Source organism: Lepisma saccharinum, chromosome 17, assembly GCF_977018435.1.
Source record: "Lepisma saccharinum chromosome 17, izLepSacc3.1, whole genome shotgun sequence".
Lineage (NCBI taxonomy): Eukaryota > Metazoa > Arthropoda > Insecta > Zygentoma > Lepismatidae > Lepisma > Lepisma saccharinum.
The window spans coordinates 26,664,569-26,786,464 of NC_139245.1; the positions used below are offsets into that span (position 1 = coordinate 26,664,569).

At 38.0% G+C, this 121,896-nt stretch overlaps 1 protein-coding gene and 1 pseudogene across 5 annotated transcripts; one reads left to right on the forward strand and one right to left on the reverse strand.

Moving 5' to 3' along the window:
• Positions 1 to 13,542: 13,542 nt before the first annotated feature.
• Positions 13,543 to 21,943, reverse strand: LOC146001241 (26S proteasome non-ATPase regulatory subunit 6 pseudogene; annotated as a pseudogene). Its single transcript, XR_014443551.1, has 2 exons — positions 21,812 to 21,943; positions 13,543 to 15,017 (listed from the first exon to the last, which is right to left on the reverse strand). The product of XR_014443551.1 is annotated as a 26S proteasome non-ATPase regulatory subunit 6 pseudogene (transcript).
• Positions 21,944 to 59,537: 37,594 nt separating this feature from the next.
• On the forward strand, positions 59,538 to 121,490 carry Gpo1 (glycerophosphate oxidase 1). Of its 4 annotated transcripts, XR_014443592.1 has the most exons (15): positions 59,538 to 59,640; positions 66,605 to 66,724; positions 78,343 to 78,444; positions 84,152 to 84,326; positions 85,341 to 85,563; positions 96,005 to 96,168; positions 100,351 to 100,657; positions 101,665 to 101,858; positions 102,557 to 102,751; positions 104,908 to 105,161; positions 106,657 to 106,815; positions 111,726 to 111,914; positions 113,904 to 114,022; positions 114,446 to 114,544; positions 120,374 to 120,390. XR_014443592.1 is itself a non-coding variant. In XM_083139203.1 (14 exons), the coding sequence occupies exons 2-14, from the start codon at positions 66,629 to 66,631 to the stop codon at positions 120,509 to 120,511; spliced, it is 2,295 nt and encodes a 764-aa protein (XP_082995329.1). In that variant the 5' UTR covers positions 59,538 to 59,640; positions 66,605 to 66,628; the 3' UTR covers positions 120,512 to 121,490. The 4 variants fall into 4 exon arrangements, 3 of the variants coding, with proteins under 3 accessions (XP_082995329.1, XP_082995328.1, XP_082995330.1); XM_083139203.1 differs by lacking the exons at positions 113,904 to 114,022; positions 114,446 to 114,544 and adding an exon at positions 114,268 to 114,366 and having other exon boundaries at positions 120,374 to 121,490; XM_083139202.1 differs by lacking the exon at positions 113,904 to 114,022 and having other exon boundaries at positions 120,374 to 121,490.
• The last annotated feature ends 406 nt before the right edge of the window (positions 121,491 to 121,896 follow it).

Consider the following 121,896-nt stretch of genomic DNA (forward strand, 5'->3'; position numbering starts at 1 on the left):
CTTCTTTGGCAGCAATCTCATTCTTTTTCACATCTTCTTTACAGCCATCTTCAGTAGATTTCTTCTTTACTGCAATCTCATTACCATTACTATTTCATAACCATCTTATATCCATTTAAAGGGTTATATTCTTCATGAGTGCACTTCTTCCCTTTGAAGCTATATGTGCAAATGAAGTCCTTCATTATAATGGTATACCATATTACATTCAACTTACATTATATATATTCCTTCTTATCATTCTTCCAGCGAGACACTTTGTATAATTTTCTTCTTGGCGCTTTCCGTTTTTATTCGTGTCAAACACTTGTCCTTGATACATTGAAATAAGTCAGACAGTTATGAGAGGAGAAGACAAATATAAGTTATTCCATAAAAGACAATATTATGATCAACAGAACATAAATAAACAGAACAAATACAATAAATTCATGCTGTTTTACACACGATAATAAGAAACAATGAACTTTCTTGTAACAGCGATGATCAACTCACTGTTCAAATAAACTCACCTAACCTTTCAGATGAAACAGGATTATCCGTTCTAGCATCCGAGTAATTTATCGAATTACGAGAATTATTACAAACACTGTCACTATTCTGATTAGTATTACAATTAAGTGTATGCTGGCCACTAATATAAGATGATTGTTCATCAACATTTGCATTTCTTCTAACACCAGCACTTCCATTATTATTGTTATATATGGATGGATAATGTTCACATCTAAAATTAGAATCATTCACGTTATTATTAGTTCTTTCAGACCTTACAAACTGCCTTCTTGAGGGATTGCGTTCAAATCTTCTGGGTGATGGGCGATGATTTACATTGATTCCTGCATTTTCAGTCTGTGTTGTAGAATCATAAGAATTCCGCTCAACATTTACTTGCCTGACAAAGTATTTTGTTCTATCGAAACTCCTCTTCTTATTAGCCCTGTCATCAGAATCTGTATTATCACCGGGCAAAGATAAACTTTTATTCTTATCACTCGAATACAAATCAATAGTCCTTAATTTCTGCGTCAGTTGCTTAAGATCTGTAATGTTATGGCAGCCCACATTCTTTGAAATTGACTCAGGTAGCTGTTTCAAAATCATTCGTATTACTTCAACTTTGTTTGGAGTTTCCACAAGGTTACAATACGCAGAATACGTTTTTAAAGCGTATGCTTCCAATGACAAACCTGAAGCTGGGTTGTATTTTCGTGATCGTAACAATGTCAACTGACTTTCTAATAACTCATTAGATGCAAACTGATCAAGAAATTTATGTACAAAGTCCTCATAAGAAATGAAACTCTTCTTTTCACTGTTGAACCAGTAAGCGCCTACGTTATAAAAACACTTACGAATTATACATAATTTATACTTGGGAGGAACACCAATTATGTTTAACATTGTAGTTAGTTGTTCGATAAATTCTCTAGCAGACTGTTTTGAAACATCTCCTCCAAAACGTGGCAATTGACTAAGTTCACTAACTCGTGAAAATCTATTAGAGCATGTATCAGACTGATTATAAGAATTCCATGTAGAATCATTATTAAGCCACATCGGGTTATAAGTACAGTTTGTTCTAGTACAAGGACTATGATTTACATTTAAGTCATCAGGAAACTGATCATGGATTAAGGAATGACATGTACTTTGACGTTGGCAACCACATACTGAAGTTTCAAGACCTGTGAAATTGTCTTTACTATCACAAGCAACATAAGTTCTAGAAGGTTTGGAATTTCTGTTAGATGTAGAACAAATTTGCTTTGATGTGTCTGTAGCACATAAAGAACTAGGTGCATTATTTTCAGTATCACAAGTATGTACGTGCTTATTATCATACAGTAAAGAGTTGTTCAACGAAGAAAGACATGAATGGTTATTGAGTGAACATGTACAATGGATTTTGTCAACAGTAGGATTGCTATTACTAAATTCAGTATTATCTAAAACACAATGCCGCAATGCATATGTATTCTTGCCTTGTGAAGTGGAAGCTTTAGCAAATTTATTTCTACTTTTATTGTGAGCAGATTTGCCCTTGCACAATTTGGTTACATTTTCCTTTACAGAATTCACTTCAGCATCAGATGTATCATAGCCAGAAGAACCTGTATGAAATGTTTCGCATTTATTGTGTTCACTAAAAACAACATGCTTTATTTTAGAATTTAATCTTGTATCAGTTTGGCATGCTATGTGCCTATGTTCATTAATAAGTGCATCATCATTACTTAGTTCTTTATCTGGTTGTAGAACGTCTCTAACCATACTAGTACAAATAACATCGCTTTGCTCTAAGTTAATGCATTTCTCATTTAAATCCTTAAGCATAGAATCAAATTCTTGCAACTTTACCTGAGTAGTATTCATATTTGTTTGTAGTGTACTTATAGAAGTTTCATGTTGGCACAACTGGTTTGATAAGTGTTGTTTTAACTCATCATCATGATGGTCTAGTTTTGATTCAAGATCACTGACTTTCGAATTTAATAAAGTTACTTCATAATTTATACGTTCATTTAGTAACCTATTAGCTGATTGACAAGAATCAGAAACCTCCTGCAACTTATTTTCTACATGTTGGAGTCCTTCGTTCAGTTTTTCAGTACTTTGCTGCAACCTAACCAATTTTGTGCCCCAAACTTCACAGTTTGTTTGTAAACTTTCGCGCAGCGTTTCAGCGTTCTGATCAAGTCTATCTTGTAACCTATTCTCCAAAGCTTCAGTATTCTGGAGCAACTTCTCTTGCAACCTATTCTCCAGAGCTTCAGTATTCTGAAGTAACCTATTTTCCAGAGCTTCAGTGTTCTGAAGTAACCTATTCTCCAGCGTTTCGGTATTCTGGAGCAACTTGTCTTGCAACCTATTCTCCAGAGCTTCAGTATTCTGAAGTAACCTATTCTCCAGCGTTTCGGTATTTTGGAGCAACTTGTCTTGCAACCTATTCTCATGTTGGGCCAAACTCAAGTGAAAAGCAGATACAATTTGGTCAATATTGGGATTTACTGTATCCAAGTATGATTTTAGAGTGAATGGATTGAATTCTGGTTTGCATGCCTTACAGTAATAGTCTTCTTTCATAGAGCTGAATATTACCCAGTGAATAACTGTAAGACCCCTACAATTTACGTGTTCCCATTTCTTGCATGACGTGCATTCAATCATGCGAGTGTCAGAAAATCTGTCCTTACAACAGAGTAAATCCTCCATTTGCTTACCAGAATTGTCCTCTTCGTTGCTTACTTCAGCAACATCACTGAGATCCGGTTGAAGGCACACACTACTTCGAAGCACGTAAGGAACTTCTCTTTTCTTCATTGTAGCATTATCAGTTCAGTTCTTATCAACTTACAATTTTCGAATCCTGGCTCTAGGTCGCCAATTTATTGCAACTGTCCCCGGTGTGGAGCAGTTTGTCGCAATATTTTAAATTAAAAATAACTTTTCAAATGTTACGTAACAAAATTAGTCTATTAACCAAATTTTACAGTCACTATAGTAACGAGTAACAAACAAAATAACATCAAAATTGAACAGAGTAGCACAACAGAATTTTCTTCATTCTTTTCAGATTATGCTCAAAACTAAATAACAAAATATAATTGTAAAATGTCTTTGAATTAAAGAACTGTTGCAAAATAATACAGCATAACAGATACAAATAACCCCTGGTGTTAATCAAACACTCAAAAAGTCAATAGTACTTGAAACGTACCCAGAATAAAAGACTATAAGGGTAAATAGCATGGTAAGAAAAGTTTGGCAGGTGGACTTAAGAGCCACGTAGTCATCTGCTAACATCGTCTTGTCCTGTGATTTGTCATTATATTGTTAAGTAGTTATATTTAAGGGATGAAAGAAACAATATTAATAAACATTCAGTTATAGTACTCTTGGTAAAGGGGTTTCAGTGCTTAGAGACATAATAATTTTAGTTACAGTAAAAGTTTGGCCTCTTATAAGTGCAAAAAGTACAAATATTAAACATTTCATACAGTTTATCTAGAAATCAAAAGCAAAAATACAATAACTGCGCAACATACTTAAAAAATAAGCAAGCCATGATATTCTAGTGGGCCATAATAAGACTAAAATATACTCGAAAATACTCTGACATAAGGTTGACGGCTATCTGAGATCAAAATTTTCAAGCTTTCTCTCATGCATAAAGTGGCTCTAGGAATCACTAAGCCTCAATAAAAATGGAAACATGCAGTAAAAGCACTTGGAGAGTAGTGGTGATCACATCATATGAAAAACATGCAAGAACAAAAATATATGGAACCCTACTCATAATAATAAAAAATAATCCGTTGCGCAAAAGCCCATGAAGGGCCTAGGCGTACCTACCGACTGCCGGTCTCCCTCCCACGCTTTCCTTCGTCACCTCTAAGCGTGGAGATCTTCAACCGGAACCCTACTCATATATTTAGGAAACTTTACCTACCCTAACAGTAAGAAAATACCGAGGAAACTCTAAAATAAACAAACTTTCCTACGAAGCAAACCAAAAATAGCGTAGTGGAAGTCAATAAACCCTAACAACAACAACAAGATTCAACAACTACATCAAAACAAAAACAACAACAATAATAATAATAATAATACTAATAATAATAGTAATAATAAACTTTGTGGGTACAGTTTTACTTAAAAGTACTTCTTCCTTAGTGATTAGAGAAATTTTTTAAATAAAGAACAAAACTCAAAGTTAAGAATTAAAAATATAAGATACAAAAGGCAATAAATAGAAAAAATAATAAAAGAAGTTGAAAAAATTATCTTTGCAAGTCAAAATTGCAATAAACACTTCTGCAAGAATAGATGAAATTGTGATATTAGAGTAAAAAATGGAAACAAACTTTTAAAATAGCAAGTTAAAAGTTGAAAAATGTCTTTGTGAGTCCAAAATTTAATAAAAAATGTTGCCTGAATAGAAGAAATTGTGATATTAGAGTAAAAAAATAAACCTAAATTTCAGCTAAAGTTAAAGAAACACAGTTTGTGTGTCTAAATTCCCATGCGAACTCTTGCTTGAATCGTTCAAATAGCGTTTTCTGAGTAAAAATACACAAAAATGCGAAATATTGTCTCTAACAGTAAAAACATCTGGTCAATTTTACGTGAATCCTGATGTTTATAAGGCAATAATCAAATGGACTGTGGTTCGCAACCCCGAAATAAGGGCAAATAGTGGATGCCATCCACTTTAACTTGTAGATACTGGAACTGAATGTTCCTAGTTCAGCCAAATTCCTTACGGATTTGGTTAAATAGTCTTTGCAATGTTACGAAAGGCGGCAGAAATACCGCGTAGATTACTTCCACCAAATAAAATTGGAACCTCAAAGAAAATCAATACTCGTGTGTAAAAATTTGGCGATACTTGACTTCCATTCAACTTCGGAAGAAGACCAAGCGATGGGGGCCGTAACAATAGAGAACCTTTCTTCCCCCTCCCGTGTCCATGAACGCGCGCGGTTTGGGGGTGCCGATGAATGCAACCACATAACAGGTTCTTCCGTAACAGGTTAATATTAATAACATGGATTCTGCTCGCATACTTCGTTTTCATATAGGATACATCGTTCAATTTCTTCGCCTTTAAAGCGAACATGTGTTATAATACCTTCTACCTCCGATCGAACGCGTCGGCACCGGTTGAATACGGGTAAATCCGGATCCTTAATTATAGCTAATATGACTCACCACCGACGCCAAAATGGCCGGACGTGACGCCTTAGAATAGGTCGAAAATGTCTTTTGTACATTAATGGAAAAACCATTAATTCCAAGTTCCCACGTGTGCCTAAAGCACCCGTGACTCATATCCGGCAGAAACGCATTAATAAAATACAACAATAGTGTTAGAATAGTCCGAAAACGATCTCCATAATAGTGTCTTTTGTACCTTAATGGAGAAACCATTAATTCCAAACTCCAACGTCTGTATAAATCATCTGTGACTCATATCCGGCAGAAACGCATTAATAAAATACAACAATAGTGTTAGCTTAGGTCAAAAACGGAATACATAATAGTGTCTTTTGTGCACTAATGGAAAACCATTAATTTCAAACTCACACGTGTGCATGAGTCATCGATGACTCATCTCCTCCATCCCCGACACGTGACACTTGATTAATTAACAATAGCGTCACCCCTCGATAAGAAAAAAAACCATTAATCATAATGATAAATGACAGAATAACAATAGCCGAGCGTCGTTATGAATAAATTAATAGCTCCTAAGTATTTTTGATTCTACAACTACTAAAACGAAAGTGAGAGAGAGCCTGAGCACATATTTGTAATTTAATCATTATATATTCCATATTTGCAAAAAAAAAGAGAAAAAAGCATAACATTATTGTCTGCACATAACACGTTCCCATTTGATAAATAATAAAACTACATCCCATACTATACATACATATTGTAGAACGTGTAAAAGGTTGTGTAAATACAGAGAACATAAGTACTGCAGAAAATTTTACCCTGAGCTGAGTTCTTTAGACCTACCACCCCATTAGAGGATTTACAAAAAAAATCTATGAGAAACCAATCTTCTATCTGTTCTATAGGAGATAGACTGGGGGACCTGAAAGCCTGGGCTTTCGACCATTGGGGCGGGGGGCAAGGGAGGTAGAGGTAAAAATCTTCCTTTTTCCTTCGGCCGGCCGTTTCTACCTGGAAAGTGGTCAGGCGGAGGAAGAGCGAAGTAGGGTATCCAGCCAGCTTTGCCCGCGGATCGCACCGATGGACGAGAAGCGCGTGGAAAAGAAAGTGTTGCATATGAACTGTGACTTTAACAAGACAATAAATAATGTGATTTGAATATAATTCGAGATGTGAGATTGATTGATCTCTCTCTGCTAAACTATCTACTCCTCAGTGCACGTCACTGGTAATATGTGAGCCACCCGCTTGACACCCGATTCTTACATAGCACTGAACGGTGTTCTGCCGCGAAGAACATGCTGTGGATAAGAATTTATTGATAGTATAAAACTAAAAGGTCTAGATTTGGAGCTGAAGTTACCTTTGTGGAGTGTGTGTTTTGTTAGACTAGAACCCTATTTTCTAACAAATATGTGTAACTATTGATCTAATTTTCCTTATCACCCAATATATTTCCTAGCCCTTCACCTAGGAAGAGCCACCAGCCGCCACTGGATTTTGTCTCAGAATGTTAGAGCTTTTGCACAATTTGAACCTTATCCTCAAAGATAAAACTCTGCTTCGTGTATTGGCTGTTGATTTTTACAATTATCTGACTTACCTTCCCAAAGGAAAACACATTACAGGAGTTTTAGCACTATATTTTAATGATTCCATGGCAAACACATTTTCTCCTGTGTAACATGTTTATGGCAAGTGTGCACTCACAATATTTTCATAAATAATTGTGTGCTTCTGCCAGTGGCGTGCCCAAGGGGAGGTTGGTGGGGGTTATAACCCCCCCCCTTGGCCCAGTATTCCTAAAATAAAGAACGTCAATGGTAGGAAAATATGACAAAATGAGGGCTGACTATCAAGAAAAAGTATATGTAACCCTTCCCTTTTGAAAATCATGGGCACGCCACTGGCTTCTGCAAGCTCTACAGAGCTTATTATTGTAGAGCTTACTTGTCCTTATTTAACACAAAATCCAAATGCTCTAACTTATCAACTGAATTTGAAGTTATATTCGAACCACCAAATATATCCCCTCTAGAATTTGATTTGAAGTCCCCAATTAGAGAGAGAGAGAGAGATAGAATTGAAAACGACTGAAGTATATGTATTAATTCTTTACTTCGATGGTAATATAATTAAGCTTTGTTTCCATATTAAAAACCATAAAGTTGCTGACCAAGGCAGTTTAATAACATTTAAAGAACACTACATTTTTTATATTATTTTTAAGTTTAGTTCTTCATCTGAGGTAGACCCTGACAGAGGGTAGAAATGTTACATGTAAAGTGTTTTTAAATCTTATTAAACTGACTTGGTCAGCAACTTTATGGTCTATACTCCGGAAAATACTTAAAAATTAGAATACATTTGCTTTGATAGTGAATTTTTGCTTTAGAAATTACCCATCTTGAATAAACATTTACATAAACGATCACTAATTCGATACTATCTCAGAAAGTGGCTAATCAAGAGTTAAGGAGAAGGAATCGTTGAGAATGTTTTATCAATCTGTTAGTGTGCACTGTTTGAAAAAGAGCACAATTGGTTCAAAATTCCAACTCATGACATAATTGAGCAGCAAGAAGGCACTTACTAAGAAGCATACTATCAAACCACAAAACCCCATACAAGCTAGCAAAAACTGCATGCACAACATACCATGAGCACAAGCAGCTCACAGGCAAAGGTGAAAACAAAAAAGGTTAAACATGCATGGAATGAATCACAGTCAATGGAACAAACAGGGTGCAAAATCCTGGGGGGGACAGAGGATTTCCCCCAGCACCAAAAATTTCCAGGGGGGGGAGTTTTTGTTATAACAAACAAAAGATAAGCAATTACTTTTAATTTGAAATATACTGTACTAAGAAAAATATTGAAAAAACATACAAGTTAGTGTAGTTGTGAGTATTGAATGCATTCTCTCTCAAGAGATTAACAAATCTACATCAATACGCACAATTAATGTAAAACAAGAAATTATAACTATGAAATCTAATTGACTTATATTAATTAACATAAAGCACAAACTAAACAAAAACTACACATAATAAAACCACTTCAACTATTCCATAATTTATAAACATCTTTAACCAGTTACTAAAGGAATTAGTTAGTAAGTAAAAGTAACAAATTAATTTCCTTTCTGTAATTAATAATAATAGTAATAATAATATATTTTTAATTAAGTAATTTATTATTTTAATAATACACATATGTGGGGGAGCGGAGTTTGTAGATTAAGAACTTTCTCCCCCCACCAGTTTTCAATGATTTCGCACCCTGGAACAACATAACAGTACTACCAAAGAACCAAATTGGAAACTGAGGAAAATCAAAGAAGCAGCCATCACAGCAATGGTCTAAAACCCTATAGGTTCATCCTAGTGCACAACTGAAGCAAATATGATCCTTTTCTATAATAAATAAATAAAAAAATGTAGCACCAGTGTAGCAAAAATTGGTACAGATTTTCTAGGGGCACTGTGGAGTAGTTGTTTGCACACACGAAGGTCACAGATCTGCCATAGATTCAATCCCCACCACCCAAAATACATTTATTTGCTGAAAATGAATTCAGGTATGTTAAAATTTAAAACAGCTAAAGGCATTTAAAATATATATCTAAATGTGATGCAAGAAAGTTCTGAAGTTCCATTCCTCAACAAATTTCTTCAATTTGAACACTGCTTCCCCAATAGTAGGATGGTATAGAAATAAGACTTAGAAGTTCCTCATTCTGGAAGGATAAATATTCATCTCCTCTTGAAATATATAATATAAACAACATACACAAGTGTCACTGAGCAAACTTTCACAACAAACATTGTTTCTTGATAAAGTTTTTCTGTTTGATGCTACAAACCATTGAAAAATGGAATTTTTGTCCTGAATATAAATGCAGCGTAGCTTCACAATTGTCATGAATGGATTGGCTATCATTACTATAAACAAATAGTATGACTTATCTGTAAATAACCAGGTAGATACAGTATGTAACATTCTTATTCGTACAAACGGATTTTCAAAGAAAATGCTTTAATATCTGAATGGAAATACACTCTTTGGAAATTGTTTCTTTACAATTCAATAACTAATATCATTAGGAACATAAAATCTTACCCAAATTCTGTATAACCAATGACAATAATAAATTAAATGAAACTGAGAGAAACATGCCATTTTTTGTACAACTTTTCTATTCGTACACTTAATAATATAAAAGGAAAAAGTATTCAGAGCAAATTGACTGACAGTTCTAATATTTTGATGCATATCCTTTGGCTTTAATTACTGGTTGACACCTGTTCTTCATAGAATTAATCAGTTTCCAACATGTTTCAGAGCTTACTTTATTCCATTTCGGCTTGCACAACAGTTGTCAACTCTTGCTTGGACTTGACGCCTGCTTTATGGACTCGCCTCTTCAACATTGCCCATAAATGCTCAATGGGATTTAAGCCTGGACTTTGAGCTGGTGTTTGTAGTAGTTTGAGCACATTCCATATTAGCCAATTCATGTTAACTCGCACTGTAAGCACTGTCATTGTATTGTTGGAATCTGTAGATAGGCGGCATGTCCATTTTTTGGGTACTCTGCTTTACATTGTTCTTCAATATGTCCAAATAGACATATGCATCCATGATACTATCAATAAACTAGATGGTACCAACACCTTTGGACGACATACAGCCCTAAATCATTAATGACCCACCACCGTATTTAACTGTTGGAACTGTGTTAATGTGATCATTGTCTTTATTTGATTTTCTCCAGACCCTATTTATCCCATCTGGCCCGTATATATTAATCTTTGACTCCTCTGACTATATGACACTATCCCAAAATTCCTGGTCCTTGTGGATGTGCTCTTTCGCGAATGAAAGTCTATTCCTGCGATTCACCTTATTTACATACGGCCTCTTTCGTGGTATTCTGCCATGATATCCATGCTTCCACAAGGCACGTCGGACAGTTTGATCGGACATCATCTTGCCAGCAACATTTTCTACTAACGGTCGTAACTGAGGAACACTTAGCTGGGGGTTTTCTCGCACTCATTTTAAAATAAAGCGTTCATCATGTTTATTCAACTGTCTGTCTTTTGGTTTTCTTGACACATTCTGTGTTGAACCTTCCTCTCTAAATTTGTTTACTTTGTATTGAACTGTGGAGTGTGCTTTATTGACTGTTTGTCCAATTTTTCTTAACGAATAACCTTATAATAACATCCTTCAGATCGGAACTAAGTTCCTTCACCTTGCCCATTTCGAACATGCTGATAGATAGACGATAGGCCTACAACAATACCTACACCAGCATTCCGCTTGAAGGGGAGTGCATCTGCATGTTCAAACTTGTTACGAAGTTGCAAACAGCACAGAATTGCCCGAATAGCAGTGGCGTTGTATGCGAGGAAGATTGAAACTCTTGCCTCTACGAATAACAATGTTGCATGAAACAGCACGTTTTTCTCTTTTCACACAAATTATATGCTCTGCTTATACACTTTGAACATACATTTTTATTGAGATTTGTTGGCGAAACCTTCATTAACATTAATTTCCAGGTACATATGAAAATGATTATATTTACTAGTAGATATGACATTTTTTCCTTGGAAATTCTGTGTACGAATAACAATGTTACATACTGTACATATCTGCATAATGTGCCGGAAAAATAGGCATAATAAACTAAATTCGGTTTAGGTAATTTTTTTCAATATCATAACAAAGTCTCAAATGAGATGGAGAGCATCGGACATTTAGTCTCTGCTTCATCTTGATTTTTACAGCCCGTTAGGTTGCATTCCTAACCAATAGCTTATTCAAATCGGTGCTCGAAGTAAGGGTCATGATACACCCAGGGCCGTAGCTAGAATTGATCTCCAGGGGGGCTTTGTAAATCAAGTCCATTTTTTTAAAAAAATTGAACAGTATTAAATGAAGGTGAATTATGTGTGTGTGTGTGCGGGGGTCATTAAGTTATATAAAATTTATAAATATCATACAAATACTACATTCTTCTACATCTTATAAAACATCTCTTGAAGTGTTAATTGACTGATACTTTAGATGATGCAGATATTTATATCACACAAAAATGCATAATATATTCAATCACAGTGCCTACAGTACATTCCACCTCCAGCCGAAGCAATGAAACTTTTCTTCATTCCAAAAACTTGGGAGCTGTTGACCTTTGACGGAGATGAGAAGAGAATTTGCATGATGACATCAAAGTCACAGATTTCTGTCTAAACGGGAGGTCGCAAGAGGGACAGTGAAGGTACAGGTAAAGAAAGAACTTACAAAGTCTACAAAAACTTCTAAATACTTGCAGCTACTTAGACTTCATCTCATAAACAAGATGATGAGTGAATTCAATATCTGCTGTTCATGTTCTGTGGATTTATCATTAAAGTTGTGAGCTGTCTACATTTTCACTCTTCACTGAAAACAAATTACACAAAATAGTTTTACCTAATGTCAAGGGGGGGCTGAAGGCAGTGCCAGGGTGGGCTGATGGCAGTTCCAGCGGGGCTTAAGGCAGTTCCAGGATGGCTTAGCTGCCCGTGGCCCCTGCCTAGCTACAGGCCTGGGTATAAGTACCCTCAGCTAGCAAAATTTTCATAAAGCATCCCCCCGGCGAACATCTCCCACTTCAAACACTGATTCAACTAGTAGTTTCACGTTGAATTCCAATTGAAACTGTATGGCCGCGGTGGCTCAGTCGGTAATGCGTCTGACTACCATGCTCAAGGTCCCGGGTTCGATCCCCGGCCGGTTCAAATCCGGGAACTTTTCTAACGTTGGAAGCGGCCCCGGCGCCCACCCAGCATCGAATAACGTGGGTACCTGGGGGAAACCCTGGGGGGTAAAGGCGGTCAGGGGCGTGGTGCTGATCACATCACCCCCACTCACGACCGGATCAAGAAAGTGTGGGGCGTTACCCCCGCACCCCCTATACGCCTTCATGGTGTGGTGCTAAGCACAGGGGAACACTTTACCTTTTTACCTTTATGCAGTTCCAGATTAGATATTGACATACCTCTGAGGAATAAATGGGCATTATGAGGGGGTACCCAAAGAAAACGGAATAACACTGCGCTGGGCGGAGCTTCCATAGTACGAATTTTTCCCGCCAGGCAAGCATCGAGCAACTCGTTGCATGTTGAGTGCACCCAGTGGCTTATATTCGAAACGTAGTATTTTTTTCATGTTGCAGGCACATTATGTAGTTGTTCGTAGTCCACTTTAAAGCTCCAGTCCCGATACGTTTATTTGACTACCAATTGGATTTAAAAATAACCCTTGTAATTATCTTGATGTGAATACATATGCATGCATATGTAAAGACAGAGGGGACTTTCTTTCATATGTCGAAAATTTCCGAATTATATTAACAGTGTTACATCTTACCATATGCTTACAGTATATTCTGTGCCCCTTCCAGAAAAAAAAATCTACATCCGCATATGTATGTTTGTGTTCATAAATTTAGTCTGTTTATCAATCTACAATGGTGCAATTGAAGGAGAAATTCTGTAAAATAATAAGAATGGTCATTCCTGGTGGGTAATCAATTGTTATTTATTTATGATGAACAAGATTTGACTTTCTACCATTGTTTTTTTTTTTTTAATTTTGGCATTTCAGAGTCATAATCTATCCTCTTCATCCATCTGTCTGGGGGATAAATCATGAACAGTTTCAAAATGTTAGTTCAAAGTCAAAGTGTTGCTTGGAATTTCAAGTGCAAGGCTACCTAATCTTCATGAATTTTGGAACAATGTGCATATGTAACCATTATTATTAATATTATTATCACAAGGTAAAAGTTTAAACACAAAGTATGCAACACTCCAGTTTATTATATTTCAAATCTTAGATTCAGTTGTAACTGAACTTGCCAATCAGAAATACTGGTATTTTTTTTTCTTTTGGATTTTAATACTTTGAACACAGAAATTTATGATCTACAATAACATTTCCATAAAAATAAGTAATAAATATGAAAAACAAAACAGTGAAACAATGACTAACTAAACAAAAAGATTTACATCACATGGAGACATTCTTACAAACATTTGAATCTTAATACACTGTACAGAAACTTATGCACAATGATAGTTTTAGTAAAATAATTTTGTAATAAATATAAAAGGACAAACTGTGAAAATGTCAATTACTGAACAAGAAGATTTACATCGTTGTAGATCTTGTTGAGTCTGTTCAAAAGATTGTCACCTTGTTTTATTGCACACTGATAGAAAGTGGACTGGTTGTCAGATTTCCTGTTGATCACTTCCTTGGACACGCCATCAATTTGATAGTGAAGCTGGTGATTGGCAATGAAGTGAGATATGTCATTCTCTATGAACACAGGAGATACGCCGAATGCCAGTGCCATGTTTTGCAGGGACAGACTTCGATACGAATGCAGCATCTGTGAGTATGCCTTCAAACGCATGTCCTTCATGTAGTAGCGGCAGAAGGGATAGAACAAACGATCATGTTGAATGAGTTCCTCCACGTGCATAAGTGACTGGAAGAAGTCTTTGTACCTGCAGTTGTATAAGGAGTAGAAGAACTCCCGAAACTGGGCATCCTGCAACAATGCCTGATGCACGCTTCCATCATCAATAATACATTTCTTGAGCTCGACTCTAGTTAGAGAAAACATGGCCGTGAGAAACAGGTACCTCGTGAGCATGTTGTAATCCATCAACTCATAGGAACTAAAAGTTGCTGCCGATTCTATTAGAAGGGTTGCAGCTGTTTTGAAGTCTCTTCTGCAAATGGCGTGGACAGCTTCATAGGGCAACAACTGACTGTGCTGACTCCAGTTTTCTGTTTGAAATGACTTCACCTTCTGCAAATAAGTTTCCATGAGCTTGTAGTCCATGTTGGAAAGACCAATGCGAAATACACTGAGGGCTGCGTCTACTTTCTGCCCGCAGAGCATTGTCTTGTCGATAACATCATTGAGCACTGCAACTGCTCTTTTGTCTCCAATTCTGCACAAATATTGACCTTTCTTGTAAAGTGCCTCACACAGTTCCTCGTTACCGGTAGCCTTTGATACATCATCCTCCAACTGCTCCAAACATGCCATGTTATTTTTGCGAAGGAAGTCTAAAAGCTCTGGGTCTACAGGCCAACCTAGAGTCTCGCACGTAGAAAGATAGACAGGAGTCATATGGTTGTCTGCAATCAGATACAGCAGTTTTGTGGCGAGTCTTTCATTTGGCTGCTGACCTAAGAGAAACCTGAGATTGGCTGCCTCCAAGATTGGATCCAACTCTCTTGGTTCTTCCATAATGAAACTAGAAAGAAAGGTACACATTAAAAAAATCATTTAAAAAGGGACATACAGGGTATCCTAGAAGTTTCCTATCCCTAAATTATATTCACAGTACATATTACCCCTAGATATATTGACATATTTATGTATGATAACACATGTATCTATTTATTTACATTATAACATACTTGCAAACTATACATGATATTAGAATACATTGTTTGTCCCATGTGTTGTTGTTTGTGAACCCACACACACGTCATTAGACATTTCTCAGCACTGTAACTATGTCCTTTCACCAGGGGCTCCGAAACTGTTTGGCCAGGGGAGGATGTGCCCCCTGGGCCCAATGTGTAACTTTCAACAAGATTTCATGTTGTAACAAACTATTATTTGTATAATTTCATAAATTATTTGCGGAATCTCTCTGTGAGAACATTTATGTCCTTATTTCCTCACATTTCTAGTTTGAATTGTGTATTTTATTTAAGGTCAAAAAGTTTTGCATACAGGGACTTTGCACACAACATGAAATTATGCAGGATTCTGCTCTAAAATGGGCACATCAACAATTACTCAATTGAGTATTTATAGTTTAGTGTGTGTGTGCATTTACTCTATTTCAGTATTTTTTTTCCAAATACACAGTTTAGTTAATTAAGGAAAATGATTATGTGCAAGAATAGAGGAATACTGTAGTCCTCGTGTCCATGAGAGAGTCAGTCCATTGAAAAATATGTACCTTTGTTTTCCTACTTTTAACTTCCACTGTCAGCATCTATTGTCAATGTATGCAGGGGTGGAAAATGGTCAGTAAAATCACAAAAAGTAAGTTTTTCATCTTTGTCTGTAATTCGTTAGATTTTTTAAAAAAGCAACCCAGTAAAGTCAGTATTTTTTGTGTTTGCATGACCAATTTGTTACTCCATTACTGCACATCTCACTTTCCCATGAGATGATTCTATTTTCGATTCAACTAAATGGTAAGACATTTTTCTCACCAGTGATGAAAGCATTTCTTGAGTATTTGCTTTCTTCAACACATGAGTCATTGCTTAAGCTACAGCTGTGATAGAATGGTACAGTAAATGGGGCACAGAAGAATTCCGTTTACCAACGAAAACATGATTAACCTTTGAGGAGGCTTTCAAATTGCAAAATGACACAGGGTGTATGCCACAAGTTCATGAGAAGGTAGTGGGTGGGAAGGAATGGTCGAGAGGGGTCAGATGTGGTGGTGGTGAGGGGGGGGAGTTATGATGACATCACTGAGCTCCATTTCTGCAAGAAAGGGCTAAAACATCAGCTTGAGTGTACCAGGAGATAGACATGGACATAATGGTCCAGGACCTCAGCAACTCTCTCTTTCATGGTCACCAGTGGAGCTTTAAGCAGGACTCTGCACAAGCAACCCAGCAGTGGCTTCAGACTATCGTGCCTGACTTCATTTCCCCCTTAGATTGGCCATCTGGCAGTCCAGACCTCAACCCTCTATATTACAAATTGAGGTCTGTGCTGTAAGACATGCTTGCAAGAAGGCACACTCCTTTATTGCCAATCTGAAGTGCTTTCTTGTGAAGGCAGTGGCAGATTTCCATCTCAAAAGAGTTTAATTATATTTTTTTTATCAGTAAAATACCGAAGGCAGACTTTAAGTAAAGACAACATTAGTCTTGATTTTTAACATCTGCTACACACTATAGTTTAAAGAATTGTTTTGTTGCCTTACATAATTTTGTACAATTATGAAAACTATAATCAATAAAAAATGAGTGATGTCTATAGAGCAACCACTAGGAAAAAACCTTCGCCAAAAGTGTCCAAGCAGCTTTCTCTTCTTCCGTTCAGCTCGGGCCATAAGAAAGCATGCTTTACACTGCCCCTTCCCTCCACGTGGGAGTACGGTGCATGGGAACCGCGGATCTGCGCAGGTTTCTTTGTGGTTCCACTATAAGCTATCAAGATTGTGGAGACTCGATAATTTTTAATTATTTTTTTTAAAAGTTAAATCAGTAATTTTGACCGCTTTACTAATTTCCACTCCTGTGTATGGGTCTCCTCACCTTATTAACTTCTGAGGCGTCACAATTTGGAATATTTTAGCTATCACTTGCATTTGAAAGAGGCAAAAGAAAGGGATGAGAAAATGACTTGATCGTATTTGTTCAATATATAGGTAGTGGATAGTAGTAGGTGGATGATGTTGAGTTCAGGGTTGAAAAAGGAGAACAGAGAAAAAAAAAATTGGAACACACTGACTATTTCAAGAAGAAATCCATGCTCTACAATGATATTCTATAGATATTACATGTATCAATTAGTGCCCATGGTGCATTTTAGAACAGCAGAAAGAGCCCTTGCTTTTGACTCTGTCTTCTTGCGAGGAAGCTGAAAATAGTTTGGGATTTGCATCGCCTCAATAATTATTTTGGAAGTACGATGAGGCAATGACCCAAAAGCATCTTAACTCTGTAGCTCTGTGTGAAGTACATAAGGAAAAACTGCATAGCATTGACACTAAAGAGATGAATGTTTTTTCCCTTCGTAAACGTCGGGCAGAAGTTGAAAATGTTATATAATGTGTAACCAACGTTACATATAAAGTATTATTTTGCATAATTATACTTTATCACAGTATAGTAATTTTTTTGTCCAGGTAATAAACATTGATGTACCTTGATATGTATATAATTATGTTTTCTGAGTTAGTAATTGTAATTACAGTTTTTCATAGGTTAACTCAAGTGTTTATTCTTAGGTTCCTACTATTGATATTCATAGGCAGACACTCTGATTAGAGGTGGGGGGGGGGGGGGGTAAAGCTTTGATGAAATTTCAGTCGGGAAAGAATGGATGGTAAGGATGGCCACACCTTCTTCTTAAAAATTGAATGTCAACCTAAAAGTATATACCTAGGTATTTCACACGTATAATTTGTTTTATATTAATGTGATAATTTCAAATTCAAGTGGTGTTTTTTGAGTTGGCAACACTATTATCGGTGTAATATGCCCCGTGGAAAAATACCCTGCTTGTCCCTCCTTGGAAAAAATCTGCAGACGTCCATGATTGGGGGGCAATTAGTCCCTTGCACACGCCTATGTTGATATTTGAAAACTTGTTCGCCAACTCCCCCATCCCACCGTGCACATGGAAAGAAATTGGTATTTATGCTTGCTTTGCTTTGGACTCCCCCAAATATCAGAGGAAATCGGCACCTATGCTGTTTACATCAGCCATGTTGCAACAAATGACATACAAATTAGAGCAAGTGGTCCATGTGACCTTCAAAGCAGGGATGCCAATCACAAAAATGAAATAATTCCCAATCAACCAAATAATTTTAAATAATTTATTTGATGTTTTGTCCTGGTTTCCCAGAACTTTTTCAAGTTTACACCACGATAAACAAAAAACCATACATGGCCAGTCACTCTACACTTTTCCAGAAGTGCAGAGGGACTAGCCATTTAAGGTTGTGTGTGTATTTATCTTCGTGTAAGCTTGAAAAAGGTTTTGGAAACCAGGACGAAACGTCAAATACAAACTACTAAAAATAACTGTATTATATTATTTTGTATCTACAAAAAGTGATTATGCGAACCTTTAAGGAAGAACAAACTATTTAGTAAATTTCCCTCCTCCTACTGTCCATTTTCCAAGTTTGTTTTTGATCAAAGAGAGGTACTGAAGCCACCCTAGTAGTTGTAGAACACAAGGATTATTTGTTAAAGAAACAGAAAGTTGACACCAGTGAATGGGGAAAAAAAGGGAAGCATATTGTCCTTTGCAGAGCATCATGTGTAATATGAATTACTTAGGCCAAAATACACTTATAAATTCCAAGAATAAACAATGAGGAAAGTGTACGCACATTACTTACAAAATATAAATAATAAAACTTGCCACTGAATTGTCTTCTCTGTATTCGCTCAAATTTTGATCTGTCAGGGGCTGTGAGTTTCCATAGATTTAATAATAATAATAACCCATGGCACAACAGCCCACTGAGGGCCTGGGCCTACCTACTGACTGCCGGCCTCACTCCCAACTGATTCTACTCATTCACTCACCCGAGGTGCGAGATCAACTAACCAGTTATGGGGAGACATATGGTCAGTACGACGAATGTTTGTGTTTCTTTCTGCATCACATGTATCATTAACTCAGAACAATAAACATGTCATTATAAATTTTTACACTGTCACTAGCTGAATTTTAAAATCTGCAGCGACATGGTGGAGATGGGCAAATATTAGAATGTATTATATGTTATTATTATTATTATTGTTCATATGTTATTATTATTCATGTTTGTATGGTAGAGCCTTCCTTAGGAAGACCACTCTGGCACAAGAATTGATGGTTTCTAATTCCATCTTGTGTTAATTAATAAATTAAATATTTTAAGGTCATGTTTCAAAATGTGTAGCTTTATCTTTGTTGGATTCATGGTTTTCATAACACGTATTTGAAAAAAAAAAATGCCGGTTCACGAGAAAAATATGCTAGCGACTTAATTATTTTTAGTTTTGTCTACTCCTGCAGTTAATTATCTAAGCTGCTGAAATTCATATTAGCAATTTCAATGATTTCAAGGAAACTGGAACGAAATTTCCTAACATGAATCTAAAAAAAATACATTTTTGAGCAATTCAATGACATGAGAAATTGTCAGCCCAATCTCTGGGAATGCTTGCCATTGAAAGTGGAGTAATTAGGAAATTCTGGATTTTAACGAGCTATTGACAAGTTTGAAATCTGGGAGGAAGATTGATTCTATCTTTAAATATGGCAGGCAGACTACTACATTAAGATTTCAGAATCAACATAAATGAAATTCATTATTCTCAACATCTTTCATATTTTAAGTTGTTATAGCCTGTCTCTCTCAATCATGCAACATCCAAAGCAAAACACCATCAGCTGACATTGGTATAATGTGAAGAAGTAACTGTGCACAAATTGATTGATATAAATATTATGAATAAAATGAGTCAGTTTAAAGGATATATTTCTGGGATAAAAAAGTATCCATAAGGATAATTTAGGTTTGACATTCCTATGTTATATATTAACTAACTTTTTTCATTAGAAGTAGTTGTTATATTACTATGTTGTGGTTTAAGAGACCATTACTTACTTTTCAGTCATCTGATGATTCTTGTATAATTTTTATTAGTCAATTAATAAAAGATTTATGAGTTGTAGTTTCAATAATAATTGGTATAAATCTATGATTTGACCCACAAATTTCTGAACATTGTCCAAAAAATAGACCAATCTGACTAATGTTTACTCCTGCTTGATTAAGCCATCCTGGAGTAGCATGTAGCACGTTGAATACCCATTCGTTGTTGTAGGTTTCCATGACCGGATTACGCTACTCGTTCGTAGCTCCCCAATTTCCTCATGATGGTGGCCACCGATCCCATACAGTGGCCGAAATCTCAGAAGAAAAGTAACTACTTTATTTTATTCATGTTATGTCTTGTGGTTGTGTGGGCAATTTGACTTACAAAACATAAAAAATGTGAAATATTACAGCATACATAATGAATGATTTTTAAAAAAGGCGGTGAAAATAGTTCAAACTGCAAGTCTCACCAGTGATAGTAGTCGTGCCCAACATATATATTTAACATACCTTTGGTTATTTTCATATCATTAGCACATCATTGTACAGTGGGATGCACAAGCATGGCTCGGAAAATTGTCCATGACTATTTTCATCAATTTTTCTCTAGCATCCTGCATTTTTTAAGGATTGGATTTTTACGTATGCTGGTGCAGAGGTTGTCAGCAGATTGTTTGGCATTTTGTTTCAAGTCTTGAGGCTCTCATTGGGTAAAATAAAGTGCATGAACATGGTGATGGAGACTTTGCTTGATATTACTTATGGATCCCACTGTACAAGTGGAATATCACTGCAATTTGTGGGATAGGTTACTTATACTTATTGTTGTTTGTAATTGTAACAATGGCAAATATGTTGGAAATTACAAATAAAGTTCTAACTTCTTCAAAGATTTATGGGTAAAAGTTCGGTATATCGGACACACATTAAAATCGGATATTTTGTTTTGAGTTCCGCATGGTTCGTACTTACCAATTGTGTATTGCGGAACACAGTTCAAGGTGCCATTATGCTTTTTACACGAAAACAAACACAATTTTTCACATACAGAGTGATTTTTTAATTCCTTCTTTGGCTTCCGTAACACACGTTATGGCGGGCACATTTTGACTCAAGTTGTGGGTATGCAGTGTTTCCAACTTTCTTCACCGAAAAATACCTACTATCGTGTTCGTCACGTGTGAAAATTTTACATTATGCACGTGTAGCTGACGGATAGCCCCACAAACCATTGTGTACTGTAGCTGACGGATAGCCCCACGAATCATTTCCGATAAGGTTAGGTTAGGTTTGGCAAGCAGTGAAAAAAAGGGGTTGGAAACACTGACAGGGGCTTACGTCATCAAACGTACGCAGCATGCAGTTCACGTAGCGAAAGCAATAGCAATTGTGCGCCGCTGATATATATTTCTCTTGAACAATACATGATTTCCCGGTCAAATATATTTCACGATGAAAGGAAATACTTCGACGAATGTTGGAAAGCTTGCAGAAACTCATTTCCGTAAGTAGTTTGTGTAAAAATGAAGAAATGTCTCCGATATACCGAATTTTTACCGATTTGGGCTACAAATGATATTCACATGGAGAATGTAATTTCACACGTCGATATTCTAACGAAACTACTGTTTTGTTATTTTACAGAAATATTACATACGTATTTTTGCCCTAATACGTACCTGATGCTAGACGTTACTCTTATTTTCTCATGAAGTGTTGTGAAGTTTGCAAAACTCTAATAACCGACGATGATTTAGCTGATTTGAAAACAAACCTGCATTTGTTCTGCTACCATAAAGAAACAAATGAAACTCGTCGTTGCTAGCGAGAGTTGCCAACCACGGTAGGGGTGTGCGGGACAGATTTTTTTGGGTCGGGACGGGAAAGTTTTTAAATCCCGACATTAGAGACGGGAAAAATTTGCATGTTCGAAATTTTCCGAAGCCCTGGAAATCTCGAATTCTACACGTCATTTTCACCCTAAGTGATTTTTTTTTGCATTTCTGGTTCAAAAACTAACAATTTCCGATAAGATCCAGACATTTACAATGCAGAAAACGTCGAGAATTAACGATTTTTCAAAATGACCATTCGGTATTTCCCAACTGCTCGGGATACCGAAAAGTCGGGAAGTAATGAAGTCTAATTTCCCGAAGTCGGGTTCAAGACGGGAAATTCTTTTCCCGTACCCAGTTCCGACTTTTAGGGATCCCGCACACCCCTAGTGAACGTAAAGCGGATTAAAAGGAGAAGAAAAAGTAACACTCACAAATGAAATTTAGCGCCAAAGCAATTTACACAAAGTGCGAAAGAAATAATCGGAATACAATTATTCTCAAAATCCAATTCAAATGTTACTAAAGCAGTTTCCAACGCCGGAAAAAGAAAAGGCAAACAAGTATAAAACGGATTAAACACGAAAATTTCACTTTCGTGGTTATCCTATGCCCGTGTCCGAAAGGTGCAAGACCGTACTTGAAGCGAGCATCCTCCGAGTATGGTCTTGGAGTGCCAAGTCGTGGACTGGAAGTGTTGTCTTTCGAATTGCACTTCGACGGCAGCGCCAAATACGATCAGGAGATAAAACTGAGTTCTCGTTGTTTTCCTCGCCATTTAAACTTGTTTTTTACAATAGTTATCACCAGTGATGTGCCGTAGACTATACGTTTACGTCTACATGCGTTGTCTACACGTAATCTACGCGTAGATTACATTGGGTTGTAGTTTACGTAGACAATCTAAAGTGCATTAAAATTAATTTTCAAGATTTTCATGAAATGAAAGTGACATTTTCAACTATATTAGTTCCTAACGAAATGAAAAGAATCCTATTTACAACAAAATTTATCTTCTCTTCTATTATCAACTATGGAAGAAGATAAATAGTATGCAAGAAAGACAACAGATGGCAGTCGTGAGGCAAGAGTGGTCTTTTCCCCATAAAGTACTAGAATATTTCCTATATTAGGTTTCTTCCTAGGTGAGAAATTGTTCGAATTTGAAAGAAAGACTATGAAAAGTTCTTCTCACACATCAGCAACTGATACGTAGTATAATTTTCTTTTAATTCCACGGCGCTCTTTGCTAAGTTATCACCTTTCGCCATGTTGTATACATAGATTACGTAATCTACATGTATAACATAGTCTATTTATTTATTTATTTATTTATTTCAAGTTTCAGATACAGCACTTTTAAGGCCATTTTACACTGAAAACTCTAACAAATAACAAGAACAAGTCAAGATGGTTTAAGGTAAAAACAAGAAAGGTTAAATATAAACCTAAAGCATAAACAAGGAAACAAAGATTTACAAATTCATTTTTAGGGAAGATCGGAAAATACTTTCAGGGGCAAAAATGTCTATGTTTGTGGGTAGTTTATTGTAGAACTGGGGCAGCCTGTGGAATAGAGCGCGCTGTATAAGGGAAAGCCTAGCGGTAGAGTTGTGAAACAATTCAGTGTTTCGGGGTCGATCGAGAGGGAACTCTGAAGTTGAATTCTGTAAGAAGAAATTCAGATCTTAATTTTCCATTGATGATTTTATAGAAAAATTTCATATCGGCCATATCGCGTCGGGTCTGCAGTAACTGGATGTTCAAAGTAGTCAGGATGTCAGGTTTCTGAAGATGCCGCAGAGAAGGAATTCTATGACGAACAATGGCGATAAAGAAGCTGAGGACGGAATCCATGCTAGAGAGATTTGTATTGGAAGCCATGGCCCAGACTGGAGAGCAGTATTCGAGAATGTAAACTATCGTTGTTTACGCGTAGACGCACATCACTGGTTAAAGTCCGCGCGTTCATTATATCCCCATCGGCAATCCTTTGATAAAACTTAACACTGGAAACAATAGCCAACAATAGCCAGACCGCTTCCGATAAGCGCGTGCACTCAGACGTTGTTGCCACATTTTCTTTACATTTCTTGTAGTTGCAAGGCGGAGCAGGCGGGTGCGTGAGTCTTTTCTCTTTACATATTGTTTAATTTGTTTGTTTCTCTTTCTTTTTCTTTACCCTTTCCTTCAATTTGGCAACATCGCTTTCCTACTCCAGTTTCTTCAAAAGAAAACCGCCCGCTTGGGTGTTTCTTTTAACAAAGAGCACCGCTCCCTTTGTTAACCGCTGGGGATATAATGAACGCGCGGACTTTATCACATAGCATTTTCAAATGCTCGTACACATACATTTCCACAGATTAGAAGAACTATAACCAACAACTTGCTGGCCAATAACGTATATCTATCTTCCCGTGCTGCTCGCTTTCTACCTCCGTGGTTTTAAACAAATGAACAACGAGTGTCGAAACCACGTATCCTAGTCACCAACCATCTGTATTGCACGTTGTGTACTTGCGTCCTTCTGTTCTTGGCGCTTTCTAACTGTACTAGGTTACGTCACTTCCGCCAAGACCATACTTCAAGTCTGCACTTTGTACGTACCTTTCGGACAGAGCCTCAGACCCTACATCGCATATAAAGTGCAATTAGAATTAACTTTCAAGCCCGGTGCCAGAGGGGGTGCAAGGAAGGGAACGTAATTTTTACGTGTATATTTTAATTTTAACATTGTTTAATGTACACCAGATGGTTATTCACGCAGTTTATAGCAAGTCCTTTCTATATATGGAAATCAAATGATCTCACCACCACCATATATATTTTTAACGATCTTTTGATTAGTTTATATTGTTTTATTGTAGACAGACGAGTGAGAAAAGTAGCCTGATTTGCCCGATGGCAAGCGAAAAACGCAACAGCTGAAATCGAATGGTAGATACTTATATGGTTTTCGCGAAATACTTCGAGAAGCCGTTACAGATAAAAACGAATATTTTTCTCTGACCTACTTACACGAAAAGGCCTGGGAGGGTGTGAGAAAAAGAGGCCTAGCCTCAGGTCCTCTTGGAATACAAGGTCTTAACGGTTGCGGTTTTCCGTTCGCAAATGCACTAAAAAATATGTGAAGCGAAATATAATTTGGTCGATTTCATTTTTTTAAAAAAAAACGTTCTACAACAATGTAATGTCAATAATGCCGTTTTGTGATTGATTGATTGGTTTCCTATATTTTACTTCGATTTTCTGCCACTTGTGGTTAATCGCGAATCGTGAATGGTGATAAGATGAAACTGATAAAAGGACGGACAGGTCCAAGCTACGAAATCACTGAAGACTGGTGGAAGGAGGAAAATATTACTCTGCACACACACAATTAGGTATATATTACATATTTAAAACGCAATTAAATATAAAAGTTAATTACTAAATATTTGAAAATACATCATTATTAATTCATACATAGAAATTAATTTACTTATATATATGTAGCTGCACATAATATTTATAAAGTAGCAAACTAATTCCTTTATTAACTGGTTAAAGATGTCAATAAATTACGAAAAAGTTGAAGTAGTTATATTATGTATAAGTTTTTATTTAGTTTAATTAATATAAATCAATTAGATTTCATAGTTATACTTGTCTTGCATCCTCGTTTTACTTTTACTGTGCGTACATTGTTGTTGGTGTACATCTGATTTCGAGAGAGAGAGAGAGACAGAGAAAGAGAGAGAGAGTATCCATCACTCACAACCACACTACTTTGTGTGTGCATTTGATATTACCCTTAATAAAGTATATTTCAAGTCAAGACTACTAATAATTGTTTACTTTTGTTGTTACAACAAATACTCTTCCCCCTGGGTGGGGGATATTTAAGGCTCAGATTGTTGGTGCGGGGATATTCCCTCTGTCCCCTCCAGGATTTCGCACTCTGGACAGGACACAACAAAAACTTCACAGAGGATTATACTGGCTGTGAGTCCAGACGCCAGAGCTTCGTTAGTCTGCATAATGCAGTCCAGGATGTACGATGTATGTACTACCACTACGTGGAAGTGAGAATCGCATTTTGAGTTTTTATTTTAGGTTCACTTTATTGGATCTACAGTTTAAAGTCAGATGCGGACCATTGTGCAATGTGCCTCCACCTGATGTCGAACCGGGACTCATTGATTACAAGGCGACGACGTTACCACTACGCCATCGGGAAGGGGTAGATTGACATTTGAGTGTCTTCAGAAAGGGTAGCCCTTTACACCCCAATATCTTTTGATTGAGTTTTGCGTTTTAAGTCCACTTTATGCACAGTAAGGCTAATCGGGACTGGGCCTACACTTTAAAGTGGGATCCTATCCACTATGTGCCGAACCCGGGACCCTTTACACCCCAATATCTGTTTTGTGTACGTGGGACCGAACTATACTCCATGAGGCCTTAAAAAGATCGCTTCGCGGGCTTGCAGCAGACGACAATACGGGGGTGTGTCTGCGAGAATCAATCAGGTCCGCGAATGAGCGAGCCCGTTTGCCACAGCTAGCTCGCTGAATTCTCGGCCTGTTTGTTCAGCTGAGGAGCAGACGACACGAGAATATCGGCAACAGTGTGCGAGCGACGTCTGTTGTTAGCCCGCGAAGCGCTCTTTGTAAGGCCTCCTGCAGTATAATGATGTTATGGTTAGAGGTCTTACGTGTTTTCTATACGATCTCTATACAGCAGTAGGTTCAAATCCCGGGTGAGGGTATGAACAATTTTGTGGTTCATTTATCTATTTAATCACTTCATCTTTCGCTCTCATCATGGCCATAAACCTAGAATAAGAGAGGGGTGAGAGAAGTTTTTTTATGTCATTGCGGAGATCGTACACTCAAATTACCAAGAGAAATTTCCATCGCTGTGTTGTGCGGTCTTCAAGCTACAACCACCATTGCTTGAAAACACATAGATCAGGCAAAAAGTGTAGCGAGTTCTCTCTCTTACGTTAAGACGGAGTGTGAAGTAATATGTTTTTTTGTTTCGTTTACATTCTGTTTCAACAGTTGCGAAAATAATATAGGTGCCACTTCGGTGGTCAGGTGTTCCGCGGCACCCAAGTCAGAATGTAGGCCTATCTAACACTGTCAACTCTCATTTAAGGCTGGTTTACATTGGTCGAGTGAGCGGAAGAGTTACTGGCCTGTCTGCTTGACTCGACCCTTCTATGGCGATTAGCTGTTTACAAACTTTCTACTCGACTCCAGCAAGGTGGGACAGTAGCCGCAGCTGTTTGGTGCTCTTTTCACAGAATCAACCCATCGACGTCGTTGTCGATTAAAAAAAAAAAAGTTCTGATACGGTTTACACACTCTTTTTCACGATAAATAAAAACAATAATGCACAAGGACATGTCTGGAAATAAAACTAATTTCTTTGATTTTTCTATTTTCGATCATTCTTGGTTGAACGTAAATTCCTTATTTTTAATTTTATTTCTCCTACACCAAATACATCAAGTCTCAACTCTTCAACTTCATACACCCGTAGTTTATTTTGTTAATCGACAAAATTCCATGGACACTCACAGACACAACACAACACAGACTCTATACTGTCCTCAGAAAGCGTTTACTCGGTCAAGTCGCTGTCCTCCGTGGACAGCCACTCGACTGTCCAGACTACTGGAGCGAGTACTGGCTCCAGTGCTCTCCCCAGTTGTTTACAGGGGGAGAGTAGCTCGCTTTACCCTACTCGCTCCAGTTACTCTCCCGTCTACTCGACCAATGTAAACCAGCCTTAAGTGTGGTTAGGTTACTTGCCTAGGTTAAAAAAATAAACACATATTTCAAATTCAGAAATATTTTGTATGTAAATAGTACTAAATAAGCACATATTTGGAACAATCTTATCATTGATGGAATTTCAGTGAAAATTTTGGAAAATTTCGATGCGCCACTGTAAGCCAGTCACGGTGCCCTAGGCACCGAGGCGTACACTTTGGGAATCACTGGCCTCTATTCTGTTGTAAGGCTGAGCCGATACAGAGTACAAGAGGCAGTAGCGTGCCCAATGGGGTGTTGGTGGCGGTCATAACTAACCCCTTTGGCCCAGTATTTATTTTAAAAAAGAAAGCCAAAAGCAGAAAAAAATGACTGAATGAGGTCTGACTACCAAGAAAAGCATACGTAAGACCCCCGTTTCGAGATTCCTAGGCACGCCATTGACCAGTAGTATCGGTATCGGAAAGTATCGGTTGGATTTTATTTACAGATACGATACCGACTGATACTTTTTCGGTGTTTTGATCGTTCGCGGCATGGGCGTAACTTGTGGCTTAACTTTGAGGGGGGGGGAATCGAATTTGGGACTTAACTTCGGGGGGAGGAATCAAAATTGGGACTTAATTTTTTGGGGCAGATTCAAACTTGGGACTTAACTTTTGGGGGCAGAATCAAATTTGAGACTTAACTGTCGCAGGCAAAATCAAACTTGAGACTTTGGAAGGCAGGATCGACAAGTTTTCCATCCCGTAAAAAGTCCAAGTCATAAAATATACTCTTTAATACTTTGCTACTCAGGTCCCAGGAGGTTAGCACAAGTATCCTTAATTTTAAAATTTAGTAACATGAAAATTTGGGGGGGGCAAGTGCTCCCTCTTGCCCCCGCCAAGTTACGCCTATGGTTCGCGGCACTTTCGCAGAGTCTAATTATCCTGGATATTGTGCAAAATCGAAATTTCTTCCTGTTTTGCACCAGTTTTGTGTGAAAAAAAATAGTTTTGTATTAACGTAACATGTAATATACGTATATCTTGAGTATGTTAATGCAAAAATATTAGAAAATTTATGCACACGATTAGACTGCAGTAATTTTACTATTACAATTTTAAACAATCGGTATCGGTATGTAATCAATCGGATCATATCGATTTCTGCGATAGTCTATTGTCGAGGGCTCGTAGCGTTGATAAGAAGCGTCAAACAACAAAAAAAAGGTATTAAGGAAAGTTGTTTACCTTAATGACCTTTACACACTGTTAACGTTTGGAGATTACGCGATGTATATATTTTATATTAACAGCGTGTTCCCTTCAAACCTTCCACATTTCAATTCATCATTGCTAAAAGGTTATGAAGCATAATGGAATGCGAGTGGTAATACCTTTTCTATGGTAATACTAGACGAAAGAGAAACTCAAAGAATTTTATTGCATGACCTCGAAGTTCACCGTTCTCTCACTATGCAGCGCCACAATCGCATAAAGCCCAATGGCGACTCCGCGGCAGCGCGCACAATCTGTATTCTGATATGCAGAGACCAAATCAATCATTACAGTGCAAATAAATAAGAGAGCATATGGAGGTGAAGCACCTGGGCATTAAGGCATGGTGTGCGACGTTTTTGGCGACTGGAAGTGTTAATAAACAATCCGGAAGTCTGCAGATTGGATATTATTCGTGCTACAAACGATGCACACATAGAGATGTATTAGATTTCAGTGTAGAGGTGTATTGGTCTATTCGTGTTTAGTGCTTCATGCAATAAAATTCTTTGAGTTTCTCTTTCGTCTAGTACCACTCGCTTTTTATTATGTTTCATAAGCTTCTAGCAATGATGAATTGAAATGTGGGAGGTTTGAACGGAACACCCTGTATATTTCGAGGCTTCTGACGAGACCGAGACTTACAATGAATGAATGAATAGTTGTTGTAAGTCCACTTTATGCACAAAAAGGCTAATCGGGACTGGACCTACACTTTAAAGTGGGATCCAAACCACTATGTGCCTCCAACGGCTATAGAGGAGACCAAGATACAGTCAAGTGTCGTCTCCATAATTGATACGGAAGAGAGAAATAGGCGGTATAAGATGGAAGGATACTTCATTCCGCATTAGTACACTAAAATAATTAGGATAATCCTAGCACTCAGTGACCTGCACTAGCAGGAATCTTGTCTAGGGGAGGGACATGATTTTTTAACAAAGAAAGCTGGATTTAAAAGATGGGGGAGGGGCAAATCACTGATATAATTTGTTAGTCGTGTAGGCCACATGTCCATTAGTGTTGCCGTGGAATTTCGTCCAAATTGCTCCTTATTTACCATTTTTTTTTACGTATTTGACGTTCTTTTATGGGAAGATGGTCCAAGAAACCTAGCACCAAATCATGGCACGCCACTGTACGTTTTTCTTACAAGATCTGAACACAGTCGATAAAATATATAAGGAAAACACGCAGGATTTCGCTGACAATAGTATTTATTGTCACTCGTAATGAGCACTAATCATAAACAAATGACGATGTTACGAAAACTAGAAGCTACTTAAAAGGAAAATATTTTTTGTACTTACCTCTTGAAGCTAGCCCATTTCTTTCGGAACGACATACTGTTGATTGAAAGCGAAAAGTGCTAATTGAAAAGTCCCCCACTTTTGTTTTCACTTCACTATTCACAAGCTAAGGCAATATGACTATGTGTAGTTCACGCTTAGAACAATACTAACAAGAATCGTTTCCGATCGGCCGGTCAGTTGCGAAAAGTAGCTCGGTTCGGAAAAACGAGGGGGTGGGTGGGGACCATGCCGTTAGTTTCCAGCGGGCAGTTGACGTAAATATTCTGGTTTCGTTGAAATATTGACCTAAAAGCACACATGCTATTATCACTTGCGGTTTTGTTTTCTGGCTCGCCGATCAGGCGACTAAATATTACCCTTTCGTCACTTGCAAGGCCATAAATTGCAGGATCTTAAAAAACCTTCGGAAATAAAGTCAGGTTGTGTAATATTCATCCGAATCTTTTTCTGTTGTTTCAAGTACTTGAGGCGATCCATTTGCTTCAATTTACAGCTGTTCATTATCTCCGAAAGGCTGTTCGTAGCGGAGTAGGCCAAGTTCCTTTCACCACTGCTCCAATTTGCATACCGGTTACTCAGTCCAGTGTTCGTTGTCTCCCTCGCAGCGTCTAATTTCATTTCTCTACACCTATATATTCAACGCTTCAGCAGAAATACATATTTCACAGTGAGTGTCTGAAGTATTCCCAACATTAGGACTAATGAAAATGTGAAATGGATACCCTTACACAATATCATTAGACGTAAGTGCTTTTGAAATACGCCATGATCTATGTGTACATCCATCAGGAACTATTTAGAGTGCAGATGGAGGGAACGTTGAAGGCTTGAAATTTCCTTTTATGTATTAAATAAATAAATGCGCGCGTGCTTTAAACATATACGTATAATATACGTCGTATATTCATTTCAGTGTATTTGGAGAGAATTTATGTGGTATATATTAGCTTCTCGCGCATGCAATTACATTCAGTGCTTGAGGTGGAAATCGCTAGCTGGGGGGATGTTTGGTTGAGCCTAGGGGCACAGGCTAGAAATGAGTGTTCCTATGGTTTAGCATGGTGATAGTGAAACTGCTGTGGATGCGCTGTGAAAATATTGCTAGCCCGCCTCACTTCGAGCACTAATTACATTACACTCACACAGTAGCGGTGATTGGGTACCAAAACCGGGGGGGGGGGGGGGAGGGGCAAGGTGCCAAAACTCAACGGGGGGCTCAAGGACAGTTTACTTTCTCTTGGTAGATAAGGTTTAGGGCTCATTCCATATCAAATCAACCGATAAAAAATATTGTTGAACCTTAAGGATTCACATGATTTAGATTTTTTGCTTATACATTGCACCTATCAAGAGGAGGCCAAAAACTGCCAAATTTCAGATTTTTTCGGCTCTTAGTTTTTGAGTTATTGACTTTCAAAAAACAAAAAAAATTCAAAATTTGACGACATTTTGAAATCTTTGAACAGCTGTAGATCAAAAAATATTTGACCTAGAGAGCTCAAATTGGAGTCATTCTCTTCTGCTTTTAATGAGCTTTAGTTTGAAATGTAACATGACTGTGGTATTTGAATTTTGTAATTTTTAAGAAACTTGAAAAGAGGTTCTTTTTAAAAATCTCAAAAACACCATTTTTAATTTTTTTTGAAAAACATATATGATTTGAAGACATGAATTGACTATTTGTGTGCAAAATTTTATAATGGGACGACAATGGGTTCCTATGGAAATTAATTTTTTGTATTGTAATGTGTGCGAAATTTGCTAAATTTGTTGACTTCCATGTTATAACCACAATATTTTTTGGAGTACAAATAACATGAAAATGCCTAAAACATATAACTTTTAATATCAGGTAAGCAATTGAAAAATGTACGAGGGGAAGTCATTAAGTACAGGAATTTTGTTCTAAACTTCATGGAGATTTATCCACAACGATAATTTGAGTTTCGGCACTCAAAAAGGTTCCTTAGCAACACGCCACAAAAGTGTCGCGACAATCGAGAAGTATGCGCCTGGACGTATATACAGCATGGCTGCTCCATCCCTTCCTGTGGGCACCCCTGATACCAAGGGAAAGTAAACTCTCCTCGCCCCACCCAGTTTTGGCACCTTGCCCCCCCCCTTTAGTTTTGGAACCCAATCGCCGCCACTGAAAGGGGCGGCGTCAGAATTTTTTTCCCGATGGGCAGGAGCCAAATATTGATAAATTAGGGTGGGCAGATATAAAATGTATGAATATCAGAGACACGTATTCTCTCGCCATGTCCTGCATTCCTTTGTATTTCTTTCGCCTTTTCTCTTTGCTGTTGAATGTCTTATTTATATTTTCCCACCATTTTCCTCTGCTTGTATTACCCCCCTCTCTCTCCCTCTCGCGCTTTCACACACTTAGGTATATGCGCGCGCACGGGTAATCCGTTCGCCAAATCTTCTGATTAGATTTCCCTCCATCCACTCCAATCTAGGAAAGAGTAGGAAGTGACTCCATCTCGTCACCTGTTGTAAAGCCGCTTTGCTATAACTCCTATCTTCACTGTGTCAATCTTGATGTACCTTTCCATATTTCTCTCATTTAAGTGTTCCTTCCCTTCATTGTATATCCCTGCCCACGCCTTTCAACTGCTCACTGAGTAAATATATATTTTGTCTTATCCCTTTCACTTATGAAGGAATTTAACATAGACTATATTTAATTAGCTGATCGAAGTAGATTAGATTAATTGATTTGATTGATTTGTTTCATTTGACTTCGGTTGTCTTCCACTTTTGGCTAATCGCGAAGATGAGGATGAATTGTGATAAAACTAAATAAATGAAAGGACAGTCACAAACACACATGGACAGATCACAAAACAGGTCCACGGAGGATTATACCGGATGTGAGTACAGACGCCAGAGCCTCGTTAGTCTGCAAAATACAGTGCAGAGTGTAACGTGGAAGAAAGGTTGATATTTAGGTGGCAGATTAGAGTATATTGCTTAATTTTTGCAACAATTATGAAAAATATGGAACAAATTCTTTACAAATGGAAGACACACCAACAAGCTACAAGAAGTAATTTGTATGTGTGAAACTGGCGCCGTCCCTTGGAGAGGGGAGTGAACCAACCTATCAGCAAAACCATTTGAAATGTAATTTTAGCGTTTCAGATTCGGAAAGTAAGTCATGCCAAAATTCGACATTTACAGTTGCTAAAGTTTCAACTGTCCGTCTTTATTTGCTACTACTGACATGCTTTCCAAAACGAAGTAACTTGTTTTTCCATGCGATACATTGTCGTATGCCCTATAGTAGTTATGTACCCCCGTTGAAGTCGATAAATCAATTGATTGGAAAAAATCGATCAAAGATCAATTGATGACGCAGCAGTTTTTTTTTTTTTTTTTTTATGACGTCATAAAATGGGCGGGGCTTATTTTGTAAAGATGATTGTGATTGGTTGTGACGTCATAAATGGGCGGGTTTAATTTTGTGAGGAGCGTTTTGATTGGTTGGAGGAATTCGGGTTTTTCCCGCGGGAGTTTCCGGCGTCTGAAAACAGATGGCGTTGATGAGTCAGAAAGTGGGGGTTGGGGAGGAGGAAAAGTATGCGGCGCGATTGGTTTTCTCGGAATTGGAGTACGTGTTTCCGGTGTCTGAAAACAGATGGCGTTGATGAGTCACGGGTTTTTCCAGTGACGGTTGGGCGGTAGTTCCCGGTGTCTGAAAACAGATGGCGTTGATGAGTCAGAAAGTCTGGGTTGGGAGGAGGAAAAGTTTTTGTTATGTTATTTTGGTATGTGACATCATATATAAATTGGAGTACGTGTTTCCGCTGTGTGAAAACAGATGGCGTTGATGAGTCACGGGTTTTTCCAGTGACGGTTGGTCGGTACTTTCCGGTGTCTGAAAACAGATGGCGTTGATGAGTCAGAAAGTCTGGGTTGGGAGGAGGAAAAGTTTTTGTTATGTTATTTTGGCATGTGACGTCATATATAAATTGGAGTACGTGTTTCCGGTGTTTGAAAACAGATGGCGTTGATGAGTCTGAAATTCTCGGAATTGGATACGTGTATCCGGTGTTTGAGGAGAGATGGCGTTGATGAGTCATTCTAGGGAATTCCAGGAATTGGGCGTGTCTATTTTCTGTCTGAAAGGAACATGTTCGAACATGTTTTAGGTTGATGAGCCATTCTTGGAAATTCTTGGAATCGGGTGTGGTTATTTTCTGTCTGAAAGGAACATGTTCGAACATGTTTTAGGCTCGGTCTTCTAGAGGACTATTTGAAGTGTGTTTAACGGAAATCGTGACGTAGAAAAAAAAGAAGGTATAAATAGAAGTGATACATGATAATAGCGTCATGCGAGGATGGATGTGTGCGGTACAAGACTGTCTGATAATGGCGTGAATTTCTACGAGGTTAGCTACGAGGAGTTCTGGGAACTTGTTCGATCTTGCGGCGACCTGGACAACGATCGAACGGCCCTGCATCGGGTGCTGAGTTATTTCCCGTTTATGTATGTAGCGATACCTGAATCTCCCTGGTGTGGATGTTACCTGTTCAACGGATTAGGAAAAGGAGTCCATCATCACTGCGAGACGTTGAAGGAGATAGAAGAGAGGAAAAGAAGAGCGGACGAGAGAACAGGATTTCCAAGTCACGGGTGTATGTGCGAACTACGTCGCAGGAAGGAAGAGGATAAGATCGGTGAAGCTTTGAAGGAGAGAGTGAAAGAGTGGCTGTCTTTGTTGGCGAACAGAAATTCCTTGTGGTGTTCTGGCTGTGATCGTCCTTTGTTACGTAAATTAGAAGGACATCCCTGTTTCCCTGTGGTTCCTGCAGAAGGTTTCGGTGTCCGCAGACGTCTGTTCCCCGACGATCCTTTGGCTGTTCCTTTATCGCCGATACCTGGGACGCCGTCACCTACAGTATCCGATTACTTCACCTTTTATGACGTATGAGAGTGTTTACTTATCACGTCTGCAGGACTCACGCCGAGCCGTATGTTATCAATTACTTATCAGTGAATTCGAGATATAGAACATACAGAAAGTGGCCTATAGGATTACGTCAGACTCCGGAAGAATTAGTGACTGCAGGATTTTACTATTCAGGCTTTAGCGACAGAGTATTATGTTTTCATTGTTCGTACGGACTTTGCGATTGGACATCCAAAGATTGTCCGATTCTAGGACATTACATGTTGGTACCCCAGTGTCCTTTTATACAGAGTGTTGCGGCGTTACATCGTAACTCCAAGAGCTGCAAGTATTGCGACAGTATAGAGACTCTTGAGAAAACGTCCGATAAACCTAGTGTGGATTCTGTGTGCAAAATATGTTTTGAGAATCCTAGCAGTGTTGTAATTCTCCCGTGTCGACATTTTGTTTCCTGCGGATCCTGTGCTTCCCAATTGAACAAGTGCGCCGTATGCCGGGGTAGCATTGAAGATACGTTGACAGTTTTCACCTGATGAACAAAATGAATGTCTGTTTTTTGGACGTTCAAGGTCTTCGAGGAGTAGGAGGAGAATTTGTGTGGAAAGAAGTCGGAATTTTAAAATTTCCTTTTGACAATGCGTTTGACTTTATTGAAATCTCCATATGGTTTACACTGTTTGAGTGAAAAGTATCGCCGAGTGAATTACTGGCTCCGTGCCAACAAACACGGTCTCAACTGGGGAGATGGATGGCTGCCGTATGAGAAATTAGGAGATCTGTTATATGTTGTGCTTGTGAATCAAATAGTGTACGTTAAAGGTACGGAGAAAGTGAAATGGTTTGAAAAATTACTTGGAAAAAAAGGTAAAAATAAAATATCCGTACGTAACATCGAAGAACTTGAATGTCCAAAATTGAATAGTGTGAAAAACACTTCAGGAAGATGCAAAGAACATAGCAAATGTGAAAATGTAAAAAAAACCTGTGCAGTTGAAAATGTCTGGAAGATGTACAGTTTCTATTGTAATAAGTACAAGAAATAAAAGAGTTTTTTAAAATATACAAATGTTTTATTTACAATCGGTAATATGGGTTTAAATACATAGCATAACACAAATGTTGTATTTACAATTGAATATGAAAGGTTTACAATACCTGAAGGGTTATATTACAATACATAAAATAACAGCGGTTGATGTACAATACATAAAAGAACAATGATTCATTTACAATGGCTATTTACAACATCAGGTACATGAAAGTAACAGAACTTATTTACAATGTCAATGTCTGCCCAAGATTGTTCTCAAGATATATTTCAATCATCAGTTCGTTGTACCAAAGAATATAAAAATAGTTCACTAAATTGGGCACTTCTTTTTTTTCTGAAACCATATTTTTCTTGATGCAATATACAAAAGCCTCCATTTCGGGTTGCAATTTATGATAACGTTCGTTCTTTAATTTCTGCAGAGGCCAAAAAAGGTTACACAAAAATAAGTGTAGTTCAGAGGCTGTGAAAATAAAAGGATCGGATGAATGATGCTGATACATCGAGATACAACGTTTCCCGAAAATATTTACAGCACTAACGGTGATATTTCCTGTAACCAAGTAATTGAATCGACGACCTGTTTCGACGTAATTCAGTAAGTCAGATTTCAAAGCCCACAGTTCTCTAATCTGCTTAGAATCGATGCGTACGGGTGATCTCCCCTGTTGCGAAAACTCCCACACCAAATTGAAAGGGGATTGCTTTTCGAATCCTATTGCCACGAACTTGTTTTTTTCCTTGTTCAGAAAATATGTGTTAGCAAGATAGAGATCTAAACACGCCTCTACGTTGTGTAGTCCAGGACATTCGATTGTATCTGGGGAAAAGCCGATCTCCCTACGCCGTTTCATGAAATCACAGTCAGTAGTCAAATCTATCCCCTCGTCCATCGGTTCGTTCTTGATAGGGACAGTTTCGATTTTGAGGGGCTGCACACGTTTGCGGGTTTTACGTTTGGAAGCATCATCCTGATGGGTCATGCGTTTCACTAGTTTATCGTGTTTTTCTATTGTAGAATCCTTAGTAGGCTCCATGATGTTTTCACTAGAGCTGTCTCGACGACACTGAGAGAAAGCTACAGCAGCACACATTTATATAGCTTTTTGCATAACACGACACCGGATCGTGTGGATGGAGCAACACGATTGATCCCCTCTCGGGCACTTGGAATGGGGTAAACATTTGAAGATCTGACGAAAACGGTGTAGGATATATCCATCTTTACTGACACCGGGCGGAAATGCTTGAATGAAATCCTTGGTCGTAACATGGCGTGCTTTGTAATAAGCATACACGCAACAGTAATGTCCGCACGTCGTGGCCAATACCCCCTGTAAGGGAATGTTGTTGTAAGTCCAGACCGAGGAATGACGATTCAGGAAAGTTACGAATTCTGGATAGAAAGGATGAAATCCGTATGAATCGAAATATTCAGCAATATTGTTTTTGCCAAAATAGAAGGCTACCCAGTGTGTACCCTGGAAGTTGGAAGTGTCAGTGTTTGCGATTATCAAGGCAGGGTTAGGAAACGTCCGAGGTAAAAGATCTCTCGAGTAAACACCGTAGAAAATGTTCTTGGTGGAACAGTTTTGAGATAGAATCTCCCTGATCTGCGACGTGTTCATGCTGCCTATGTTTCCGAAAACGTAAAATGAGAGTAAGATGATATTCTTCTAATATTTTGGGGGACGGTTGCGTGTCAACAGGTTTGGCGGACAGTACTTCCGAAGAATCACTATTATAAATATCATCACAGGTTAACAGTTCGATGAGTTTTCCCATCTCACGTTACATATGTTTTCATATGTTTATAATAATATCTCTGTCTTTGGTCATTTCTACGAGTCCAGGGTAAAATCTGGCGTCTGGCAGTCGTGGAAGCAAACGTGTGTCAACAGGTTTGGAAGTCGTCACTTTCGAAGAAACACTAGTATGATTAATATCACGGGCTTTCCGTTCGGCTGGTTTTTCCATCACAGATAGTATAATGTCTACGTCAGAACTGTCTGGATAACACTGCGAGCCAGAAACACGAGCACACATATTTATAGACAATTCGGTCTCACTGATGGAGGATAACACTTCTGTCTTTTGTTATATCTACTGCACATTCGAATTCAGCATACAGAAGGCATGTTATATTTTCCGACAGCTGGGGAGAAAATTGCATCTCGGCTCCGATGATACCTTGTTCCTGGAGACTGGTGTGCGTGTCGTTTCCTGAAGAGTCAGGTGTTATGTCGAAAATCAGGAAAAAGGATCCGTTCTCGAACATTTTCCTTGTTATCTGGTGTCCGTAATTGGCGTGGTGAATGCCTGTACCGGAAAATAGAGTTTGATAGGCACGTGTTATCAATCCTCCGTTTCCTCCAGTGGTGACCCGCAAGGGTTCGTAAGGTACGAGTTCTCCATTTTTCACAAGATGGAAAGAAGATAGGTTAAAACTTCTAAAGTCGAACGGATTTTTCTTACTGTCTCCGAGAAAGCTGGCGGTGGATACCATAGCAAAAAGAACAACATTCGGAAAAGGACCTTGAAAAGCATTATCGATCGAAATCTGCTGCGTTCCGGCAACGTAAGAATAAGCTTTGATGACGCTTCTGGTGAACGGATAATGGGCAGGAGCGTAAGAGAGTGCTCTGTCTATGGCCAAACTGGTGGTAGGAGTAGGAATGATGTGATTTATTTCGAGAACAGCCTTTAAAATTTTTAATCTGGTGGTTGGTGAAGTTTGATCTCCCCAGATGTAAAAAGCATCACGTGACCTGGCTAGATCGATACGTACTTCAACACCGTTGATCAGGTATTTAGGCTGGTGGAAAAAATCTATGTGCAGTTTTCCCATAAGTTCGACTACGGCAGACACTTCCGTAGGATTTCCGGTTGTCGCAACGTGCTGGAAAAAGTCTTTTCTGGTGGTGAAACCTTTGTTGTCGGCTGTGATTGCATCTTGATGTCCAGGTGTGTCCAAGTACCACAAGGCATTTGTGAGATGCGTGTTCGCAGCATCGCTGCCGTAATTGATTTCTGCTTCGAAGATTGATTTATATGCGTAATTGTTATCGGCAACTGTTACAGCGATACCGTTGAGAGCCACTGTAACTTGTGAAAAAAGTGAATGGAGAGGATAATTTACGACCCCGCAGTTTTTTGTGAGAGCGTTGGAAGGTTCGGAAGCACTCATGGGAGACCCATCTTGATTGACCATCTGCGTTAGCAGACGGAGATAGGCAGATGAAAGATCTAGAAAATCTGTTCCTGCCGGCGGAACGGCAAATTGAAGTATGTTCTGATTATCGATGGAAGTGATAGGCTTGTAGGCGACCGTGTAAGTTTTTTCGACATTTTGCTGAATAGGTTTTTTGCTGAAAAGATCGAACTGTGAGATCATGCAAGTGTTATTCTCCATCATTATCCAAAAATATCTTTTCCTGCCGCCTTCTGTTTAATTTTCCTTTTGCGTGTTGTCCTAGATTTTGTGGATGTTTTTCTCCGCTTTTTGGATGCGGTTTTTTTACGGATCGCAGATGTTCTAATACGGGTGGCTGAACGTTTTAACATCGACTGAGCAATTTTTGTTGCAGGTTTTGTTCTTATACCGGAACCTACCAGAGAGTCGATTTTCCGTTGTGCTTTACTTTGAAGATTTTGACCCGCTTCACGTACACGTTGACGAACGATAGTTCTTGGAGTTTGCTGGCTTGTTGCAATGTCGGTGACAATGTTAGCGCCTGTTTTCAAAGCTTCTTTTCCGATCGCTTTTGCACCACTCCAGAGTAGAGGTTTCACCATTCTAAAGAGTCCTGCGAAGAGAGACCCCAATCCTCTCCCTTTTTGAATACTAGTTGAACGATAGATGGGTCCAATTCCCCCACGGATCTGATTACTGTAATATTCGGTCTGCGAATTCATGGTGATTCATCAGCTTTTCGACATAGACTGAGCAAAATGATTCCTTACTGTTTTTTTTAAAAGGACTTTGCTTTCCTACGAAAATGTAAAACAGCTATTGTAGGTACGGAGCCGTTTCTCAAAGGCAGAAAATATCCTTTTCTATCATACATCGCAATTTCTATTGTTTCGAAAGAACCTTTATCCAGAGAAACGTAATGAATCGGATTAAATGTATGATGGGCTACGGGTACTGTGCAAGATGATTCTGTTTCCGAATACTGTTTTCGGGCAAGACGTAAAAGACGTAGCATTTCTCCTCCGACCAATTGCTGTTTCACGAGATCGGAATAAATGAATATGTAGGGGTTTTTATCCACGACGTTATTGGACACTACGTGCGTAGAATAAATAGATTTCAATACGTCATATCGAAATTTAGCGTAGTCATCAGTTTCGTCTATGGGTGTAACAGTATTTGTTGGAACACCTTCCAATTCAGGATCGGGAACCCCTATCACGGACAGATGTTTGTTCACAGCCTCTTTAAAGAAAAATCTGAGATGAGTAGGAACAACGACGTTAGCAGGGTTTGTTTTCAGGAACTGAATGAACTCCTCTATTGTATATGTTGCTGCAGGAAAATAAAATGGCTGCTCGTTAATATAGAGTGTATTATCCGTAGAAACAGAAGATCCCGATTCGTCCCATTGCGCTTCCAACAGAAAATGCCAGAATTGCTTAAGAACGTTTCTCCGTATTTCCAGGTCGTTGGGGAGAGATTCTTCGATGGTAGAGATCAGGTCCTCAGCACTTGCATACGTCCGAACAGGAAAGGTTACCGTTCCGTAATCTGTTTCCAAAACATTGTCGTATAGAGTTGAATAATGCAGTTCTGCTAATCCGACTTCCCACAATTCTGGAGACAGATCGATCCGTTTTGCAAGTTTTACGTTGAAATGGGTCAGCGTGTTGTTCGGAAAATAATTCTCCGATGCAGATGACGGAAGGTAAACATAGAAATTATCGTCCATTCTCGTCGAACACAAAGAATTCACTGGATCGTGGTGACGATATATTTTGATATAAATATGTTTTGGAAATTATTTTTCTGATAACTGTTTTACGGAAGATGCCTTGATCCACGAATCGAAACTAGGTGGATATCCGAGCCAGCGAACCAGGTATTCCAAATTTTTACCTTTTCCCCGGCTGTTCAAAATCTTATCAATTTTATACTCTTCGTCAGGATCCGAATAAACTTTTTGCAGTTCATGTTTGTAAAATGTACCTTTTACAGGTTCTTCATTTAAATCGTCTAATATGTATACAGGTACAGGTGATCGCTGAACAAGGGAGTGGATTTTGAAAAGTTCTCGTGACCACGATTGTTCGTATCCCTTCTCGAAATGTCCTTTGACGACGGAGATTCGTACGATATCACCAACATTCAGATCTGAAGATGGCTGTGAAATATGTTTGTCAGCTTTGTTGAGACGTTTCCACACGATGTAAACGTTAGACTTGTTCACATCTCGAGGTGCCATTCCTATGGAACTGTGGATAGTTGTATTGTAACCTTCGAGAAGTTGCGGTAAAATGTCTACGTAACGTCTTGTTTGTTTCGATGTGAAATATTTCCACATTCGTTCTTTCAATGTTCTGTTGAAACGTTCCACTACACTTGCTTTCACAGGATAATTTGAAGCGATCGAAAAATTTACATTTTCATTTTTTAAGAACTTCTGGAATGTAGAATTCGTGAATTCCGTTCCTTGGTCGGTCTGTAGTGTGACGGGTTTTCGTCTGTTTCGTCCGAAAATAGTTTTGAAAGCTTCGGTTACCGAATTGCTTGTTTTATTTTTTAGCGGTAATGCAAAAGCATATTTTGAGAATACATCGATCACTGTCAGAAGATATCTGTATCCATCGTTCTGTTTTTGTATTGAAGTCATGTCGTTGAGATCAGCTTCCCAAAGCATGTCTATGTTCCACACATTGTAATGATTCCTGAGGAACCTTTTTCTCGCAGGTTTGTGGAGAGTGTACGTTTCCTGGTGCATCAGCCATTTTTTCACCGTATTGCAGGATATATTTTTATCCCGTACCGCGTTCCATAAACGATCTACAGATGAGAATGAAGCACGGTGTCGGGGATCGTAATATATTTTGGTGAGGATTTTATCGTGTTTTAACTTAGGGACTCCCATGACTGATCTCTCTGTCTACGGCTTTTTCTCAGAGGAACCAGTTTGTATGCGTCAGGTGTTCTCAGAAAAGGTGTAGTTTTTCTGGAAACACGGACAGCCACTTTCTTCTTCTTTTTCTGTTTCTGTCGATGAGACGGTCCGGGGCTTTCCGTTGACGACGCTGAGAAGTTCAACGTCTTCGGATCAGGAAGTGTTTTTTCCTGACGTTCGTCTATCAAATGTTGAGCCGTAGATTGGTACTCGTCGATGATATTTTGTAACTGATGACGTGTATTACGGGGTAACGTCTCGGCTAGGTTCGGAGGAAAATACGTCGATCCTGGCGAAATAGTAGAAGAACCGTCGTTATCTTGAACAATAGGAATTTGTAATGGTTCTTGAGATTTTCGGCTCAGCCATAAATACTCGTCCAGTTCTTTTCTGTAAAGCCGCCATTTTTGATCGTCTGTTATATTTTTCATTTTCAGAATATCATTCATTTTCTTATCCAGATCGGATAATTTTTGAGTTACGGACAAGTCGGAACCGCGAATACGTGCTAGTTGTTCCGGTGAAAGGACGATCATCTTTTTGTACGAAGATGCCATTTCTCAATGAGGAATGAGAGTACCGAGAAGACCCGATAACAAAGACCCTAGAAGTAAGGGTAGAAATCCTCCTTTCTGCACAAGAAGTTTTCTTCTTTTTTCGATGTTCACTTTCGGTTTCACGAGATTGCGTAAGACCGTCTTGTAAGGTGCCAGACGACGTTTTGTGGACGGTTTAATCTTCACGTTTCCTTTTAAAAAGTTCAGGCAGCATTCGCTGATGAAACGGATTGTCTTCTTCGGAGCACTTTTCAATAATGATTTACGGATTTTGGTCGGTGAATTTTTCAACACGTGCAAGAAAGGTGAATGTTTCTTGAAAGAAGACGAATGTCTATTCCTGTTAGAACGTGATTTGGTACGTGTCTTCCTCGTTCTTTTCATCTCGATGTTTTAAACATTCCTGAGGAAGATATGCAGTTGAGTAATTCTGGTTAAAAATGTCTGTCTGATAGCGTAAAGGATCCGGTGTTGACTGTGAAAGATCAATATACAAATAACTGAAAGGTTGAGTGGTAGCATCTATATATACTTTTTCGAGTTCCTTCATGCGGTGAGGATGAAGTTGTCGTGCAAACACAGTGAATTGGTTCATATCTCGCGGATTCTTAAAAATAACGAAATGCTTTACGTTCAGCGATATGTCTCTGCAATTTTTCCCTTGATGAAAAAGATTCTGTGTTATGAACACCACCGAAATGTTTATGTGATGGCTGCCTTTTGTGAAAAGGTCGGCGACTTTTTCTCCTTGAGCAACCATCATAAGATCATCCAGGATTATGAGAGTAGGGGTTTTTCCGTTCCACGACTGCCAATCGACGATACCTTTATGATATTGCACATCTCGAAGATTTTGCGGAATACTGTTCTCCTGATCGTAACACCATATGATTTTCTTCACGGTTCCATCGACGAGATGAACGATGGAGTCGACCATATTTGTCACAAAAGTAGTTTTTCCACTTCCTGATGCTCCGCAGACCATCATGGTGAAAGGATGGGAAAGTTTAGGAAACATGTTTTATACTGGAGATTTGAAGAAAAATGAAGATCTGGCACATTGTAAACACATTTTATACACTGACTGTCCGAAGAAGGGTTCAAACTCTGGACCACTACAGGCATATTTTAGTCTGCACAATATCCGAAAGGAAACGATAAATGTTCATGATCGAATCGTCGTTTCAACAATACTGGCTGAAACAGTTTTTTTTCATATGTACTGATTACTTGGAACTGTTTTGTTCTTCTGATTCTGAAAATATTTTCGACCATAACTTCAGGTTTTTCATCGTTTATCATGTCGCACATGCTATCGAAATTGACCAATTCCGATGTGGAGGTATTCAATGTGATCCCTTTGACTTTACAGATATATTGTGGTTCGGAGAATGGCTTCGTTATTTTCACGCTGTAACTTTTCGGTCCCGTTGAGACAAACTGTTCACAAATCGCATCGGGGCCGAAATCTGTCAATTCATCGGTGAGTTCTCCTAGTGCGTCACCTGTCTGTGGGTGATACTCCATTTCAGGACTATCTACGTAAATTACAGAGTCTGTATCACAATAACATATCCTATCACCCAACTTTTCGAGAAGTTCGTACAGTTTCAGACGAGCATGGCATGTTGTGAAGGCTCCGATAGGAACATTTACTTTCCTGTTCAGACTTACAGCCTCTTCAACATATTTCCAGTTCACTAAAACGGTGTCCTGATTGATGAATACGACTCCTCCAATCATTATATTTGGATCAGTCATTTTATCGAGAAAATCTTTCGATTCCTTGATGATGGTTGTCTGGGAAAGGTTGTCCCGTTGGCAGAACTTGCCCCATAAAGAATTAAGACAGAGTTTAGCCAGAGTACGTTTACCTGGATTGACTTCGATGCTGTTTTCTTCCAATAGAATACCCTCCTTATCGAAGTATTTCTGTATGTACTTCTTCTTATCCTCGTCGTTCTGACACCATGAAGGCCAGCCGCTCGCTTCCTGTTTTATTTTTAAGAAGGTGTTGACATAACCAGCAAAAAGTCCTCCAGTTTTTGTGACAGGGTCGTACATCGATGTTTCATACTTCCACACTTCCGACACTGACAGTACTCTGTAGCCTAAACTGCAAGCTTTACGCACCTCGGCGATGACCCAAGTCCCCGAAAGTGCGCGTTGTTCATCGGAATGGTTGCATGTACCTTCACATTTTAATCTGATAGCACATTTGTTACACAAGACAAACATCAGTTTTCCATGCATTTTTGTAGGTAAAACAGGATGTAAAAGGCCTTTTGGTGGCAGAATAGTACATTTTATGAGCCCCTCCATGTTCAAAACCTCATTCACCGAAGGAATAGACGTTCCTAGAAATATGGTAGGATGTCCGACAGGATAGGCACAGTATTTGTTCACATAAGGGTACAAACTTGTAAAATCATAGTACTGTAATTTCTCATTTTCCTTGATTTTGTAATACGTCCTGACTGTTTCAACTCTTCCTCCATATAAGGTGTCTCGTGGATTTAAAGGAATGCAGCAAACGATAGGATGCGTGGATAGATGTCTATCGAGTTCAGGATCTGCTTGCAATATTTTTTTGAAATCGCATTCCCACATTGTGACAACACGGTATCCTTCAGAACGTAGAGCCTCAGGTTTACGGCACGTTGTCTCGTATCTGAAGGCTGCAGTGTTCAACATGTCACTATGTTTGTCACTGTTAGTATCCTGAACGGTTTCATCTTCTCCGTCACCTTTCGGATACATATCCCTGTTAATTGATATGCAGCGTTGACAACCATGCCAGTAGCATCCAAGCGCCTCGTACACCGTCTGCGTCTCCTCGTGATAGCCGTCCACTCTGTAACGCCCTCCTATGACATATTTTTCACGAGTACGTCCGCCGTGAAGAAGTATTACATCATTTTGTTCTTCCACGTAGGTTAACCATTTCAATGCGAACTTGGACATCTGATCTGCATGATGGTAACCTCCTTTAGGTATTATTCCTATAGTGTTAGCCGGCATAAATTTCTGCCTGTAAATTAGTGAACAGGCAGATGCTATTGTGAGGCAATCCTTGAAAATGTCGATCTTGCATATGTCTAGGAAATTCTGTCTCAGCTTCAAACATCCTTGTCTCAACAGGGTAACATCCTTGATGCAGTATTGGAGTAGTTGGTTTTTGTTGTTGAAAGGTACATTTTTGCTGCATTCCATGTCATACCAAGACATAAAACGGTGCTGATCTTCAACTGTTTTCATATATTCATAGCCGTATGCAGAAGGAGGAGGCATCGGTCCTATGTAATTTCTGTTCTTGTAGGTGTTCCACAGATGCGGATAATAGCCTTTCTGAACAGGCAAACCGAAAAGTTTGGAAAATCCTGCAAGATTTGTCTGAACGTAGTTGAGACTGTCCACAAAATGAAGATTTTGGTATGACATACTGATGATTTTGGTACCGTCTAAGATCACACGAGGTTTCATTTCTCTTTCCAGCATTCTTCGTAATAGAAACGTGCAATCGTAACCTCGTGCATTGTGTGCACAAATGGTTATGTTGGAAAACTTATGTTGCAATTCCAGGTAGGACAGGAATGTGTCTACAGGGTCATCCCAGAATATAAACTCTCTTGTTCCACAAACAGAACATGGAACCGTTAGATCCTCTTTTTTGTAACATGCGTGACAGGCCGTCTGCACCACAATAAGATTAGGAACATGAAGAAAAGTTCTCTCTTTCTCGGAGTGAGGAATATCTGTGTAACATTCAAAATCGTAAAATATATATAGAAATTTTGAATACTGTTTAGGTTTTGGTATAGCCATGTAGCAGAAATGATTTATAGGTTTCACGCAGTTGCATACGGTACAGTATTTCATGTTACATTTATGCACTTTTTCATATGTATTGTGTGTTAGAATAATTCTGAAATATCGGGGACACTGCTGGATTTCACTACAGACTGTACCGTTTCGGAATGGTGTAGAAACATGATTTGTAAAGCAGTTCTCATTTTTGAAAATTCTGTGACATGTCTGACATATTCTGCGAACACCCTGTTCAGGCACACACGGTGGAGTTGAACGGCACATAGAACATAATTGTTTACACAGATGGTTATGAGCTTTTTGAAATATGAGTTCGTTACACCCGCGACATTCTTGTTTTGCCGCAAATGCTCCAACACGGTTCACTATCACATCATAATGCTGTCTGAGGTTATCATAAAGAAGGTATATAAATCTGGAAGCATTTTCAACCACTCCTTCAAACAAAACATCTTTAACATCACGAAGATTGTTGTATACAACAATTTTATATTCTGTAAGCACTTGCTGAAATTTTCTCAGTTCGGGAATTCCACTTCCTGCACACGCATTGTCTGTGAGATCTACATCTGCTTTGCGCATAAGTTCGAAAACAGGTTTGAGAAGATTTCTATTTCTTCTATACTGTGAATAGGACGGGTCATTATCAGCATGGGCCTTCCCTATGACCAGAGCTTCAGCTAAACAGAGTGGTTTCTTTCTATTCGGCACACCGACGATACTTCTTTTTTGCGTGCTTAATATGTAATTAGGTAAACAATATGTTCGCTTACCCCCACCTCCGACAGGTATGTTGACATGGTCAGCTCGCAAAATTAAGCGATCTGTAGCAGTGAAGGTTTTCGCACTTTGCAATATTTTGTACATGATGTTCCACACCATATCACTTTGTAACTGGTCACACCTATGCCACCCGATGTAAATATCTTTCACGGTGGGGTCAGATATGTTAGATAGAGTTAAACCTATCTTGTCTTCATCCTTGGTGTCTTTCTTAACGTAGGTGAGAAGATTTTCGACACCTTCACGGATCCATGTGTGAGGATCGACATTTTCTGGAGGGTGCGAGAAACTGAATTCCACACGACGTCCTTTGGAACGGAATTTGGGATATTCTCGTTCTTGAATGTTATGTAATATTATGTTCCCTATTTGTTCACGAGGCACTGTATCACGTTTTCTTTTCTTACCTCTTCTATCTGATACAGAAGCATTTTGGGATAACGGTTCTGCTGAGGGTAAAGGGTCCGGTCTCCATGACGGTCCTGGTAAAGGTTCCGGGTCTGATCCGGATGCGGTGTTTCTGGAAGTTCCTGGTGATGTGACGGCTATCTGCTTCTCCTCGGCAACTCTGGATACAGGATCAGGTGTCGATGACGGGCCTGGCGACTCTTCGGAAATATCTCTCCATCCTTCTCCGGTAAGATCGGGTACGAATGATGTCACGGTCTGTAGTAGACGGTCATATTCCTCTACTAGGGAGATACTTTCTCCCGCGATGATTTTTTGCGCGATGATCGTCAACACTTCCCGCAACTGTCCATGTGTTGTGTAATATCCATCACGATAACGTGCTAACAGATCGTCAGCGGATAACTGTACATCCATGATCGTACGATGACTGTTTCACGAACACTGTGTTGTGGAGAGAACGCCTTTCTTTATATACGCAAGCATGACAAAGCAGTTATTCCCGTTCCTAACGGTTCTACTACGGCTAGTTAACCGTCTTCACCAGATGTTTTCCTGGCAGATATGACAACTCATGTAAAATTCTCAGAAATCGTCAAACGTCTTCAGCAGATGTTTTCCTGACTGATACGAAGGCTCATGTAAATTCTCGGAATCAATTAACCGTCTTTACAAGATGGTTTTTAGCAGTGACACATTCTGTTATTCAACGCAGATGTCTTCCTGACTCATATGAGTTGCAAAAATCGAAATTTTCAAATCGCTCTAGCTCCTCCCCTAATTGACGTAGAGCGGATCTGATTATATATTCTTAATCTGCACGTCGAGACCTTTCGTTAGAGTGGTCGGAAGGTGGGTCTACGATTGAAAATAAAGAAAGTAGGAAACCACCGGTCCTAGAACAATGAAACCTGGTTCACCGGAAAGAGGACTTCACTGCGAGTCCGACAAGCTATCGATCACCCTTCTAGCTCAATTAGGAGCCGAGCTACAGCGATTTTAAATTTTCGCAGAAAAAAATGGTAAAAAATCGAACTTTTCAAATCGCTCTAGCTCCTCCCCTAATTGACGTAGAGCGGATCTGATTATATATTCTTAATCTGCACGTCGAGACCTTTCGTTAGAGTGGTCGGAAGGTGGGTCTACGATTGAAAATAAAGAAAGTAGGAAACCACCGGTCCTAGAACAATGAAACCTGGTTCACCGGAAAGAGGACTTCACTCCGAGTCCGACAAGCTATCGATCACCCTCCTAGCTTAATTAGGAGCCGAGCTACAGCGATTTTAAATTTTCGCAAAAAAAAAAAAAAAAAAAAAAAAAAAAAGGTGAAAAAATCGAAATCTTCAAATCCCTCTAGCTCCTCCCCTAATTGACGTAGAGCGAATCTGATTACATATTCGTAATCTGCACGCCGAGACCTTTCAGTAGAGTGGTCGGAAGGGGGGGTCTACGATTGCAAATAAAGAAATTAGGAAACCGCGTTGCAAAAAATTATACCAGATGTCCGTCTCTATAGGGAAGTCTTGTTCGTAGAACATGTGCTGACACGGAACAAGGAACTTCTGTGAAAATCATCAATTACAAAAAAATATACCAGATGTCCGTCTCTATAAGGAAGTCTTGTTCGTAGAACATGTGCTGACACGGGACAAGGAACTTCTGTGAAATTCATCAAGGAACTGTTGTGCCTCACAAAAACGTCGTGATCTCATATGCAGACTTCTAACTTACGTTGCAAAAAATAAATGCAGATGTGTGTCTCTATAAGGAAGTGGATAGAATTCCTTCTGCAGGCATCCTTCCCTCCAGTTCATCTCCTTTTCATCTGGGCAGCAACATGGATGGCCAAGATTTATTACATGTTGTAAGTACCCTTTTACATTTCACGACCATACTTGAGCAGAATCAAACATGTTTTTAGGGAACCTTAGTTAATTGCAGGATTCGAATCCAGGGTCTCCGTCAACATTCGCAACCATACCTGAGCGGGATTCGAATCCGGGTTTTCTTTATGCAAACATAGGCAATTCCAGGATTCTAACCATGTCTGGAGGGTTTCGAATCCGGTACCTCTTTTATCAAAACATAGTTAATTTCAGGATTCGTGGTACTTTTTTCATTAAACTTTTAGGGTTTGTATCCTGTCTTAGGCATTCTAATATAATACTATTTATATACAAAAACAATATTGTTCTGTACAAAATCTTTTATTAACACATTGAACTTCTACAGAAAAATTACAAGTTTTCTACATATACAAACTTTTTTATTTCAACTCGTACTACAGGTTATTAGATATTTTTACATATTTTGTTACACTACTGGAAGATGTTAGTGTATTAGTATGTGTTAGTTACTCGTTAAGTTTCCTTTTCTTCAACATTTCCATCATTCGTTCATGTATATTTTCCCCTGTTTCCCCTGTCTTCTTATTTTCACCCTTCTCATTTCTCACACCTTTAAACACCTCCAACAATTCGAAACATATTCTTAAAGATAGATGGGAAGGTACATATTGCGCTCTTTGTATATTCTCTACAAAATCGCCAAACACTGGCGCATCTCGTTTCTTGTCAACAATGTAAGTAAATATTTTGACCAAACAGTCCACCGATACCTCGATATCTTTACATGTCTCTTCTAATTTTGCCAATAACTCTTCCGCCAGTCCATTGTCTTCACAGAAATTCACATAATTGCCGATGTGTTTTTCAACCTGTCTTCCATGTGTTTTACTCCATAAGTTTCTTCGTTCTGTCGGACCTGCTGATGTCTCCTTAATATCGCCATACACCAAATTGAATCCGAGAGGGAGTGTCGACATCTGAAATTAGACAGAAAATATGTTAATTATGTTAAAGGCTCCACGCCAATCTCCGTCGGTATAGAGCCAGGTAATTATTTTTCAGTTTATTTCTGATAACATTGTTTATTCTAGCATGTGCTACATATCTGATAACTTTTCTTTCTAACCGATATCTACATGGAACGGAATCTATTTTAATTCTTATATTTTGTTTTTCAGAATGCGTAACCGAAATGACACTAGAGCCAATCGGCAGCGCCTACTGGTGCCTCCTGTTTCTCCTTCTTTTTCAAGAATATATCAGATTTATATAGACGAAAAGTAGACTACCAATAAGCGAAAATCACATAGTCATTACGATTTAGTCGTTGCTGGAATTCCTCCATGAGGGTTTCATGGTAAGAGAGAAATTTTCGCCATTGTTCAAAATTTAGTGTGACCTCTCCGGAGGCGTTGCTGATTTCCACTTAAATGTGTTCTCCACTGCCCTCGAAGGTGAAGTAAAGTTCTCCTATAATGTTTATAGATCTGAATCTGTCTTCTCGTGTGGGGAATCTGTTCTTGTAAGTGTCGAAGATCGCATCTGATTTGTACACGCATGATGGGTACTCATCGCTATTTAGGACAATGTAATTTTTTTCATGTCTCAAAATCAATTCAGTGTTGGTGAAAGTACCTCGAATAACGACATCCATGTTGTTATCAATGTTGTAGCGGTTTTCTGGTTCCATCTTGTGTTTTTTATGTGTATCTCTAGTAGACTGCAATGCTTATTGATTTTGTTGGATATATATATCCCACCCCCAGCAGAAGAGGACCGGGAGCCGGCCCCCACCATCGATCACTGTTAAACGTCATCCTCTTCTGGATTAAACTGTTGATGACACAGGTACCGTTTTTATTTTCACACCTTTCAAGCTGTCTGCTTCAAAAGAAAGATGTATTTATGTTTACGATTCTCACTGTGTGAAGGTGATGATAGTCTTTGACCAGCGATTTGCATTGTTCTAGGTAGAACATTAAAACTAAATATTTGTCTCTTACCTTTTCAATTTTCTTCACTCTCGCAACAGATGTGCCAGTCTCGGTTATGATCTCCGGTCGGTAGACTTCGATTAACAGTTCTGTGGTACGTACACAGTTTTTCTTTTTTATATAGTATTGTCTCCGTGACGTATTTTCGAATTATATTCGGCACGCATCGTTTTGCGCAGAGCATCCAACGCCCACGTGCCTCTCCTATCTTCTTCCTGCCCTGGTACACTATGCACAGTCACCCCCTCCGTGAAACCTACTTTTTTACTCTATTTATTTTCTTTACATCTAGACGCTCTCTCTCCTTTTTCTCTTTTTGCCGTTTCTCCATCACTCAAATTCATCAACGGCCGCCCGAGAAAAACATCTCCTCCCCAGAATGACTCATCAATCTAAAACATGTTCGGGCATGTTTCAGACCACACCCAATTGCTGGAATTTCAAACTCATCAACGGCGCCCGAGAAAAACACCTCCTCCCAACAATGACTCATGAACGCCATCTCTCTTCAAACAACGGAAACACCCAAATTCCCGGAATTTCTGACTCATCAACGCCATCTGTTTTCAGACACCGGAAACACGTACTCCAATTACCAGAAAACCAACCGTCACCGCGTCGCCTACTTTTCCTCCTCCCAACCCAGACTTTCTGACTCATCATCTGACTCATCAACGCCATCTGTTTTCAGACACCGGAAACACGTACTCCAATTACGAGAAAACCCACCGTCACCGCGTCGCCTACTTTTCCTCCTTCCCAACCCAGACTTTCTGACTCATCAACGCCATCTGTTTTCAGACCCCGAAAACACGTACTCCAATTCCGAGAAAACCAACCGTCACCGCGTACTTTTCCTCCTCCCCACCCCAGACTTTCTGACTCATCAACGCCATCTGTTTTCAGACGCCGGAAACTCCCGCGGGAAAAACCCGAATTCCCTCCTCCAACCAATCAAAACGCTCCTTACAAAATAAGCCCCGCCCATTTATGACGTCACGACCAATCAAATTCATCCTTACAAAATAAGCCCCGCCCCTTTTATGACGTCAAAAAAACCAAAAAAAACTGCTGCGTCATCAATTGATCTTTGATCGATCTTTTCCAATCAATTGATTTATCGACTTCAACGGGGGTACATAACTACTCCTATACATTAAATATTCAAGGATGATTACAGAAAGTATGATAAACCCCGACAGTAGTGAAGAAATACTATTTGGTTTTTGTCCATAATTCAAATGAATGAATTTGAATATACAATTTTAATAATATTATGAGTTTTTAACTGAAAAGAGCAGTGCTTCTTCGTTGAGGCTTAACAAATGATTATTTTACTTGGCTCATAGGAGTGTTCCAAATTGATACATGTAGCCACCTACATGAATCTTTGTATTTTATTAATGCCTGTTACAAAAGTTTTTAAAGTACTTTTGTTCATTCTGCATTAACCTTTTGATTACAGAGTCCATTTTGCCACGTAAACCTCCCGGGACCGGGCCAATTTTTAGCAAAATGCAGAGTTTCATTTAGATGACTGTAGATCGGAGGCTAATTGCCCTAGACAGACGAATGATATATCGTTATACGCGAAATCAACCATAGATTCGGACTATATACAATTTATGCACATTGAGTATATAAATGGAGGGAAGTGGGAGGGGAGGAACTGGAAAATTCCAATATTTATGAAGAAAAATGCTCCCCCCCCACCCTCCCTGGACAACAAAGTACAGGACATTGTCAAAATACACATGGAAATGATCGCAGGCATGTTAGGAACAAGAAAATAATTGCACTATTATCATATGAGCAATAGAACACAACTTGTACCCTACCAAAACGACATGTCTGTGCGCCACTGACTCAAGCCTCGGATTGCAGAGTTACCTTGAAACGACTGCATATTGGAGGTTAATTGCCCTAGACGGATGAATCAAGTACCGTTATACGCGGAATGAACCATAGATTCGGACTACATACAATTTATGGACATTGAGTATATAGTATATGGACGGGGGAGGGGAGTAACTGGAAAATTCCAATATTTGTGAAGAAAAATTGGGTTTCCCCCTCTCCCTGGACAACAATGTATAGGACATTGTCAAAATACACATAAAAATTGCAAAAATACAGGAATATGTGGAAAATGAACATCGAAAATTCGATTTCATCACTAGCTTAATAATCGTGACCTGACTGATGCAGGAAAAAGAAATGCTCGTTCTGGTTCAATAGAAATATGCCTAGATTGAGAAAACAAACACGCTTAAGTAAGTTGGGTAAAAAAAATGATCATTGTAACTACCGTATGTGTCAATTATTCTCCTGTTCACACCTTACCTTCATACAAATAGAGTTTTTCTTCTTCATAACGCTTTCAAATTCTTGGAAACAGTTTCAGTTACTGACAATTGCAACACGAGCGAAATAAGTCACCCATTACCAAAAATGCCTAGTCATGAATCGAAGTTCCTTTGCATACCATATGGAAGTAATGTGAATATGTTTTTATTTATTTCTTTGGTTTTCTAGATATTCTTCCTGTATGTTTTGCACTCCCACCTCGGGAAAAGTGCACTTTGGCTGTAGATAGATATTGTAATACATACTTATAATCACAAAAGTGTTATCACGATCACAAGTCATATGCTTCAAGTTTTAAATATGAAATATAATTAATTATAAACAATAGGTAGCCTATTATCCCTCGCCATATTTTGCTACGATTCTCGCTTTCTTATTCGGTAAACTAATGTAAATCCAAAGGCAGCGAAATTTCGTACAGGATGAGCCTCTCTCTTATCGACAATATTCGTAAGAAAAATATGCACGGAGTCAAGACAATCATATATTTTTATTGAAGCATTCGTAATTTTCTAAATACTTATTAATACTTCTTGAATATTTTTGGGTGGGTAATCGGATGGGCAGAGGAATATTTGGTTGGGGGCCTGCCTACCTTCGCCTACCCGTCGCGCCGTCCCTGGCCACTGACGAAAACTATTAAGAATTCAACTACCGAAACATGTATTTACAGATTGTTCCATCAGATCTGGAAATTTATTTCAAGACGATATTTAATTTATTCACAAAAAATTGTAGATTTATAGCTAGCTCACATCAGTGCTCGAATGGACATTTCCACTTTGACATGAAAATCGTTTTAAATCCATTCATTTTACAGATAATGACACAAACATGAGATGTGCAAAATATCTCGGCGATATTTGTTTCGGTTCTCGAGAAACACGCCTTCAAACACCGCTGAAATTCACCTCCTACGTCACGGATTTGAAAACGGTCCTCTCCACAGACAGGAGGTCCTCTGACGTCATCACTTAGAAATGCAAGCAGGCGGGGCTTCTGCTCGTCTGCTCGTAGCATGAGCCGCGGAAGCGACAGAAAATTCACTTGCTACTGTGTAAAACAAGTATCTTACAACTTCCAGTGCAAAAATCTGTGCTCCATTTCTTAGAGATGAATTATGCCCTAGCAGTACAGTAGTATTTACTATAATTCAGCCACTCGGTAGAGGGTTTTCCCATTAGGGTGACAAAGCAGACCTTGTAACAGTCAATGGCTGAACACGTGAACAGCCTTGTTCATTGCGAATACATAGGTTAGTTCTGACTGGCAAGAACTTAATGTTATAGGAATGCCTTTTCTGGAATTACAATTATTTTCGTCATAATATTTTCTTCACAAATTTTAAGATAATACTTTTAGAACACACTGGTTTACACGCCAATTTCTGCAATATAAGAGGTGATACGGTATAAAAAGGTACGGTGAGTTTTTAAATTTCCTGCAGTAAATGACAGTTTTCTTCAGTTAATATATATATATTGCAAATTTTTGTATTTAGCCTACTTTTCCATCACTTTGTTTAGCCGCAACGATGAGAACGCATGGTTAATTTAGTACGTATCTTCTCTAACATCACATTTCTTCCCACTTTTGGCTAATCGCTACAACGAAGATGAATGACTACAAGCAGTATTCGAAGTCGGGGTGCAGGAGGACACCCCCCCCCCCCACACACACTACCTTCACCACCAACAAGCACAATCTAAGTATCACCCAACCTGCCACGATACGAGAAGAACTTTTTCTTCTGTCCCATCTCATTCGAAAACATTCACTAGTTCTTGTCCCATCTCCTTTTGTGAGACGAGACGGAAAATGTCTCGTCTCGTGAGCAACACTAATATTAACAATAGAAGCATACCCCTAGCTGTCCCCCAAGTCTCGAGCAAACATCCTCCCATGTAACAATTTCCAGTTCAATGAAATGTCACTCACAAGGGAACAGTCATGCCCAGGTCGAGAGTCAAACCTGGAACATGCGACTTCCTCAGATACATCATGAATTTTGTGTATAATAATTACAACGCCAGTTCATTCCTGGAAATTTTGAATCTGTGGTCTGGTTTGCATATATAAGCAGGATAATATTCAGTTTTCGAGGGCTCGTACCGTTAATACGAGGAGTAAAAAAAATATTAAGAAAGGTTTCTTTATATATATATATATATATAATGATAATATAATGATAAGCCTTTGCATACGTTGTTAATTCTATATCTTTCTAGACTTGAGACGAGAACGAGAATTGCTCTCCCAAACCGAGACGGATGTTTATAAATCGAGACGAGACTGTCAATGAGATATTTACAAATAAACACGAGACAGACATTTACAACTCTCAACGTGAACGAGACCAAGGCTGCCATGTCTCGTCTCGATAGGATCCTTAGCGGTGAAGTTCTGAACCAACCAATTAATTCGTTCGGGGTAACGAGATGAGGCGGCTGTTTTCGCAGTACAAAATTCAAAATAATTATATCGTACCATTTCAGTATGGGATATTGTTATACACATGAGCGTATATATAGTTCACGGGGGGGGGGGGAGGGATGGATCAACTTTTGGTATGATTAGGGTTGCTTTATTTCGTAAGTGAAAATCCAGGACACTGCTGGCCGGAAGCTTGTTGGGGAGCATGGGGGGAGGGGATGTTGGACCCGACAAAGTTGTGTGTTTGTAGTCACGAAGTATTGATACTTTTCTGTTCATCTTGTGTCACTACGTACCAAATTTCTTTAATATGATTCGAGGGGGGATAATAACTGATTTGACACTCTCAATGCAGTTTCTTATCGCAGAAATTCCGAAACTATCAGAAAATTGCAGATATTGGTCTGCAGTCCCATCTGGTGTGTGGAATTACGAAATGTCCTTCCCATCCGTATTCCGTCCTAAACGTCTCTAATTTAAGACAATGAAATAAGTCCGAAGGAATTTTTTATGAACAAGCGGATAGAACAAGGAAACTGGTAATTTTAGTGAACCAAAAAAGGAGGGGGGGTTGGACCCGTTGAATCCCCCTTAAATACGCCCATGGTTATACACATTATTTCCTTGTAATAATTATACACAAACTAAGTATAGATATGTACTGTGCAACTAATGTAATCTTCTCAGTGTATTTTCTCTTATCTGCACAAAAATATTTGATCATAATTTGCGCAACAGAAATGGAACACAAACTGAAATTGCTTTATGGAAAATAAAGTTAAATAGACTTTATAAATAAAGTGAAGAATGTGAAAATTCCTATTTTGCACTACATAGGTTACGGTAAATATCGATAAATATAAGTTTAAAAAATATTTTTGAGTGTCTGGTCAGCAACCAATTTTATAAGCAATATTTTTCGCATGGTCTGAGAACACACACGCAGCTGAACCCTTTCATTTATCTTGCACGTGAGCAGCACGGATATTTCATAGAAGAATGATCATTACAAAGCATAGCTTTCCTTTCCACTATCGCTCCTTCTTCCATTATTTAAATCGGTACAGATTTGTAAAACTGCTGCACGTGTTCGCTCCCCGTGGGCTACCCATCCGGAACTGGACGCTCGAAGCAGACGACAAACGAGCTCTCCCTAACGTCGGCTACGAGCGCAACGCTAGCCTCGCAACTTTGGAAGTCTTTTTTGCCTTAAACTGGACGCAGAGAAACGCGAGAACTTGCAGGGGTCATTTTTCCAGGGTGTAGTTTTTAAAATTGTTGTAAAAAAAATTGAGTGGAAATGTCCATTGGAAATTCCTACCTACCTAGGGGATGCTTGGTCTAGTTTGGGGATACGTGTGAGATACTTGTTCTATGCTTGTATGCACTATGTACGTACGGATCAACACGAGACAATGCAGTAAGTGGAGAATACATATACAAATTATGCTACCTGGGGGATGGTTTATGGAAATTTTCTTAACTGGGGAATAGTATCCCCCATTGTTCCTCCCACTTTGAGTACTGCTTTATGTAGGAAATTTTCATTGTCTGCTTGAGCTTAAATCAGAGACGAATGCGAGAGCATTTTTTTCATTGCAGGAATTTATTCTTCTTGTTCCATTGCAAACAGTGGTGCTTCATTTATTTTATCAACTGCATCTGTTAGGCGTAGCAAGATTAAAGCATAGCCTAATACTTGAAAACAAGAAAAATAATAATATTATTATAGCAAAAGTCAGTCCAAGGCCTGGCTTTACCCCTGATCTTAATTTTACACTTCCATGGCACAATGACAATGTGAACTGTTAATGGATTAAAACGTTTTGAAAGAATGCGAACAGAATCTGTGGAGAATCGCGGCTCTCTCTTTGGCGGAGAAATAGCGCAGTTGAAAAGGAAGCACGAAAACAATTGTGGTGGCTTCAGATTTTGAAAATACTATCCTTTCATAGAAAGAACACGTATAAAGCACAGAAGCGCCAACTTAATATAAATAGAGGGGGCAGAATGTTCCTTGCCTCCCTAAAGTTGGCGCCTACGACAAAGCAAGAAAAACATGAATGAAATATTCTATGAGAACTTCAGAAAATATGTACGCAAGAAGCGCTTGCCCCACCTCTCCTTAGCGCACGTTAAGTTCATTTATCTACTATTTCACACTAAATTGACCAAATTGTTCAGTACCAACTGACCACCGTCCCACCCCCTTGATAGCGCCGACGAACTCGCAGAAAATGCCTTTTTGCATCAATGTTTTTCTCAAATCCAAACGCACTCGACGTTCGAGTAGGGTTTAGTTGCTAGAACGAATGTTATTAATCTTCTATAATAATAATTACGGAATACTTGATTTACTATATTTTCATTTTATAAACGTTTATGAATTTCATGAGAAGTCATAAAGTAATCAGGGGTGCGATTCACGAACTATGAAGGATCCCGGCTTCGGAAAATAAATTCCCGACGTTTTGCGATCCAGAGTAGTTATGAAAATTTGAGATTTGCAGTGTCGGGAAAAGTAAAATATTTCCCGCCCCGAAATTTTTGCGACTCGTCGGGAAATGGGGAATCTTTACCGTCCCGAACGTCAGTATTTTAAAAATTCTTGTTCCGACCCAAAGCCTCTCCTTGCAACTCAAATTCCTTCTATGCAAGATGGTCATTAGCTGTCAGCGTGATTATGCTGGATAAAATGGCGGCTGCTACATCTCAACATTTACTTAACAATTATTTCATCTGCTTTATCTAAATCTGAACTGACTTATTTGTGGTGTATGTACCATGAAAAATAAGCAAATTATCTATTTTTTTTATTTGTGATGTCTCATAAATTGAATATGAAATAATGAATGTATATATATATATATTTTTTAAAAGAATATAAGCAGTATCAGAAAGGGAACTTATTGCGAAAGGTTGTTGTATAATGAACACCTTCAGCTGCAGACGACGTGCTGAAGCAAGGTCGTGAGGGTGTCATGAAAAACCGAATTTCTTCTTAAATTTACGGTAAATAAGATATTTACTTTGCGTCTTGACGTATTTTATTGTTTTATAAGGTGATTTGTGTTGCAAATTCACGGGAAGACATTTAGATTTATATGTCTTATTCTTAAAATTACAAATTAAAGTATGAATCTGTTTTTGTGTTGTGTATTACATAATACATAAAAATAGGAAAACTGCTTACCTCAGCAAATTATTTTACAGCATATTTGCAAGTTCGGCTCAAGTTCCTTTTGTTTTATTGCGATTTCATCATGCTACGAATGCAATTTGTACATGGTTCGATTTCGATGTACATCTGTTAACACATACTGCGTAGTTTTAGCGATTACTTAAGATTTTGTTCAATATATGCTTTCGTGGTTAGGTTAGGTTTGGTTCCCTTAGCATTAAAATAAAGTCCTTAAATGCATTCTACTAAGGTTCCGATTGACTTCTACATTCATTCCTAAACTTCTACTATATTTACTGTCGGTTGTCGACGGAGAATATCTTGTCCATGAGAAGTGCGTAATGTAATTTTCAAGTTGTTTTTTTCAAAAATAACTTTTTTCGAGTCAAAACAGTGCTCATTACTTTAAGGAAGGTTCAAATTTCGTGTGACAATGATTTCCAAAATCATACGATAGTAATTAGTCTTTGTGATAACAGTTGTATAAGCCAGAGACACATTAAACTCGTTTATTTTCAAATAAAAATCATTGCTACTTACCTCATATGCATAGCAGAACATTTTTCAAGCTGGGGATAACTTTTTTTCCATGAAAAAAGCGTAATTTTTAACATTATAATTATTTATTGGTCGTTGCTAATTCGGCGGGCCAAATCTTGACTCACGTTGTATATCGTCAGCTGATATGCAGTCTTACCAAACTTATGAACCGATAAATGCCGCACAAAGCGTTGGTGGTAAGTACTTTTTCTTTTTACACTTTCTGGTCATGATAGCCCCACTAACCATTCACGGGGACGAGGTATGCCTACTAGGTTAGGTTAGGGGTACTACTTTACTATACCTGAGACACCTGGGAATCATTTCTTTCGCACTTTTTTACATTGCTAACGTACTATTCTGCATTCCGGAACACTTAATTAGGGGAAATAATTGAATTTGTTAGGAAAGTAATGTATATTTCTTACATTTACGAGTACTTACTGTTCTTGTTTATTTCCACACACAACATGGCGATAGCTTACCGTTGATCGTTCCTTGAGCCAGAAAAACCATTGACGTTAGCCCAAAAATTCACGATAGCCCCACAAACCATCACGGGGACGAGGTATGCCTACTAGGTTAGGTTAGGCCTGTTGGGTTAGGTTCCATTAGCACTCCTTTCGTTCAATTTAGCATATACGGACAATACGAGAGCGTATTGTGCTCTCATGCAGGAAGCAAATGGCGGCAGCATCAATAGCGCGTCGGAAATAGATTTTCGTACAAACCCACATGCATTCGCATTAAAATTAATCAAAATTACATTCCCGAACATCAACAACGCTACAGAAAATGATTTGCGTAAGTACTTTCTCCTGTAAATTTGAAGAAATCTGTCTCAGGTATAGTAAAGTGTTACCTAGGTTAGGTTCTATTAGCACTCATTTCACCCCTAAATATGTGCTTCATCGAAAAAATTCCTCAGTACGTTCAATTACGCATATCCGGACAACATCGGTTTTTCTCGATTTACTCCTTCAGGAAATTTTTCATCGCTTTGGGATTTACGTTGTTGAATTCCTTATAAAATAAGCTTTCCAACGATATATGACATGTATTCCTTAGGAAAAGGACGTAAACTATAGTCTTACCTTAAATTGGAAAAAAAAACCCGCTCACACGTCATCTTGTATAACTAACGCGTGGTTGCTACACTGACAGGGGGTTACATAATCGAACGCACGGAACATTTGATTCACGTAGTCGACGGTAATGGCGGCACTAGCTATCGTACAACGGAGATGCATGAATGACGAAAAGTACCTTACTTACAGGCCAAATAAGTTGCATGATTCGAAAAAACAATTTCCCCGGCTTCAGAAAGTCCTCAAGAACGCTATTCCGTAAGTATTTTCTCGTCTTTTCTCCTGTAAATTTGAAGAAAACCGTCTCCGACTTATACAACTGTTACTGTCTTTGTGCTAGGAGAAATCATAAAACAATCGGAACCGTTACCTGCTATCCCTCCACACACGAAAATTTTCATAAAGAATCCCCCAGCTAGGATAATTTGCATAGACATCTCCCACCTGCTGTATTGTCTCCATATTGATCCATACAAGCATATCTCCTCGTATCCCCAAACTCAATGAAACATCCCCCCCAGCTAGGAAATAGCTACTTCGGGCATTGGTCTCTAGTATACCATGTAATTGCTCCACTGGCTGAGTTACCAAGCCAGCCCCGGTTTCATCTAATTTTTCACTTCTGCATTTTTAGAATAACAGTACGTGTCAGAGACCAGGGTACAAAGTGTATGTTTTGCTTAAATTTCTGTGTAGTCCATCTGCTGTGTGTGTCTAAATGTAATGCTCACATGAGTGGGCTGGCTGGTCAGATTTGGTGTTCTTAGCATTTTTTCACATGAAAAGTAAGCTCCACGATACTAGAGTGAGTTGGTTATATGTCAATTATGTTTAGTGATCTCAACATTTATATATTTTGAGTAGACTAAATGATTACATTTGGTTGCCTTGTTATTTTTTCCATTTTTGCTTTATCTTGTATGTAGTTCAGAAAAAGAGTGGCATCTCATCTAGAATTGTCATGTTTCTCCTTGGCCAATTTAGGCAATGATCTGGTTGGAAATGTAAAAACTACGGTAACAGTTTCATAGATCGGAGACACATTAAAATCGCATATTTTGTGTTTCGCATGGTTCGTACTTACCAATTGTGTATTGCGGAACATAGTTCACGGTGCCATTATGCTTTTTACACGAAAACAAACACAATTTTTCACATTCTGAGTGCTTTTTTTTTATTCCTTTCTTCACTTCCGGAACACACAATATGGCGGGCACATCTTGACTCACGTTGTACGTATGCAGTGCTTCAACCTTCTGCACCAAAAAATACCTACTATCGTGTTCGTTCCCGATGGAAATTATACATTATGCACGGGTAGCTGACATATAGCCCAGGTAGCTGACGGATAGCCCCACGAAACATACACGGATAGTCCCACAAACCATTCACGGATAGCCCCACGAACCATTATGCACGGTAGCTGACTGATAGCCCGACGAACCGTTTCCGATAAGGTTAGGTTAGGTTTGATTACGTTAGGCAAGCATAGTAAAAAAAAGGGGGGGTTGAAACACTGACAGGGGCTTACATCATCAAACATACGCAGCATCCGGTTGTCGTAAGGCAAGCAAATGAAAGCAATGGCAATTTTGCATCGGTGAGATATTTCTCTTGAAAAATACATCATTTCCCGGTCAAATATATTGTGTAAAATTGAAGAAATGTGTCTCCGATGTATGAAACTGTTACCAAAACTACTTTCCCTACCCTTGACCCTCTGTACCCCCTGGAGAAAGTGAAACATTTTGCATGGTTTATGAAGATTTTGTTGCTTATGAACGTTTTTGGTTGATTTTTGCTCGCAGAAATATATTATTGTGAAGTAAAGTTCGTCTGTTACCTTAGCGTGTTGCTTTACCATGGGAGAACAGTCTGAAGGCTACGCGCAAGTGAATATAGCACTCAAGACGACTTTCCACAACATCAGCTATAATTTTGCGTAGTTAGGTTAGGATTGCTAGGTTTGGTATTAATAGTTATTTTCAACGTGTTTTTTTTTTCTATTTTAATGTGCATACAAACAGGTTTTCTTAACATAAAGCTGCGAAAGTACTCTAAAATTGCAGGTTTTAACTTACGTGAGCATATTTTGGGATCAAATATCTCCGTTATTTGTGCTTTCCTAACGCTGAATATAGATTTCCAGCTGCAAGACAGCACCACCACCACCACCAGTTCTTGCTTCTAGAAGTGGTATGCTTTGGAACCTGTAATATGAAACTTGCACATATATTTCGGAAGCTTTAATTTGTTTTGAAAGCTGTGTCTGTTACTTATCTTCATGAAGAATTAAAATGCCATGTCAAATAAGACTAGATTTTGATTTCATGAGACCAATATGTGAGAATGTGGTAATGGAAACTGGTTTAATGTATGGCAAAATTTTCAATTGTTTATAAAACCTGCTAAACTCAAAAGTGGAAATTTTCCTTTTCAGGGAAAGTATACCCCGCGACAGGTTAAGTTTGCAGCAGGTTTTATGTATTAAACCGCGCTAGAATGGCGCTCAGCATCTCCCGTGCGTGTCTTGCCTCGACTGCCGAGCTGTTCATATCACAGGCATTGAGAAAATCGGCAGTATTGCAGCTGAACTATATTCTGCGCGTACGTTTGGGTCTACATGGGCGAAAAGTTGCTGCAAACTTAACTTGTCACGGGGGTTAGTACTGTATGGTACTGATCAACAGTAAGAAAATCAAAATTTTTGGGATTGGCATTTCTTAAAAAAATTTTTTTTACGACTTTTCAAAAAAAAATAATCAGAAGGCTGCAGCAAGGGAACTTGAACACATATTTCCAAACAGAGGTTATAATTTTAATCAGAAAATTATTTTTTTTCAAATAAATAAAAAAAAAAAACAGGAACAAAATATCTTGAACCATTCCAGAGATAGAGCATTTTAATATTTTGCCGAAAATCGCACGAAAAATTATGCCCGAGGTGCCATCTTTGGCAGCCTGTATCTCGAGCCAGGATTTTTTTTTGGACAAAACAAAAAATACAGGTTTCTTACTTTGTCCTGAATTTTAACATATGTTTAATTCAATAACATCTGAGACTGTGAAGGTAACACCCCTGCCTGAATTGATATGTACTACGCCATATGCACCATATTGTTAAAAAATTATTTATCATGCCATAGCTTAAGAAATGCCCTAAAATATTTAAGTCTCTTTTCGTAATGTCCAAGAATGTAGTTTAGGCAGATATTTGAAAATGACATCAGAATGTGACAATTCCAAACTTTTGTAAAGTTGAATGGATGATAATAAATGAATCAACCAATCAATTTGGAGCTACCTCAGAATATACAAAATCAATTTTTCATCCACCATCTTCAAATGCTTTCAAAAAATGCAAAATAAAATCATTCCCTGGGTGTACCTATTTGCGATATGAATTTCAGAACTCTACATTTGTTACAGATATCGTGGTCTCAATATTGGTGACTTCCTCCCACCCTTCCTAAACCACACACTATACGTATTACAGAGTTTTCATTAGAAACTTCAAGCTCAAGTAATGTTCTAACGTATCTGACACTTGGTTTTCTTAATGTACGAAAATCTAACCTCAAATAATTGCATAACTTAAAGCTCTCACAAGGCATGTTAAATCGTCCACCATCTTTAAACATGTTGACAAATTATTCTCAAATACAATATGACAACAATCCTTTAAGTTTTCTTGTAACTCTAAAAATTGCAACTCAAAAGCTTTACATTTATGGCAAAATGTATGTTTGCGATTTTACCACCACTCCTCTCCTAAACTATGAAATATAACTTTAAAAGATTTTCTGCAAAATTGGGGACTGACGGATTATCTACAATGACTGAGTTTAGTTCATTATACTCTGAAAATGCATTATAGACAGTTTTGGGGAAAAGAGAGCATTGTATAGAGCATGCGTGCAACATGAGGATAATCAGATTTTCATTCACACATTGTTCAATTTTACTCACATGTAATACCATTGCAGTCTGTCAAGTTTTCTAGCTGCAGAAACATGTTATCATGGTCACTAAATAGATGAATTTCTTTGCCTATCCACCCCACCCATGCTCCTCCTAAATTGTGCATTATGTTTCGATAATTTTATTGTGAATTTACAGTGCAAGTAATGTCACAAAACTCCTGAAAGTTTTATGCATAAAGCTTGAAATTGTAGTCTCTAAAAAAGGTTTGAAAATGTAAGAAATGGTCAAATTATGAATGAGTACGTATGCATTGCATTTACTTCAGTACCCCACACCCCCTATTTTTAGGAAAATATGAAATTGTGGTAGATTATGAGACTGCTCGACTTCTTGGGTATAGAGCTCCTAACCACAAATAACATTTATCCTACATGCGGAAGCAACCCATTACGTTCAATCAATGCACTGAACTGGAAGGGAGGGATCACTGTCTCGGTGCAAGGCATTGGAAAGAAAACGGAACATTTGGACACATACTAATTTTGAGAAATGAAATGAATAATTTGAAAAGTGTTTGATTTAATTATACTACACTTACCTTTTTTCTACTTTCACGACATTTCAATAAAATTTACTCAATTCTCCTTTGTAATGTTTTTTTACATGGAAAAATTTATTGTAAATGTTGATCGTCACAGGTGAAACTATGTGGCTTGCCCACATACGGAAGTGACTGATATCTAAAGTGCTACCACATTTCAAAATTATAAGCTTTGTTCATTCATTGTTTTATCTAAATATTTCAGACCCTCATGATTTTTTGTTTCTTGGATATATGTTCGTATTATTTCTGTTAAAAGTCTATATCTAGCATGATTTGAGAAAGATATCCTGAAAAACCCACTGAGACTTGTACCACAATAATTATTTTGAGTATTAAGTATAAGCTTGGCTAAGCCTTTGTTTTACAAGTTTTCCCAAACTGTTGACAATTCTAGAACCTCACAATTATTTAAAACAATAATTTACAACCTTTTCTGAAAAAAAAATAAAACACATGTTGAGTGGGTTTTTCTGAAAAAACCTGCATGGGGGAAAACTGGCCTGCCAACCCTGTTGCTAAACAATGTAATTCTTAAAAAATTGAAAATGCTTTACAGCACAATTGCTTTTTCTCTTCATAAATGCACACTCATCAAAATTGGTTCAACTTGCTATATGTGTGATACATATCTTTTTTCAGGTTGTTGAATAGCTACTTAACAATATGGCAACTAGGTTGAGAAATTATGTGGCAGGAGGCTTTGCAGTTGGTGCAGGAGCATATTTCACAGCTTGGCTTCTAGATAGTGAGCAAGCAAAGGTAAGTAAAATCACCCATCCATACTAACACGTAGGTAGTACTTGGAAGGCAGAGTTAGCCCTAGAGAGTTGGGGGGGGGGGTTATTCCAAGTATAAATTAAATATTTATTTCTTGTGACTAAGATCTTTGATTTTTCCAGACCTATTGAATTTATCTCAATTATGGTTTAAAGGTCCTCCAATATGATGTGTACATACTGCTGAAATGTGGCTCATTACTATTCTTGGTAATAAAAATAAATAAAATAATGTGCCACAAGTCCCACACTTACTAGGAGTAACTCTGCCGAAAGGAGAGATTTTGCACAGAAGCGGAGTTTTGTCAAGTTGTATGCAATAAGAAGAAGCAGGCCTAGGTGTTATGTGTATTTCGGTTCAGTTATAAACTTTTTTCTTTGTCACTCCTTGTTGCTTATCATGGGCGTCACCAGAAGCTTTTGGTTGGGAGGGAGCTTTGATAAAACTTAAAGGGTAGAAATTAATAACAATAAAAACTATTGTTATCATTGTTATGATTTATACAAAAATAAATATTATAAGGACCATTTCATCTCAAAAGATACAGGTAAGTAATAAATGTGTCTCCTTCGAATTACAAAATCAGCTGAAAGAAATATATGTTAAAGGAGCACATGATACATGTGCAAAAATATAATATTTCTCTTTTCTGTTGACTTGTTACAGTGTTACAAGATCACGAAGAAAGACACTATTTGATAAAAAAAAATTACGCAAGGAAAATAATGCAATATTTAAACCACTATAAATCAAAAACAAAAAATCGTAGAGGCTTAAGGTTTCATTTATTTGAAAGCTTGTTCAAAGTACTTCCAAAACCTTATTAAGGAACATTATTTATGAAACCCTCAACTCTAAAAATATGAAGAAAAATATTTTATTTTTGCACATGTATCATGTGGTCCTTTAACATATATTTCTTTCAGCAAAATCCATGATGGTGAATTGACAGCACCTGTATGATTTGAGAAGAAATCACCCATAATCATAATCACAAACACAGGGACGTTGGGTGGCCTCAGCACTTTGGGTAGCAGTTAATGTTGGGTAGATTTGTGTGTGTGTGTGTGTACACAAATTGACATTGTTAAATCTATATGCTTTGAAGTATTGTACACCCCATCCCACACACAAATACATAGATTGCATCATTGTTTACTTAACTAAAAATTATACATCTAAATCTAAAAAACTTCATGCTGCAACAGCTCTTGAAGGGTCAGGACCCAGAAGAAGCTCAAGATAAAATTTTCACCTGGCCCATTGGGTTTCTGGCATCCCTTCTACTCTCCACCCTGCTACCCATAACTTTCGATCTGCCCCTCCCCCCTACTTTTCACCTCCTCCCAATAAAAATCTTGAACATACTATATATTTACAGCTTTAATATCGAAAAATAATAGCCTTATGTTTAAAATACTTTAAGTGTTACTCTTAAAGAGCATGTTTATTGTATGTATGTATTTATTTAATACCTATCAAAATAACAGTAATTTCTTAGCTTAAATTAATACGTGATTGTGCAATATACTTATTATGTTATGCAGCAGTAATTTCAATTAATTCTTGTCCAAACAAATCCCAACTCCTCTGAAGCAAAAACCCATACTTATATTAGCAGAAATATGGTTTAGGCACTACTCAAGGGGGATATATGGATACACATGATAGTGTACTTTAGCTTCAGGCAGGGATAGAAAATACCAAGAATAATTCAGGCACCAGCCTCTTTTTCTCAGGAACCAGCTTGTTTTTTGTACATACAGGCTAAAAAAGCCATGAATCCAAATAAGACCAAGCTACACTTGTAATTTATTAGTTATATAAGATTGGATTAATTCTTGTGCTGGAGTGCCCTTCCTAACGGTAGCTTGATCGGTAACAGCATGAATAACTATGTAATATATTCTAGTATATGGCAGACTGATTTACCATAACACTGCAGGTTTTAAAATTCGGCTAGCACTGGTGCGAAAATTTGTAATGGGATGTTGTGCAGAAAACATACAATCATTAAAAATAAAACATACTGTTGCTACTGTACTTAAGGCTGGTTTACATTGGTCGAGTGAGAGGAAGAGTTACTGGCTTGTCTGCTCTACTCAACGATTATGTGGTGAGTAGCTGTGGGATAGTGTCTGCAGCTGTTAGGTGCTCTTTTGACAATATGAACCCGTTGGCATCTTTGGTGATTTAAAGAAGAAGGTCTAAAACAGTTCATACACTTTTTTTTTATGAGAAATGAATACAATAATGCACGAGGACAAGTCTAAATAGAAAACTAACTTCCTTGATTTTTCTATTTTCAATTGATCTAGGTTGTACATAATTCTTTATTTTTACGCCTAAAGTACATCAAGTCCCATTTCCTGCACTTCTGGTCTCATATGCCCGAAGTTTCTTTTGTTTGTCCCTATAATCGACACAAATTCCATGAACACTCATGTTCACAGTACAGTTCTACAAACTTTATGTTGTCGGACTTGGATCATGGTTGATTTTTTTAAATAAGCAAACTCAAAACACTCTACCACCACACAGACGCTATACTCTCATCAGAAAGCGTTTACATGGATCGAGTGGGCTGTCGAGTTTACATGCGAGTGTAAAAATCGATGGGGGAGGAAGCAACTTGGTCGAGTTGCTGTCCTCTGTGGACATCCACTTGACTGTGCTGACTACTTGTCCATACTGGCTCCAGTACTCTCCTCAGTTGTTTACACGAAGATATGATATTCAATCCATTGTCCAAAAACAACTTCTTTGTTGCTCTATTTCTCTTGTAGTCTACGGTTATTACAAGCATAAAAACACAGATTTTCATTGTGACATTTCAGGAGAACACACGCTCAATTCATCAGACATTTATTTTTAGTTTGATAAAGCTACAGTTATGACTTATAACAATGGTTAAATTTTTTTAAACAAAATAGAATCCCGTAGAAATTTTTCAGTGAAAAATTCTACGTAGTACATCTCCTGTGTGTGCCTAATCTTCAATAAAATAGAATCATACAGAGAATGTTGTCAATGTTACATTGTTGTAATATAGCAACTTAACTGTGAAAAGAAGCTTAACTGTTTTATTTTTATTTCACATAAAAATTTTGATCACATTATTTTTTAAATTTAAGAATTATGAATCCCAAATATCATCAGGCAATTCAAAATCATCATTGCTTTCACAGAGTTTCTTGATGTTTTCCATTATATTAAATTTTAAAGATGGTGGCTTACTCCACTTGTGAAAAGGAAAACTCCATAGTGGGTCTATGTTACCATTGGGTCATTCCACGTCAAATCATCCAGGCCATGTCACCCATCATCCCCGATTTTGATTAAATTCAGTATACTTGTAGAACTTTTGATGCTGATTACAAAAATGACAACTTTTTCTAAATTGGTCAAGGGGTTCAGAAGCTACACACTTTTTAAGATCTCCTTGTACGCCACATGTGGCTCCACTTTGAATGACACGCATTAGGTTATAAACGATCTTATCTTCCCTCGGGTTTGCCGTTAAAACTTCAAATTTATTTTCTTTTGTTCAGAATAGTATAAGCTTTCATTTAAATAACATTTCAGATGAATGCATCAATAAACATGTATTTTATATATAGTTTTATGTATTTTTTTAGAAAAATAAATGACTAACTTCAAGAGCAAATTTCATGCAATGCTCCCCCTTCAATTTCCCCCTAATTTTATATGTAGGTAGCTCAGAGTGTATACTAATGCCTGATGGAAAAATTGGGATGGGCGGTTCAGAGACAGGGTGATAAAAAAATCATTTGCATCAAATGACATTAAAAGTAAATCATATTAAAAATGCTTATGTATTTAGCACAAAGCCTGAAGTACAATATGTTTCAAGCTACAATATTCAAAATTTATGTTCACTATGTGTGAATGTAAGCATAGGCGTAACCTGGCGGGGGCAAAGGGAAGCAATTGCCCCCCCCCCAAATTTATAGATTAATTAAAATTTACAAGTTAAATATATTTTGTGATCCTCCTGACACTTGAGGAAGAAACGAATAAAGAGTAATAATTGTGATTTTTCAAATATATTTATCAAATAATCCTGGACTATTTTTATGCGATGGAAAACTTTGTGATTATCTCAACCCAAAGATAGTTTCCAAGTCATACACATTAAGATAGTACCTAAAAATTGTACTGTATACATTGCCAAAATTTCATGTACTATAAATTGTGCCGTTCACATTTTAGATGGATATTTTGACCATTTCAAACACACTAAAGTATTTGACTTATTACTAAGTACATATGTCCTTCCATTTGTGTTGTTGATGTCCACTGGACACAGCATACTTTTTGGCTAGTAGTAGGAAGTTGATGGACCAAGTGGATGTAAGAATTTAATAGCTGCATCTCCATTTTCACGTGGACTTTTGAAGCAATCCTACAAACAAGTTTGAGTCACGCACACACATGCTACTACATAACTGTTTACAGTTGGAATTCGGAATGCTACTTCTTCACAAAAGTCAAACCATACAGTTATACAAAACATATTACATCAGCACTTACTATTTTTGCTCTGATTGTTAAACAACTAGTGTTTCGAAGTAACTAGTTACAAAGTTACAAGTAACAGTTACTTTTTATTTAGGAATTCTAACTGCAACTAGCTACTTTTAAAAGTAAGTACCTGTAACGTTAACAATGGTAACAGAGTTACTTTTTGCAGTAGGGAAATAGCTAAATTAAACAATTCTGTTCCAGAGTATAAAAATAAAATATGTACCTTCTCCAGATGTTACGTGAAAGGATTTTCTTGGAATTGCTGGCAAGGAAGCTATGCTATGTTGCATGCTAAATTTAGAACATCCACGCTTTACTGTAATTCATTTCTAATTGAATGTGAAAACTCATTTGTTTTTGGTAGACTGCTGTGTTCATTTGGAATGTGGTTGTCCAGCTAGGGAAACGTCATTGTCGAGGGAATGGATCTTTGGATCTTGTTGAACTTGGAATGGAGGAGAAATAAATAGGTGGAAGGGGAATCAATCAATGACACCGTATTCAAAATACCGTGGTCAGCATACAAATGATTTTTTAAAATTATAATCGTTCAACCAAAGCTGACTGTGTTTTCCATAATTTATTAGCAGTAATAATGTAAATATATGAATACATATTATGTACTAGAAACATAACTAAAACACAGAAGTCTTCATGATCATTGATTGTGTGTAACTTTTACACAAATCAATGATCATTAACAGTACGTTAGTGTTACAGTAAATGTAAAAGAAACGCAGTTACTTTCAATGTACCAGTAACAATAACTGAGTTAACTTTTTAAATGAGTGACTGTAACTCAGTTACTTGTAAAAAGTAACTTACGAAACCTGTAAGTTCAAAATAGTGCATACTTCCTGGTACTGTTGTAGTACTTTGCAATCGCTGACACATTGTACTGTGGGTTGTTGTCATTTCACCCTAGATAATTACTAAGAAATTTATGCCATGAATACTATTTCTACGGAATTGGTACATAATTGCCGTACTTGTTGCCTTATACTATAGAAGTCTATACAAGTATTTTTACTGTTCCAACCATCCCGTCACAAGGATATTTTCTGTGGTATGTGGTGAAAAAGCTCCATTTGAAAAAAACTTCAATCAGTACAAATGTGTAGTATTAATTCTTACTTCATATTACGTATTCCCATGAAGAGTAGCCAAAAAAGAACTTCCATATTGAAATAAAATGCACAAAAAAAAATTCTTGAAGATAATTTGCTAAACTTGGGAATGTTAATAATGATTATATATATATATAATTATATAATTTAAAAAAAATTGAAGACAGTTGAGACTAAGTTAGATACAGTGGAACCTTGATTTTACATTATCCAGGAGATCAAGCTGGAAAAACTAAATATGTGGAAAAATGTAAGATCTTGAATGCAAAATGAAGGAAAATGTAAATCGAGGAACTTAAATCGAGGTTCCACTGTAATTATTACTTGCAAATTTAAAATTAATCTGTAAATTTGGGGGGGGGGGGGCAAGTGCTTCCCTTTGCCCCCGCCAGGTTACGCCTATGCTTACATTCACACATAGTGAACATAAATTTTGAATATTGTAGCTTGAAACATATTGTACTTCAGGCTTTGTGCTAAATACATAAGCATTTTTAATATGATTTACTTTTAATGTCATTTGATGCAAATGATTTTTTTATCACCCTGTCTCTGAACCGCCCATCCCAATTTTTCCATCAGGCATTAGTACACACTCTGAGCTATCTACATATAAAATTGGGGGGAAATTGAACGGGGCGCATTGCATGAAATTTGCTCTTGAAGTTAGTCATTTATTTTTCTAAAAAAATATTTAGGTCTAGGAATTAATTCGTGCGGTTGTTACGCACACATTGAAGCTGTAGTTCAAACACAAAATACGTAAATAACTTAAGAAAAATATTGTCCATCGCGAGCCACCACTTTTGCCCATCTGTCAGGCAAGTTACGGATTCCGTGGTGAAAGAAGTCCTCATCCTTTGAAGCGATCCAGTCAGAGACCTATTTTTCGATATCTTCTGAAGAAGTGAACCGCTGTCCAATCCAATCGTTATTCATGCAATCGAACAAGTAGTAGTCCGAAGGAGCAACGTCTGGTGAATATGGTAGGTGGGGTAAAACTTCCCATCCGACATTTTCTAAATAGGTTTTGCAACATGTGGGCGAGCGTTATCATGTTGAAAAATAAGTTTATCATGTTTGTTCTCCCATTCTGGTCGTTTCCTGGCCAGAGCTTGCTTCAAACGCAATAATTGTCGTCGATAACGTTCTCCATTAATAGTTTCACCCAGTTGCAGCAGCTCATAGTACACCACACCTTTTATATCCCACCATATGGACAGCATAACCTTTGCACAGTGAATATCTCGTTTCGGTTGTGATGGACCTGGTTCACCTGGCTTCACCCAGGTCTTTTTTCGTTTCGTAAATGGATCCACTTCTCATCGCCAGTAACAATGCGATGCAAAAACCCCTTTCTATTCTGTCTTTGAAGCAGCAATTCGCAAATGGTTTTTCGTCTTTCAACGTCTCTGTCTTTCAATTCATGTGGAACCCAATGTGACATCTTTTGAATCATTCCCATGGCTTTGAGGCGTTTGGAAACTGTTGTTTGATCAACGCCTAATGCTTCTGCAAGTTCTTCCTGCGTTTGACATGAATCCTGATCGAGCAATGCTCTCAATTCTTCGTCTTCAAATTTTTTTGGGTCGCTCTTGGTCTTTCAGGCCGAAATCACCACTTCTAAACCATGCAAACCACTTCTGACACGTTAGATCAGCTAGCGCATGGTCACCATACACTTCCACCAAAATACGATGACTTTCGGTAGCACTTTTCTGCATGTTAAAGTAATGAAGCAGAACACCCCGCAAAAACACTTTATCTGGCACGAACTGCGCCATGTTCAGTTGACTACAAAATGCTGTTGTTGACGCGTCAATCAACTGCCCTATACTATGAACGATGCACGCTGACAGGAGTTTTCAACGCATGTGTGGATACACGGAACTGTGGGACGATACACTTGTTACGCCATCTCTTGTCCAGGCGCACAAATTAATTCCTAGACCAAATACATAAAACTATATATAAAATACATGTTTATTGATGCATTCATCTGAACGTTATTTAAATGAAAGCTTATACTATTCTGAACAAAAGAAAACAAACTTGAAGTTTCTACGGCAAACCTGAGAGAAGATAAGATCATTTATAACCTAATGCGTGCCATTCAAAGTGGAGCCACATGTGGCGTACACGGAGATCTTAAAAAGTGCGTAACTTCTGATCCCCTTGACCAGTTTAAAAGGAGTTGTCATTTTTGTAATCAGCATCAAAAGTTCTACAAGTATACCGAATTTCACAAAAATCGGGGATGGTGGGTGACATTTTTAAAAAATTCTGGATGATTTGACATGGAATAACCCCATTTTCATTATTTAATTTATTCCAGTGTTCCTCTGCAATGAACGAAGCTTCCTAGACATTCAAATCTATGTTTCCCGTCACTCTTTTTAAAACCTTCACTTTTTAATCAAATACTTATCTTCGATGATGTGAGCTGACATACCTGTTCTTGGGTTTAATTTTATAATATCCAAATCTTGTTCGTGCCATCTTATTGCCAATAACATAATGAGGAAGTGCGTATTAGTCACTATTAAATATAAAAGAGTAAATTCCTAAATAGTATCAAAAATCACAACTTACGTGAGTGAGTATAAATTTATCCGAACTACGTTTCAGAGGTCAATACTCCCTCCTTCTTCAGGTCCACATGGATATCTAGACACCAGACATGGTGTCACGTAAAAAACCAGGTCCACTGCAGCGGCCCAAGAACCCTATAGGTTCGCTGCAGTGGACCTGTTTTTAAACCTTTTAGTATTTTAACATGGGCTTTTTAGGAACACAGGAACTTTTACCTTGTCAGTGTCAAGGGTTTTTATAAGTGTTTTTTTTTACCTTAACCTTCAACCTATATCCCTATATAACACTTTTTTACGTGACACCATGTCTGGTGTCTAGATATCCATGTGGGCCTGAAGAAGGAGGAAGTATTGCTTTCCGAAACGTAGTTTGGATAAATTTATACTCACTCACATAAGTTGTGGTTTTAGATACTATTTAGATATTTACTTTTTTATCTTATTGCGATTTTCCTTGCTGTTTGTCCTACATAATCCTTTGAACATGAACAATTTATATTATATATTCCTGTGGTTTCCACATTTGGTAGAGATGATCTTATTTTTTTTCATTTAATGTACGTACATTCCACACTTCTTGGTGATATGAAAACAATTTTGAATTAAATCTTCTAAAAATTTTTGCAATTTTATGTGAGAATCCCTTGTGGAATGGAATACAAACAAATTTCGTTTCAACAGATTTCTCATCTTTGTCCATTATTCTCTTTTCCTTTAGTTTTCTTGTGACTTGTTTTTTTGATTTTGTTTATTCTGTTAGTGTGAAAGGCATTTTCTTTTGCTATATTAGGAAGCTTTTCTTTTTCATTTCTGATATCCTTATTATGAGAACATAGTTTTTGTGCTCTCAGAAAAAAAATATTATCCATTGTTATACGAGAATGTTCTGTATTGGCATGGATGTATTTTCCCCCTGCTTTTTTTTCTTCTATGGACTGATGTTTGAATTCTTGTGTCAGTTGTCTTAATTTTCAGATCAAGAAAATAAATTACATTGTTATTCATGGGTTCACAAGTGAATTTTATGCGAGGATGTGATTCATTTAATAAAAAAAGAAAAAATTACTTTGTTGGTGTGGACAAAATTGGAGAAGAAGAAAAAAATGCCAAAGTGATATCATTGTTTGTCAGAGATATGTGTCCTGCTTTTTCATTTACCAGGGAGGCTACTCACTGAAAATTATGCGTGAATTATTGGCTCTGGGAATTATGTGTGAATTCTACGTGAATTTTGGTCCGTAGACGTAAAAAATTGCAACTTTTATCAATCCAAATGAATTCATACATTTGCAAATGCCCCGAAGCAAGTTTTTTACAGTTTAGCTTTTATTTTTATCGAGGAAGGAAAAGATAAGAAAGCTGCGTGGAAAATAAAACTGAATTCTCTCAATCCCTTTACTTTGGTATTGTCCTTTGTAGAACAATGTGGCAGACAGAAACATTACTGCAAGATAAGATATCGTAAATTTGAGTTTGAACTATTTATGCAATTAAGTTTTTGTAGATTTTGTTATTTCATAACATTTGTGACTTGTGTTTGTATTTCGAGTGTGAGTATGTGAAATGGCAAATCTAAACTCCACAATTAAATTGAATATTTTAAATAGTATATATTCTGTTTAATTGAATTAAATTAGGATTTTTTGATGCATTGGAATATATTCGTGTATGTGGGTGATGAAAGGCAGTAATACGTAAGGTTGAAATAGAAAACATCTGCTTGTACCCTTGAATTTTTGGAAAGTTCACCTTGAAAACTGGGAATTATACTTGAATTTTATCATAGTCCTAGAGTGGCCACCATGTTTACAGAAAGTGCAAAGCTAGTTTGCACCATTTACAGTGATCAAAAAAATTGCATAATATGATATTTAAAGAGGGGAATGGTTGCCAGGAAACAGGGTGGGAAATCCTGGGGAGGAAGGGGGAGGGGGATTTCCCTCACCAACAATCTCTGCCTCAAGAATCCCACCCTCCAAAAATTTCTGGGGGGGAGAGTTTTTATTAATTACTTTTTAATTTCAAATATAGGCTTAACTAAGAATAATATCGAAAAACACACAAATTAGTGTAGTTGTGAGTATTGAATGCATTCTCTCTCAAGAGATCGTTAACCCCCCTGGCGCTCCTGGGGGTGGGAAGGGGTGAAATGTAAAAATGATCGAAAATGACCGATATTAGTGTGGAATCCATAGTTTTCGGGGTCACTAAGTGATACTTCCAATGCCGTTCAAACCACAAGGCACTCCTGGCACACTTGGGTGGGGGTGGGACGGAGGTTACATGTAAAAATAATAGAAAACAACTGATATTAGTGTGGAATCCATAGTTGTCGAGGTCGCTAAGATGAATAGTGATACTCCCAATGCCGTTCAACTCCAGGACACCCCTGGCACACCTAGGGGTATGGGGTGGGAAGGGGTGAAATGTAAAAGTAATAAAAAACAACAGATATTAGTGTGGGATCCATAGTTTTGGGGGTTGCTAAGATAAGTAATGACACTTCCAATGACGTTCAACTCCAAGACACCCCTGGCACCCCTAGGGGTAGGTTGGGAAGGGTTGACATGTAAAAATAATTGAAAACGACCAATACTAGTGTGGAATCCATAGTTTTTGGGGTCGCTAAGATGAATAGTGACACTCCCAATGCTGTTCAACTTCAAGATACCTCTGGCACCCCTAGGAGTTGGGGTGGGAAGGGGTTACATGTAAAACGACCTATATTAGTGTGAAAACAATAGTTTTTGGGGTCTCTAAGATGAATTGTGACACTCCCAATGCTGTTCAACTCCAAGACACCTCTGGCACCCCTGAGGGTGGGGTTGGGAAGGGGTGACATCTAAAATGATCGATATTAGTGTGGAATTCATAATTTTCAGGGTCGCTAAGATAAATAGTGACACTCCCAATGCTTTTCAACTTATTTATTCTTGCTCTTGGAGGTGGAACTAAAAATGTTGTTCATAAATTGTTGTTCAATTTATATAATAGTGAATTTGTAAAAGATATTACTTTATAATTTGTATATTGTACTTATACTTTTAAATACCTATAAATAAAATTAGTTACATTTTACACTATAGTTAGAATTCATTAAACACCCGGGCAATGCCAGGTAATCAGCTAGTATATTATGAAAAAGAATGTCAAGGATTTATACGTAAGATCTGGAAATATTCTCAAAGAAATCAAGAAATCATTCAGCCAATGTAATAATATTGAAGATTTGAGCATTTTCTTTTTTTTGGAGGGGATTAGAGTACATAGAATTCGTTGTTGAATCCACTGTGGAATTCTTGTACTGATTGAACATAACATTTAATTATTGCAGTATCTGAGGTACCTTTTACTTGAGAAAATTGAAACTCTTAAAGAGGGGCAATTATTTAACTTCAAACAAACTTCCCATACCACTCCTAAGGGGAATATATTGGTAAGTATAGTGCATAGAAACCCAATGTTTGCTTATAGTTATTTTGGCAATTGTAACTTCTGGCTTGTGCTTCAGTTTGTCCAGTACTCATCAAAGTTTCTAGCTTGCTCAAAGATTTCATGTTCCTGCAACACTTTATTTTTTTGTGATGATCCCAAACTTTTTCTCATTTTTCACTCTTCTTGTCTGAGGATACACAGCAGCAATTGCCTATTAGATGAAAGTTTTATTCTCTGAGAAAAACGGATTGAATTGCTCCATTAACGTACTTATGTGAATGGATGAGATTTAGTTGTAGGGAAGCACATATACCCAGTACCTGAAGCGGAAAATTTTAACTGGGGGGTGGGGGATATTTGTTCGAGCCTCGTGGTTAGTGGGGAGATGCTTTAACATGGTGAAAACGAGAGAACTGGTGGATGGGGGGAGACCTGATGCTTTGCAAAAATTTGGCTATCTTGGGAGATATCATCGCCCCCACATTCCCCTCACTTCGAGCACTGCATATACCTCTTCTCTTGGTTGTTTCCCTTATCCCTTTGCATTTTTTTCTCCGTTCTATTACTGTTTTTCACACTAGTGCAAAGCCTTTCAGAATGTGTAATTAATTGTATACATTTTGTGGTGGTCTCAATTTTTGGGTGCTGATCTGTGGGTTGTACCAAAGTAAGTTTCCATATAATTTATGTGAATGGATAAGGTGATAGCATGGGTTATGTGGCATTATGATGGCAACATTGATTCATTGTGCACACTTCACAGGAAAACATACACACACATATATAGGCTGGTAACACCCAGTATCAGTGAGTTCGAAGCCTGCCCTGAAATTTGTATACGAGATTTTTTACACATTCACCATACAGTCCTAGTCCTGGAAAATATTGGGTAAAGATGGGAATTGAAATATTGTTTTCATCTTTCATTAATACTAAAATGTTATGGCGTTTATGACAAGAAATCTATTCAGTGGTATACAACATTGACTTTAAATAGGGAAACTTACTTTTGTAACACCTCTCTTATATAAGCAAATTACATTAAGCTTTAATGGCCATCCTCTTTCTTGTTAGAAATATTTGTTAATGCTTGTTTTGCATTGAAATATGCACTAACTCAAAAAAGTTAAGACACATTTCGAAATGTAGATGTATAGGATAATATTGGGTACGTATAATTTCACTGAATGTTATAATACTCTGTGTGTAGACTTTGGGCCATTCACACCTGTGCAGGTTTTCATCTCTGCAGCATGCATACTATTTTTAACATTTCATAACCTTGAGGGTTTTAACCAAAATTTACTATACAGGCTGCACCTTTTTAGTTGTTACTGTGGTTAAGTACTTTAGAGCTCTTTTTCAAGCAGAAACCCACCTTTAATTTTTTTCTTCCTTTTTATCTCTCAAAGGAAGTGAAACAGCACACTTATCTACTTTATGCAAGTGATGCATTGACAATGTTAACGATGCTGATGAATATGGAAGTTAACAATGCATATTTTACAGCTTTTGTGCATATTTCAAGAGATTGTGCATGCTGCTATGCAAACTTGTGTTTTCCCTTGCATAACTATGAAAAATCTGTATATTTTACATTTATTTTATGCAGTGATGTGACAGTGGATTTCATAAATGTCTGTGTATCTTGAAGGAAACAGGAAATAGTCACATAACAAAATTAAGCAAGTTAGGATGTGAAATATCAAGCACCAAATTTTGTATGCTAAGTATTTCCTGTTTCTATTATCTGCATTTTCAACTTTGTCATTTTCACATGTGGAAAATAGGGCATATTACAGTGTTTATTATTGCAGGCAATGTTTCAGGTCTTAACAATAGTTTACTTGGAATAGGATATCATAAATACCATAAGAGACTAATATGTAGACACATAATTTAAATATCAATTCAGATCGTTTGGTAGAAGACATTGTGTAACAAGATTGTTAGCAGTCTTGCCTTTGGTGTGACTTGTCTCAGGTTCAATCCCCAGTGAGAACTCCAAAATTTTGGTGTTGACCCAGTATCGTGAAGACCATTTGGGAACTATTTGTTAATAATAATAGTGATCTGTGGCCACAAAGCCTGGAAACAAGAGGCGATGGAACTTGGTGTACTGACCGCATGTCACCCATTGCAAAGCTGTTAGGTAGATCCTGATCCTCAAAGGGTATTGTGCCACTGGTGAAGAACCCAGGTGGGTTTGAAAATTTGTGTACTTATTAGTACTGCTGATTTGATACCACTTTAAACTGATACCCATACTGATAACTAGAGCCCGGAAGTTCAGGCATTTATTTTCGTTAAAATAGGCAGGCAAAAAGGCATTTATAATGTGGAAAATAGGCACTAAAAATGAAAAAAAAAGGCAAAATAAAGCTAAGAAAGGAACATTTGGAAGTCACTTACTTTTATCTATAATCTCTGGCAAAATGTTAAAATCTACATTGGGAAGAGCATTTCAATTTTCTCCGTCTTGATTACACATAACTACAAGCTGTTTTCTTAAGTTCTCAACATTCATTGATAGTCGTCTGTCAGAGAGAATGTTTTTCATAATAGAAAATGATGTTTCTACTTCGACAGAAGTTATTGGAGCATACATAAAACAAGCTAATGTAGCTGGACTCATTTTGGTAACATAATTTTCACCTTTTAGAATATCACAAATTGTTTTCAATTGTTTCAAGTCCTTATTTGCACTCACTACACGTTTGCACTTTTCCGCAACAGCTGACCCCTTTTCTCCTGGCACTTCGATCATCTGCTGCATAGATTCCTCGAAGATTTTCATGGATGCTACAAGAGTCTCACCTCTTTTTTCTAGCTTTGTAATTGTCTCTGGCAATGCACAATAATGTGCAAAAATAAACGACAGTTCATTCTTCAGTTCTGAATAGTACAGGAGTTTTTCACTTCACGAATTAAAGCCGCTTCATTTTCTGGAAGAGCATCGATCACCTCACTGATTTTTTCAAGGTTGTTATCATAATATAGGTATAGCTGCTGATATCCAGGTTCCCCATCTTGTCAAGACTGGTTGCGGAGGTAAACTAAGCTCAGGTGCAACTTCTTGAAATTTTCGGGTTCGAGAGGAAGATTTCAGAAATATCTTCTTTGTGTTCGAAATCAACCTCTCCACACCAGCAGTCAATCATACACTAGGAAATGTTAACCAAAAGGCAATATCCTAACTGAGCATGAAATACTTTTTTCTCACACTTTTCTCCTTCAGCAATGTTGAAACATGCGTGAGTTCAATATTACTTAAGTAAAGCGAAAATTATTCACATAATAAATGGAAGAAAAATAAATGCCAACATATTTTTTTAAAAAATGGCCAAATTTCATTGAAAAAGGCAAAAAAATGCATTATAATTAAAAATAGGCAGTGGGGTCCCTAATAGGCAAAATAGGCAAAATGAAAAGGCTTCTAAAACATTTGAAACAACATAAAAAATGTATATCCGGAAAATTTTTATCAATATATGCAGTAGATAAAAAGAGGCATTTTGCCAAACTTCCGGGCTCTACTGATAACTCTTACCTATTCCTACCAATTCTGATGCTTGGAAACTGTAATACAGTAAAAACCTCGTTAATCCGGACCCCGATAAGCCAGACTTCACGTAATCTGGACAGGCAAAAGGCAAGAAAGAAAAAAAGCAAGGTTTGAAATGTGGCTAGAAGTCAACAAGAGAACTTCCCAAAGAAAAGGCAGTCAACCACTGATGAAATTCTGTTTCTCACAGACTTTGTACTGTACTGTATAGTGTATTGAGGCCTATGCCATTTAAATAAACCATAATAATCATGTTTTGTTGCTATAAATGGAGTTTTAATGCACTTTCTACTGCTCTTTTAGGTTATTTCAGTTAATCTGGACTTTTGTTAAACTGGTCAACTTATCCCCCCATTAGTCTGGATTAACGAGGTTTTACCGTAGTTAAAAGTTGTTGAAAACAATTATTAATACTAGTGTGTAAGTATTGCAATTCAATTATATGCATCAATTTGCAAAGTTTTGCTTTAAATAATTCACGAATTACTGTATTTGCTGCCGTATAAGACTCACTTTTTCCTTTAAAAATAGGTGTGAAAAACAGGGTGCATACTAATTTTTTTGATTACCTTGATTTCTGGAAATTTTCTCTGTTCCAAGTTAAGACAATTTCTTTCTGCTTGTTTGTGGTGTGTATGTGACGAGGAAGATTAAAATGTATTATTTCATAGTTAGATTAGGTAAGTTATTTGTTGAGAGTAGACTTACATATTAATTTATGTTTGAAATATAATACTGTAAATTAATTATAAATTCAGTGATAAAGCTTTTTCCTAAGAAATGTGTACAATGTATGCCAACGTGTCTTATACGCAGGCAAATACAGTACATCGGATAAAATAGCTGTTTTGTAAGCAGAAAATCCATTTTTTTCATACAAAATTGGTGGAAAATAATAATAAACTTCAAATTTTGCATATTTTCTATAATAATTAGACTGCAAGAGCATCACACAGCTTTTTTGCTGACCCTGTGAAAGACTGCAATGCTAAAAATGTATTGGTGTGTATCAGTAAATAAATTCTAACCAAAGGTTTCTGATACTGAGGCCAGTGGTAACATCCGATACTGATATCAGGTCACCACTAGTTATTAACTTTTTATACTATTTTTGATGCTGATGAGATGTGGCATAAAGTTGATTTTTTTTTTTTCTAAATTGTGGTGATTAATTTCATGATTCGAGTATCAATGATATAGAGAAATAGTAGAGAAGTACGGGAAACGTTTGATAGTTGGACTGGGGATATCCAGGAAGCTGGAATTAAATTCAGTGCAGAGTCTTAAGTGATAATACCAAGAAAGGGGGCTGGAACATTCCAAAAATACAGCTGAGAAGAGAAGCATTTATGGTTGATGAAAGATTCAAATATCTGGGCAGCATAAATGGGATTCTATCCAAGTGTTGGGAGATTGACGTGGTACAAGAGTGTGTTTGAATCGAATACTGGCCAATTGCTGGGAATGATTTTGCATTCGTGGTTGGCATCCCTGCTCTGAAGGTTACAAGGAAACGCTTGCTCGAATTCTTATGTCGGTTGCTGTGCCACAGCTGATGTGAACGAACATAGTTGCAGTGCCAAGGAAGGGCTAGTGATGTACTGTAATGTAAGGTAAAGTTCCCAAGGATGTTATACTGCTGACCTCCATGATAGTGTGGTTAGCACAGCACGCTACGACTATTGTTTCCAGGTTCGAATCCCAGCCTGGGCATGGGTGTTATTTACGAGTGCCACTTCATTAATTTCACCAAATCATCACTCATCCTCACCTTTGCAATTCCACATTGATGAAAAGTGTTCATATGCATATGAGCATTGCAGAATATTGATGCAGATAAGGTTCGGATGCATGACATATTCCCCCGTCCCAAATGTATTATTGTCTCTCCCTCCTAGAGGAAAGTATGCTATAGATTAGGGTGTAGAGTTTTCTTTAGTTCGCAACAGACTTTCCACAAAATTTAGTGAAATCCTGGTGATATACAAACAAACACATCAAGAAGCAAGATCTACCTAGTATAGAACAACAATGCTGAAGATTGAGTAACCGTAAAAGGTAAGGAGCTCTGTATTCATGCATACCATTTATCGTTTTATGTTTGTATTCCTGGTGTATATGTTACTTTTTGTTTTTCCAACAGTGGGGCCATGTGTCTGCAGCAGATATACCAAAGGTCAGAGCTAGAGCACGTCCTACAAATCCTTTGCCTACGAGAGCAGAACAGTTGAAATCTTTGCAGACAGAGATGTTCGATGTGCTCGTTATTGGAGGGGGAGCCACTGGCAGTGGTTGTGCTCTGGATGCCGCTACTCGAGGTACTTTTTCATTTTGTTACAGTGTATCGTCTAAGTTTCATAATGGAGAATGATTAAGTGCTTTTGAGATTACTCACCATATGAGTTCTGGAGTAGATTCAAACAATCCAGAGCCAAGACTAGAACAAAGTTGAAAGTTTGGAAACTTTTCCTTCCATATCTCTCACCTAGTCAACAACTTGAGTGAAATCTTTATCATGTAAAGTTGCCAGAGAAAGAATCCTTTTTTTAATAGCTGAAGTACTTGCCACTAGTTCAATATTACTACAGTCAGGAGTAAATTCCTGCTGTTTGGATAAAAAATGTGGCGTATTTTTGGGCCAATACGGTACTTATGCAGATCTGTCAGTATGTGTATCTGAGAGTGCCATTTTAAATTTCAGTCTGGGTGGGGCTTCTTTATCCGACATTTCATCATATACTTGTTTGTTTGTATGAGAAAACCATGGAACACAGAACTAATAAATGAGATTACCCCAGTTTACCCAATAATGTTCAAATGTAATGATCAAGTTAAGTAGAACGCAAATCCAAATAGTGTTTTAACTTCACAGTGCTTGGTTTCATTGCTTGTGAGGTGCTGTCATAGATCTTGCTTGGTTGTGTGTTTTAATGAAACTGTACAGCATACAGTAATTATAATACATGACCAAAATGAATTCTGAGAGGTGACTGCAGGTGCAAGGCACTCAAATATCAAGATCTAAGATCCTGGGAACTCTAGCTTGACATATTTCACCCATACTTGTAATAGTTGGTTTGTGTTTGAAGCATCTGTTTTTGTTTCATTACAATTTGGACTGAATCTTTGAAATATAGGAACACACATATGTATTTGTTCTAATATTTATTTTATGTTGTACAGTAATTGAATTAAGTGATTGACAGTTTGACCACTATTACCTTTGCAATTGGCTGTACATCCTCTTCTAAAGAGGCTAAGAATAGTTTGATTGTGACACTTACATAGGGTGTGTTTTATTTTTTCTTAGAAGTGAAACATTTATTCCACAGGGCTGAAAACCGCACTTGTGGAGCTGGATGACTTTTCTTCTGGAACAAGTAGTAGAAGTACAAAGCTAATTCATGGTGGAGTTCGCTACCTTCAGAAAGCTATAATGAACTTTGATTTTGAGCAATACAGAATGGTTAAAGAGGCATTGCATGAACGAGCAAACCTTCTAGCTAGTGCTCCTCATCTGTCTCATCCTCTTCCCATCATGTTGCCAGTTTACACGTGAGTACCTTGTCCTTTTATTTTCTTGGTTTGGAATACTACTGTAGTTTTTCCTTAACACCATTCTACTGACTTTCTGTTACTACAAGCACTTTAACACCTTTTTGACTGTAATTTCTGAGGATCAGACATTCTCTTCATCATAAATTTATTTTTACTCTAAGTCAAGTGACAGAAGTTTTATGTGCATAAAGGAAAATTATGTTTATTTGTTTAACCTTGATTTCATTTTAAAATGTTGAGTATATTTGAGTCTGTGGGAAATATGAGTGTTTGTATTTTCAGATGAATTAGACATGCTTGGCATGCGCATACACGTATGTGTGACTTCGTATGTATGAGTGTGTGTGTGTGTCTGTCTGTGTGTAAGTAACTACATGGATGCGCAATTATTTATAAACATCCACAATATGTTGAGTAGTTGTAAGGATAAACACAATAAAAAATCAACTTGAAGAGCACTGTAACATTTCTTTCCAGAATAAGACACTGGTTGTCTGTATTGGTGTGTGTGTAGTGCATACATACATACATACATATATATATATATACAGTGGTCAGAAGTAGCGAGCTACTTGTAGCGTCGCTACTGTAGCTAGCTACAAAATTTCTAGCTGTAGCTGTAGCGACGCTACATTTTGAAAATTGTAGTTGTAGCGGTAGCGAAGCTACAAAATTCCTGTAGTTGTAGCGAAAATTTCGCTACAGCTACATTTTTTCTCAGCATTTTGAGGTGAATTTTGAATGTGGCAACAGCGTCAGAAAAAAATCGACAATAACCCTTAATTTTGCAGGAGGTTCATAAAGACAGTTTATTACATGGAGGTACAGATTATCTAGATTGTAGATTATATATATCTGTGTAATTTAATTAATTAGTAGCTGAATAATTCAGATATCCAGATAACTAACTGACATATATGAATATATTCCTGCTAACAGCTACGTCTTTTTAGCTGCATCGCTATTTTGGGGAGAAACATGCCTTGTTTGCTGCACCACTGGAAAAAAGTGCCTCGTTTGTGTCACCCCCGGAACAAATCCTGTTGATATCCATGGTGTAAGAGACACCAAAATGTCATTAATTGCTGTGTAAGACACAACTTGCAGTGCAAAAATGAGTGATGGATTTTCCACTGCACTGACAAGGAAATAGTGCCAGCAATAAATGGCTCAGTACGGTAACAGCATTGATCATCGTCAGTATATAGGATCTCACCAGCAGGAAATTATTGTTACAAGAATCATAGAATTTCTGGAATTACAATTATTTTCGCGATAGTATTTGTTCTCAAATTTTAAAATTACAATATGTTTAGAACAGTCAGGTTTACACGACAGTTTCCTCAATAATTTTATCATATTGCAAAAAGTATGTACGAGTTATTGACTTTCCTACAGAAACGACAATTTTCTTTAGTTAATATGTATACATAGTTTTCAAATTTATGTATTTCTCCTACTTTTGCGTCACTTTTCTGTAACTTTTGCTAATCATGACATCATCATCATCCCTTGCCATTTCCTGCCTCTGGCTGGGTCAACATATAAGTCAAGCCTCTCCATTTTTTCAGGTCTTCCACCTCTCCTCTCTTTGCACGGTGTTGCAATCTTGTCCTCTTCTCCTAACACTCCACTATCTGCTCTTTCCATCGACATCTTGGTCTCCCCCTTGGCCTTATTCCCACTCCTTGTGAATTGTAAGCTCTTACTGGTAGTCTTTCTGCATCCATCCTCTTCATGTGTCTGAACCATCTCATCTGTGCCTGATCTATCCTGTCCTGATGCTTCACCACACTCACTGTCTGTCGAATCTCCTCATTCCTTATTCTATCCCTTCTAGTCTTCCTCAAAATACTCCTTAAAAATTTAATCTCCACTGCCTGCAACTTTTTTTTTGTCTCTCTCTGTCATTGTCCAAGTCTCTGCTCCATACGCAATTATTGGCACATAGTATGTGTTATATATTACCTTCTTGCATTTCATAGGTATATCCCTGTTCCATATTAATCTTCGAACGCTTTGATATAGTCCACCACCCATTTGTCCTCTTCTGTTTACCTCCTCATCTATTCTTCCACTTCTGTCAATCATGACAATGAGGATGAATGGTTTATTTAATTATTCTCTTATCTATAGTCACTTTCTACCTTTCATGGAGGAGCAGGAGGATCCCATCCTCCCAACTTGGCGTCTTTCCTAGTTTTTGTTTTGAGTCCATTTTATGCATAGATAACCTGATCGAGACTGGATCCTAACCACTATGTGCCTTCCCTGGGAATCGAACCTGAGGCCCTTTTGTAGTCAAAGGGCTTCAGGTACTTTTCATTCAAAATGCTGTCTTCATATCAGTCTATAAAAAATGAAATATTTATTCTCAAGAAAAATATGTTGATGTGAACATACGCAAATACGTAATCCTACCAAATTTGATTTGTGTATAGTTGTAATCATTAATTTGGGTAACACTCTAATTGCAATATTCATATATCAAATATGAATTGAGATGCCACTTGCATAGGTATGGTATTCTCAAAACTATAGTAAAAATAAGTAACTGAAGTAACACTGCTATCAAAATTATTGAATGACTGGAATCATGATAAAAAAATAACAGAATCTATTTACCAGTAGTAGGAGATTTTTAATACCCATATGGTTGTTTTTATTTTTTTATGCAGAAGTAGCACAAAAAGTAGCGAAGTAGCGAGTAGCGATCAGGAGTAGCGTAGCGAGCTACTTTTTGGTAAATGTAGCTGTAGATGTAGCGAAGCTACATTTTGGAAGAGTAGCTGTAGCTGTAGCGAAGCTACTTTTAAAATGTAGCGTTCTGATCATTGTATGTATGTATGTATGTATGTATGTATGTATGTATGTATGTATGTATATATATACCGTGCATCCATTTCGATCTGCAGCCGAGAGATCGGGAGAAGCGTGGCGGGCGGCGCTGACGGAGATGCCGACATTTGCGGCCTGTAATGCCTGCTTATTTTTATAGACATATGGAGACATTTATATAAATATTGCAAAACGAGCACTAACCTGTGTTATAACATGCAAAAGTTCTTCTGTAATTCATCCAAGTTCTGCTCTTATATACACAAATAAATACGCTATAGAAACGATGTTAAGAGCCACAGATAATAAAACATTTTAATCATAGTTTTGACCAGTAACGTCCTGTTTAAGTTTATATCCTTGAAAGAGTTTTGTGGCCATGGGAATCGTTTGGAGGTTTCGAATGTGCAACACTGTATCAGGATTACACTGTAGACGAAACCGATAAAAGTGAATGGTTTTCGTGAGCTTCCTTGCAATCCGAATTATCCGAGCTCGAGTTTTTTGTTCCTTCGCGACTAGATGAAGACAGAGTTGTAAATATAGTGGCGAGCAATGTAAACCAAGAGCGTGTTAATTTCTTACTGTGCGCAAGAGTCTTATTCTTGGTTACTTGCAGTTACTTGTTTGTGTTATTGTAGTGTGTATGTGTGACGTGTCAGTGAGACGATTGGAATGCCAGCCGCAAGGTTCACGTTAGAACAAAGATTTTTTATGTATGACACGTACGTGAAAACAAACTCGTGTCGAGACGTGTGTAGGTAATTTGTACAGAAATTCCCATGCGTTTCAACTCCACACAGAGATACGGTTAGACATCTTGTCCTTAAATTACGAGAAACTGTATCGTTAAATTTTAAAACACCTAAGCAAAAACGACGGATTCTTACCGAAGCAAAACTCGATGATATTGGTGCAGCGTTAGAACGTTCTCCAAACAAACCTCTACGCCGTGTTTCACAAGAGGTGGGCGTGTCAAAATCATCGGCACATATAGTCACTAAGCTACTAAAATTAAAACCATACTCTTATAACACAGGTTAGTGCTCGTTTTGCAATATTTATATAAATGTCTGCATATGTCCATAAAAATAAGCGGGCATTTCAGGCCGCAAATGTCGGCATGTCCGTCAGCGCCGCCCGCCATGCTTCTCCCGATCTCTCGGCTGCAGATCGAAATGGACGCACGGTATATATATATATATATATATATATATATATATATATATATATATATATATATATATATATATATAAACACACACACACACACACACACACACACACACACACACACACACACACACACACACACACACACACACACACACACACACACACACACACACACACACACACACACACACACACACACACACACACACACACACACACACACACACACACACACACACACACACACACACACACACACACACACACACACACACACACACACACACACACACACACACACACACACACACACACACACACACACACACACACACACACACACACACACACACACACACACACACACACACACACACACACACACACACACACACACACACACACACACACACACACACACACACACACACACACACACACACACACACACACACACACACACACACACACACACACACACACACACACACACACACACACACACACACACACACACACACACACACACACACACACACACACACACACACACACACACACACACACACACACACACACACACACACACACACACACACACACACACACACACACACACACACACACACACAGTGTGTCCGTAAAGTCATGGTGCACTTTTGACCGGTCACAGGAAAGCAACAAAACAAGATAGAAATGTGAAATCTTCACCAAATAAAAGGACAACTCTCCAAGTTTCCGTACTATGATGTGCAAGCGTGTGCGCACACAGGTGATGACGCAACACCACGAACTGCGCAGCAGCGGATCTGCCCTCGCCCACGCCAGTCTAGATGTGGACTGTACAGAAGCACTTCGTTGTACACGCGACGATATTTACATTACACTTTGCTCACGGATTCGAACTTCGCAAGCCACAGAACACACTGGACTTGCCTCTGTACCGTCCATATCTCAACTGGCGTGGGCGAGGGCTGATCCGCTGCTGCGCAGTTCGTGGTGTTGCGTCATCACCTGTGTGCGCACACGCTTGCGCATCATAGTACGGAAACTTGGAGAGTTTTCCTTTTATTTGGTGAAGATTTCACATTTCTATCTTGTTTTGTTGCTTTCCTGTGACCGGTCAAAAGTGCACCATGACTTTACGGACACACTGTGTGTGTATATATATATATATATAAATCAAATAAGGTAAAAGGAAACACTCACCGGACAGTAGGAAAATTCAAAATTTTCGCCTATTTATAGCATCATCGGTGTGAGAAGAAACAGAAGACGGAACCGGAAGTTGGGGTCCTGCAGAGTTGCCAGGTCCCCATTGAAGAAGAAGCGGTGCGTAGAACGAAAAAAACACTGTTTCATCACCAGGCTCGTCGTAAACTGTGAGTGTGTAGGATGAGTTGGGAGGGAGGGCAGGAGGGTGGGTGAGGGTTGGGCATTACTGGGTGGCCTTGTTCAGGCCAGGTGGAGTGGTTGCACTCATGGCCGATATATAGGCCCTCTCCCATCTTTTGCGAACAGAGGTGTTGACTGGTTGGGGTAGGAGGTGGATGATCGCTACCCGGAAGCAGTCGTTGAAACTGATGTTGTGGTGGTTGGTGTGGACGGCGACAGTGAAGTCCAGGTTGTGGGTGGAGGAGCGGTGGTTATTGATGCGGAGGTTGAGGGCCGTTGATGTTTCCCCCAGGTAAAAATCACCACAGATGTTGCAGGTGAGGATGTAGATAAGGTTTGAGGCATGGCAGGTCCCTTTGGGATGGAGGGTAAATTTGCCAGTGGCCGTGTGCACCTGGAGGGTGTGAGAAGTGATGAGGATGGGGCAGGTCTTGCACCTGGGTCAGTTGCATTTATGGGCAGGGGGGTGTTGGATGTGTGGTGAAGGAGTGTTGTGGACCAGGATGTTTTGGAGGTTAGGGGGGCGTTTGAAAACCACCCTGGGTTTGTCGGGAAATATGTTTTTGGTTTCGGGATCACTGTGGAGGATTGGGAGAAGAGAGTGCAGTGTGTGCCTGATTTTGTTGAGGTGGGGATGATATTGGGTGATGAGTGCAGGTGGGTTGGTGGCAGCAGGTTTCTTGGTGGTAGTGGTATGTGAGGCAGCTCGTGATATTTGCTTGGTGACCAGGATGGAGGGATATCCACGGTTAACCAGGGCCTGGTGTAGGCGGAGGTTATAATTCTGGCGGGAGGTGGGTGAAGTGTTCAGGCGCTGTCCCCTGAGGGCCAGAGAGAATGGAATTGCTTTCTTGGTGTGGAACGGGTGGGAGCTGGAGAAGTGTAGGTATTGCATGTGGTTGGTGGGTTTTATGTGGATGGAGGTAGTCAGGTGTCCTCCCTCGATGTGCACGTCCACATCCAGGAAGGTGATCTGGTTGGGGGAGTGTGTCCAGGTGAATTTTAGGGAACGGAAGTGGTTAAGTTGGTCCAGGAAGGCTGACAAGGATGGTTCTCCATGTGTCCAGAGCATGAAGATGTCGTCGATGAAGCGGAGCCAGAGGAGGGGTTGGAGGGGTTGGGTAGCCAAAAACTCTTGCTCAAGTTGGCCCATGAAGAGGTTTGCATAGGATGGGGCCATTCTGGTACCCATGGCTGTACCTCGGATCTGTAGGAAATTTTGGTTTTCAAAGGTGAAGTTGTTACAAGTGAGGACAAGGTGGGCTAGGTGGGTCAGGAAGTTGGTGCTGGGGTTGTGAGGTTTGGGTCTGCTATTGAGATAGAATTCTATGGAGCGGAGGCCATGGGAGTGAGGTATGTTGGTGTAGAGGGAAGTGACATTAATGGTGGCAAGGATGGTATTTGGGGGCAATGGTGGGAGGGTGCTGATTTTCTGGAGGAAGTGGTTGGTGTCACGGAGGTAGGAGGGCAGAGCTTTCACAAGAGGCTGGAGATGGGAGTCAACAAAGGCTGAGATTCGTTCTGTAGGTGAGTTATAGCTGGACACAATGGGTCTGCCAGGGTTGCCAGGTTTGTGGATTTTGGGCAATAGATAGAAGGTGGGGGTGCGGGGATTGTCGGGTATTAACATGGCAGTGGTACGAGCTGTTAGGCCTTCAGGTGGGCCGCGGGTGTGGATGAAGTCCCGGATTTTGGTGAGGTGTTCGGCGGATAGGTCAACTGTGGTGGGTTTGTAGGTGGAGGGGTCAGCCAGCTGGCGGTTGGCTTCCGCCAGGTAGTCTTGAGAGTTCAAGACCACCGTGGTGGACCCCTTGTCAGCTGGGAGGATTTTGATGTTGTGGTTGTTGCGGAGGTCTCTGAGAGCTTTCTGTTGGGGGGGATTGAGGTTAGGTTGGTTGTGAAAGTTATTTAAGAATGAGCTGTCAGAGGTGGTGGAAATGAGGGCAGTGATGTATCTTTCCAAGGGGTGGTTGGTGGGCAGGGGGGGTGGATCTTGGGAGGGGGGGGGCTAAATTGGAGGAGGCTCGGGTGGGTTTCACTGGTAGTAGTTTGGAGTGAGGGATTTTTGGCCCAGAAATGTTGCCATCGGAGGCTGCGAGCAAATGTGTGTATGTCAAAAAGTAGGCGGAATTGGTTGGGGGGAGTTGTGGGGGAGAAGGTGAGGCCTTTGGATAAAACAGCTATTTCATCAGTGCTCAGTTTATGGCTGGATAAATTGAGTACAGTCTGGTTGTTTTTGAGTGGGTTAGGGTCATTGGTGGTCATGGATCTGGTAGGGGTGGGTTGGTCCGTGGACTGGTTGTTTCCCAAGGTGCGATGTATGGGAGTGCAGTTTTGGTTTTCAGGGGGGTCTGTGGTGGTGTGGGAGGGGTGGGCAATGGTAGAGGGGGTCGGGTAATAGCGGGCATGTTGGTGTGGGACTGAAATTGGGCGGCAGTGGAAGGGGAAGGGTGCAGCCAGTCTGAAAAGCTTGACGGCAGAGATTGGAGAGTTTTTGGAGGTGTTTAGTGTTAAGATCACTGGCAATGGAATGGGCTGTGTGCCAGAAGGAGTCTATTTTGTGATGGTGGTTACCTGGGGTCAGCAACAGGATTTTGGTAAGGGATTGAATAGAAATGGACAGTTCTCGGGCGCGATTTAGCTGGGATCGGTACATGGCGTGGGTCAGTTCAATAGCGAAATTTCTCGCTAGTGGGAAAATCGTGGGTTTTATGCTTGGGGGCATGGCGGAAAACGGCAGTTTGGGTGTGAGGCTTTTGGGTGTTAGGCCTAATATCAAACATGAGTGCAGGAAGCGTGCATGGGACGTAGCTTTGGTGTAGGAAACAATAAGAGATCGCAGGCGGTTCAGTTGATAGGAGTTATACGTGAAAGGATTCATACCAAAAGTGGATAATAATGGATAAAAGCAAGGAGGGCCAAAAGGGCTAAGTAAAAATCAAATAAGGTAAAAGGAAACACTCACCGGACATGGCCTCCGCTCCATAGAATTCTATCTCAATAGCAGACCCAAACCTCACAACCCCAGCACCAACTTCCTGACCCACCTAGCCCACCTTGTCCTCACTTGTAACAACTTCACCTTTGAAAACCAAAATTTCCTACAGATCTGAGGTACAGCCATGGGTACCAGAATGGCCCCATCCTATGCAAACCTCTTCATGGGCCAACTTGAGCAAGAGTTTTTGCCTACCCAACCCCTCCAACCCCTCCTCTGGCTCCGCTTCATCGACGACATCTTCATGCTCTGGACACATGGAGAACCATCCTTGTCAGCCTTCCTGGACCAACTTAACCACTTCTGTTCCCTAAAATTCACCTGGACACACTCCCCCAACCAGATCACCTTCCTGGATGTGGACGTGCACATCGAGGGAGGACACCTGACTACCTCCATCCACATAAAACCCACCAACCACATGCAATACCTACACTTCTCCAGCTCCCACCCGTTCCACACCAAGAAAGCAATTCCATTCTCTCTGGCCCTCAGGGGACAGCGCCTGAACACTTCACCCACCTCCCGCCAGAATTATAACCTCCGCCTACACCAGGCCCTGGTTAACCGTGGATATCCCTCCATCCTGGTCACCAAGCAAATATCACGAGCTGCCTCACATACCACTACCACCAAGAAACCTGCTGCCACCAACCCACCTGCACTCATCACCCAATATCATCCCCACCTCAACAAAATCAGGCACACACTGCACTCTCTTCTCCCAATCCTCCACAGTGATCCTGAAACCAAAAACATATTTCCCGACAAACCCAGGGTGGTTTTCAAACGCCCCCCCTAACCTCCAAAACATCCTGGTCCACAACACTCCTTCACCACACATCCAACACCCCCCTGCCCATAAATGCAACCGACCCAGGTGCAAGACCTGCCCCATCCTCATCACTTCTCACACCCTCCAGGTGCACACGGCCACTGGCAAATTTACCCTCCATCCCAAAGGGACCTGCCATGCCTCAAACCTTATCTACATCCTCACCTGCAACATCTGTGGTGATTTTTACCTGGGGGAAACATCAACGGCCCTCAACCTCCGCATCAATAACCACCGCTCCTCCACCCACAACCTGGACTTCACTGTCGCCGTCCACACCAACCACCACAACATCAGTTTCAACGACTGCTTCCGGGTAGCGATCATCCACCTCCTACCCCAACCAGCCAACACCTCTGTTCGCAAAAGATGGGAGAGGGCCTATATATCGGCCATGAGTGCAACCACTCCACCTGGCCTGAACAAGGCCACCCAGTAATGCCCAACCCTCACCCACCCTCCTGCCCTCCCTCCCAACTCATCCTACACACTCACAGTTTACGACGAGCCTGGTGACGAAACAGTGTTTTTTTCGTTCTACGCACCGCTTCTTCTTCAATGGGGACCTGGCAACTCTGCAGGACCCCAACTTCCGGTTCCGTCTTCTGTTTCTTCTCACACAGATGATGCTATAAATTAGCGAAAATTTTGAATTTTCCTACTGTCCGGTGAGTGTTTCCTTTTACCTTATTTGATTTTTACTTAGCCCTTTTGGCCCTCCTTGCTTTTATCCATTATATATATATATATATATATATATATATTAATTCTGTTCAGTGTCTCTTGCATTGTCAAATATTGTACAAATATGAAAAATTTGCCAGTTACTCATACCAGTTTTAGTAGCCCTCTTATATATTTTTTTAATGTACATTAAAATATTCGATGTAGCAGACTCTAATGACAAATGAAATATCTCTGCCAAAGAAATAATGTATCAATATTCCTTTTATGCACTTTTTCCTTCAAGCTCTTTTTTTGACTTACATATATATAACAAATCTCCAAATAAGAACTTCAACCTCTGCCATTATGCTGTATGAAAAAATGACTTAGTGTAAATTTTATAAGTATTTTATACTAGTTTTTTTTTAGCTGCTTCAAAGTATTGATTTTTGTTTTCTTGCTGTTTCTTTACATGAAACTGATCTTTCGTAATTAACAGTGTGGGTATATTCCAATTCTTCTACTTTCAGGTGGTGGCAAATACCATACTATTGGGTAGGAATCAAGGTGTACGATCTTGTAGCTGGATCAAAATGTGTTAAAAGTTCATACTTCCTTTCCAAAGACAATGCCTTAGAATTGTTTCCAATGTTGAGAAAAGATAAACTTTGTGGTGCTCTAGTTTACTATGATGGTTTGTATTAGTGTTTGTATTTCTTCTGCATGAATATGTTATTCTCAGTTGTAATGTTGGAAATATTTATCAGTTTGAGTGTTTATCACAGTCGTGTCATGAACATATTTGGAAGTAGAGTCCTACTATTTCTTGGATTGTATTCGATTACATCTAATCATCATTTATCCTCATTGTTGCAATTAGCCAGAAGTAGCTGAAGAACAAAGTAAGAAAAAATTGGTTGGTTGATTTGGTGTTTGAAGTCCACTTTATGCACAGTAAGGCTAATCGGGACTGGACCTACAGTTTAAAGTGGGATCCGAACCACTATGTGCCTCCACCAGGTATTGAACCTGGGACCCCTTGATTACAAGGCGGTGACGCTACCACTGCACCATCGGGGAGGCCCAAAGTAAGAGAAGAAAACATGTATCATTCCTGAAATAATTTGCCAATAGGGAGCCGTGATTTGCATCATGTTCCAGTGTTATGATTGAACATGAACAGAAACAACACATTTCATTGTAATATGTCTTTGATGGTGGTATTTTAATCATTAATGGTTGACACTTGCAAGAACTTGCTTGCTTCCTTCAAGGTTCACATACACTTTGTAATTAAACTTTTTTGGTTGTACCACATTCAGTCAAATGGATATGTTCTCAACATTTTAGTACCATTAGCATGCAATGTAATTAGACATTATCCATTGTCTGGACTGTAGGTCCAACAGCGTAGAGTAGTTGGTTAATAACCAGGGACGTAGCTAGGTAGATCAGTTTGGGGGGGCCCAAACGTAAGATTTTTTCTATCAAACTATTATAAATTAACAAACTATTTATTCACCATATAGGCCTATACTGTATACATACATTATATATGTATGTGTGTGTGTATATATATATAGTCTTGGAAAGTAAGGGAGCAAGGGCCTCCTCGGTGGCGCATGGTAGCATCGTCGCTTTGTAATCAAGGGGTTCCAGGTTCGATACCCGGTGGATGCTCATAGTGGTTCAGATCCCACTTTACACTGTAGAACCAGTCCCGATTAGCCTTACTGTGTATAAAGTGGACTTATAACACCAACTCAATAAATCAATAAATTGGAAAGGAACATCATTTTCTTTTGTAGCTCCCAACAGTCTACGGATATACTCTCGCGAAATCCACAGCCATTATTCGGGAGACTAAATACAGAATGAACTCATTAGCTTAATGGCTGATACACCAAGAACAATGTTATTAGTCTTTAGATTTGTAAATTTGCTGGAAGAAAATTGAGAACTAGATAAAACGCTTTTCCGTGGTTTTAGATATAAAGTGCTGCAACCAGGTTTACAAGTATTGACACCAGTGCAAATATGAAATTTGTGCGTAATGAGTTCAAGCTAGGCATCTCATGTATACAGTTCATACTGGAATCGAATGCGGTATCTCTTAGTTCAAGGCGACCGCGTTAAGCCCAGTCCGGAATTCGAACAAGAATCCCTGGCATCGTAATGCACCTTGTTAACCACTGCACAACAAATAGAAACAGAAAATGCTTGATAAGTTATTTGGTTCTCCATAACTCATGATTATATTATATAACAATTATTCGCTGTATGACTAGGGATTTATTATATTTGTATGTCTAGCCAACCTAGCCCCGCATTTGCAGGTGGAGGCTAAATGAAGAAAAATCACAGAAAGTCAGAAAGATATACAAATTTTGTAATATAATACTTATAGAGCATGCAGACGGCTGTAAAAACAACTGTTACTTACCTAGTTTCCTTCCTTAATTGAAACGTGGTTTATTCTTCATAATACATGAGATCAACCACCCTGGGAGTCGAACCCAGGATCTTGTGAGGTAATCAGACTCTCTTTTAGAATGCCAATATGTTGGATATTTGGTCGATCAGTCGATCCTGATCCATTGTTTCCAGAGGAAGACTATGTGGCAGCTTCTCATTCGACATTTTACTCGCGATGTAGGAAAGCGAGATCATAAACACTTTGTGATGCTATCTTCTCACGTTTACAGAAATTTACACTGCTCGGACCACAAATCCTACTTCAAACTATCTGACAGATATCAACTGTCCACCAAATCAACAGATGAACCGACCGCTTCGATGTTTCTCCGAATTTTCAGAAAGTGGCCTTTCCCTCCTTTGCAGGTCAGGTCATTAGCAGGAGGGTTTAGTGCATGTGAGAAAAACTCCTACGTCATTCATTCCCACGCCGAAAAAGGGACAAGCAATAGAATTCTGTTCTTGGAATTTGAAACGCATGGGGATATCTTTTCTGAACTATAAAATAATTAACACAGAAAGTTCTAGCCACCCGTAGCTAAATCTTCCTGTTTGTGTCGTCCTTTTGGCGCCCATGGTGCCAGTGCAGGGCCAGATGAAGGGAAAGTGCGGTTTTGGGGGATCCTGGATCTGGTGTGAAGCAGGGAGGAAAAGTGCATTTTCAATAGGTCTCAGACTTCCCTGACCGGGGCGGACCACAAAACCATTAACTGCATCCCCTCCCAATACATCTGTTTGTGTTCAGCCAGCAAGAAACAGGGAAATAGGAAAAAATTCCTTGCTTGGGTTCGTGCTACTGAAAATTGAAGAAGTGTTTCAAACTGCAAGAAAAATTTACTGAAGAATTATTTTGCAATATTTGTCATCAAAGTAAATTTTCCAGCAAATACAGAACAGTTTCCCAGGGCCACGTGGACGTTTACCGGGGCCAGTGCCCCCGCATGCCCCCCCTTAACGACGTCCCTGTTAATAACCCATGGTGCAACAAACTGTGAGGGCCGGGCCTACCTACAGCCTGCCAGCCCTATTCCACCTGCCAAGCTCGGAGATCATCCAAACAGTTACGGGGTGACATGTGGTCAGCACAACAAACCCCCAGTCGTCGTCGTAAGTTTCTGTGTTACGTGACAGGGTTATGCTACTTATTCGTAGCATCCCAGTTTCCTAACAGTAGTGGGTGTCCACCAGTCCCGTACACATGTGGAAATCTCAGAAGAAAAGTTGTTACGCTTCCCCCAGGAGACTCGAAACTGCATGCGTCCCATAGCTGGAGTCCAAAGCATGACACCTTTAGACCATATGGTCAAGGTGCCTGACGGAGTAGTTGGTTAGGGTACTGTATTTGTAGTAAAATCACAGGTCATGTCGTAAGTTTGACCCCCATCACTGGGTGACAAAATGACATTTGTTCACCTGAAGAAGAGAGAAACGTTGTGTTGGAACAAGAATAATTGGATAATGTCCTCTAAAGGTTGCATTCTGAGATGGACATGTTTTAATTAACTAGCATAGGACTTAGATATAAATAAAACCTAGTTCAGCATTTTTCAGTTACCCCACACCCCCTATATGCCTTCATGGCGTGGTGCTATGTACAGGGGAACACTTTACTTTTCTTTACTTTACTTCAGCATTTTTCTAGAGGCAAGAAAGTTATTTAAGAAATGTTATTAATTTCTGTCAAAACTTATTAATTTAAATTTGTGTGTTCTGTGTGTGTCATTGCGTGACTAGATATGCCGTAAGAAACGAACTTTGCTGGAGGCACACGATTGTCAACCTCTCTTTCTTCTACATAGTAAATCCTAGGCTGCATTCTTTCAGGCTAACAAGACTCTGACGCTGGACCAACAGTCAGGAGATTCCCCTGTGTAGGGTGTATGTTGTGTCGTCCATTTGTGTTTGTGATTGTCCCTTCATCATCATAGCAGTTAGCAGACAAGCAATGAGACACTAAACCACATCAATCAGTTACATGAATAGGTGATTAACATGGCTTTACTTTTCAGAGTTTGTGCTGGTAAGGTTTTTCTAAAATTTCTGAATTTCATTAAAATATGGATTAGGCTAATGAAACAAAAATTAAATTGAATGTACCTGTAATAGTCAATAAGCATATAAAATAGATGCCATCACACACAATGCATTTTATTAATGCACTAAGAGGAAAACCTTTGTGTGCATGTGTTGATAGGTAGGTTGGTAGGTGCTTGGAGAGATTTTGGTGTCTATTCCACTGTTGTTGCCTTCTCATCCTTGGCACCAATAGTTAATCAGGCTGTAAGAATTCTTGCACAGTGTAAGTACAAGAGGAGTTTCATGCAGTATGGGAGGCTCAGTATCAACCTCTCGTGTAGATTAGCAACAAAATTGATGCATGTGTCCCCTCTTCTTATTCAAGGACAACACAATGATGCCAGGATGAACTTAGCAATAGCCCTATCTGCTACAAGACATGGGGCAACAGTAGCAAATCATGTGAGTGTAGTTAACTTGCTAAAAGAGACACGCGAGGATGGAAGGTGGGTGGTTTGCGGTGCACGGATGAGGGATGAACTAACAGGAAAAGAGTGGGACGTTCGCTCCAAATGTGTAATCAATGCTACTGGTCCTTTCACGGACTCAATACGGAAGATGGATGAACCTTCCGTTAAGGAAATATGCTGCCCAAGCTCGGGAGTACACGTAGTTCTTCCTGGCTATTACAGGTAAGGTGATTCTGTTTTGAAAAGTTTTGTAAACCTTGTATGACAGATCATAAGTTCTCAAGTCGAAAATGTTGTATAAGAAAAAAATAATGCTGTACAAATTACAACTTTGACAGCGATGTAAAGAAAAGCCATATTGGCAATCGCATTGTATAAAACAGAGTAATAGCAGTGTGGAGATATTCTGTGGCTTAGCTTAATTGAATCCGTGGTTGTACATTTTTTGTGATGCATGTCAATCGGATTGTTTTCTAATAAATTTCAAGGATGTTTGCATGTGAAAGGTTAATAAAAACCTGAAATTACTAACCCCGGACTTGTTTTTAACATTTGGCATGAGTAAGCGTATGTGGTTTAAGCCTGAAAGGTAAAAATCTCAGTAAGGAAGTTGGTCCCCTGCGATTCTCCAGCTGCAAGTAGTGCTACGAGGATGGATAGGCGGTCACACTTGAAATTATAAGAAAACAGCTGTTCAACTATATTAATGTAATTTGTCCTTTAGAAATTGATGTATTTATTAAAATAATCATATTCAATTTGAAGAAGGAAATAATATTTTTAAATTGAATTTTATAAAGAAATTCTGATGTTTGGTTTGACATACTTAAAAAAAAATCTCTTCTTTTTCTTCTCAGACTTAATGTCCTGGGTAAGGACGGTTTGAAATATTGTGTTAAATCCAGAAATACCTCTGAAAGAAAGTGAAAAAAATCACTTGCTCTTACCTTTACACTAATGACCACCAAAAATTGCATTCCTTGTTATTAAATTATAACTCCGCACTTTTAAGATAATTCAAAGAGATCCAAAATTCCCTCCTGAGGAAAAAAGAAAAAAGAAGTGACGTATGTTCATTACTTGTTACTTGGTAAAAATAATTGAGTTACAGTAAAGAAAATACTTCCAAAGACTAATGTAGTGGGGAGGCGAAGTGTGTTTGTTTTTGCTTCACGGTTTGTAATTGTGTTTTGCACTGCATGTGTTACATGAGAATTCCCTTCCTTTAGCCCCGAACAAATGGGTCTTCTGGATCCAGCCACATCAGATGGAAGAGTTATTTTCTTCCTGCCCTGGGAAAAGCATACAATTGCAGGCACAACAGATTCTCCATGTGAAGTGACACACCATCCATCACCCACTGAAGATGAAATTCAGTTTATCCTGGAGGAAGTCCAAAATTACCTGAACACCGATGTTGAAGGTAAGTTCATGAATAATTCCTTATTTTTTTTTGAAAGCTCATTATTATTATGTCATATCAATGTAATAACATATTATTGTTAATGAATTTTTTGCAACATCTTTCATTCACCCAGTGTTCAAGTCCCGGTGGAGGCACAGAGTGGTTTGAATCCCACTTTGCACTGTAGGTCCAGTCCCGATTAGCCTTACTGTGGATAAAGTGGACTTAAAACACCAAATCAATCAATCAATCTCAATTCATTCACCCAGCCTTGACATAGGTGTTCTTTGTGACTGTCTCATCATCAATATCATCACTCATCCAATTGCAAGTAATTTTACTGATCTGGTATATCTATAAGGAGCCTGTAATTTAGTGCAGAATTCTGCCAATTTTGTTATTTTTGAAATGAATATAAATATATATCCTGGACCTGTAAAGTAAATCTCTAAATATTCTGTTCCTTTTTGTAAGTTACATGTATTAATTAAAGATGTGAATGTTCATATTCTTCATTGAGCATTTATATCAGATTGGTAAATTATTGGCTGTCTGTATCAATAATTTTTATATCAGTATTTTATTAGCAAACAATTCATATTGGTCCATTTCCAATTTACCGTGACTGTTTTCGCAATTTATCAAAATTTAATTTGTAAGAACACAAGATTCTGTAGAGTTTGAAAATACTTCAGTAACAAATCTTTGTTTTCCAGTACGAAGAGGTGATGTTTTATCAGCTTGGAGTGGTATTAGGCCTTTAGTATCCGACCCCAACAAAGCTGATACTCAGTCTTTAGCTAGGAATCACATCATCCATGTCAGTGGTAGTCACCTGGTCACAATCGCAGGAGGGAAGTGGACTACTTACAGAGCCATGGCTCAGGAGACTATTGACACTGCAATTAATGGTAAGAAAGAAAGAGATGCATATCTTACACTTTGTTTTAATATAATTCAAAATAATTATTTGATTCACTAGGACAAATCTTTGATACAATTGAAACATTGTGTGAGTAATTTATGTTTACTTGCTTGATTTGAGTACTGGATTCAGGATCAGGATTCCAGTGTTCTGGAAAACCTGTAGAAGTCAGTGAAAAAGAAAGGTCAAGGCATTTCGTAAAAAGAATAAAAGAACTAGGAAAAGCCATAAAATATTATATATGGTTGTTGTAACCACACTGAATATAAATTTTTCATAATAATTTTAAACCCAAATTTGATGGAACAGACATTTGTAAGTAAAAAAGAAATACTAAAAATATGATGTTCTTCTGACTGGACCCTTTGGTTTCATATTTTCACTCAAAAAAGTAAATACTGTGAACGGAGTTAAAGCAAGAGAATGGACAGAAATTTATTTGGTAATACCTGAAAAAAATTGGGAATTTATGATACGAGGGTAAGTAAAAATTATCTACACTTTTCACCATAACTTTCTTTAGGTTGGCCACGCTGTCCACAGCTCTCGCATGCTGATAAGTGGTACTCTTGTGGTTACGTGGCCGAGGTTTCATATTATTCACTCCATTTTTCTTTCTTTTATAACATGTAAACATGGCCGTGCTGCTGGTAATGTGCACCAAGGGAAAACAGAGATCAGTGATCTGAAGCTTGTCGTGGACGATTTCGCACACAGAACCACGACTAATAGTGGCGTGCCCAGAATTTTCGAAAGGGGAAGGTGGTTATGTACACTTATTTTAGTAGTCCGTCCTCATTTTGCCATCTTACCCTGCCATTGATGTTCTTTTTGTTTAAGAATACTGGGCCAAAGGGGAGGGGTTATAACCCCCCCCCCCCCTCAGGCATGCCACTGATGACAAATTTGCAGAGAGCATGCCACCTCATCGGCTGCCACCCTGTGACTCATCTGTTCGTCAGAATCATCTCTTGAGCTTGTTGAATCTTCCCATTAGTGGTGGAGGTTGATGGGCGTCCTGCTCCCGCTTGTCCGGCCATTTTTAAACCTCTCGATCCATTCGTATACACTTCTACGGATTAGAGTATTGTCCCCGTATTGTACTGAAAGCCTAAGGTGAAAAACAGCCCCTGGCACACCTTCGGAGCAGAGAAATGGATCATTGTTCTCTGTTCTGCATTGGTGCACACTGCCAGCAGAGCGGTCATATTTACTGTGTTACTAAAGAAAGAAAAATAGAGCGATTAATATGAAATCTCGGCCACCTAACCACAAGAGTACCACTTATCAGCATGCTAGAGCTGTGGACAGTGTGGCCAACCTAAAGAAAGTTATGGTGAAAAGTGTAGATAATTTTTGACTTACCCTCGTAGTTTGACAAAATTAGTGTGAACTCTTAGGGTGTTGTGATGACATATCTTGTTTGCAAGAATGATAGAATTTTTCCTTTGCCAATAGTATTTAGTATGACCGCATCTCTGGTAGTACACCTACAAAAAAACTGGAAAGTGATAATCATAATTTTGACTTCAAACACTCTCTTTGATACTTGTAAAAAGAGAGTACCTACTGACTGGGCATTCCTTGATTTTCGACAATATCAGTCAATTTGATTCAAACATGAAAAATTCATGTTTTTTCTGAAAGTCATCGAAGGTAGCTCAAACTAAACATTCTTCAACATTCAGTTAAATTTTTTATAGCTGTTTAACCCTTGCTTACAAGTTGTGTAGAAAAATATTGAACACTACTCTTATAATTTAGGTGTAGGTATTCTTGAGCTAGAAAACGTGACTACCTTGCCTTGTAGTTTTGTTCACGTCCAGGGACTTACAATAAAATGACTTGGATCTTTTGTATTAAACAGGTGAACTACTTTACCTACAGGCTAATTAGTTTGTCTGTAATTGAATCTGAACCTGGATATTTTTGTTTCAGAAACATTGTTCAATTAAAAATACATATTGTAGCAATTAAATACTGTAAAAAAAACTATGCATTCCTGTAATTGAAAATTTTCTAAGAATAAGGTATAGCATTTTTAGCTTAGAGATTTGGATAATTTCTTCTGGAATTCTGTTTGAATAGGTGTCCTGACAATTTCCCTATCTTGCACATAATGCCCTGTAATTTGTTTTATAGCATGTAATTTAAAACCACCATACCCAGATTGCCAGACAGATGGACTTATACTGGAAGGAGGTCATGAGTGGACACCCACCATGTACATCCGTCTTGTACAGGACTTCGGTCTTGAGTGTGAAGTGGCGCAGCACTTGGCCAACACGTATGGTGACAGGGCCTTCAAGGTAGCCAAGCTGGCCTCCATGACAGGGAAAAGATGGCCAATTATTGGGAAGAAACTTCACCAGGAGTTCCCATACATCGATGCTGAGGTACAGAATTGTTTGCATCCACTTTAGTGTAAATTTTTATGTAGAACAACAATTAAATTAAAAATTCCAGCGTTAATGCATCATCCAATTCTATAGACAAGGGTATACTTTATATTTGATTGATTTGATTTTCACATTGATATAAAGCTTTAATTTGAAATATTTTGTGTGGAAACTTTGTGCAGTCATTCTCCTGAATAATGTTCAGCACCACGTAGTAGTATCGTATTAAATCTAAGATAGATTTAAGGGATGGTTACTCACGGCTATGACTGCCTGAAGCAACTCGCTTGCTTAGCAAGAGGGACACAAAGGTGATGGGGTGACACCCCACATAAATGATGGAACACTAACAATATTTAATATAAAAATCTTCTACTGACTGGACAGGCAGGGCAAGGACATGATAAAGGAATGTTCGTACCTGTAGAGATGCTCTTCTCCGCTGGTCCTAGTAGATGAGGTCCTATCTTGAAATAAAATGTTCTAGGGAGCATAATCCCCGTGCTCCTAACACTAGTGTAGTCCCGGTATTCTAACTTTAACTTTCCAACGACAACTCTTTCCTTTTTAACAACAACGGAGCTCTATCGCAATTACTACATCGGAGGTAAAACCGAATGCAACTGAGAGGGAGATATTCTCACACGAACTATTTAAAGAGAATTTGAACTTCCGATCAATAAAGCGATCTGTCGTTACTCGCTTTTTTGTGGATAAAGCTGATTTTACTCTATTTCATATTCTTCCAGCCTAATGCCATGTCAGCGGAGTTTTACAACTCCACTGACGGTCGCTGGCGTAATCTGCTTGTAAGAAGTTAACTGCCAGCACTTTGGCCGGACCCCTTGGCGAAGTGATTAGCATATTGATTTATGACGCCTGTGTTCGAGTCACGCCTTCAGCGTGATACGGTTTTGTCAGGAAGTGCTGTACAAACACAACTAGAACAATTTGTACAATTATATTTCATCAGTTCAGATCCTATTTTAAATTATACATTCAGTACCAATAAGTTTCTGTGCACAAAGTAGATCTAACAAGCAAACTTTATTTTTGTGTGTCTATGTTAAGGCTTTTATAGAACGTTTGTGTACATATAGGTATAAATAGTTGATCTGATAGTTGTTGTGTTATGGTTCTATTTATAATTTTATCACAATGATGATGAATAGACATTGGTCAAGAGACTTTCACAAACAGCCAATGACCAGGCCAGAACTTTAACCTGGAACCTTTGGTGTGAAGATCGTGAGTCAACTACTCAACATGCATGGCCACCAGGACATCTACATCGTTGGTGTTGTAGAATCAAATTTGCTCTTACCACAGAACAAACACTTTAGTTTATCTTTTTATTTATTTGTTTAATTTCAAAATTGTTTGTTGCACACAAAATGTATTGAGTTGTCAAGTTGAAGTTCATACATATAATTTTCAACTTTTAAATTGTTGGTTTAAAGCTTGACACTGAGTGAAGTTGATTTTGTTGTAGGTGCGATATGCTGTACGAGAGTATGCTTGCACTGCTGTTGATGTTCTGGCCAGGAGACTACGGCTAGCTTTTCTGAATGTTCAAGCAGCACAGGAAGCTCTACCTATGATCATTGACATTCTGGGACAGGAATTGTCATGGAGTAAGAGTGAAAAGAAGGTCAGTTTATTGTATTTAATTAGTGGCTTTAGTCTGCATCATACTGTACATTCAGTGCACGGCTGGATTCTAAGTTCCATCTTTCTATTTTAACTTGAGATTGCCACACCAGAACATATTTTTCAGTGTGATCTTTATCTGTTAGCTAGGTTCGTTGCAAGGAAGAGGTTGGTTAATATTTTGTAGAGGATTGGAAAAACTGTGCATACAAGGAAGGGAGTGCATATTTCTCTGTGGGAACATGAAGATAGATCCTCTTACGTTTTGCATAACTTCATTTTTTCCCCTAGGTATAGGACAGATTAATTGGTATTTTATCAGTATTTGTTGATGTACGATTACACTGAGTAACAAATTAAAACTTTCTGTTTTGCCGCTTCATGAAAATAGGTGATCTTTAATAAATCGGGTGCGCTGATTTCAAAAATCATAACAAAAATGCTGTATCACGTACCATTTCTGGCGGGAACCATTTTGAAAAATTTTCACCGCACATTAAAAGAAGGGTAAAATATAGCATATTGCTCCAAACCTTAATGTGATAGTGTGAATTTTAGTAATACATTGGGTTCATAGAATACCAAATATGATTGTAAATGATGTAGTTATGACACGCACTAAAATTTGCAGTTGCAGTAAAATAGTAATGATTAAAGAAAACAGTAAAAGTAACGCACCTTCAAAACGTATTTCTGTATGATTTCCGGTTGTAGCAGGCGTGTTGAACATCTGAGACTGTGTTCCAGCAGTAATCCGCTAGTAAACTGGGAGACTATCTGCCTTTATAACGTTTTTCCATTTCTGCGATTTGTTGGGGAAAGAGCTCGCCCTGCTCGTCACTCACTGCACCCAGATTAGAGGGGGAAAAGTCTAAATGGGAACACAGAAAGTGTATCTTGAGAGACATATTGCACCTCATTTCTTGTATGTTGCCAGCATACGTTCTACAAGTTCAGAGTAATTGTGAGCCCTGTGGTTGCTAAGGAAATTGCGACACACACCCTTGAACGCACTCCATGCTGCTTTCTCACATTCACTTCACAGTTCTTCAAATTTGGGATCGTTCATTACCTCCCAGATTTGAGGGCCAACAAATATCCCATCTTTATTTCAGCATCGCTTACGCCAGGAAATTTGCTTCATAAGTACTCAAACCCTTTTCCTTCTTTGTTCATGGCCTTCACAAAGGTCTTCATTAACCCCAAGTTGATGTGCAGTGGGGGGAGTAACACATTGTTGGCGTCGAGAAGAGGTTTGTGAGAGACACTTTTTCCTCCAGGTGTGCAACACTTTCTGGGAGGCCAGTGTTTAATTTTGTAATGCATGTCCTTTGCTCTGCTGTCCCATAGACAGAGGAAACAACAGAATTTCGTGAAACCTGATTGCATCCCCAAAATAATTCACAGTACCTTCAGATCAGCACAGATTTTCCACTGGTGTTTGTCGTAGCTAACACTTGTGAGAATCAAAGCAATGTTTTCATATGTTTCCTTCAATTCACTCGCATGAGCAACTGGCACTGAAGGTTTCTCATTTCCATTATGCAGAAGGACCGCCTTCAAGCTAGTTTCTGACGCATCGATGAACAACCTCCATTCGCCTGATTTATAGTTTTCTCCTAACTCCTGCATTAATCCAGTGACATTGTTGCAGTATATCAGGGACCCATTCATAGAAAAAAATGGAAGAAAATTTTAGTTGACGTTTTCTGAATGTAATACTTGTCCCTGGTTCCAGCAGGTTTCACCCTTGCAGTCTTGAACCCAGCAGTTCCGCTTCTTTCTATGTAAGGTTCAAATCACGTATTAAATCATTTAATTCTGGCTGGGTGATAAGATGCCGTGTCTTCCGTGACTCTTGAAAGTCAGGATCATGTCCGAGAGAAGATATCAGTTCATGTGAGGAAGTTTATCTTTCCTCTTCCAAAGACCATTCCAATGGTGGCTTTGGAGCAGGTAATGTCTCATCATGTTTCATCTCCTGCAACAGACATGAGGAGACCACCCTTTATCTTGGTCTCCAATTTTGCATCCGAAATATAGCTCGTAAGCTTTCTTCACTATTGGTGTAATTGAGTTTCGTTGGGATTTTGTCGTGAACTCACTGCACACATAGTAAAACAGATTGGGTGAATTTACACAGTTACGAGGTATCACTGCACTATTTTCAAATACCACACAAAACAATCGCGATGAAGCACACAACCTAACACACAACCTACACTTCCAGCGAACAGAACGCAACTGATAAAGACACAGTAGAATAAGTCACCTTGCCTCTTTAACAAAGATTTTTCTCTACTCTTATCATAATATTGGGTAACAAAATAAAAAACAATGTTTGCCCTTTTGTTGTCGTTGCAATGCTTTCTTCATATTACGCAGGATAAACAGCCACACGTGATCTCTTGAAGAATCCTTGTATATCTCATGGCGAAAAAAAAGTGTTGTCACATTTACTTCAATTTCGTGTTTTTTCAAAAACTAGACGTGGTGGAGGAAAAAGAACATCATTTTCGTGTTCAGCAAGTCAAAAAACATAGAAATAGGTTGTTTTCCGGTCGCGGCAAATTTCATTGTTCCTCAGTGTTATCGGTGTATCGGTAAAATGATCGACAATTTTACCAATATGATATTTATATATAAATATCTTATATTTTAATGCAATATTCCGTCATTTTGTTATAATTTTTATGGATATAAACATATAATTTCCATTAAAAGTAAAAGTAAGTGATTAGTGTTACCAGGTAACATCACATCAGTGTGTGATTTTTTCACACACCCTCTCCACCAAATTTCTTCAACACTGCCCTAAATTTTTTTTACAAAGGCCCAATTCACACCCCTTCAAATGAAAAATTCTCAATAAATTCCTGGATCACATTACTTAGATTGGCTCGAGCCTTACTAGTCATCTAGGTGGCCAGGTACATCAAGTGGCTGACTTTTGATCTTACCACTGAATTTCCCAGATTTGGGTCCCAGCATGGGCATTCTTTGTGAGTATCCTGTCATCAATATCATCTAATCACCTTATCATCGTGAATAGCCAAAAGCGGCAGAAAAGTGATATAAAATAATACAAATACGAAAAATACTTCTCTAGCTTTAGCTATGCTAAATATCAAATCAAAATTATACTCCAAGTGATAACTTGATTTCTTTTGGGCAAATTTAGAGAAAAATTGACAAGATTTTTGCAAGATTAAAGATTCTAGTTGTAATTTTTGATGTTGCATACATTTATAAGAAAGTCAATAAATTTAATACACATAGTGGTTCGGATCCCACTTTAAACTATAGATCCAGTCTGGATTAGCCTTACTGTGCATAAAGTGGACTTAAAACACCAAATCAATCAATCAATCTGATACCAACAACTGATATACCTATCTGATATTAATTCCATAAAGAACTTGATTGTTTCATTCACAATCTTTCTTTATCTTTAACAAGGCAACTGCAATAGGTTTTGAATTAGAAAATGAAAATGCATATTTAGACATTTACAAAACCAGGGTATTTGAATTATTCTTTTATAGTCATACAAAAATAACAAAATTGTAGAACTTTTCACCAATTTACAGAAATATTGGTTCAATAAAATTAATAATTTTACAGGTAAACCAATATGCTCACATCAACTAATATCACTAGAGTACTGAATAATTAATCTACCCCCTAGCACTTATATTAATCTCCTTAGGATTAATGTTACAAGCATTCCATTTGAAGAATTCTATTGAAGTGTTAGTTTTGTAGGCTGAATATGTACAGAATGATTTTGCACGTCCAGTTTTTCCAGTGGTTGCTTTGTAAGCTGGAATTGATTACAATAAATTGCTCTATGTACTTGTTTCTGTCGCTTTTATGCACAGCACGCCAGGTGCCTTGCTCTGCGGAAGTCGCATTATTGCGAGTTCATACTTCCACTCGCTACGGGTGTCGCATTTCCGAAGTACGTCACTTTTAGTAGCCTTCTGACATCTGTTGATAGTATTTTGAACTATTTGAACTTGTAGTTTTGTTTTTATCCGTATGATGTCGCTAATTACGCCTCCATTTAGAATTCTTTGACCTACGAGCGTTGAGTGCTCTGACATGTCAGTTTTATATGCATATTCGAATGTAAACAACATGGCTTCGTCAAGTCGTCAACACTTATGATGTTACTCAACTGTTATTTGCCGACTCAGAATCAGAAGGTGAATTAAGTTGTGACGATAATAGCGACAGTTTTTATGAGACTTCAAGTGGTGACAGTGATTGCGTAGTGTCTGATGAAGAATTTGTACCACCGTCCGTAACATCATGGAGCAGAGTGCAAAACAGCACTGATCTAGGTGCGGGAATTTCAAAATTTTTCAAAATATCATACCACCAGGGACTACAGAATGGTTTGCCAGTGCAAGGAATGACTTTTGCAAGTTCTCTATAACATATTTTGCAATGTAATTTTGTAAAATTATTATTTCTAAAAAAATGTTCTTTTTCAAAATTTCAAAATTGTTCAAAATATCATACCACCAGGGACTACAGAATGGTTTTCCAGTGCAAGGAATGACTTTTGTAAGTTCTCTATAACATATTTTGCAATGTAATTGTGTAAAATTATTGTTTCTAAAAAAATGTTTGTAAAATTATTGTTTCTAAAAAAAATTTTTTTTTTCAAAATTGCAAAATTTCAAAATTTTTCAAAATATCATACCACCAGGGACTACAGAATGGTTTCAAGTGCAAGGAATGACTTTTGTAAGTTCTCTCTCATATATAATGCAATGTAATTGTGAAAACTATTTTTTTATAAAAAAATAAATTTTCAAATTTAATTACGCAGCCAAGGGATATTGTGTGCCAGAGAATTCCGCAGCGAAAGAGTTAAGGATCTGTAATTGATTTTGTGAACAGGTCCAGTATGATAAAGCAGTGGAGTTCCTGCAAAACGAGATGGGTCAGAATGTGAACAGAGCCAGCAGGGAAAAGATTCCTATTAACCTCACAAAGCAGGAGATCCAGACATACATTAGACGCTTTCAGACCATTGATAGGGACAAGAAGGGATACGTATCCATTAATGATATTCGACAAGGTCTTAAGGTTAGTATCATTTGCTTTTACTTTGAAAATACATTTTGCATCTAAAGTGGTATAATTATTGTAGTACTTATTTTAGTTTTACTGTTCAGTTAGTGTTTACCATCTGCATCTTTTCTATAAATTAAATACCAAATATGATGTTAATAGTTCTCAGATTTGGTAACAACATTATACAGGGTGGTTATGAATTATTGAGAGTATTTGATGTAGGAATTAAAATAAAAACACTATTGAAGCAAGCTTTTGTTGCAAATGAAAAAGCAGCTGTAAGAGTTTGTATCAACATCAACTGAACATACGTAGCACCATGGTGGCAAGGTAGTGAAACTTAGTACCAAGATGACTATAGTACAAGAGAAAGCTATGTGCATTGGTTTCATGAAACCAGATCTAGAATAACTGTTCAAAGACGTTTTCACATAGAGTACAAGCGTAATCCTCCTAATAAGGACTCCATAAAACGTTGGTATCAGCAATTTAAGGATACAGAAAGTGCGAACATAGGAAAGGTGCTGGCAGGCCACCAGTCTCTGAAGTATGTTTGAATCGAGTGAGAGATGTTTTTTTGAGAAGTCTTGGTAAATCGACTCGTCGCATGTGTTGTAAATAAACCTGTACAACATGGTCAAACTAAATGTGGGTACTTTACTAATTCATCCTTGATATGTGCTCAATAATTTATAACCACCCTGTATATTAGTATTTGATTAATTGCACCTGTGTTTTGGGAAATGAAAGATGCAGTAGTATAATGAATCCACAGAAGAAAATTACTTTTTCCGTGCAACTTAATTGTAAAGGTTCTATTAATTTTGGTGGTCCCTGCCATCATCCACACTTGTTTCATTGCAACAATAAGTTTCCCCGAAATTAATAGAACCTTTGTAAGTAAACTGCATGGAGAAAGTTAGTAATTTTGCTTATGTGTATTTGTTATATAAATATACGTGAACACTTTCTTTACACAAATGGTTAAACATATTTATATAGGGTGCAGCAGAAATACTACCCAGTTTTTATAAACATTAATAAAATAATGTATTGTGTAGTGATTATGAATGTTTTACATTACAGTCTGAAAGAAAGAACAGTGAAGAACCATTTTCAAATTGCTATTTGACAGTCTGAAAAATGTTACCCTTTTCCCCCTCTATTTAAAAAAATATATATATCATACAAGGTCCAGTGTTATTTTGAGTTTGAGTTTTTAAGTCCTCTTTATGCACAATTAAGCTAATCGGGACTCAACCTACAGTTTAAAGTGAGATCCGAATCACTATGTACCTCCACCGGGTATTAAACCCAGGAACCTTGATCACATTGTGACAATGTTACCACTACACCATCGCAGAGGGCCCAACCTTATATTCTACACACATCTGAAGCATCACTCTAAAAGGTCCACATTATTTATCTGATTGTTTCTGTTGATAATGTCATGATTTCATATTAGGTAACAGCTTTTAGTTTGTCCATTGTCCTTGACCTACATTTATAGACTTCAGATGCCCCCAGTGAAAGAAGTTACTGTGCCTTTGTTCCTATATCCTTCTAAATAAAAATGTACGAGTCTATTACACATCACAACAGATGCCACACTTCCAAGTCATAGCATTATCATATGGTAAGGCTTGTGCTACTCACAGACACAAGCCTGGTCCATCCCACAGCATTAGTGCCTTAGCAGTGTTGGTGGCAAAGCCAGGGGTTATTTGTGCTGCACACCACATAAGTACTCCATCCTGACTTCCATCATACCTTAACATGTGACTTAGGATACTTGTTATTACTCACAGCAGTCAAAATGTTTTATGTGTGATAGAAAAACACCAATAAGAAACAAAGTGAGTGTAATGATAGATTTGGTATTTAAAGTAATTCAAGTATTATTAAAAATAGTTTATAAGCATACTTCCTTTCATAGGTCAGTCGAAGAAGGATGGTTGTACTTGTGCTAATATAATGTACAAATCATGTCTTTAATTTCAGAAAATAGCTGATGATGGAACTGTAATTGAATTTGGCAACTAAAAGTTTTACTGAATGTAAAACTCTATAGACAATTATGCATAATGCCCTGAGGAAATTTTGAAGTGAGAAAAAATTCAGTAAGTCTACTGAGACTATTGAATTAGGCTATTGTATTGAAAGTAAGCTTAAATAGTCAAATTGTAGTGGCAGAAATAGTATGCAAGTAATGATATATATATAGATATTTTGGTTATAATTGAGAATTGTTTCATTTACTAAAGGATGATGAAAACTACAAATTTGATGGTTATCTGGTGGAAGCATTGTGTTGATGCTTATCTGTTTTAATTTATTTTTGACATTTTTGTTTTATTTTCAACAGAAAGATCAGGTTTTTGTATCAGAGATTGAATTACATTCCATTCTCAGCGAAGTGGATTTAGCATGCCACGGACAAGTTGAGATGTCAGATTACTTGCAGGTAATAGATTTTCTCTCCCATTAATGAATTCTTCCATCAAGCATTCTTGTTTGTATAATTTATATTTATTTAATTCCAGCGATTCGGCGAAGAAGTATCAGGAGAAGAGTTGCATGGAATTCTAAGGGAATTGGACACAAATATGAATGGTCAGGTTGAATTGGATGAGTACCTGCAGGTGAAAATTTTTGATAGCGCGCTGTTGCATGCTTTGTACGTTCAGTGGTCAACCTGCACCATCAGTCATTAGTTTTAGAGTAGGGCTGAGCCGATACTGACATTATTGCATTAGTATTAGCTGCTACTAGTGGTGTCAGTATTAGAAAGTATTGCTGAGCATTTAAGCAGTGATATCATCAAATACTTTTCCATAGTCTGGACATCTCGCAGGATCCTCAAAAATCTGCACGGCACTTATAGAGCCAAATTATTTTTTTATTATTAAATGACAGTTATTTTAATATTCTTATTGTCTCATACTCGAACTTATGCTGTAGTAGAGATGAATATGATATTTTTTTCCCAATGGAATACTTGCATTTAATAACAGAAATGTTCTGAATATTTGAAATTGTTAGTGTTCAATAGGAGTGGGACAAATTAATCGGTACTTTATCGGTATTGGCTGACATGCATATTGGTTTATCGGTAGTTGTAATTTTTATGGATATAAACATACAATTTCCATTCTGTACTTTTTTTTAAAAAAATAATTGTCTGTGCAGCTTCTTTTGCAATGCAAAAGCTTGGTTCATCTGAGAACATGCATTTATTAAAAAGGTCAATGAACCATTTGGAATCAGATCAGTAGAATATCGGTTATTAGAATCGGTAAATTTTATATCGGTACTTTATTGGTATCTGCCAAAATTTCAAATTGGTGCATCCCAAGTGTTATTGGTGGGCATCAACAATAGTATTATATTGTATTTTTGTTACTTTACGTTGCATTTCTGCCACTTTTGGGTAATCACAATAATGAAGATGAGTGATGATTGCATGAAATTGATGAAGGGACACTCAGAAAAAGCAATATGTCCAGGTCAGGACTCAAACCCAGGAACTTAGGTGGCAAGATCGATCGAAAGTAATGTACTCAGCCACCAAGCTTGTTTAGAATTGATAATAGGGTATCGACTCGGCTCTAGTTTAGATGTTTTATACCTAGCAGCTGAATGCATATAGTTCCTTGGTTTTTGGTGGTACATTTTAGCATGGCCTTTTTTATTTTGTTTTTGCAGACGTTAGTAACTAATTCAGGATTCCTGTGCACTAAAAACTTTTACTGTATTTGCCTAAAGTGACAAGAACTCGACAGAAAGAACTTTCCACCTTTTCTTCAACCAACCACAACTCAGATTATTTGAAGACACATTGCAGGTGCATGAAGCATGAAATTCTCACGGGATATCAATAAGCTGAGGCTTCCAAGACTTGATGTCTCACTCATCTTCAATGTTAATCTCTTTCTTGCTGTTTATTAAACCCCTCAAGCCAGGATTTAAATATCCCAACTCCTACACTCCAAGCGGTATTTAAATTGTTCACTTCTTAGCTTTGGTTCTGCATACCTGTTTGTCTCCTCCATAAAGTTGATCACATATTGATCAAAGAACAGTAAGGAGACCAAGTTCTTTTGAACCCTTGACAGATATGCAAAATGAAATTTTTGACCTCTAAAAATGTCTTGCAACTCATGCCACTAGTATAGGATCAACACGACACTCTGTTGCAGAATTTTCGTTATCTTCAACCTCATTCTATGTGTGCATAATCTAGTTCACTTTTGGCACCCTAACAAGATGTTGTTCAGTTTCACGTCAGTTTACAATGAGCCAGCCATTTTTAATGTTTGACTTATGAAAACATTGACGAACAAAAGTTCAGGCCTCTTACTGTTAACTGGTTCTAACAGTTTATGTCTATCGTCAATAGATGACATCTAACAGTAGTTTATGCAAACCATGTATATATGTATGCTGAACCAGCTTGGCAGGTTAAACTTGATGCCATCATATTCCTAATAGCTGAGGATTTATATTTGTATGAACCAAAATACAGAGAATTTTTATTTTTCAGCATTAACTATCCATTTTAACACTTCTCATTATTTTACTGATGGGTTCTATGTTTTTTTAAAAATGTAATTCTCTCAGAGAACCTCACAATATCGCTGGCTCTACTATTGTCAATGGTGCTGGCAGTTTTTAAATTAGCAACTAGTACAAATATATTATTTGTTTTAAGAAATAAAATACAGAAATCTACTTATGAGTTGGTGTATTACACTATATATCCCATAATACATTTTTTAACAGTAACAGTGATAATGAATTCTCCTTCTTATCAAAGATTTTTATCATTAATACAACTAAATTTTATTTTGTATTGTATTCTGTTATAAAAAGATGGCAGTCACATCAACCTGACCTCTAATAAATTTTATTAATTGTATATTGTATATTACTATAAGCGTTCGATTTCACCATCCACATTACGGAATATGTCCGGGTACTGCCTAACAAGAAGAATGGTAAAAGTAATTGCGTGTTTAAAAACTGTGAAACTTGAGTAAGTTAGTAGACTATTAGCCAAGCCAATGTCTTTAGATATACAGGGAGGTCCAAAAGTGTGGAGACACCCGAATAAAAGTTAAATGATATACTGTTCCGCAAAACTAACATTGTAGGTTTGTAATAAAGGTGGGGGAAATGGTTATAGGGCATATGACGATGATGGCTGCCATTTTAAATTCAACTTCAAAATTTTAAATGGGAAGTGGGTGATATGATATATCAAATCAGGCTACAATTTCACGAGAAATGCAATGGTTAAAGTTTTTTAGACGTATATCTTTAACCAGTAAAAAGTTATGACTGAATTCTTACAGCAATTTGCTCCTTTTCGAGGTGTCAGAAAAAAGCATTAAAATGTCTTTAGGGTGTCTGTAATGCAGAGAGATCAAAGTGACGTCTAGGGAGAGAAGTTCGCATGCCATTGCACATGATTTTAATTGGATACATCCACGAAGAGCTGCACATTATGAATGGTTGTCTCGAACAGTTACAGTGTGACGCTTCCATGACACCTTTCTGACACCACGAAAAGGAGCAACTTGGTACAAGAATTCAGTCATAACTTTTTACTGGTTCAAGATACATTGAAAAAAACTTCACCATTACATTTCTCGTGGAATTGTAGCCTGATTTGATGTATCATATCACCCCCTTCCCATTTAAAACTTTGAAGTTGAATTCAAGATGGTAGCCGTCATTCTCATATGTCCTATAACATTTCCCCCCCACATCAGGTCATTCAACTTTTATTCGGGTGTCTCCACACTTTTGGACCACCCTGTAATGTTTATTCATTTACAAATGCAAGTTTGATTAAAAAAAGACCATGAGCATGACACTTTCTTTCACTACCCTTAAGAAACTTAGACAATGATTTGTTCAGTTTTGTAAAAAATATTTTATGTGAGAATGCATAGATGTAATATTAGTTCATTAGATCCATTTAACTCCCAGCAAATATATAGAATTTGTATACAAATCTTGATTTAGTAATAGCGTATAACATTTAATATGTAATTGCTCAATAATATACTTGTAACGTCTTTGGTATCATCATAGATTTAGATGCAAAGGAAGAAGACATGCAAAGTTATATGTTTAAATCTTGGATTCATGGTCATCCTTACAGCAAATAACTGACAAACCACTGCAGCCACATACATGTAAAATCCAAAAGAACAACCAAGTTGTGCATATCAACCTCAGGAGATAAAATATACACTCAACATGGATAAGACAAAATTAACATTTCATAAAAATAAATAAACATATTTAGAAGGAAATAACAAAATTGCAAGACAGTATAAACCTGTGGTAAAAAAAAAAAAGAAATATAGAATTATCAAGTTAAGCCTCGAATAGAACATTATTTTTAAAAATGAGCTGTCCATGTTTTGACAATGTAAAGAGTTTGGCGTTACAGGTATATTTTATCATGATTTTACTGTTTTATGTAGTCAGAAAAACTTTCATATATTTCATAGCATGTCTTTGTTTAAGTGGAGCATGTAGGTGTTTTGGGGTTGGTTTTTATATTTGCATTTTGTTAGTTAAATGCCTTTTAGAAATAGGTAATAGAGTAAAATGCCTTTAGAAAGATAGTTTGTAAATAAGAAATTTTAGTTGAAGATGTCTGTGATAACTCCCCTTGAATATTAGTAAATAACATTGATCTGTGTTTATTTCTGCATGCTCAGATTGCAAACACTATCGTGTGGGTTGCTCAACAAAGCATGCTTGTATAATTCATGAGTTGTTCTAGTTTCATAGGAAATGTAAAAGAAAGTAAAGTTGTAGAAATATTTTGTGGATATTCATGACAAGATGATCAACACCACCTTAATCTCGATTTTGTTTGCACTTCTCTATTTTTGTTTCGGTCTCTTTCTGCATCAAAATATAATTGCATTAACAGAGTGGCCACAGGTTGGAAAGATGTTACAGATATGCATGGGGCAAAAACATAATTACGATAATTTTATTCTTCCGGATTTGTTAATTTAGTTTCACCAAGATGGGCTCACAGCTTTTATTTATTTGTATAGCTCAAATTGTCATTTTTGACAACCTCATGGTTAACTATCTGTTATCTTTGGGTAATGCATCATCTGTGAAGGATTGAGAATAATATAAATTGATTTGTGACAATCATGTTTTCTATAATTGGATGTTCCACTTCAAAAATTGATTCATACTTTTTTATTAGTATTTGACTTTTTTTTAAAATTCTGTGTAAAGTAACATCTCAGTGCTGTGTTATGTGTAGTCACTAATTTCCAACACCACTTGCATTATTGTGATAAAAGTATTACCAAATTAAAAATTGTGTTCAGTTCACGTAGCTAAGCGAACAGAACAGAGTTAAGAAAATCACTTCATTCCAAGAACATATCAGATGTTCCCCTTAACAACTTTACACATTTTAAAATTTTCTTACATGTCCAAATTTATACAGCACTGTGTGTAGCAAAGCATTGATATCCACCCCATTTCCTCTGATATTTTAAAAAAAATGTTGAATGCGTGTAAAATGAGAGTAAAAATATAGTACTGACAATCTAAAAAGGGGGGTCATCATTTCACATATTAGGTCTAATGCTGTCAACAGATATTTGTCTGTAGGTCCAATGCAACTAGGTACTTGTTCTTCACATTTGTCCTTGTTAACATTAAAAATCACTAATTTGTGAAAATGAAATTTATACCTGTATCTTGCAGTGATATGCTTTGTAGTCTCTCAGCATTTCAACCAATAAACATTGGTCTTTTTAAGGAAGCAATAGAAAATTCTTCAGGTAAAATCACATGGTATTAAAAGTTGAAAATGTTTTAGTTAAAAAGGATAAAACTCTCCAAATGACACTACCACATCCTGTCCAAGACTTATCCTTGGTGCATCCTACAAAATTTTAACCTTTTAACATTGTAACTTTACCTGAAGAATTTTCTACTGCATTTTGAAGGACACCAATGTGAATTGGTTGAAATGCTGAATGACTACAAGGTACATGTATAAATTTCATTTCCACAAATTAAGTTATCAATATTGGTAAATTTTATAACTGTATTTTATTGGTTTCTGCAAAAAATTCACATCATCCTTTTCCAATACTAATACAAAATTATCAACATTTTGTTGAGGATCTAAACAATCTGAATCAGTGCATATAACTAGATAACTGATTAACCTTTTTTTATTTAGGAATAGATAAGAAAACTACCCATTTTGCTCCTATGGTCATAAGAAAAGTAAAATGACAGAATTGTAAAAAGTAAGGGATAGTATAAATATGAGATTAATTGTATTTTCAGTTTTACAGATAAAGCAATATTTCAATTTATTCATTCAATCCGTAAAGATATTTTTGTATCTGTTCATATTCACCCCCTCCTCATTTAAAATATATTTAACGAGTGCTCTGTTATTGCAGATGATGTCTGCCATCAAGTCTGGGGCAGTTGTGAACTCTCGCTTCGCACGAATGGCTGAAATGGAGGAGGAGCATGAGGAACGTGAACGCTTGCGGCATCAAAAACTATTGGTCGAGAGAAGTGGAGGAGGCCTTTAAATTGCACAAGGACTTTTGTAGGAAGTCTTTAGTCCCCAGTATATAATTTTTTTTTAGTGTTTTCCAGAAACCTTTTCTTGATTCCTGTTTATATGGTAACTGCAGGTACTAGATCGGAGTGAGTAGTAATTCCAATTCTTAGAGGAATAAAGTGCAAACACTACGATCTCAGCGAGACTACATTGTGTGCAAATATAATTGCTGTATATATCTATTGTTGCAGTACCTGGCAGACACATGTAATAGATTCTGTGTAGTCATGTGAAGTATGTATATGTGTACGTAATGTAAGTTATGTGACCATTGTATTTTTTATTGGTAAATAGTAGATGCATGTACATTATGTATTAACATATACAAATCTTTGTAGTTCTTTATTATATTAATTCAGTTATAGAGACCTTCCTTTGTTGTTGTCTCTGTACTTATTTTGAAACGAAGTACCTTTTATACATGTATCCTTTCCATTTGTTGATTGTATTCATTGTTTTTATTTTGTCAATTTGTGATATCAAAGCTTTCTCGCAAATGTTATTTTTGTTATCCAATTTTTAATTGGAACTTTTATGGATAGTTCCTCTTTGTTGCTGTGCTTTATTATTACGATTAAAGTAACTTAATTTCATAATTATTGAATGGTATATAGCTGGTCTTTTACCAATGAAAAATGTTACTCTATTTTCAGTATTTTTTGAAATACATGTTTTAATATCTTAAAAGTCTTTGCTCATTAAATATACTCTTATATTTGTACAATAATAAAACAATAAAAGATGTACCTGTAGCAATCAACAAATAGATAAAATTGCCACTGCATAGATCTCCATGAGGAAGATTAAAAACAGGCAATGTTACAGGGGGGGGGGGGGATGGGAGACATTTTCAAACATCAGTGAAATATTTCTCTCATGGTTTAGGGCCTGTTACAAACACAAAAGCACAAATTTATTGTAATGTTTCTGGAGAATATATGCTCTCTTCACGAGACATTTATTTTTAGTTTCTTTAATGATAGTTATAACAATGGGACCTTTGGAGTAAGTCCTGAATCTTTTTATCAACAATTGATGAAAAGATTCTTTCAGGCTATTGGCCAAGTGAGTTGTGGAAAAGATTCAAGCTTTCGAGAGCTAATGTTGCTCTCATCATCGTCTTCACTTCACTTCTACTAGTGCTCATACTAGGACAGCTATTACCAGCATAATGGTATTGACTTCAGTGGAATTTATTCTCTGATGATACCAGATATCTTTCTGGATCTACAAAAATTTCATGTGCCAATTTGCCAAGTTAGAAAATTCTAAAATGTCACTAGTATTGTGTGAAAATAAATTTTGCAATTAAATTATTGTTATTTACATGTAATTCTTTAATATTTTAAAACA

Excerpts from the sequence above, each read along its gene's own strand:
- Gpo1 (XM_083139203.1), top strand. The coding sequence starts at position 66,629 with ATGGCAACTAGGTTGAGAAATTATGTGGCAGGAGGCTTTGCAGTTGGT. Across the intron at positions 78,445-84,151 it reads CTCCTAAGGGGAATATATTG|TGGGGCCATGTGTCTGCAGC; the intron begins GTAAGTATAGTG and ends TTTTTCCAACAG. Across the intron at positions 101,859-102,556 it reads CCTGAACACCGATGTTGAAG|TACGAAGAGGTGATGTTTTA; the intron begins GTAAGTTCATGA and ends TTTGTTTTCCAG.